Source organism: Amia ocellicauda, chromosome 5 (assembly GCF_036373705.1).
Source record: "Amia ocellicauda isolate fAmiCal2 chromosome 5, fAmiCal2.hap1, whole genome shotgun sequence".
Lineage (NCBI taxonomy): Eukaryota > Metazoa > Chordata > Actinopteri > Amiiformes > Amiidae > Amia > Amia ocellicauda.
The window spans coordinates 24,776,356-24,920,534 of NC_089854.1; the positions used below are offsets into that span (position 1 = coordinate 24,776,356).

Here is a 144,179-nt window from a genome sequence, read left to right on the forward strand (position 1 = left end):
TCAGCAGCAGCAGGTGATACAAGTCCTGATCCTCACCAGCACACTTGGCTGCTCCCTACGGGGGCCCCCAGCAATGCAATTCCAGGCTCCTTCCCTGAGCGGCTCCTCCTACAGCATCACAGAGAGACACCGTATTTGTCCTGACCAAGGAGTAACGGCCAGACACCGCCAGCAATCTGAACTGCGGGAAACAGACTCCCAGCGCACTTCAGTAGAGAGAAGGCAACTCAGGCGAGGAAGTACTGAGGAATATCGAGCTGCCGCGGTGCGTGCGGGCCCTTCTTCCGAGAATGACTCGTGGCCCAGCAGGCAGACATCAGCCACACCCCCGCTCTGGCCCCCCCGCGGACTACGCACGGGGAATCGAGCTTCTCAGTCTGCCATGCTGCTGTGGACAGGGTCAGAGGCAGTCACCAAAGCTGAAGAGGAAGTTCATGTTTTCTCCAGATAAAGACTTGCAGTGACCAGGGCTAAGACTGCAAATGCAGGTGCTCTCTGACACCCCTGGCCGCAGCGCCGGTGTATGCGAGTTGTCAGAAGGGGTTAGTGTAGAAAACGAAGCCAAGCGTGCTGTCTGGGCACACAGAGAGAGAGGAGAACACGGGCCGCTCCTCAGAGGGGTTCGCTGGGTGAGCACTGCTCCAAAATGTATCTTTCAATAGAGGCTAATCTCCAGACCTCATTTTGATGTTTCCAGGGATGTTTTTAAAGCGCCGTATAGTATATAAATATAGATAAATATATAAATTAATAAAAAAAAACTTTTTTTTTTTTTTTTTAAAGGAATGATTTTTCCAATCAAGCCATACACTTCAGTACCTCTGCCTGTCATCTGAATCAGGTGTAATCTGTACAGATCAATTAACTCTGTGTATATGTATAAAAGGTATATATAGAATTTTATTTCTCACAAAGTTGTTTTTTCTTTCTTTTTTCGAAAGATTTATGACTTTTTATTTCGCCTTTCTTAAAAAATAAAAATAAAAACAAAAATAAAACACAAAAAAAACCACAAAACTACAGTATGAACCCTGCACTGTACAAGTCCTGCTGAGACAAGGGAGTTGCTGTACACAGATTCGGGGACAGAAGAGAAGGTTTATTTAATGGAGAGGAGTTCCCCTATCAAGAAAAAAGTAGGTCATTTGGCCTGTCTCTTTTAAACCGCCTCACTTAAAAAAATCATGAAAAGCAAAGAAAACAAAACTTTCTTATTTTCTTATTCTCTTGGTTTTGAAATGGCCGTGCTGTTTCGGGAGGTGTACAACATGCCACTGGGAACATAAACATCCAAAATCAATCTAAAAACAGGCCATGGCTCTGACCCAGAAATAGGAAGAGCTCGATCACTGATGTTATTTTCTATTTGAGTTAGTCTTTCTCAGTAAGTGCTTGCGAAAAGGTGAGGTACATTTCAAGATGTTCCTCTCCTGACTCAGTGGGCACCCCTCGGGCCTGCCCTTCTCATTGTGGCCTGCGCACCCACTGTCCACGCCCAGGGGGCTGTACTGCACTGGGCTGGGCGGTGGTGCACTGTGGACATGTTTCCACCCAGGCGCACAGCTGTGGAGAGTGTGCTCATGTCACATGACACGGGAACGGTAGGTCACCGGAGGGACACAGAGATGGAAGATAAGGAACTAACCTCTCCAAATCTGGTTTTAAGATTACCCCCTCAGCAGTCAGGAGCTATCGTTCTATATATTTTGTATCTTCAGATCGAACACTAATATATGTCTGTGTCAATTCTTCTTTTTTCAGAATGGTTCTTTAACCATGTGCAATCCTGACTTTTAAGATTTGCGATTAGTTTTGTAGAGGCTTTATTCTAAAAAGGAAATAAAAAAAATATCAAAGGAAAGAAAAGGAATAGAAAACTGTATTCGTTACTTCCGCACCTAAACCCTCCAGCAGTATCTACCTTCTGCTAGTTTGGCATATTGCCGCTGAGTCCGTCAATTACAGATTTGTATGGCTTTCTTTTTATGTGAAGTGTTAAACTACTTCTTTCAAACAAATGTTTTAAGGGACTATTCTCCTGATTCAGCCCCTTGCGCTGTTTATTGCTTATTGATAAAATACTAAACGAAACTTAGTTTCTTATGACTTATTGATCCTTTTAAAATGAGGGGAGTGTGGCTGCTGCAGTTCCACATGCTTTGTTAGGCTGTAATTTCTTGTTTATCTGACCCTGATAGTGAATTGATGTATATAAATATATCTGGCTTCAAAAACCAAAGCACCTTTAAAGGTTTTGTGTTTTAATGATATTTCCTTTGGAAATTTTGTTTTGTTTTCTGAATATATGAAAATCAAATCAGAAACCTTTGTCCGGGACCCTGCAATCGAATTGGCCAGTGTAGTTTGGAATAAGTGAAACGACCGTGTTGTTGTCTGTGTGAGTGTGTATAGCTGTGTCACAGGTCCACGTGCACACAGACACACACCTCAAGCACTTGCAGGCCCTGCACAGCCTGGCTCAAGTTACCTGTGAAGGACAATCAGACGAACACAAGAAGGCAGTTTGAGAAGCTCAATCAAAATGTTGCATGTCATGTTTTTGCTTTTGCCAAATACATTTTTGTCCGTGTTATTGTTGCTGTTCAATATGCAAGCCTGTATGAATTGTACATTTCGCCATCTTGCTAAAGGTAAATGTTTCTTTTCTGATAGATTTTCTTCATTGTTTTTTCTTTGCTTTGTTAATGCTCTTGTTACACTGCAAAACCAATAGCTTTCAAGGACACTGGGGCAATGTACATGGTGTCACTTTCTTCCCTATCCTGTGCAATGAGATCCAAACATAAAATACCAATTCCCTGATTGTCGATTAATTAAGGCACCCCACATGGCCACTTGTGTGGTTTCTTGAAGCATTATCCGTGCACAGTGATCAAATCCCTGCTGCTCTAGTCAAGTATTGTGTTGCTCAGACTTCTTGCGTCTCAAGTCCTTAGCATTAATAAACAAAACATTAAAACACAGCTCTTTTCTTATATATATATGATTACAACTGTTCTCTGGACATCATCAGAAAGATGGCAGTAATGTAACACAACAATTCTTTACACCTCTTCCGGGTCATTGATACAGTACAGGAAGACCTGCCTTCCTTTCCTCTAACAAACAGATCGATTGGCAAATGTCAGGAAGTGACATCATTACACCACCAGATCACGACCCCGAGGTGCTGTGACCCAGGGAGTTGTGTTATGATATTGTTTTAATGCTTGTTGAAATAATAAGTATGGAATCTTTTTAATTGAAAAGTTTTTTATCTTTATTTTATTGCCTTGGGTTGCATTTCATTAAAAGACAAATTGCTACGCTGTAAGCATCTAAGCAGTTTGATTTTAGTTGTTTTGAATATATATATATATATTTTTTTTAAGTCTCATAGTTTTTATATACTGTCTGTTTTTTAAAATGTTCATTGTGTACTAAATATGGGATTGCTTCTCATGGTTACTGGGATCTATTTGACTTGTGCTTCTAGAAAGTGTTTCTTAAAAAAAAAAAAACTTCTAATGATGTTTCGAACTTGAAGTTTATAACGCAAAGACTTAATTCATTATATAAATTCTGATCGCTTTTCATCTCCAGATACAAAGAAAACTAAAGAATCTAAATACTTGTGTAGAAGACCACTACAGAATAGCTACTTAAGGGGAAATATTAAGGTGGTTATAGAGATATTGGGTCATACAATTTAGTATTTAATATTAATTAATAATATAACCAAGTTTCTGGTGAGGATTTCTAGTGATACTAGGCGTCAAAGCATTATCAAACCTTAAAAGTGTCACCATCGCCTGAGTCTTAGCTATGTTAAATCACTGATAGTAACTCGGCAACATCCGTACTATCTACTGAATTATACGGCTCTTTGTTCGGTGATAGGTTTACTAGATTGTTCCATGTAGGCTTGACTTTCTGTCTATACTGTATATAATGTTACCGCTTGCTGTATATTTCTGTACCATACAAGAAACACTGTAAATCCAGGAACCTGAAAGAGCTTCCACATGGCTGTAGGATCTGAAGAACAGCTTGACAATGTGCAAACATCAATGTCAGTTTGATGTGCGTGTGAATGTCTGCGTATTATTTAATTTTTTACTTCTCACAGTGCATTGTGGGACTTGAAGTCTGATTTCTCTTAAAGGCAAGGCACTGGTCAAAAGGATGTGAATGTACCAAGACATGGGTGTAAAAAAACAAACGTGTATGAACTGATCTTCTCCGAGCTCGTTTGAGATCCTGGAGCCACGTGGCACCTCGGAAGCCTTATAGTTGATGGAGTTTCTCGAATGCACTTGATTCCCGAAGTGTATTCGCATCTCAGTTGTGACCGACTCGTTCATGAATCCTGTTCATATGAAGGTCAAAATGTTTCTGGTTCAGAACAGGAAAAAAAAGACTTTGAAAATGTCAAGGTCAGCAAGCACGAGCAAAAGCGTGCGTGGGTGTGATGTGCGCACACACAAGGAAGGGGAAGTGATGTCATTAAGAGACAGGCCTCTCCTAGGCGCAGGTGCAATACTACTATGGTGTATAGAATTGCATTAATGTTCAGCAGTTAGACAGCATTTTAAAATGGCTGATTGGCCGCAGGAAGGGGCAGGGAGGACGCAGGACCGTCTATCCTTTTGCCCTCTATTTAAATCCACTATCATTTACGATAATAAAAGAGGTAAGGTCTAAAAATGTGTACCTAAAATGCGATATTTCTCAGAGTTGTTAAGTAAATATTAAAATATTTTAACACTGATTTAAAAAAGAATAAAAGATTTTTAATTATGAATATTTTTTTTTTATTTCGTTTCTTTTCGTTTTTTTGTTTGTTTTGTTTTTCAGAATTCAACTCAAAGTCTGTTTTTTCTAATTGTGTTTCAATGTTGTAAAGACTTGTAAATGTGTAAAGTATGACTTTGTTTTGATTCTTGATTTCAGAGTAAACAAATAAAAATATGGAGTTTATGAACATCAAATTCTATGTAAAAGCATTTTAGTATTAAGATTTGTATAGATGGCTTATGAACGAATATAAGAAAAAAAAATATCTGTGAGTTGCATTCTTCTCTTCATTTTTATTTATGGAATGAGACGACTGGTATACACATACTGTCCGAAAGACTAGCTTCAGAAAACCCACTTCAATTAACCTGTTTTGAAAAAGCAGTTTACACAATCGAGTGGTAGCCATTAAGACATTATAAAGAGTGTTTTAGCCTTATGATATACTTCACATCATATTCACAACTAGGAAGCAGGGATATTGGGGACTTTTGAAAGAATGGTAAGAGAGGAAAATGTACTGTGCACAATTTACATGCCTTCAAAAACAAATTTAATAAAATACACATCTACATATATTTCCCTGTATCATGGCCCATTTGTTTGTAATTTCTGAGTCATTTTTGAGAGAACATAGATTGTAAGGAGGGGAAAACAAACTATAAACCTTCTCTGCCCTACTTTCAGACCAATTAGTTGTGAAAATAATCTCTAAAGCTTAGACCACTTCAATGCAGATGCCAATATTTTGACAAGAAACTTCAGTGCAGAAAGACGTATCACTTTCATTTTGTATCACGGGGAACAGTAAATCATTTCAGTACAGATGTATTCAACTCACAAGTTTGCATATACTAATCTCCTTGGTGATCATAATCTCCATGCCTTAAGTCGCGGAGATAACCCTTTGACATCAGGCAGAGAGAATGTGCTCTGCACTCGTTTCGTCAGGCATTCTTTGCACATATGTTGGGAATGTTACGCACAGCCTTGACACTGAGGTCACCGAGAACGAGTCTGTCATCACAAGGGCGGTGTGGAGTTGTGCTGGTGGATAAGGCTGGTGAGAACTGATATTTTACCCCAGTTTTATCTGAGGTATCACTGGCTCTCGCCTACAGAACAAATAAATAGGGAATCGGCTTTATCATCAATACTTGTTTTGTTTTGTGTAGATCACTGCATTGCATCAATTCAAATTTCTTGATGACCCTAAAGTTCATGCACCGATCATTACAGGGAGATAAACTGCTATCACCTCTAAGAAAATAATTACCTAAGCTGATGGGGAAAAGGGGGATGGTTGGCTTGCATTAACTGCTGGAAACCTTGTAGTGAGGTGTTGCCTCACATGGCAGCCTCAGAAGAATTGTGTGGCAGTTGTATTCACCTCAAGTCCTTAGAAACCACACCATTCTTCATTTCTATTCACTACAGCCCGTTAATAATAATAAAAATCACACAATGCTATGCTAATGCGTGAAAGCTGAGTTTGCGCTGCGTCTCAAGGTTGGCTGAGCGGACGTGCAGCTGTGGGGCTCTGGGCTCGGTGCGAAGGCAGGCGCTGGTGGGAAACGAGAGTCGCCTATTAAACCTGCCTTCACTCCCACTGCAGCCGAGCCCAGACCGGGCTGTGTCAACAGGACTGTGCTCCGAGGGGGCTGCCCTGTGCAAATATCTTCACCTCATAAACGTCTCGCCCTCTGGATGACCCTGTCTGGCCTGGAGTGGGGGAAGGGGGGTCTGAATGAGGTGCTGGTGGTGATGTGAAGAAGGCAAACAGACCCTTCAGATGGGGGCTCGGTTTAAAGGGATTCAAAAGCACATTCATCATCGCCTGTAAAGCAGCTGACAGTTCACAAACCTGTTCCTCCACTGAACCCGGAGCCGGGGGAGGGGGCAGTGTCAGACCAATCAGCACCCCGAAGACCTGCTCTGTGCCACGACCTGGTCACCGTTCACTGTATATGTTCATATTCTTATTCATCAGTATTATTTAGTTGATTTATGTTTGTATTTACTAATTTAAGATCTGTAAACTTTACTAAAAAGATTTAAACAAATATTTTGGCCTACTTAGAGTATAACTCTGTTGAGAAGACCTTACATTGGTAAAGAATGATTTTTCAAGGCATGGAATGAAAACAATTTGTTCAACTGATCAAGCATCACAAACACACTGTAAAAATAAGGTGGAAAAGTTCAATCGGGTACTTTAGTTTTGCAATCGATGCACAATATGTTGGATTACACCTGAAAATGGCTCAAGCTGATGAAATGAATATACCGCTTCCCTCTCTGCTCCTCGGTTTGAATTCCCCATCGGCACACCTTGCACAGGTGCAGTGGCGGTGGGCGGGAGAGCAGGGTGGGGGGGTGCAGCAGGGGATCACAGTGTGAAGGAGGGAAGACAGCTGCAGCCAGATCCACTGGAGCGGAGGGGAGGAGAGAGGTTGGTTTCCAGACAGAGAATACAGCTGTAAATCACAAGCCTTCCCCACTCCCTCCCTTTCTTCCACTAAAGCCCTCAGGTGATCTTTAATGGCTTCCTCTCTGTGTTTCCAGTTCTCAGACATCATTGCTTAATTTGCCTGCTGTTCCAGTGCAGTCATTCGAACAATGACACAAATATGTTATTAACGTGCCACAGCCTCCACCCCTCCCCCTCGCTCGGCTGTGCGTGTTTTTCCTTTCTACTTCTGTGTTGTTACTATTATTATTGTTCAATGATAATACATGAGGAAGTATGTATATATAAAAAAATCTCTGTGTATGAAAAATGACCTCCTTAAGTGAAATAATGTATTTCTAATATTATGACGTACTAGGACTGGCAAACAGAGATGATGGTAAATTTGCTTACCATCAAGAGTGTGGGATATCTCTCGATAACACACCTTTACCTGTGCCAACACAGGATAGTTTAGGAAAATGTGAGACTGCCTAAAATGTTGTTATTTGAATACTATTTCCATCCTGGCTGTGCAACTTAAACTCAACACAGACAATTCTTGACTGATTGGCTAGAATACAGAGCAATAAAACTGTATTTTGTTACTTGTATTTTTCTGTTTTCTAAAAACATCAAAAAAAAGTTACTGGGGCGAAATAAATAAAAACAAAACCTATTTTAGTTGAAAATGATTTATTTTTCCTCATAATCATTGATCGGTTTGCCTTGTTCAGTGTGTTTTCCTCAGGTTGTTTCTCTTGCAACCCTATATATTGGGTGTTCTGCTAACATGCCAATTAGCCACCTGTTGCACTTTTGGCATGTTCTTGATCATACTTTTCTTGGGTTTAAAAAGACAAAAAGTAAATTGGCCAATTTATTTTTCCATTTTAAGCACATGACAGGACATAAGGGTATTCTTCAGAGTAGCTTGAAGAATACCTACAGTTAGGTCAATAAATATTTGGACAGTGACACTAGTCACTTCCTGCTTGTTCCTGCTTGTTCTTGGTGTTTTGCCTTCAGTTTTGCCTTCAGCAATTGAAATGCTGCTCAATTGGATTCAGGTCAGGTGATTGACTTGGCCATTGCAGAACATTTTTCGCAGTATGCTTCGGGTCATTGTCCATCCGCACTGTGAAGCGCCGTCCAATGAGTTTTGAAGCATTTGGCTGAATCTGAGCAGATAATACAGCCCTAAACACTTCAGAATTCATCCTGCTGCTTTTGTCAGCAGTCACATCATCAATAAATACAAGGGAACCTGTTCCTTTGGCAGACATACATGCCCATGCCATAACATGCTTCACAGATGAGGTGGTATGCTTTGGATCATGAATAGTCCCTTCCCTTCTCCATACGCTTCTCTTCCCATCACTCTGGTACAAGTTGATCTTTGTCTCATCTGTCCATAGGCTGTTGTTCCAGAACTGTAGAGGGTTCTTTTGGCAAACTCTAATCTGGTCTTCCTGGTTTTGGGGCTTACCAATGGTTTATATCTTGTGGTAAACCCTCTGTATTTACTCTGGTGAAGTCTTCTCTTGATTGTTGACTTTGACACAGATACGCCTACCTCCTGGCAGTCATTGATTGCAAAGGATTTGCAACCAAGTATTGAAACTCACAATTTAATTCATGATTATGTTAGTTTGTCCAAATACTTTTGAGCCCCAAAAACTGGGGTGACCCCATATAAAATGGGTGTAATTCCTACACTGTTCACCCAATTTGGATGTAACTACCCTCAAATTAAAGATGAAAGTCTGCACTTAAAGAACATCTTGATTGTTTCCTTTCAAACCCATTGTGGTGGTGTACAGAACCAAAATTATGACAATTGTGTCACTGTCCAAATATTTATTGACCTAACTGTAGCTACCTTTTTTATTTATTTATATATATTTTTTAGGGAGGAACTTTTCAAATGCTTAAAAACTACTAGAGCACTTTCTAATTGATTTTGTTTTCTAATAAAATGTTTAAACTTGTACTCTCTACTACTGAGGTTGTGTTACATGAGTGACTTTAAAACCTGTCCATCAATACAACTTTTTCTGCAGTGTGTGTGTGTGCTGAAATCAGGCGTTCAAACACAGTGAACCCTCACACCCCTGGGATGACCTTTCAGACATGTATGGAAGTGATCTCTCTCAATCGGAGGGTCGCTTCATTTGCCGGTGAGTCGTATCCCCCGCAATACTGTCTCCTTTAACATGATTGAAACAAAAAAATGATTCTCCTTCTTCCCTTTAAGCTGATTGCTCACCCTAGCTTTCCGACCCCACTATGCTCACATAAAACAAATTGGCTATAGATAAAAAAAGGGGCGGTGGAGGCTATGAAATTAAAGAATGTAAATATATATATATAAGATTGTTGTATTACTACTACCAATTCTTGTATCCAGATTATGCTACAGATAATATATTAGATTCAACTGGGACCTTTATGTTGCTCCATTTGGCACATGCAATATTATTGAGTGGCAATGAAACTTTCCTTCTGTCTATCCACTGCATGTGTGCCCAATCACACAGACAGAAACACATGCGCAGACACATAACTAAACAATGGCTCGAGCGCTTATTAGTACACCTGCTATACAAATATCAATTGCAGTCTCTGAAAGGCACACACATGCACACACACACACGCACACGCACACGTGCACACACACACACACTCGCTCCCACAGCTGTGTTTTGTCTTTCAGCATGAAGTCTTCCCCTGGGAGTTATTACCTGACAGCTCAGTGCTGTTCCTGTCACCACAACAGACTCACCCCCAGCCCTCACACCCTCCCTCCCTCCCCGTGCCTCCTGTCTCTGCCTCAGTCCTCGCCAGCCTCGCCTCCTCTTCTCTCGATCGTCTTCCTCTCAACTTTTTGTCCCCGTCCAAATGACTCCACATCTGTCTTTGTCATCGCCCCATCTACCTGTCTCAAGCCTTAACCCTTCTCTTCCCTCCCTCCCTCATGCTTTGTGCTTCCCATTCTCTAACCCCCCCACCACCACACACACAACTACCAGACACACACATGCACACACTTTTTCTCTCACCGTGGATCAAGAAGTTATTTCCTTCTCACAAACCATGGCCCTCGTGTTTTTCACCGCCGTGCCGTAAATCCAATTACTGAAACCTAATCCATTACTGTGCTGCTTATTACTACAGATTTTTAAAGACATGGTGCCAGTTATGCAGAAAAGAGATTTAAAGCTTCAAAGCATTACATGGGATTACAGTTTTTCTATGGTGCAAATGTGGTTTGTATAATAATAAAAATAATAATAGTAATAATAATAATAATGATTATAATACTATGAAGATGACTGCCAAACAGTGCTCCCAGACAAATATTTAAGCATCTCGCATATTTGAATATTTGTATAGTTACACATTAAAAACACTGTAAACTAGGTACAATGCAGCCCGAACAACAATGGAAACAATAATCCGAATCAGTGTAGAACTGTGCTTTAATGCATGCTTTCCAAAGTGACACTTCCACCGACAGTGAATGGGAATTATGAAAGAGATACGTCAGCATTCATCAGTGAGAGGAACCATATGACTGTCGTTGTGAGGTTCCTGCTCGGCTGACTGTGTCAGCTGGGTGATGCAGGACACGGCCGGACGGAGAACTGAAGGGCCTCGTCTTGGAGGGCTGAGGACCCCTGAGATCGCCCGGCCGTTGGCGTCTACCTCTCGGCACTCTATAAATCCCTTGTGCTTGTTTCGAGGGAATGCATGCATCCATGAACGAGGATTGCCTTTTACAGCCCTGCGGTTGGTCCAGCTCATATAAATATCCCCTCACCTGCTGCCGGCAGCGCCGAAGAGGCTCACAGCCTATCTGGCAGGCCTATCCCCAGTCCCCAGGGCACTGGCCCCCTGCTTTTAATTTGCGAGGTGTCTGAGACACGCCGGCCCGTCACCTGCAGCAGATCCATCAGGAACCCGAGCCCCCCCTTCACTGCAGCCCAGGGTTCCCTTTCCAAGAGCCGTGTCTCCCTCGCCGCAGAACTCACTACCGGCAGGAAAAATTATGTGCAGTTATAAAACCAACCCCTCCCTCCTCAAAGGAGCTGTCCTCTCCCATCTTTAGCTCCAGAGCAGCTGGAGAAGCCAACTTTCCACATAAATCACCCAGTAACCACTGATACACCATCCAGAGACGAAGGAGTCACAGAGCATCCAAGTCCAGGACTGGACAGCGTTATCTGCTGACTATTACACACAAGAAGCCACCACCTGCACTCAGACGAGGCAGGGACAGAGACGCCATCATGCGTTCATCAGGTAGGTGGGAAGTGAAGGTACCTAGCAACGATAGCGTGTGTCGTGTCCCACTCCTTGCATGGATCCTTCTGGTCATTGCTGTACCCATAGGCACTGGCGCAGGCCTCAAAAACCTCTGACCTTTGATCCACACACAGTGGGGGGGGGTTATTGATTGTGGAGCGGCCAGTCCCTCATGACACGCATGACGTTGCCATTTGGCATCACAAAGCTCCAATGGAAGTCAAATTACACTGACAATTTCCATTTCATCAGCAGTATTGCTTTTGGGAAGGTATTTGACCAAATACAACCACTGCCCTCTGTACAACATAGGTCATTGGGATCTTTATTAACATGAAAAAATAAAAAAATTAAATGTTAGGGATAGCTGATACTTTATAGAGCTGCAGAAAAGACCCTAATGGTTAGAAAAATGCCATAAGCCACAGGTCTGGAAATGCATGGCTTTGCTATGAAAGCAAAACAGAAATCGGTCAATGCACTGTGTTACTTATGTACTTGTTCCTCTCGCTGTGGTCACCTTCATAAAGGACTACATTGCAATTGCCAACAACGACTGTCTTTTACAAAGTTACAAAGCCTAGTTTTTGTTTTACTTTATTTGCCTTCTTTTTTTTTTTAGATAAGAAGCACGTACCAATTTTGGAAGCAAAAGATTTCCTGGGCATCCATTTGATAACTGGTGCTCTATGTCTTGTTATTTAGATTGGTCAAGGGAGAAAGAGAGAGAATGAGAGAAAGAGATAGAGAGAGAGAGAAGGAGGGAGGCCGGTGTTGTCTTTATTCACAGGCCTCTCGGTATTCGTTGTATTAAGAGAGACCCTTGAGGGAACACATTGATTAATTAAGGCTTGCACTGATGAAGCTAAACAAAAGTTGAGACGTATTTCTGGAATGTAATTTAACTATTTTAACCTTTAACACCAGCATTTTCACAAAATTATATCATCAGAGATAAGGGATGGCCGGCGAGCACACCATGGGCTTCTCTGTCCTATCTGGCCTCTCGCTATTTTCACAGTTGTAACTCAGGGCCGACTCTGGGGACAGGAGCAACTTTTAACACGGCCTTTCATGATTATCACCTTCACTCACACAGCGCCTATTTTATGTTCTAAACCTCATCTTATTTACTTTCAATCTATTTTCATACAACTGTCATACTACTGCCCTGAAATTCCTCCAAAATACATTAGCCGAACCCGTCAGTCACTCCCCTGTCTCGGCCTACATCCCGGCACCATCCTGGATCGGCACTTTTTTCGTCAGTGACGCATCAACAGGAATGCTTTACCGAACATGCCGACAATTTAGTGACTTCTAGGGCTGCTTCGAGATATTTGTCTCGGCATGCCCCTCTATGAATCCTGATTCCTGCACACGCTGCCCTGGGAGAGCGAGCAATCAGTCGAGGACCGGTGCCGAGATCCTCCCGGACTGCAGGGGCCGTGTCTCAGAGCTCAGATGGGTTGAATAAATGAAATCATCTGTGACATTTCATAATGTCTTTGTGGGGGAGTAACTGACTGAGTGAGTATGCAGTATACACATTAACACGAGTCCACACACACACACGCACACGCACACACAGACACACACACACTTGCGCACAGACACTCCTGCAGACTCAGCCCAGAGGAATTCTTCAGGAGAGCTGTCGGTGCTGTAAGTAGCTCCTGTGTTCATCCATCATCCCCTGCGCAGGTCCTGGCAGCCTTTACTTTGAACTTTCAATTATTTACACTGCTCCGCTGTCTGCCGGCAGCTCAGGGGCTATTAATCAACTACAGAAGCCCCCACCAACTCCCCTCCCACCTCCCATATGCCCGTCACCTTCCCCCTCTGTGCCCCCCCCCTCCCCCACCACTCAGGATGGCAGGATTTCTACAGCTGGCGTGGCACAGCGGTGAGTCTGTCGCTGCAGCCGCAGCAGGTACACCGGCCGTCAGCGCGGCGTGGGGCGTGGGGAGTGGGGAGGGAGGCGCGACTCCGGAATATCCCATTCCTCCCAGTATCTCTCGAGCTGTCAGCCGGGCACCCTTTGGCAGCCAATCCAATCTGACTCTGCTGGTGCTTTTGAATTAGAGGATGATGGAAGGTCCCGACTGGCCTGTGCAGCAACAAACGCAAAAAAAAAAGCCCTCCTCGCTTCTACCTCTTAACATTGATCAGACTTTGCTCATTCGCCAAGTGAAGAGCACTCCCTTCCTTTATTTCTCGCTCTGTGTTCTCGTTCTCCCACTGTCCTCTTACCGTAGCAGCCCTGTGGCAACAATCATTATACATGCCACATCCATGTAAAAGCCATGACGTGGAAGCTGGGAAATGAGCGTGGCAGCTCCACTACACCCCGTTTCCACTCTGCTTCACCACATTTTACCACGCTCCCCCCCAGGGGGAAAGCACAAAGACATTCTTTGAAATAGTTGCATTGTGTATTGGAACGGAACGGTGACAGGCTATTTTCGGAAACGGGGCTGGACTGTGCATATTTTAGCTGAACATAATGGCACACACGAGTCAACTTGTCACGATGACTCTCCTGCCGTGAAGAAGGGCCGCACCATACGGCACACAGCAACAAAGAAGACACTCTTAATTCACAAAAGGCAGAACTACCTGGAGTTCTATGGTTCATCAGTATCAACAGATTCAGTTCAAAGCATAAAGAGTTCAACTGTACAACACAGTGCAAAAACACTGAGAAACCTGCTGAGTGAGGGATGCAAATTGTATGATTACCCCATCTCTGAGACTTGCAGGGAGATGGACTCCCATTGGACTAGAGAAGATGTTTGAGGATAGATCCACATGGATAGGGTATAATGTAGTTGATGTAGGCCTACTTTTACATGGAAGGCGGTTTCAGAGTATGTTTATAGATGTTTAGTCATTGCTGTTCATTGATATGCCAGCCCTGCCGACTCCGACCACCACCGGTGCTCCAGAACACAGAGCCATCAGCGTTCATCAGGGGGGAGCGCATGATGAATCCAAATTCCAGGATCGATCAGCTGACGAATGGGAAGCCGATGCAGATTAGCATGGCTCTACAGGCGGTGTATCATAATTCACCCGGCTTTGTGTTTCCGTCCCGCGCAGCCTATTGACAGATTGCTTCCTCTGGCCAGTCCTTGCTGACAGTGCCACTCTGGAAACGCGCTAATGGGAAGAGGTTAAGTCTCAGTGGATGCACCGTAATAAATATTTGATCCTACACCTTACCATGCAACACAAACTCTTAACCGTCAGCTCCCTCCAAAAGAGCATGGGCTGGTGTTTGTGTGATTTACATTTTTACAGTTAAAGATTAAATTCATGTCCTGAAAATAATGGCGTTTTATATCACATGCTTCACCATTATTATCTCGTGCTGATTGAAAGCACTAAAGGGCCTTGCTGGAGCACTTTTGTAAAATGTTCTCAGCCTCCATTGTTTGCATTTGTCTTCATTCATTATTGACAGATGACAGAAGCCAATCATATTTAAGACCAAATCCCATACATGTTGTATTGCTCTGTGACAGGTTTACTTCACATACATCCAAATACATTTGTCTAAGCCACACATGGCTAACTAGAACTCGCACTTAATGCTCAAGCTCTCTGCCCTCTCTCGCCGGCATCCTGTCTTTCTGATTGCAAACCGAAGGAAGCAGCTGCCATACGAAACACAAAAAAACAGAGCGTGCGTGATTTCTGTAAACAGTTACAACACAACCCGACACTGTGGAGAAAACAACTCCCTTCGAGACGACTGGCACATGAACTGGTTTCCTTGGAATCTGCTTCCAGTGTCACAAAGATCTGAGGGAATATGTGCAAGTCCCCGATATGTTTCCAGTGCTTAATTTATTTTAACATATAATAGCAGTTATTTGTCCTGTCATTCGTTTCCTCGCCCACTTATCCTGTTGAGGGTCATAGCGATAGCAGCATTCCTGCTGTTTATTTAATATGGCACACAAAGGGATGTAAATTACTGCAATGGGCTTGTTCTTACCCAGCATTCCCTCTGACCTTTTTGTTTCCTGATGCCGGCACCTGGTTTTGGCTTTAGGCTTCCCAAACTCACTTCAAAAACCACAGTGTAAAATGCCCTAATTTGCTCAGGAAATCTCTTTGCTGTTATCTGCTCCATCAATTTGAGACTCCGGTGAGAATGGTTTTAGATCAATAAGATGCAAAAAAAAAAACGTACTGATCAGATTTTTGTATTTGACTAGGACACGGCGGCTGCAGCTGTGGAACAAGAGTGTATCACTAAGAAAAAGCAGTTCAATGTATCAATAATCAACCTGAACAAGGTTACAAAATTTGAATAAGCAAGAAAATGACAACATCTGTATTTAAATTATTCTTGCCACACAACTTGATCTCTATAGTAGTCTGTTCACAAAATGTATCACACTCTGAATGTATGTATAACACAGGTTGAAGCTAAATTCCTTTCTCTGTGTATTACATTAATTTATCTGTAACTCTAACAAGCAAAAACTGCACTCGGCGACACTGTCTGTGGCAACATTGTGAACGTGCCGCTGAAGCCTTTGAAAATGCAGAGCTGAACAGTGTGGTGATGCCAATAAACCAGATCCAGAGTGCGTGCGACTCCTGTGTGGTACACATTACCTGCATGCCTTTCAAAACAATAATTGTACCTCCTGGATCTTTGCAGCTGAAAGTCATCTCCATGCTTTTACAATCAAATAATAAAGGCGTGATTAGAGGACGCTCTGAAGTTGCACAAGCTGTGGGGCAAACCACGCACTGTGGGGGTAGGGGGGGGGTGAACTCAGTTAGGGAGTGCCTGCTCCCGTACGGCATGATTCCATCCAGATTGAGACATGACCCAAACTGGATGAAAGTATCAAATGTTTGCAGGTTATATAACAGCGACAGAGCGCACCCCCTTCCACCCCTTCTCGCCTCTCCTTGTCCTGTTGTCACTTGAGAATACCAAGGGTCCAGAAGAGCCTCATAAAAAAACACACATTCCATCAGTCTAGTTGAAAAGCTCCACTCCATACTGAATCAACATGACATCAAATGACACTGACAGCTCTCAGAAAACCTCTACCTTGACCAATTTTGAAAATACATGGGGGAAACTTAACTTGGAATAGTATTTCATTTTAAAATACGGAAACATGGTTAAAGCTGAAAATGACGTAATTCCTTTGGATGACGCACAATACGTACAGATACCTAGAAACAACTCCAGATACAGTAATCTACTGAACCACCTTAAGAGAGACACCCCACCTGTTTCCTTCAACCCATTATCCACCCCAGCTCTCTCTTCCATGGACACAGAAACTGAACGCCCCTCCAGCTAGGAGCTCTCGCTTGTTCCCTCAGAAACCAGGCCTGTGTGAAAGGCCCCACAGTGTCATACAAACCAGAGAGGAATGTGGCGTCACGGTAAACAATATATGGACAACCCCCCCTAACCACCACCTCACCAACACAGTCAAAGCAATGTGCCGCGGAGCTGCCGAAGCCAACACAAATCCCGTTCCAGGCACAAGCAGTGAGGGCTGGGCCTCTCACTTGTCTGTTTTTTTATTTTCGTCTGTTTTTTCAGTTGTGCGGCAATTGCTGAGTCAGGAGCAGGGAGACATGGGAGAGTAGGGCGCCAGCAGTCCGCAGCCTAAACCCCAGGCCGCACGCTGACTGAGGAGAGCGGGGGGGCAGACAGGTGATCAATCATGACACAATGGCTGCTGTTGGGGACCCTGTGTGTGTGCGTTGTGCTGTTCTCGTGTTCAAGTATTGTTCCTGCAGGCCGCAAAGAGAATAACAAGGGAGAATTAAAATGCATTAAAACAGGAAGGCCCTAGCCCTACAGCCATTTTCTTTTCTTTTTTGTAGCCCTCATCCATAATGTTCTCTATTATCTTAAATACTCATAATTGTGGATCTTGAGAGTGGGAGGTAGGCTGTACGTGCAAAAGCCATGGTAGACTGACTGTGTGTGTGTGTCTAAGTACAGTGAGTGTGTTTAATTGATAAGTGTGTGTGTGTGTGTAAGGCTACCTATTTTATTCCTTGCATCTGTGCGTGCCTGGGTCCCACTGTCATCCATCACTCACTCATTCACGAGAATCCCTGCTAGCCAAAAGCCAGAACATTTCATGACGTTAAGTCTGAGAAATACTACTCACTCTTTAAGAAAGCTAAAGTCTTTTGGACATTACTGTGTCACATTAACATTTTATTAGTTTTTTTTTCCTCTTTCTTTCCCCCCTAATATATGGGAGCAATCACTGTATGAATTACTGCACAGCAGTGGGCACATGCAGTTCCCATGGTAACAGCAAGGCAAACACGGATGATGGAAACCCTATGACAGGGTCCTTTGTCTGGCTGAAGAAGTTGCCTGAAAACAACAACAAAAAACAAACTGGCTTCTGGCCCTTTAGCTCCAACTGTCCCTGAGGGGAAACCACAAGGACACACAATTCTCTTCCCATGTCCAACTGTAGAAACCTAACCACCAGGCCACACTGCCTCCGTCTGCCTCAGCTCTGAATGCGCTGCCCGGTGTCTCATGGCTCTGACCACAGGCCACACTGTCCCGCTCCTTCCCTTTGAGCCCAGCGATACTGCACTCCTTCATTTCATGTTTTGGCTGCAGTTCCTCTCCGTTCTACAGCTCCCTTGTGAAAAGTCTAGCCCTCGTTTCTCACATCATCTGTTCAAATCTCCTGCGGGCCTATTGTGTTTTTCTCCAGCGGATATTGTGCGACGCACTTCCTGAGGGAGCTCTAGGTGGGCAAGTTGGGGTTTGCCAGGCTATGCCGCTATATGCCGAACCACTTGAAGTTGATGGCTCTTTACTGTTTTAATGAAGCGTCTCATTTTGAGAAGCAAACAACACAAAAGGGTGTGGGGATGGGGTGGGGGGGCTTCTGGGAAATTTCACCGCTAGGACCAAATTTTATAAACCACAAAATAGGTGAGATGGAGTTTGGAGGGTGCAGGACTTAATTGAAAGAAAATCACCACAGGGAGAGTTATGTCAGCACAGGGGCCTGAGTCACAGACCTGCTTCCATCCCTGGGGGGACAGTGTTATGACATTAACAGTGTTAAAAAAAACACTCCTCGGCCTGTTGGGACAACAACAACGAGGTATACGACCAAATGTGGGAAGCAGAATAAAACTTAGTCATATGTAATTATTCTACTTAATAAAAAGGAGATAAACAATTCATCACCTCTCACTATTACAAAACTATTTGGGGTTTATCGAGATCACAAATATCCCAGGCTCTCACTACTAAATCGAGACACGGTTAAATTTAAATTAACACAAATAGGAAATGGGGTTAAATTCTGTTTGGATTACCATCAAAAACAGAAACGGTATGCTATGCTTTTGCCTGTATTGTTTTAGTTTTTTTGCCTTTTAATTATGCTCAGTCTTGTGAACATTAGGCAAAGCAAACTGCTTTTTCGAATCACATGAAGGAAACTGCGCAGCTCACACGTAGAGCCTAAAAATAAGGGCTCATTTCCTGCTGAGTAAATGTCTTGCGAGGATGGATCTGGACTTGATAAATGAACAACGGAATTACAACTAAAAATATTTTGTAACTAACAATAAACGCCCCCACTTGCCAAAACCACCCCTTTTTATTTTCCTGTCAAACGGCAAGAACTCAGGCTCTCGTAAGAATATGAGGTGTAGAAAGCTTTATAAAACAAAAAGAAAAAGAAACTCGGTGCCAATAACATAACTCTAACAAAGCCATCACACCTGCACCCAGTGACCGGACTTGTAGCACCGCTTCAGAAGATTTTCAGTTTGATTATCTTATACCCCTCATTTTTCACCTGAGCAATTTACAAATGGCCCCACTATGGTCTGACATTATCTCTCCTAAAAGCTGTCAAAAACACTTCCTTTAGTGTGAGTGCATGTTTGACAACGAGCCAGCACGCTTCATTACCGTGCTTTGGACAGAACGAGGTGGTGGCTGGGGGGGTGGGGGGGGTGTTGAGGACAAATGAGCAAGGCTTCAGTCTCTCTAATTTATCTATTCATTTATTAACCTTTACTTAACCGGGATAAAAATCTAATTGAGACAAATCGTCTCGTGTTGTAGCACAGACTGCCAGCCCAAGACAAGCAAAGTTAAGCCTCTGCCTTACAAACAAGCTGAAGAGAAACATTACAGCATCCAGTGCTCTGCAGGGCCGTGCCTAAGATACAGAGAATTCAAACCAAATCTAAAAGATCTGTACCGCCAAACAAATTCCTGTTATTTCCCTCCAGGCAGATCATACTTGCATTGTTATCATTAATTCTCAATGGGCTGCAGAACATGAAACAAATAGACAGCTGACAAGGGATATTAAAACAAATGAGGAAACTGAGATGTAGGTAATGTTGATTTCATTTCTGGGGGCATCACCACAAGAAATTGCATCTGTACAACACGCATTTAAAAAATGACAAATAAATAAAAAGGAGCCTGTTACATGGCATTGTCCTGCTTTTTGCTGTTTAGAGTTATTTATTCGTTTCCAAGCGCATGATCAATTGGTTTCTGTTCTGAGTTGAGTTCTCCTACACAGTGGCGGTCATTTCTTGGGGGGGAGAAAACAAAATCAAAGGAACTGCTGATCACAAAAGAAGAGAGAGAGAGAGAGAGAGAGAGAGAGAGAGAGAGAGATATTTCAGTCCTAGGACTGGAAGCACCAAAATAATGATCGCCTTCAACGTATTTATAACACCTTAAGAAAACAGGGAGGAAAAAAGCTGACTCCTCCTTGTCAGCTGATGGAGAATGCTGTTCGTTGCCGCATCAACACCTGTTTACTAGGCCCCTTCGACTAAAGCCTCGGGAGACTCCGTCCCAGGAGGCAGCTGTGTGATCTTGTCAGTGGTAACGAACCCCTCATCAGTCCTGATTGCGGTGTTAATATACAAGCACTGCAACTTACTTCACAACAATGAACCGCCGCGGGGCCTCGACCCACCTCGAGCCAGATATGTCAGATTCTCTACCCGGGGCACATTGAGTGTGGCAGGTTACAGTTTACTACTTAGGCATAGAGCTGTCCATCAACAAACACAGCGGCTGCGTAACTAGTTAATTTTTCCATTGCTAAACCGGTACTCCTTACAACCAAACTGCCTTCTGGAGGCTGAACAGATGAGATTATAAGAAACCTCCATGTACATATCGACACACACACACATATTAAATCCAAGTCAGCCAGGTCTGTTTGAGCTTTGTAACAGAAAAGATTTACACACTATGAACAATTTGAGAAACAATGTTGCTATGCGAGGTATCAAAACACAATATGTGTGTGTGTATTATTGCAGCTCTGCTAAACACAACAATCTTTCCTCATTTTGAAGGTAGTTTATATAATTTGGTGCCACCCTCAGGTCCGCTGATGTCACACTCCCTGTCTATGCTCGTGGATGAACACGTCTGCTAGATCAGGTTACATTTTTCTATTCTGCACATAAGGAAATGCAGATTTGGTGTTAAATACCATGAGAGAATCCAGCGGAGATTTCAAAAGAATTACTGTGAACCATGCAGACAAGTACAGGTGTACCTGCAGGCTGCCGCGCAGCAGTGTCGGTTACGCCACCAACGTGTTCACCTGCGCTAACCTTTCCTGCCACTCTGACAGCACTGCGAGCGACAGGCAGGTGCTCTTTGTCTGTTAGAGGAGAGAGAGAGAGAGAGAGAGAGAGAGAGAGATGATGACAGAGGAATAGCAGCCTGAGGGAGGGATAGACCATGTGTCTTGGACAGGGAAACGCAAATACCCATTGTACTATACGGGCGGTTAAAAAGAGAAAAAACAAAAAAAACTGACAGAAAGAGATTACAATGAAACTATTTTCATAAAAAAACAAAAGCCCCAATCCCCTACCCAGACCTCAGTTCCCCCTCCCGTTTGTAAACTTCCTCCCTGTAAGAAATTAGGCATTGTGATAACACAGGTGTGTCTGGCCCCGCGGGCAGCAGGGCTGATAGACACAGTAAACCTGTTTGTGGTCGAGCCAGCCTCCTGTTCCTCGCTGCCAGCCTTGTCCAAACCCCGGGGACGGCTGTTGTAATGAGCTAACCAGCATTATCTGGATCTCTTTTGGCATGAGCCGGGGGGTAGGCCAGGTGGGCACTGTGGCCTGGTGATTGGAGGCCAGAGGGTGAAAGTGGTCTATATGACTGTGTTCATGGAGGGGAGTGGTGAGACCAGGTGGTTAGAGCATAGGCGATGGGTGGAAACCAAAGGGCTACTGTTCAAAATTAATAAATAAGAATAGAAAATAGAGAATAGAAAGCCGAGTGGTACTTGAGCAAAATGCCTTTCAAAAGAGACTGAGGGGAAAGTGTGTTTGAAGGACTGCAGGTTGAGGAGTACAACCTTACAGATGCATCTGAGAGAGAGAGAGAGAGAGAGAGAGAGAGGGGCAGCACAGCATTAATGTCTTGGGTGTCCTTTGGACAGAACTGGAGCACACGAAGGAGGGTTGAGGTGGGCCTTGTTAAGCAATGTGAAACAAAGCGGTGCGGAGCAACTTTTCACGGCTCTCGTGGCATCCAAGAAGGCCCCCCCATCCGAGGGTGGGGAGGAGGAATATCCATTGACCGGTGCAGCTGCCAGGGAAGATGCTGAGGAATCACCTGCAGGCAGCCTTGCGCTCTGTTTGTCTCCATGGAAACGGGCCCTTCTGAGTGCAAAGCCCAGGTCTGGGTGGCAGCAACAGATCCTCAAGTGGTATTGATTTTAATGCTGCTGTATCACTGGTCATGAAAGCAACCCCTGGTAAAACAATATCAAATAAAATCCTTTATGGGTTCACAGGAACCCTGCTGGGATTTCCCCACATTGTGTTCAATTCTTTTGTCTGGAATTCTATCCAGTAATATAAATTAGCATTCATTAACTATAATCTTCAATAAAAACAGAACAGACTGACTGAACTGTAAGCATGATTTGAACAAGGTCCTTTAGAACGAGTCTAAAACACTTCAATGCGTCTTCAACTGTATGTATCTATGTATAGTAAACGACCCTAGGTTTCCCTCATCTTCTGGACGTTGGTTAAAGGCCACAGAATGAGTCTATGACTGGCTGAATGAAAAGCATTGCATAACTCTGCATATTTTTCCATTCGAGACGTCGTTACAGTAGGGGTAGTATAATGAAGTATGTGCTTGTTTTCACAACAGTAAAGCCAAAAAAGAGAGGTTTCACAATGTATGGAGGAATTCAGGTGGGGAAACCAGTTCCAGCCCCCAGGTTTTACCGGTCAGTTACTGTTGCTGAACACCCAAAGCAAAGTACAATCAAAAGAAAAAATGCCAGAAAGTCCCTCTGAGCAAAAAAAGAAAACTGTTTTTAAGCATGGGACTGATTTAACACCCCTTGGCTCCACATTAATACATATACAGTATTTCGTCCATCCCAGGGATAATATGGAGAGGTGGGTGGATGTATTGAACATGCTATCAAGGCACACTGTAGCTGCTGATTCATTGGGTTCCTTTAAGAAGCTTGGGGATCAATTAAGCACATGTAGCAGGATGACCACTGATGGGTCGAATGACCTTTTCTCATTTTTATTACATTTCCTCATCTGCTTAGGGCAAGCCTTCTCAACCCAATGTCTGCTGCCAATTTCAGGTTCAGTTACAGAATTAGAAATTACGGGAGGTGTGAAGCCACTCATAATTCATCAATGAGCAACAGCTTGTTAATGCAGAACTTAGAGTCCTATTACAAGCTAAATTACTTTTAAAAATTAGAAGAGTTTAAAACAATTTTCACATAGATTGATCCTATTTAAATATTAGGTCATTCATATTACCAATAATGAAATGCTAAGATGTAAGGAATTTAGCAGCTATTTATAAAGATAATGTTTTTTTACCCATTAAAGGAAGTTTCCACCAATGATTACATTATAATCACATTTTATTCTATTCTTTGTAAATATGTATCAGACATGCTGTCAATTGTTGTAATTTAATCTAATTAAAACAAATCTGTACTATTAGTTTCAGATTTCAATATGCCCTCAAATCCAGTAGGAGGATGAGGATGAAAAGTAGAAGAAGGATGATGACTACCCAAGCTCACTGCACTGGGATTATTTCAAATAACACAATTTTACCATCAGACGTTTGCCGTGCTGAGAGAAGCACTTTCTCAGTATTTATTTTCAGATTCTTTGTAATCTTTTGTGAAGGAAGCCAATTTGAAACTAAATAAATTAAAAATGCATAGAAAGTATATAATGAACCCCCTCCGCTGAAAGCAAAAATTAAGAATATTTTGTAGAAAATTTTGCATCTGTACCAAAGTTTAATGTCGAGGTGCCTGAAATCCGCTCTCTTTTCCTGACATTTCTCGAAAACCACATAAATCAAAGAGTAAATTTGTACAAATAAAATGAAAATATTGTTTAATATATCCATTTGGCCCCTTTTATGCTAGCCTGCACATATTTGCTTCTACCATATATAACCATTAAAAACAGTAATAAACATTCATGCTGGGTAATTACAGCCATGTTGCATAAATCATGTGAGCTTTCCTCGTGAGTTGGCCACGGTAATTAAAAAACATCACAGGCACGGCGCTGAAACACTAGCCCGCCCGCCCATGAACTGTATGGATCCTGTGCTCTTTCACAAAATAAGGAGGCGCTTTGTTTTAAAACAGAAAATTATAAAAGAAATACATTTGATCTCTTTCCCAGAGACAGTATCCCCCCGAAGGCAAGCTGTGAGTTGTAATGAAATTAAATGGAATCCTGCTAGCAGTCTTAGAACTTTCCTCAACTGTGACTGCGGTGCGGCCAGGTGTTGTCAGAATTGGGTGACCCGTCTACTGACCCATCCGCTCAAGAATTACAATACCAACTGTCCAATATTTTCATCCATAACTCACATGTAACACTCTCACTCTCGTATGTTCAACATATATTCTGTTACTGCATGGATATCCCACTACTTTTTTCCCCCCTTCAGATTTAGTCGCAAATTTGTCATAAGAGGTAACCGATACTGTACATTAAAGTATTTGGATTTCACGCATTCCTGTGCTTTCGGTAATGTAGCTTGTATTGTCCTGTTTGGTGTAACCCGATCTTCAGAAATATGAATCATACACATAGGAGGACGAGCATTTAAAACAGCTAGCATTCCCCTTCCAAGCTCCAGATACTGTGTGTCAGCATTGTACCACGTCCAAAAAACACAAAACAATATTGAGACATTCATGCTAGGTGGTCCTCAGGGTATATGCAACAGAATGTTATCTTAGAGTCAAATACCTGGAGGTTTCAACACACCCAAACGGCTAACCGCGGGTTCTCAGGAAGTTATCTTCTCTCAGACCTACATTCAGTTTCCACGGGAGAGAGATACCGCGAAGGGTTAAGGTGGGTCTTATCAGCAGTATCCGCAAATATCAGCTTACAGACAATGCTTGATACACATGCACGCATAATGGAGGTTTTAATAGATGATTAGAGCTGCTCGGGCAAACATTTGGTTGATTTACTGCGGTTTTAAAGAGCTTAATGACTAAAGTGCCAGAAGGCGCTTAACCCTTTGAAGTTCACAGCATAATGTAATACAATAAAGGTTCCTCGGGCTACACACCGCTCCCGCCTCCCGATTCTCGAGCATAACAGCCAGGGACGATCTGTGGCCCCTCCCTCTCACTAACCCCCCGCCCCCCCACAAGCCAAACAGTCAGTTAATGCAATGAAATGAGATTCAGAATCAGGATATACAGGTTTAGCTGCCTCACTGAACTCGTTGTCAGGCTACACTGAACTGATAGTCATAACTGCCTTCAACCCCCGTCACTTCCTACTCTCAAAGAGGCGAGCTGCAGAGTCCCTCAGCTCTAACCACAAGACCAAACTGCACTTGCTGGCAGAGTTGTGCCTCAGATCTAATTTCTAGGCCAGTCCCTTAGCGGTAACAATTAGGCCACACTTTCTCCCAGTCCCTGTGAGCTAACAATTAGGACAAATTGGCTCCCCATCTCTCAAGGCTCATAATTAGGCCACCTCCAAGTCCCTCACCTTTGACCTCTAAGCCACACTTCCTAACAGTCTTTCAATATCAGGGGTCCCCAACTCCGATTTCCACCGCATGGAGAGCCAAGGTACACAAACTCCTTGCCAGCGCACGTGGGCTGTGAAGACCTCCCGGTCTCTCAAACTGAACACCGACCGGGCTTCTCTCAGAAGAAACAGGATCTGTTACATTGCTGTTGTGTGCTCGCCTTTCTGTGAAGGTGTTGACCTGAACCGACAGCTGGTGACTTCTGGAGAGTGCCCAGCCCTTGACCCCTGAAAAGACTTGTGAAGGATTATCACTTCAGCACAGGGTGACGCGAAAAATAGTTCACAGTTCAGTGTTCAGCCTCACCTCCACCTCTAGTTCTGGGTCACACATTCGATGTACTTGTCCCCTGAATCCGCACAATGCTTCAATAGCTTACAAACTAGGGGAGTGAAAATGAAGAGAGTGACTGGCCACTGTCAAGGAGTGCGAGCATCATAACAGCACAGGTAATGTGTGTGAGAAAGTACATCATCATCTCAGGATTGCACTGGCTGTGTGCAATTATAAATGCAGTTAGTTATTGCCTCTCCTGCTCAGGGTATTGATCCTAGAAGTAAAAGCTTCCCCATGCATGAAGCTGTCTCCATCCAGCCCCTATTTAGAGATTAAGGTAAGGATGCATTTCGTTTGCGCTCCCAAAACACTGGTTTACCCATTAAAGCACTTTGCAAAACCAATTAAACCACCACAGTCTTTCACCTGCTTGAAATCCAATCAAGCCTCACTTCACAAATGCTAACTTGTCCTCAGTAATGGTAGGCTGGTTTAATGCCCTACTGTGTCTTAATGAAACACAGACTCAACAATTATGGAACCTGCTTTGTTGAAAAGTTAACTGATCTTAAATGGAAACCGAATCTGGTTAGTTGGTACCAGGCTATGTCTTATGATCTGTTTATTTAAGGGCTTGCTTCCTCCTTCAAGCCACACAAACACACTGGGCCCTTTCTCCAGTACACGATGGCGAAGTTGAAAAAGTGTGATTTAAAACACTTACTATTGAAGTTCATCCTCCATTCCCAACCCTAAAGATGCATGTTCCAATTAAACAATTTTATTAAGGCCCAAAGTCCATGCCGGAGATACATCTGTTTTCCGTTATGTCACTATTCTCCATCCTGGCATCTACCATACCCTGAACACCAAATAATGTTAAGGGCAGATTTATCATTAGCATAGTTAGCTACTTTTTAAAGAGATTGCTGCAATATATAACCGGGGTTCATTACGATGCTTAAACTGGATCGGTTAATAAGTCACTTTTTCTTGGCTAATTCAGTTTACTCTCTTTAGCTCCCTACAAGGACACGGTAAACAACATCCATTATAAATGAAAGTTAATTGGCACGAGAGTTTCAGGCAGTCATTTGCCCACTGTAAACACATACACACACACACGCACACAACTGGCAAACTGATGTAAAATATAATAAGACTTTACACAGCCAAGCTTAATTTAGCTGCTATATTATTGTACTTAAAAAAAAAACAGGTATGAACTAATATATTACTTACTGGAGTCCTGTGTGTGTGTCCCATAATGCATCAGAACACACCTAAAAGGAAATAGATTGCCTCTCCAGCATACCAGTCCACAGGCCACAGCTGTTCTGGTATTACCAAACATCTATATTCCAAAGATCCTACAGGAAGGCTTTATTATGATCAGTTTACCTCTGAAATTAGCATGGACAAGGGATATGCATGTCCCCGTCACGTAGGATATTTATGTATTTGTCCATAGATCATTCTTTTTATATTCTCTTTCCACTGGAGAGCCAATAAAGTCGACGGTGCGACAATGCAGCACTAGCGTGTCCAGCTGCCCGGTGGCGGCTCTCCCATATAGACCCGCCGTGTTTGTGTGGAGACGCTGCACCGGCCCTGCACACCTGCTGCCCGTTATTTATGTGGTGGCTGGGTGTGAAAGAGACACTTCTTCCATTAGGAAACGAGGCACTCGGTCCATATATTTCAGACCTGTCAAAACCCCACAGCCGGGAATCACAACACCATGTGCGTTATATATGGCCGCAGCCCGAACAACACATGTTGGAGTCTTACATATCTATCGGCACTGGGCGGCAGCGTGGCTTGGGTGGGGGGTAATAATAAGGCCATGTTTAATGATGGCTCTGGAAAACAATACAACCATTCGTTTTTTTGGCGAGCAGTTTGGTGAGGTTGATACGTTGAACCGTATCAACCTCACCAAACTGCTCTCCAAAAAAAAATTAATACATTTAGTCTAAATAAAACATTCTGCAGTACCGTACTGGAGGCAATGAACTACAATTATGATAAGGTCTCTCATGGTGACAATTAAGACCACAAAAAAAAATCCACGAAAGCAACATGGCATTAAAATCAGTGACATTTACGCAGTGGCGTTTAATCACGGAGAGCATGCTGTTTTCCAGGTACCCTAATACAATGGCTAATAAATCCTTTAGCGTGAGTTTGTTTCCTGCTGAATTAATACCTGGATGCACTGATTGGCTGAATGAATGCATGAGTGATAGAGGGAAAATTAAGAAATAAATATATCAAATCAGTAAATATTTGACAACTGCCATGACCTGCAACTCACAGCTTTGTGCGCTGTAGAACGAGCAAGTATATCTGCCTTCAGGTGCTTTCCTGGTTGACCATATGAGCCGTTTCACATACATCTCATACAGTCTCCAGGGCTGGGCCGTCAGGGGCCGCCTGGAGCGTCAGCAGACCGCATTGACCCGCTGCTTTGGCTCTCGGCATCAGCAATCTGCTTTAATCCTTCTTCTCTGGCTGTGAAACGGAAGGCTGAGCTCAGGTAGTCATGGCCTACCTCCCATTTTGCTTGCTATAAGAATCTGCAGAATGTTAGGTATGGTGGAGGAACTGGCTTTTCTACTACCTCCATCTCTAAAAAACATAATAATGGTAGTTTTTGCCTCCTTTATGTATCTATAGACCCCTCTAGGTATTTTCGCTCACATTGTCCTTCCTCATAGAACTTCCTGTGTGATTCTTCTTGGCTAAACCACCGTTCACCGTGTCACTGAGACGCCTTTCTGAATGTGACTTAACTTGGATGGAGGCGTTAGCCAAAGAAAAAACAGAGAGGACAGGTTGTTGTTGTTGTTGTTTTCTTTTCCCCTGCTATGTAATAAATCCTAAACCAATGTACTGCACGTAAGCAGAGAAAATGAAAATGGATTGGCCTGCTGCTAATTGTGCCCACTGGCGCTCAGTGATGCTGATGGCAGCAGGTTTGGATCATGAAGAGTGACAGGCGAGCTGCGCATAGCACTGACACCCCGTGCTGAAACCTGGTGGTCCGCAGCAGGACGAGAATATTGCGCATACATTACTGTGAAATAATAAAGCCCACATCTTGCCATTTTTACATTGCTCATGTTAGAAGATGTTTTCTCTCTCTTTCTCATTGCTTCCTTTAATAGTCCACCAAGATAAGATGGCAGTGCAGGAAACTAACTCTTCACACCCAGAAACCAGACCAAAGCATTAAAAATAATAATCAGTAAATAAATAAAACTGGGTGGAATGTTTATAATGGAAAAAAGCACAGAAGTAGTAAGAATGATTATTTCACACATTTGGATTATCCAATAACTGTATACTTTTGGGGGAAATCATGGTATTTTTTCGATTTGTAAGGAGCACCATTCGGTGCAAACTTAGGATCACCGGGTAGGAAACAGGACAGGCCTGGCGCGGGTGACCGGATCATGGTAAATATGTCTCAGGACAGAGTCACTTGTTTCAGGCTGCTGTGTTTGCATTCACAGATGCTGCCTGGTATTGTCTTTGCCTCGGCTATCATTCAATCTGAAGGCTAAAAGAAGATGCATCAATGTGTGGATGGCTTTCAGATCTCAGTGCCTCACAGTGCATTGGGAGCAACAGCACAAGAAAGGAAGAAAAAAGGGAAAATACAATCACATGTTTATTTATACACGCACACGTATATACAATATCAAACCATTCTGTATCTTTATACACTGCATGTCTAACAGACAGTACCCTCATTGTCTGACATGTACCCAGTTTCGTCACTGGCTTTGTACTTTCCCAGGTATAATATCATTTTAGAGGCCTGTTAATTTGGTGGTAAAAATACAAAAAAAAGTGTGAATATGTCAAAAAGCAAATTTAAAAACATGATCTGTATGCCATTGTCATGCTAGTCTTTGAAGTGGGGACAGTTGCACAGTGTTTCCACAAGCAGATAATTAACAAAGGGCCTTCAGGCTTCCAGGGGATTGTTCTCTGATTACTAGGCAGTTTCAGCCATTACCCTTCTGCAATACAAAAACATCTCAAATACGCAGCAGAGACACTTGATTGTGTTATAGATAAAGGTGTTGTTTCATTCCTTTTGAACCCTGTGGAACATTTTTTTTTAATTATTATTATTTTACACACAGCCATAATTTCTTTGGATTTACAACACAAGCCATAACCAAGGATTTCTAAAAGAAGCACGATCGCCTTACATAGCTTGATAACTGACTGATGCCTCCCGGTTGCATTTCCTCAGCACAGAGTTACAGCACATTCCCTCTAGCGTTTAGTATTGTGCCACGGCGTCACCTAGTACCCCACCTTGTCTCAAACACATCCAGAGCTGAGCCCGTTCTCGCTTGACCAGACTGGAAATCAACACTGGCATTGCTCCTTCTTTCATCGGCTGATATTAACGCATTAACAGCGAGTGGGGAAAGAGCCTTTAGGGGGGGGAGGAGGATTGGGGGGGCTTGATCAAGACAAACTGTCCAGCTTTCTTGAAACAACAAGCGGAGATAAATTATGACAGCACACGTCTTTCATCACTGACACGCGTGCTATCAGGTAGAAATGATGAGACCGTGGACGTATGCTGTTATTTTTTAATACTGGAAACCGAACCAGGATACGTACAATTATTCATTGAGCGGCTGCAAACCCCCCCCGGCCCTAATGAGATCGAGGCCGGCTCTGGGAGCTCGGCCTGGGCTAAGGGAGAGTGAGTGGGCAGCTATAGGCTGAGCGTGACCTGGGCTCGAGTGGGAAGGTGTGATTGGACAGTCCATCACGAGCGGCAGGCCTCAACTAAGCGGCTGCCATGGCAACACGACAGTATGACAAAAGGCGCAGACCTCTGTCCTTTGGGGTAAAGGTAACACAATGGCAAAGGCGTTAGACTCAGGCATTGCTGTGACATGACCTCCACAGAGGCAGGTTTTGTTCACAGTCCTTGCTTAACCGTTGGGGTCCCACTGTATTCCAAAAACATTAAATTGAGGTTAAAATTACATCCATTTTTGTCATCAAATGTGCATATTTATTAGATTTTGAAAGAGCTTCTGAAAAATAATGATTATGGCATGTCAAAAAAGCTCTGTTTAATAAATACTGGATCAAAGGCCATCTACAGGTCGGCACCCCAGCCTTTTCTGGACTTTACTACTCTTTTGAGATTGCTGGGTGTATTTTTTTCTTTTCTTTCAGTTATTCAGCCTTTAACACCAGGCCTGCTGTTCGCACAGACACCCACTGCAAGCACTTTTAAAGATAATCCCAATCTTTAAAGGGTAACCTCGTGGCTCCAGGGGACCGAACAACAGTCAAACCTTCGCCCTCCATTCGCTCACAGGCAGCTCAGTGTTCCGTGTGAAGTCTTTAATGAGGTGAGCATGTGACCGCTCTGCCCCTGCCCGGATTGGCTGCGAGGGCAGGGAGTTGTGGAGGAGGGTTGGGATTGAGTGTTGATTAATGGGAGGGTGGTTGGCAGGCCGCGTCAGGCCCCACAGGAACACAGACACAGGGAGATTCGTACCGCTGCCTGTGGCCGCCATCTCTAAGAGCGACCGGCACGGAAACAGCCGTGCCAACTGTCACAAGGGTGCGGTCAGCTGACGATTCATGTGTGCCCTGTAGCCACGCCACACAAACCGCCATGTGCACATCCATCCCAGATTCGCTTTTTTATAATAATAGTTTTGTTTAAAACAGACACTGTGAGTCGAACTCTCTCAAAAGAAGGCCACTGATGAAGAACAACTCCCATTCAGCAAAATGAATGTGAATGAATTATACTCGTCTGGTCTTATTTCAGTGGTGCTTGAGTGTAAACGAAAAATGAGCAGCAGGGATGAGTCGAGGTGCTGAAACTGCTTTCCCCGAGCTGCGTTGCTAAAGGAGGTGTTGAACACCAAACACACCCAAAAATGGCTAACAAAGGGGACACTGCGTCTTTAACTGCACAGCTCCCTGCTTAGCTCTCGTGAAGGTAATAATGGTTAGCAACCTGAAAAATGGTTTTATCTGAAAAGGCCCAAGACAGTAATAAATTAAATAATTGTACTAAAAACATCAATCCATGTCCAGGCCTGAGGGGAAAGGCCTGCATGGATTGTGTAAGCTGCGTGGAAGTAGTGAGTGGCACTAACCCAGCAACAAAAAGAGTTTCTCTCTGCAAACTGTGTATTTTCTGACTTGCCTTTCGGGAAGCAGGGGTCGTTATCAATCTTGCAGGCTTGCCTAGCTTCAGGCTCCACAGCGGGGCCGCGTATGTGTGTTTGTGTGTGTGAGGAGGGAGGCCCCACCACGCATTGTGGCATGATGGATAGGAGACACCTTAGATTTTTTAACACCCTCTCTCTCTCTCTCTCTCTCACACACACACACACAAATGGTGCTCTCCTGTGAACCTGTCAAAGCGGGGTGTGTAATATGAACTCATTAAACTGCCCCTCTGTACCTCAGAACGAAGACTATCAGACAAAGAGTGTGGCATTTCCACAACCAAACATCCAGAAGGCTAGATATAAGCGCTTAGTTCTCAGACATGCTGCGGCTCAGGGGACCCCTCCTCAGACTAGCTCTTTCAGCAGGGCTCCTCGACATTAACCCAATAAAATATCAAGTTTCGAAGGGGAAATAAAAGGTGGGGGGAGAAACACCCTAGGGTGAGAGCAGATCAGTAACACTGTAGTGCTCTCCCATTAGCAGGAAGACTGTTTCACTGTTGGAGCAGCCAGGGAAGTGGTTTTCCAAGGCTGAATCTACTTACACGCAGAAATGTATCTCATTTGCATTCAACTTGGCCAGGCAAGGATATTCCATCAAATCCTCAGCCTCACAGTTGGTGCGTAATCAGTGTGCGATTGGAGAATAAGAAAAGAAGTTTGAAAGGTGTTTTTTTACAGACCAAAAAGCTTTTCTCAGAACTTTACAGAATAAGAACCATACAGTTGCGAGATCTCTTTGCCACCATCATCAACATCCATATGTCTACCAAGTATACTCTGGATGTGAAAAATCTGCAGCCATGGCAGCAGCACAAAAGAATGAGATCCTGTGCGCATTATTTAAAGTGTGAAGGCAGACACTACAGGGACCCCCAGGGGATTATAACAGCAGAGATGCCTCGCCACCTAGTGGAGAAATACGCAGCATTTGATCACAGCGATTGGCGATTCTGAGGACTTCATTGCCTGCCTTCTACCTGTACAGGTTATGCACGGGGGTAAAGGTTAATTGTGTTTCAACAAGCTGGCATAGCACAGGAGGTGCATTTTCTCACTTGTATTACAAAACCAAACATTCAATCTCAATCTCAGTGGTTATAACTGCAGTGCTACCTTTCTGAAGATAATGGGTACAGAAGCTCTCTGACAGCTTTTAAATGTATAATTTAGACATTACTAACAGAAATAAGCTTTGTAGTCACCCTGAAACTTCTCATGGTGTGTGCAAGAGGAACAAAATGAAGGTGTTTGAGCTTTGGCAGAATGCAATCAGGAGTCTATGGTTGAGAATGTATATGCGCACCCTGGAGCACAGTGTCTTTGTGGATGGTTTGTCCATTGACAAGTTTAATACAGCAAGCTGATCGATAGATACAACACCAAATAAATGATTTCAGAAGGCCATACAACATCACAAGTGGCACAACAAGAGATTAAATCTCCCACACCAACATTTAATTACAGCTAAATTAATGATAATACTTAGGTGTTATTAATTAAAGGTCGTTTAAATGCTAACAGTCCCACAATAACATTTATCAGATGTGCCACAGGTAAACACACTTACATTATAGCAGGAGCCTCCTCAGAACCATGATCCAGATCAAATGCAATCCATCCTCGGTATATATACACCTGAAATTAGATTTATTTCAGATATTACTCCCTCCTAAAAGTCATTATAGGGTTTAATGAAACCCAAAATATAACACATGACACCATAAAACAATACAATCACACACATCTATATGTGGTCGCCTACTTCTATCAGCACTACTGTTCAAATTCCAATAATCTCTCAGTTGAATGTTGCATATAATTAAAATGATTTGTTTCATTTTGCTGTAGAAGCAGCGTTATTAATAATGGCAATATTTTACTATCAGTAACAGTAATAGTAATAGTAATGTGTATACGTCATATTGTTATTAATTACAGGGCAAACGGATTTATGAAGGGATTAAGTAACATTTTAACCTTACTTCAAAGTTGTAATGATTTTTCCCCTTGCCTTATTATTATTTATTTTTTCCAAACCCACACCCTGTCTGAAATCTGGACTTCTATCCCCGGCAGGACTTTTAACCTCTTTCTTGCTAAGGGCAGCACGTTTCCAAACACTCCTCTCATATCTTCAATTCATTGCACTACGTATGCAGGACACGGGAAATTGGATTGCAAGGTACACAACGATTTGCACTTTCCCTTGCAGCCCAGTTCGGTTTCCACCTGAAAACAGAATTGCACTGGATAGGGCTGCAAAGAAACGCACATACAATAGCATGCATTATGACACATCTGCCAGCAGGAAACACCAGCGAGTTGCAGGCCGAGGCGGTGGCGATGTAGAGTTAAATATCATATCTAATAATCATGTTTTTAAAAGAAATCATATTAGGGTTGTTAAGAGGTGCAGTGCACAATGTCAGATGTGCGCTAGTTTCACGCACTGGCTGATGGATGCGGGGCGGCGAGCCGGGGGCGCGGGCTTTGTGTCAGCCGGGACATTTCCGCCGAGTGCGAACAAGGGAGGGGGAGGGGCCGAGAGCGGGCCGGCAGCCAATCACAGCTCTCTAAAAGACAGCGACAGTCGAGCGGGGGAACACTCCATCCAATCACGGCTCTACAATAATCTCACGCCCCACGTGGGCTCTGAGCAGCTCACACAACTGCGGCCGGTCAATGAGTCCGATTCCTCCAATCACCGACGGGCAAGGTGTTAATCAGGCCGCGGATTGGTTGGCGGTGGATTTATTACTCTTCTCTCTGTATTCCGTGCATACTTTTTAACCCCTTCCTACCACCGGATCACAGCTGGAGCTCCAAATTAAATGGCTTTTTATGAAAGGCTGACAGACTGCTCATAGTTTGGTTGAACTTGTTATCTTTTATAAAGCAAATTAGGAAGTGTCTACTCTTTAGTAAGAACTGCAGGTTGTAAATACATGTTTATTTGTATTGTTATATACTTCATTTGTATTGTATTGTATTAAAACCTTTAGACAGTGTTGTAACACAATGATACATACTATCAAGTCTTGATAATGGCAGTCTAAGGAAGAATTTAAGAAAAATAAGAAAAGTAAGAAAAATCTGCGTAGGGGGTAGACTTTTATGGCACTTGAAGAGGCTATAAAGCACTTTTAACAGCCGCCTTTGTCGGCAGGACGCGTCGGGTGATGTCATCGCGTCGTTGGAAAGGCGAACACCTGTCGTGTCCACACACACACACACACACACACACACACACACACACACACACAAGTGCAGCACTTACACAGGATCATATACAATCCAAATCAATCGATGCTTTCCGATTAGACAAAGGAGTGTTTGAACCCACAGTAGGTGACTGCAGTTGGACGCGGGGGAGCAGCTACACAGAGGAGACCGACCGCATGCGAGAAACCTTGAAAAACAGCTGCAAAGTCATTGAAATACACAGCAAATACGGTCCAGTGCATGGTTAATAGTAGCTGTAGTAATAGTGCCCCAGCACCTGCTTCGATGATCATTATCTCTCTATTTAATTCGTGTGACTCAGCCAGATAACATGACGTATTTCATCTTTCTCTCCTAATTGTTCAGCTGCAATTAGTATAGCGCCCTAGTAATATCTATGCATTTCTTCAACTGTGTAGCCAGTACTACAGCTACAGCTGCAACTGGCGTATTGCAGTAATTAATTTTAAAGGTATTGAATAATAACTTAGACAACGGCGGGATTGTTTATTTCCCTGAGTTTATTTTAAAGGTTTCTGGGAAAACACGTATTTATAATGGGGCAATGCAATAATTATTCAAAACTGTTGTTTGACATGCTTCTCGTTTTTGCCCTACCGTTTAAAGCAATCCAGGCCGCAACACTAATAAACTGTGCATCAATCCTGGTTTGTTTTTTTAATGTATCCTTAGTTCGCCAGGCCTCCATGCAAAGGAACTGCAATGCTTCCACCTAGTGGGAATCTCTCTGCATTAATGTGACACAACCCGACCGCAGGGCTTCACTGGATCTTACACACCAAATACAGTATCGCAGGAGCCTTAATGATCACGTTTCTAAATAAATATAGCCACTACTGCTACTATGTATTATTATTTACATCATCAGTTCTGCTTTTGAATGTTATATTTACGTTATATCTTATAATGCACAATGCACAAGTATATACACATAGACATGCATGCATACATATATAAATACATGCATGTGGTTTTAATCCTCTGTGCATGTCAATGTGTGTGTGCCAGTTCAGGACTCCACAGCCTAGATAGTTCCCCATTTGTGTTGGTGCTGAGGTCTGTGTGTGTGTGTGTGTGCATGTGTGTGTGAGTGTGAGTATGTGTGTGTGTGTGTGTGTGTGTGTGTGAGTGAGTGAGTGAGTGAGTGTGAGTGTGTGTGTGTGTGTGTGTGTGTGTGTGAGTATGAGTGTGAGTATGTGTGTGTGTGTGAGTGTGAGAGTGTGTGTGTGTGTGTGTGTGTGAGTGTGTGTGTGCTCTGCTGTGACTACTCTGGCTGTACCGCAAGCTGGGTTTTCTGCAGCCCCGTTAATAATATTGAGCTGCACTGAACAGAGTCACTGGACTGGACTGTGATGGCGAGGAGATAAGATGAGGCACATGCTCCCCATCAGAGATAACCTGTGTCTGAGGCCCTGAGAGAGAGAGAGAGAGAGAGAGAGAGAGGGGGGGGGGGGAGGCACTGAGAAAAGGAGAGAGATGTTAGAAGAGAAAGACTGAGAGAGAGAGAGAGAGAGAGAGAGAGAGAGAGAGAGAGAGCTGCGCTTCCTGCAGTGAAGTGGAATGGAAGTACAGCAGTTAATAGAGTAGAAAAAGCTGGGGGCTGTTAACTGCGAAATGTTCATTTTAAACTCCAGTTTTTGACAATTGCATTCCCTCCCTTGGCTGCGGCGGCGTAATGATAGCCATTTGAGTGTCATCAGAGGCCTGCCATAATGGGCTCTAAAGCACAATTTCAATGTGAACCTGGCAGCTCCACTACAGGAAAACATCTGGTTTGCCATCAAGAGCCCTCGCCCTGCCAGAGACACCACACAAACAAAGGACAATGCAGCGCAGGGTCAGAGCTGTCTGCTAATGTAGCATGAAATACCAGAAAGGCCCTTTATGAGAAACATAAAGTACACACATGCATACACAAATAAAATAATAAACTCACGCCAGTCACAATAAAGCGAAGTTGAACGCTTATTGCAAAGGCTATAAAAAGTAACTCCCCTCAGCACAGCTCGCCAATCTTTATTAAAGATCTGTGTTAAACGTGGGCTGCTTAGCAAAGGGATACGGTTTTTGGAAATGGGTGAGCTGCTGGTTAAGGGACTGTATTGACTGTGCGTGACACACTGCTGCAGCTCAACGCAACAGACACATTTGAACAGAGGCGGGTGCTTTGGAAGAGAACATGACAGTGATGTTTGTAACTGGAATGGATACAAATTGGAAAATAATACATAAATGTGATTATCTTACAGCAGCAAGCTTTGTTTCTTGATGTCTACTCGCATGTGACGGGTAAGTGATCAGATTTGTTCAAGCATATTACAAATATGCCCCAGGGAGGCAGATTAGCATAAACTGCCCATTAGACTGCTGCTCTGTAACTTTCATCTGAAGCCTTATTTCTAATCATGCGACTGACCTCAAGTGGCGAGTGTTGTGCAGTGAGAAGCTGGCCGCTCAGACACGGGCCTTCACCACGCTTCAGGTCATGCATACTGTATAGCCTGTGAATCCTGGACCTGCTTTCCGCATGCATCGCATCCCATCCCATCCCATCCCATCCCCGTCTCCAGAGCCCGATCACAGGACCTTTCTGCGGCGTGTTCAGCGCAGCGCCAGTGCGGAAGCCAGACAGGGAGCTGGATGGCGGAGCTGAAGGTGCATTTGAATAGCTTTGCTGCCCTCTAGTGGTTTCTCTCCGATATTGCTGTAAATCAGCACGATGCCGGTTTCACAGCAGGTTCAATGTAGGGTTTACTTGCCGTCAGTTCCTTCCTGATTTTCCAAATTTACTAGTTAAAACTTTTAAACGCATACCAGAGAATGTGTAGTTTGATTAGTCAATTTGAAGAGGGGCAAATGCACGAGACATGGTCAACTTTTACACTGGGTTAAATTCATAATGGAGACAGACCTCTTGCTTTGCAGTTGAAAAAACTATAGATCCAGTTGTGACTACACGTCCACAGTTGCAATGAAGGCTGGGAGTTTTTATCACGACATATCCTTTAGTAAAGGAAACCGATTAAACCTCTCCAGTTCCCCCCTAAGGCAACCCCAGGATGTACCGTGCACACAATACAGTTATTCAAGGACTACAGCTGCTACATAATGGGATTAGGGTACCACTGGTGCTCTACACGTTCAGACTAGCAGAGGCAGAGCCCAGGCCGGCCCCACACTAATCTGTCCCCTCACAGGCAGGAGCGCTGGACGCTGGACTGGCGGCAGTGGGGGGGGGGGGGCGGGGTGCGCAGATGCTTAAATGAATCTGCCTACATCACTGGCACAGGTCTACAAAGCACGGAGCACAACTGGAGAGGAATCTACATTTAGAAGTCACTTACATTTGTTCCCAAATCAGTTCAGACTTCCCAGTTGTATGCAAGTTATTAAACCACTTTAGAACTTCTGAAGCAAGATACAGTTAGTTAAAGCAAGTTGCAGAAGCACAAGACAAAAAACAGCAGTATCATTTTGAGCTTTTATTCTCACAGTGGTTGGGTTGAACACCAGGGAATGTACACCATTCTTTTGAAAAAATAAAATAAGGCAATGTACAAAAAAAAGTCAAATTCAACTTATGTATAAATGTACAGGCAAAATTACACATGTGTTTTGGATTAACCATGAGGCAAATCAAGGAAGGCAAAATAGGGTGGGGAGAGAACAAATACAAAACTGCAAGACCACCACAGCAGAACGGTCACTGAACTGCAGGGAGAGGAGACTGAGCAACTCAGTCTGACAGTGCTCTGTAATTCTCCCTTCAGAGATGATCATGCCACCTGCTTTGGTTTCTTCCAGTTGTATTGGGATGCAAAAGAAACTGGGTGGGGAAAAAGGAACGTTTGGTAGTTGTGTGGCAAATCGCTTGAAGGAAGTTCATTTAGAAGCATTTGCGGTGGACGATGGAGGGGCCGGACTCGTCGTACTCCTGCTTGCTGATCCACATCTGCTGGAAGGTGGAGAGGGAAGCCAGGATGGAGCCACCGATCCAGACTGAGTATTTACGCTCCGGTGGGGCAATGATCTGCAAAGAATGAGATTTAAAGGGTCTGGATTTCAAACCGAAAGGCAAGAAGTTTGTGCCAGGAAGAACCCAGCTGTATAGATGCATAGTTACACGCAAAACTGATATTGCAAGTCACCCTTGACAAGGGCATCTGCCACGAAATGGCAATGGTGACAAGTCACTCAGGTCTGTATAGTTCACAATCCGATCAATGCAAGAAATTCACATACCTTGATTTTCATTGTTGCAGGAGCAAGAGACACAATCTCCTTCTGCATCCTGTCGGCAATGCCGGGATACATGGTGGTGCCCCCGGACAGCACAGTATTGGCATACAGGTCCTTACGGATGTCCACGTCGCACTTCATGATGGAGTTGTAGGTGGTCTCATGGATACCGCAACACTCCATTCCTGCGATGAGATTGGATTAAAGCTGGCATTAGAGACCAGACAAGGAAGTGCCACCATGACCCCCAACCATGCAGGTCAGCACAAAGGTCAAATGGGGAGATTTGCAAGGCACGTCACAAGCACAGGCTTTCACGCCATTGCTCGTTATTGGCCAGGACGCTGAAGCATCAGTCTACACTTACCCAGGAAGGAAGGCTGGAACATGGCTTCAGGGCAGCGGAACCTCTCGTTACCGATGGTGATGACCTGGCCGTCGGGCAGCTCGTAGCTCTTCTCCAGAGAGGAGGAGGAGGAAGCCGTCTGCATTTCCTGCTCAAAGTCCAGAGCCACATAGCACAGCTTCTCCTTGATGTCACGGACAATTTCCCTCTCGGCCGTGGTGGTGAAGCTGTAGCCTCTCTCAGTGAGGATCTTCATGAGGTAGTCTGTGAGGTCACGGCCAGCCAGGTCCATACGCAGGATGGCGTGTGGAAGGGCATAACCCTCATAGATGGGCACAGTGTGGCTGACACCATCACCAGAGTCCATGACTATGCCAGTGGTGCGGCCGGAAGCGTACAGGGACAGCACGGCCTGGATGGCTACATACATGGCTGGAGTGTTGAAGGTCTCAAACATGATCTACGGCAAGAGAGATTCATTACTCCTCAAGCTTCAGACGTATGCATCTCAAGCACTGCAGCAAGACTGAAGGCACATGCAAGGTGCTTCTTAGAAGTTGTGGTTCAAGACAGCAGTCAACTTAAATTCAGTCAGATCCTTCACTACAGGGCAGGTTCTGGCAGGGGTCTAGTAAAATAGCCTGGGCTTATATTGCTGCTGCCTCTGCCTCTTTAAGCAAGGAATCATTGCTGCACACATGATAATAGTTACAAGTATAACCCTACAAGATAAAATGCCCAAGAAGGACAGATGCCATTGGCTGAGTGAACTAAAAAAAAAAAAAAAAACTACTAATTCAAACCTCTGATCATAGCTATTAAAAGGTGAACTACTTCCAATAACATGGTTTTGTCAATTTGGGGGCGGGCAGGACAATTTCACAACCACATAGCTTGACAAACAGCAAGCCTGGCTTCTACTCCCTTGCTCAGGTTTAGCCTGAAGATTTTTAAAGTCACGAAATCTAGGAACAAAAGATCTACCACAGGCAACAGACGGGTGACGACAAAATAACCCACTTAAGTTGTCAGACGAGTTTTCAAAGTCAAGTCCTGCCACCACTTGTCCCTTACACCCATTGCTAAACAACTGCCTCATCATAGAGCATATACCTGCGTCATCTTCTCCCTGTTGGCTTTGGGGTTCAGGGGGGCCTCTGTGAGCAGGACGGGGTGCTCCTCAGGGGCCACACGCAGCTCATTGTAGAATGTGTGATGCCAGATTTTCTCCATGTCATCCCAGTTGGTGACAATGCCATGCTCGATGGGGTACTTCAGAGTCAGGATACCCCTCTTGCTTTGGGCCTCATCACCGACATAGCTGTCTTTCTGCCCCATACCAACCATCACACCCTGCGAGACAGAAGGGAACGATGGTGTGAGGAGAGGAAACCCCATCCGACCACTTCACTACACAAACTTAAATTTTGAAGTTTTAATTCAAGGAACACGTGCATAACAAAGCTGCACTCACCTGGTGTCTGGGACGCCCCACGATGGAGGGGAACACAGCACGAGGGGCATCATCCCCAGCAAAGCCAGCTTTGCACATCCCAGAGCCATTGTCAATGACCAGCGCGGCAATTTCATCATCTGCCATTCTGGGGAGAGAACAGGAACTTGAGAACCATTTCCAGCAAACATGTACAGATTTACGTGGTAGTTAGACACTGGATAAGCAAAAAGTGCGAATTCTTTTGGACCCCCCCCTTTCCAAAGGAGAAAAATAAGCCTTTAAGATCAAGGACTGTGGAATTCGATACAATTTGATTGAAAGACGTTTAAGACCTGGCACTGGCAGCCTGGTACAATTAAATTGAGACTATGCAAGATACAGATCCAGCTCTTGAACAGGTCGCAGCGCAGGTTTTTTTTTGCATTCACTTTGAGCAGCAAATGAAAAGCTAAGCGAAGCGCCATTGGCTCAGCTTGCCGGTGATGCCGCTGAAGTCAAAAACACAAAATAGGAAGTTTGGGGTTGTTCCCCGTCCTACACCCCCCCCCCCCCCCCAAAAAAAAAAAAAAAAAAAAACTATACATTTCAGTTTTGGAAGGGTGTACACCCTACAACAGACCAGGTTCGTGTAGAGCCTCCAATGCTGCATAATTAATGAAGGTAATAGGTTACTTAAAGCTCAGATCCAGTTACTGGTCTAGATAACTACCAGTACCAAACCTGCAAGACTATCCTCTTCACCCAGCAGACCCCACCGAACCCGCCGGCCATCCGCCAGCCTGTCCGGCATAAATAATTCAGCACACGGCATCTTTCTGCCCCTTTTGTAAAGAGCTTTTGACCATGGGGGTGGGAAGTTAAACAATGCCTTGGGTTTAAAAATCCACATGCATCGGCTTTCCAATCTTTAAAATGGTGCATTAGCCGAAGCATTTTCAGCAAGACTTTATATACTGGAAATACTTCTATAGGTGCTCTTCAAAAGAGCAAAAGCCACCCCCTTAGCCAAAAGGCTAGACAAGAGGGACCCCTTAGATTCTGAATAAGTCACTAAAGCAAACCAATCAGATTAAATGCGGATGATAATCCAAAACCTCCGAGGGAAATGTAGGTCAGTTATTACTATAGGATTAGCGATGAAAGCAATAACGCATGCACCACTTAATTTCAGTTACACAAGGGGTTGTACAACAAATGCAATCTAGACGGAATACAATTGGAGATTATGCACGACTTTTGCATTACATCTGAATGCACGGAACTGCCTAGCGAAGTCGATCTAGGATGCGGAGGTAGAACACCAAAAACCGAAGCAATCAATGAAATGCATGCATGCATGATCTACCCAAAAAAAACAACTCTCTGAGCTCCACGCAGCAGTGCAGACCCGGTGTCTCACCTGTAAAGAGCGGTGTTGGTATCCCGGTGCTGTGGCGGTGCGGTGAGGAGTGTGCAGCCGGTGGGGTTGAGCGCCTCCAGTGCCGTCCGGCTCCTTTTTCAATCTCCCTGCCCCGGCTCAGCCCTCCCTCCGCGCACAGCCAACCGCTCCAAATATGGCCATCTTTCTCTCCGCGCGCTCGGGATTGGCCGCCGGGAGCCCCGTTCACGTGACGGTGACGTCACGGGCCGGGCCGGCGCGCCGGAGGGAGGACCCCGGACACGCCCCTCGGCACGCTTCGGGCACGCCCCGGACACGCCCTACGCCGGGCCCCATCCGCACTGCACCGGCCAACAGGTAGCGCCGCGTTCCTAAGGTAGCTTCCGGGGGCGGGTCCCGCCCCCGGAAGCTACCTTAGGAACGCGGCGCTACCTGTTGGCCGGTGCAGTGCGGATGGGCCCAACAACAGGACAAAGTGCAACGCACTAAAACCGGTGCAAGCGTCAATACATCCTATTTTCAGACGACAGCTGCATTTTGATGTGGTTGCATGACTTGGGTTGAGTTCTGTATCCAGGCTTTAGTAGTCTGGGTCCTCCAATCCACCACTCTCCTCGGAGGAAAACCAAACATGTTTCACTCAGATCCAGCTGAGAGAGAGCAAAGGCAGTGTCCGCTTGCTTTGGTCCAGGTCACGCTGTATATATGCCCGGAGTCGTCACCTTTTGTTATGAAACACTATATGCCTTAAACGTTGACACAGAAAGAATGTATCAATCCGGCAGCAAAGCGAAAACTTTTCGAGGAGAAAAATACAAAAAAAACCCCATCTTTAGCGATCTCAAGTGTCAAAAAGTATGTGAAGGGGTAGCATAAGCACGGAGGTCCTGCGGAGTCTGCATTTTGACTTATCAGAGTGATCACTTAATGACAGACGACAAAAACAGGATTTTATTTCTTATGATCATTTACCAGAAAAGGTGATAGAAAACAGATAACTATGGCAATAAAACAGTGCAGCTGTGTCAGTACTGCTGTGGTTTCTACTTTGGGAACATTGTCTCCAACCCCCCAACTTGCCCTTTGTGTTTGGAATATCAATTCTTAAACATAGGCGAGGACCTTTGCTACACTTCCCCTGAGGCACTTAAATACATTCACAATTTCCCTATGAGGTGCTCCGTTTTTTCAATAGGACCAGTGTGACTTGCTATTAGTAAGATAAAAGTCATTACAGAATCATCAAAGCTTTACACCCATGTACCTTTAACTTCCTTGGCTGTGGGCTAGTCCCTGTTATGTCATAGTAAATGAAATTGATCCCAGGAGTACGTGAGAGGCTTACATTCTCATCTGTGAACACTGGGGAAGTAGATTTAACTGAATAATAATTAGTTATAACTTTAAAACATATAATATAGAGTGGTGGCGTATAAGGATTTGAAGCCATTGGTTATTACCCAGCGTTCACATAACACAACACAAGGATTTACACTACAGGGAACCCCATCAGCTCCATTCACCGGCCTCAGTAAACACTAGCCTTTGACTACCCTGCCTAAAATAACTTTAGGCAGTCGAAGACTAGTGCTAATTTGGGACTGTGAAACCACTCACAGTGTTTCACCCAAAGCAAGCCAACTCCCTTATGGTGGCACAGATTCCATATTTTGCATCTTTATTATACAGTCTCAGGGGACCGTTCAGCCTTGTAGGTGGACCGGGTCATCGGATTCTACCAGTTACACAAAAGGTCCCTATGATCAACTTGATCTGGATGATCTGGATATGTTAAACAAGGCACTGGTGTTAAGTTGTTTAAGGTACACATTCCCATTCAGATTCTTACTGAATTAAAATAGAATTAAACAAATAAATACAAAATGTACTGATTGTCAATAGAATTATTTGTTCTTGACCAAGTCACATGGGCCAAAGTTAACTAGTCTAAATTCATGCCTGAGTCCATGAGAAATGCAAAGCCTAATACTTACATAGATGATGGACCAATATGTTGTGAAATTACAGAACATATGACAGATTCTACATGGCCTAATATTGTTTTTCACACTCTGAAGCAACAGCAGTCATCCATCATAATGTGATGGTTATAGGAAAAGTTTCTATTGTGATATCTTTACATTGGGCAAGCCACATTTCAGGGCGTCAGCTCCTGTGATCATGAAATATTCAACTACTTCATCACCTCTGCTGTACAAACAGATCATACAATTAGTACTGCAAGTGTATTGTTTCTCCCACATTGCAAGGCACATATAAATGGTCCTTGTAATTTAGTGTATGTGGAAGACAAGATAGTAGAATAACCTCTGAACACATTACTTTTAGAAAATACATATGGGATGTACCAAAACTAGTCAAATAAACTATATATATATATATATATGTATGTTTATATATATTATATATGCTCATTTTTATATACTATGTAGTGAAGCCTTATTTTCCTTCTGAAATCAGCACCCATTTTATTATTAACTAAAAAAAGGTTACAGGACAAAAGTATGGTATGACAAGTATGTGAATAGATGGCCTTTATTTTGAAGATAAAAACAAGAAAAATCCACCCAAGGCATGTCACAGAAATATAACAAAAAATTAAATTGAATAAATCTTCTTCTTCTTCTTCTTCTTCTTCTTCTTCTTCATTTCCGAGTGCAGCTGACAGGTTACACTGTTCACTATTCCTGCCAAGAGCAATCAGCCGAGCAACACTCCTGATCACTGCAAGTGTCTTCAAACTTACACACTGTAATCTGAAAAACACAGAAACGTTTACTGCACTTATTAGCTATTAAAATCTAGGATTTAGGACAACATTTTGTATTTACTGTATATTTTCCTATAGGCCTCTACTAGTGTAATTTGGAACTTTGTATTATGTTTTGAACTGCACTGTATTATAGCACTTTTATATTGTTCTTATATTTCGTAAGTTGCCCTGGATAAGGGTGTCTGCTAAGAAATAAATAATAATCATAATGTTTATCAGAAAGAATTGATAGGATGCAGTACTATTGAAGCTCTCCAAATGAATTAAGTTCTTTCCAGCAAGAACTGTCACAATTATTTTCTTTAGTGTTTATCTGTTTTCAGTGGGTGCAGTACACTTACATACGCCCTTAATAATTAGGTTGTGTATTGTTTGAAAAGTTAGAGCCAACTGAAAATGTTCTGCACGTCATGTTTAACACGTGCTCCATACAATCTGTGTCTGCTGTGTTGAATTGAAAAGCCCAGCGGCACTGAAAAAACACAAGATATGTCTATGCTCACAGCTAGAACTAACGTGTTAAAAACAACACATCATAACTTTGATTAAGGATGCCGGCATATGTTCATCTTTACACATGCTTTGTGACTATTATACATAATATAAATACATCTACACTACTGATCAAAAGTTTTAGAACACCCCCATTTTTGCAGTTTTTATTGAAATGTAAGCAGTTCAAATCCAGTGAATAACCTGAATTGGTACAAAGGTAAGCAGTAAACTGCCAGATGTTAAAACAAAAGTTTAGGTTACCAAAAACTGAAAAATAATGTACATTTCAGAGTCATTTAAAAAAAAGGCTTTTTTCAGGGAACAAGCAATGGGTTAACAACTTACAGCTGTTCTGCAGCAATGGAAGTAAATTAAGCCTTGAAAGTTGATGCTAACAAATAACAAACTGGAGGAAACTCTTACAGGAAGATGTCTGGCAGACCCAAAGCCACACCAGAATCAGAAGACAAGTTTCTGAGAGTCAACAGCTTGCGTGATAGGCAGCTCACAGGACAACAACTTCAAGCACAGCTGAACACTGGTTGAAGAAAGCAAGTCTCAGTTTCAACTGTGAAGAGAAGACTTCGAGCTGCAGGTTTCACAGGTCGAGTGGCAGTAAGAAAGCCATTGCGAAGATGGCAAAATAAGAAAAAGAGGCTTGCCTGGGCCATGAAGCACCGCCAGTGGACTACTTACGACTGGAAGAAGGTCTTATGGACCGATTAATCAAAATTTGAAATCTTCGATGGTTCCTCAATGTGTGACACCAACTGTCAAATATGGAGGAGGAAGCGTGATGGTCTGGGGCTCATCTGCTGGATCCATAGTCGGCGACTTGCACAGAGTGAGTGGCACCATGAACCAAAACGGCTACCACAGCATTTTGCAGTGCCATGCAATACCCTCTTGTATACACCTAGTTGGTCAGGGGTTCATCCTACAGCAAGATAATGACCCAAAACATAACTCCAGGTATGTGAGAACTACTTTAGAAGAAAAGAACAAGACGGTGGGCTTCAAATCATGGAATGGCCAGCACAGCCTCCAGACTTAAACCCCATCTAGCTGGTTTGGGATGAACTGGACAGAAGGGTGAAAGCAAAGCAACCTACAAGTGCAACACATCTGTGGGAACCTCTGCAACAGTGTTGGGAAGAACTTTCCAAACAATATTTTATTTCCATTGTAGATGGAATACCATGAGTGTGTTTGACTGTTATATCTGCAAAAGGTGGCTACTTTGAGTCAAATTTAGATTGCATTTTGTTAAACAAAACGATTAGATGATTTCTTTTTTTATCTCCAATTGGTTATTTGTTCTATGGTTTAATTTCAGAGTACACTGAGACATTAAATTGCGTACATTTCAATAAAAACTGGAAAAATGGAGGTGTTCTAAAACCCTTGACCGGTAGTGTATAGATATATACAGTGACATAAAAAATATATTAACAAATCTGTGAAATACAGTGTTAACTTTTTTTTAGAAACATGATACTGTAATTGAACTCACAGATACATTTTACAGGACATGGTGGTAAGGAATAACTAACTAATAATGTTTATGGAAAGACAGTATACATCCATTCATCCATCCATCCGTTTTCAGTATTTTCTCCTTCTCCAGGTTATTTTGGACTCTTCATCCTTCATCCTGTACAGGGTGTTGTTGAGCCATGCCCTACAAGTTAAGCACAGGCACAACAGGTCACAGAGAGGTACGCCCTGAGCCCAAACCACGTTCTTTCAGTTGTCTAAATAACTACCAGTTTTATTACATTTATTACATTATTACATTTATTACAAAAGGTAGAGAACTGAAATATCTTTTGGGTCCTGGGAAACTTTATATTCTGTACCTGGAGCCACAGTGAACAATCTTGCTCTTAAACACTTACTGTTCTTACATGCAATATTACAGTCAATGTTGGCACCACAGACTTGTGTTTGCACAATGTGATCTTCAGACAGTGGTTCACCAAGGTCAAAGGTAGGGTCTGGTTGCTAGGGGTGGCATGAAGCAGCATGACTGTCTCATTCAGAGCAGGCTGTTATAGTCACATTGGAAGGGCTGTGGCTTCAAAGTCTAGGAGAGAAATCAATACACTGACTCAAGGTTTACCTAAAGGTTCATGACTCATTGAAGGTGCAACAGATACAGACTGGTATGATAACCTATGCGTGGCAGACCTGGAATCACAATCTGTGACCAGCCTTATATAAACTACTCACAGAACAGGATTAAATGCACTTAGTTGCACTGTATCACACCCTTTCTCAGGTGACATTTCACACAGTCTACTGTAAAGAGCAATAGAGGGCCACTGAAACATGTATTTTTCTATTCCAACAAAGTTATGTTGAAGAATGTCTGATGCACATAAATAAATTAAATCCATCCTATGGCAAGCAGAAATAGTATAGGCTGTCTGTGATGACATACATTTTTTCAGCAGTCTGAGGTCTGAGGGTTTCGGCCACACGTTTACCGCAATAAAAACTATTTAAACTGAAATACACATGCCAAGAAACTATTGCAACTCTGACATATGCACTCCCACTCAAAAACCCCAAAACTATTTCAGCAATGATACTCCATTCTCACTTCTCCCTGTCAGTCACACATTGCATGCATTTCTATTTTATTACAAGGATGTGACATCCTTATCAATGGAGATATTCTACAACCTTCCCTTGACATACAGTGATATAAGCGCTGAATAAGTATGAATCACTCGCTTAGTTCATCTGTGCAGAATGTGCGTTTCTCAGTTTTTTAAACATATGACAATTACTTCAGCTGTGTTCAAATACTATCTCGGGATTCAGTGTTTTAGCCATTGAGTTCCTGCTTTCTATGCCACATGAGTGACTCTCATACAGACTCTGTCACCCCACAGTGTCTTCCAACAGCCTGACATCTGGCTTTGCCCATTCCAAAAGAACCAGGGACCTGGTCCAGGGAAACATGCAGCCCAGGGAAGTAATGCAAAGGTGATGTAGAGATTAGGAGAACTAGATACAGGTTAGCCTGTTTATGTGTGTGTCTGAAACACAACGAGAGAAGTCGAAATGTGAGGTGAGGTTGTTGATGTCCTCAGGCACTGAGACAACAGAAAAAACTTGACGTGAGCCGTTCATGTCCTTATTTGGTCACTCTGAGTGGTGATGCAGGGTGTGCCGGTGTCGGGCGGTGAGCAGCAGATAGAGCCGTAGCCAGCAGCCTGTAGGGAGAGAGCACACCTAGCTCTGTGGGAGTCAAACAGGTTATTAATATACACAGAAACCTTTTTTTTTACTTGTCTAATACCTGTCTTACAGGTATTGTTTCTCCCACATTGCAAGGCACATATAAATGGTCCTTGTAATTTAGTGTATGTGGAAGACAAGATAGTAGAATAACCTCTGAACACATTACTTTTAGAAAATACATATGGGATGTACCAAAACTAGTCAAATAAACTATATATATATATATATATATATATATGTATGTTTATATATATTATATATGCTCATTTTTATATACTATGTAGTGAAGCCTTATTTTCCTTCTGAAATCAGCACCCATTTTATTATTAACTAAAAAAAGGTTACAGGACAAAAGTATGGTATGACAAGTATGTGAATAGATGGCCTTTATTTTGAAGATAAAAACAAGAAAAATCCACCCAAGGCATGTCACAGAAATATAACAAAAAATTAAATTGAATAAATCTTCTTCTTCTTCTTCTTCTTCTTCTTCTTCTTCTTCTTCATTTCCGAGTGCAGCTGACAGGTTACACTGTTCACTATTCCTGCCAAGAGCAATCAGCCGAGCAACACTCCTGATCAGGAGAGTACATGCTTTATTTGTATGTTTGTTTGTTTGTTAAGCAGATGCCTTTACTCAGGCAACTTTGTCAATACAATTTTCAAAACATGTATATAATAGCCTACAGAACAGTACAATAAATGCAAAGTACAATCTACAGCAATATACAGTATAGGTCCTTGCTATTGTGACCTAAAACAAGTACAAAGTACAGTGCAGAGGTACTTTCCCAATGCGAGAAGTGGGTAGATCAGGCATAATTCTCAATATCACATTAGTGTTTATAATTATAATTGTTTAATAATGAACATTGGATAAATTGGGATAAATGTCAAAGTAATAAAGAAGACTCGTATGAACATGTAATGAGCCTATATTCCATGTATTTACTGAGGGGCAACGGGACTAAATGTTAGTCTTTCCATTTAAAGGCAACTTTAAAGTCCTGTTGCTTCTCAAAGTGTCCGGGTGAACATGGTCACATGGTCTTTTCCTGCTATCCAGGAAGTGTTGAAACGACATCCAGGAAGTGTTCCTGTGACATCAAAGAGAGTTCCTTTGGGGTATTTACAGCAGCCATGATTGCGACCAAGGTTACACTTTTAAGTGTTCAAAGTTACTAAAATGACAGGATGGAACAGAGAAACCACATGTACCTTACTGATACATTCCTACAAACAAAGTTGTTGAGGTATGTCTTTCTGTGGCCCTGTTGTCAAATCAATGGAAATTGAGGTTAGAATGAATCCACAAACATGTGGAACTCAGTACTAAAATCTGTCTATATCCATCATTCTAGTTGTCTTGGGTAAAGGCAAAATAACTCTCTGCACGTGTCCCATTTTACCACTGCACTCTTCACTTCACCTCAGTGCTGAATATGCAATAGTTGAGGAGTGAGGCGCTGAATGTTCCAGTCGTACCCCCATTATGACTCTGATTTGAAATGTAAGAATGGCTCCGTCGCAATGCAGGGGCAGGTCAGGCTCACACGGGGAGGCCAAAATGGTTCGGTGGGTGAAGAAGACTGAGGTTTGTACACAGCATGTAAGCAATGTAAATGTCCCTTCCTGGCCAAGAGGGAACTGCAGAAACAGATTCACCTTCAGTAAGCTGCAATGACCGCGGCTGGCTGAATGACTGACGCGTTGTCACTCTTGTCAGGCCTCAGGATTGAAGAGTGATCCAGCTCTCTTACCAGCACAGGGTTTGATCTCAGCAGCATGATTTTGGTTGCCAGTTAGCTCTGGTAACAGGTGTGTGTGTGTATGTGCTGTTGATAATGGTAGACAGTTTTCAAGGCAGTAATGCAAACAGGAAGAGGGAGGAAGAACCAAGAAACAAATACACCTATTGTATTTGAGCGACATATAAAAGCTGTTTTTGCTCAAAAGAGTGTAATAGGGGCCGGATGGGTCAGTCAAGGTAAAGGATTAGTGGGAATAAAATTGTCCATCTTGGCTAAACCGTAGTAACAGTGTTGTTTCTGGCATGTTCATGTGTGCTAAGCAGTGTTTAAGAGAGATTACCCATGAGCATACATCTTGCTTTGCTCAAGAGCCAGACATTGTGAGGATATGAAATTATGAATCCGGGAAACGTTGAGAGAGAGAGAGTCCACAGCATCATCTGAGGACTGAGTGAAGTCAGAAGATTGCAGTGAATGCTGTAGGCCACTAGGGGGCCTCGTCAGTATAGGAGCCAGTTGACAGAATCTGAGGTGCTGTTTCCACGGCAGCACTGGTACAGGTTTTTCAGGGGATGCCCACAGCGTGTTAGATTAACCTATCTGCATGTGCATGCCGACTGTCCACGTCTAACAAATCGTTATGTTAAAAAGCATTAACTTGTGCTCACAGTAATCAGTTTCCATGTGGGAGATATGTGCCTTTGCAGAAAGACAGGCCTGTGGAAATCTGCCTGCTGAGCCCCTACTATATTATAGCCCTATTGATTTGATTGGATCAGTCAAATTAGACATTTCAAAAGCTGAACAATGTGCATTGCCAAATAAGATTTGCAGGGCTATCTCCACAGCAACTGTGGAATCCTGATACCGAAAACGTAAACAACAAAAAAGTGCAGAGTAGGTGAAAATCGAGTGTCGTTTAGATTTCATCAAACCTGCTTTTGACACAGTGGAGAGATGGGCAGACTGATAAATTAATGGCTTTCATGGATAAGCATCCGTTAATTTACAAGATAAGTGCCCCTTTTTCATGACCTGTATGGAAATCCATGTTCTTGTTCTGTACACTTTGAGAACTGTGCAGTGTAAAGAGCACACAGACATGTCGAATGCCACTCTCAGTCCACGTGTGGCGCTCAAGCACCGATTCCAGTCTGGCCTGAGCAAAGCAGTTGAAAACCCAGGGAACACTTGGGTGAAACATGAGTAAAAACACACTTTGCACACAATGCTGGTTGTCGCATGTGAAAATGGCCTACGAGAGCCTTGTGAACTTCAAAACTGCGGTGCAGGATTCATTTGGTAATCTGATCAGATTTTATAGACAAGCAATAAGGGAACAGAGAGAGAGAGGGAGAGAGAGGGAGAGGGAGGAAGGGAGGGAGGAAATGGAGAACAGGGCAATGAAATAATGATGGGAAATCTATCTGAGCCAGAGGGATGGACAAGAGAGGATGGAGTGTGTCTGACTGTTGGATGAGTAACTCAATACTTGTCATCCCAGAGATAAAAGACATGAATTAGAAATCAGAACCTTTTTATTAGCATACCTGAACCTCATTAATGCCACACATTGTCCCCATGCAATCTCCTTTTCCAATTACGACCGGATCAATAGCCCTACAAAAGGGAGACAAGGGCTCTTACCTTCCAACTGGGCAGCTTATTTTGAGTAAATCTCAGCGCTTTGTTTCATATGCCAGAGAACCCATGTATTTAATTTGAAAAGGCAAGGGAGATTTTTTTTTGTTCTTAAATTATTCATAATTCCTTTATCAAGTCTGACAGTAAAAAATAAATAAAAAAATGAATGTATAGGACAATTAATTTCTTTAATCGATTTTCAAATGAGGATCTGGGAAATGCCTAGATTCCCATGAATGGTATAGACACTGTCTAACCGATAACACAAAGGAGGTTTTTAATTCAAATTATTTATTTTACTGTTTCCAGAGTAGGTGAGTACCAGGGGTAAACTTGATTAATTCAGAGACCATCTTTCAATTTTCAGACAGGCCGTCACTCCTGAATCACGATTAAAACAGGAATAAACCCCTGCAGAGTGCTGGTATTTTCGTGTTGCAAAACCCGATGGTTTCCTCACAAATCCCTCCATTTCATCTGTGCCATGTTAGCAACTTCCACCATTTACCAACATGTTAGTCTGAATAAGATTGATTGGAAACTTGAGTCAAAAACCTCGCTCTCTGTTTGGCCCATCCACAGGGCTCGACAATATGTCAGTGGGTCAGTTCAGTCCATGTTCCAACCTAAGCCTTTAATATGATCAAAAACTACATCTTTAACAGGGGAGTGATGTTTGCAGCAGGGTCCTTGGTTTCTGTGGAAGAGGACAGTGTTGGGCTATGTTGCTTACTGTGCGTGTTGTACAATGTCAGGCTGCACAGTGTCCACTCACAATAGAGTCCACTGGCCAAGCTGACCATCGCCCTCCTCGTGCGTTACCAAAGGTCACTTACCCCACACATTGTGTAGCAAAATCCCATTTATCACAATAGCCTCAGTGTGGCTTGGACAAATCCTAGGTGTCAGTCACACCAGCCTTGGCTCACACAGTCAAGACCACAGCCAGTTTGGATGGCAAACCACAGCAAAGGGGGGATGAAGTGTATTCATCAAATTCTGACTTTCATTAATTCACTGAGCATCACATCTGAAATTCACCTTTGTTCACAGTTCGGTCTGGTACTGCCAGGTGGAATGTTATTCACACTGGAACAGTTGCTTAGAAGGAGATCATGGTATTTGATGTAAATTACCCAAAATTGCTCCTGCCTTTCAGCTGGAACATATCAAGGAACCGGAAAAATTACAAAGGTTCAGTGACAAAGGGCACAATTCTTTCTGAAATGGAAGAATAATCCACCTGAGGATAGTTATAGGGGAGAAAGGCATTGAGACAGAGAATCAGTGTGGGCCATTTAATTTAATCCACTTTGTGGAAAATAAACAACATGGATCCAAGGTTAGAGAGGGTTTAGCTTCCAATCGTTGACACTGAGGTAGTGTAAATTACTGATAATCTTGGAAGACGTTGGCTAAAGCTCATAGCCGTGGGGATCCTTGTCGACCGTCCGTCTTTCCCCGGAAGAGCTCTCGAGCAGTGTGTGCTTCCGCCAGTCACACTCCAGGCCTGCTTTTTGCTTGTAGGCACAGCCAGATGGAAGGAAGTTTGTGGGAGACATGAAAGAGGGCTGAGAGGATTAGGAAGGGCTAATAAAGTGGCAGGACAGTTGTAAAGAAGATTACAGCCTGGCGGTATAGAGAGAGCTATTTTCCAATCCCTGTACAAGCGTGTGTAAATGGGTGGATGTATACAAGTGTGTGTGGTGAGGATGAGTGTGGGGATGTGTGCACACCAACATAGGAGACCCATGGGGTTTTGGAATCAGAGACCTGGAGAAATGTTATACAGCAGGGAGAAGGAAAGCAGACACCCCGGTTGGGCTACTACCACTACCACTGGGGAGGAATCAGGTTACTAGGCTTTGTAGGCAAGCTGCAGTAGCAGAGGGGCTGCGGAGTAGAGAGGAGAGATAGGAGAGCTGGAAAAGAGGACCAGAGGGAATTTGGGGGTTCTCTGCGGAAGGCAGGCTGGGCGAAAGAGAAACTGGAACCAAGCTGCACAGAACAGCATGCTCTTTTAGGTGGCTCTCATCGGGTGGAGGGGAAGGGAAGGGGCTCGGTGAAAGGGGACTTCGTGTGAAACAGGAGCACCAACCTCTTTGTTACCCTGGGCTGCTGATTCCCTACGTAACGCGGCACTCAGGCCAGCTTATTGAAATCTGGGAAAGCTTGTAATCCAAGATGTGCTCAATTAAGGAGTCCGCTAATCAAACTGCGGCCAGCCTTTAGGAAATGGGACATGTAAACAAGAGCACAGAAGACAGCAGCGGAAGAGACAAGGGAAACTAAAGCCATTCGGCATACTCTGGGTCCCACTAGCCGGCCTCTGCAGTCTCGCGCGAAACAAACGGCAGTCGGGTAATCCCCAGTGTGGCTGGAGCAGCAGCAATACCGGACCATTACAGGACAACGGACGTTCGGAGCGAGAGTGACAGTGAGAGAGACTCAGAGGGAGGGAGAGAGCTGGTGGGATCAGGGTGACGTCAACAGCTAGCTGGATTGAGGTGTTGAGTCCTGCCGATTTTAATCCAAGCTGATTAGGACACAAAAAAAGAAAAAAGAAAAGGCGACAGCCTGTGTGAATGTGCATGAAGACAGAGAGGAATCGAGTTTTGAGGTGAAGGAGCATCGGTGGGAGGAAGGAAGACGGACAGAGAGGAGAGAGAACCATACAGAAAGAGATAAGCCCAACAAAAGTTCAAATAAAAAAAAGAGAGAACACTAAAAACTAGAAGCTGGGACAAGAAGGGAAGGAAAGACATAAGAAGATTAGTAGGGAAGTTACTGTCCTCCATTCACCTTGTTTGAAGATAAGGGAGAGAAAGAAGGAGGAGAAAGCTATTGTTCTTTGCTATTTGTTTACCTAGTATCTGTCTCTTCCCCCTTTCTCCCTTCCCTTCTTCCTAACCCTCCCACACATATCCAGCACTCTCTCCTTCATTACAGCCAAAATGCCAACGAATGGGATTCACAAAGCCCTGAAACTCCAGTTTGGGCTGATCAACTACGAGAATCGATACCTGACAGCCGAAGCCTTCGGCTTCAAGGTGAATGCCTCGGCACCCAGCATGAAGAAAAAGCAGATCTGGACACTGGAGCAGGATGAGAATGACAGCTCCGTGGTCTATCTGCGCAGCCACCTGGGGCGCTACTTGGCCGCCGACAAAGATGGGAAGGTCAGCTGTGGGGAAGAGACACCCGAGACCGACTGCCGCTTTCTCATCGCGGCCCAGTCCGATGGGCGCTGGGCCCTGCAGTCAGAGGCCCATGCCCGCTACTTTGGGGGCACCGAGGACCGTATCTCCTGCTTCGCTCAGGCCATCAGCGAACCCGAGCTGTGGGCCATTCATCTGGCCCTCCACCCCCAGGCCAACCTGCTGAGCGTCAGCCGAAAACGCTATGCTCACCTCTCCACGCAGGAGGACGAGATCTCAGCCGACAGCAACATCCCCTGGGGCGTGGACTCCCTGCTCACCCTCATCTACCTGGACGGCAAGTACTGCCTAAAGACCTGTGACAGCCGCTTCTTGAACAACGATGGCAAGCTGGTGAAGGAGCCCAGTCGTAGCACCGGCTACACCCTGGAGTTCAAGTCCGGTAAGCTGGCCTTCAAGGACTGCGAAGGCAAGTACCTGACGCCCATGGGTCCTACCGGCACCCTAAGGTCTGGACGCAGCTCCAAGCCTGGCAAAGACGAGCTCTTCGACTTGGAGGAGAGTCACCCTCAGGTGGTCTTCCATGCCGTCAATGGCAGATTCGTCTCCATCAGGCAAGGTAATCATCCCGGCCCTGTGGGGTTCACTTACATTGGATTTGTTCTCACATTTTGCAAATGGTATTCGTGCTCGTATCGCTTTATATTTGTGATCTCTGTTCTCCATATTTCTTAGTCTTCTTTGACTAGGTTGAGAAAATCCATGCATTCCAGAAAAAGTATTCTCAAACGTATATATGGAAATCAAGTACCTTAAAATTAAGAACAATCTGGGTAGATTACAAACATTATGCTACCTGGGATAACAACTGTCACTGTGCAAGGGAAGCTGCTAAGAAATAATATTCATTAATAATAAGGTTAAAGGTCAGCTCAGAGAGGAGGTCATATCAAGGCCTGTGCTCTTAGAGGTGAATGTCATCCTCTGCAAACTCTTTCGGTTGAGAGGTGCGAGAGCCCGGAAGTGAGGTGAATATGGTAACAGACTCCGCCTTCAGGAAACAGCTGTGCTCAAATTATCGAGTTGTCTGTGACGATATATTGCGCAGCATGAGAATGGCAGTGATTTTTCAGTGTGTTTAATTCCAACTTCATTTCTATCTTGAGGTCATAAATCATGACCTTTTTAGAAAAAATAAAATAATATGTTAAACAATTTACAACAAAATTGATAAAATCCATATTTTAGCAGCAGGCAATTTTAGCTTACAAGTATATGATGTGCTTTTTAAAATTCATAGCACTAATCAGTTACATGCCACATTTTGCTTAAACACTTATTAAATAATCACAAAAACCTGTCTCTTCAGTCAGACTTTACAATGTTTAAAACACAAAATACATTGTTGGCTTTCCTGGCATACAAGACCTCATATTAGTAATGAAGATCCATGCCCCCCATCCTTGCTGTTTCTCTCTTTTGGCAGCAGCGTGTCAGATACCTTCTCTTTCTGTTCTGTATTTGTGTGCAAATCCATTTATTGAGACACCCCTACTGAGAACTTGCTACACCATGTAAAATGTTTTATTGCTACAAAATACAATGCGGTCGTATTCGGCTTTCAAAACTAACATTTATATTAAAGCACACAAACATTTGGCCACGTCATTTGTTGCAGTTGCTGTTTTACAAATACAATTCTTACAGTTCAATCTGCCATTTGTGTGTGTGCACGAGAGCTCAGCAATACTCATTTTGGGATCAGCGGACAATAGGAAAATTAGGTGTGGATACATAAGTGCCTTTCCAAATGTATAAAGGGAGGCTTTGTGTTTGTGATGGTATTTAATATCCTATATAGTTCTCTGCAATGCTTTTGTGATTTTCAGTTTATTAGATCACTGTTTCAAGCAGTCTAATACTCACACTGCTAGAGAGGCTTTGTAGGTTGGAGACTTCAGTCCATGGCAGTTTTTTTCAAAATGGTTAATCTGACCAGTAGCTCACAGTCAGGGTATAAGCCTTACATTTTGGCTGTGTCACTAGTCTGCCCAATGGCAGGTTCAGTTTCCTGACTGGAGATCCAATCAGCAAGGCTTCTATGTGTATCACATGTCCTCCCATGGCATTGTCTACGATACATTACTTTGAAACTTCCTTGGCGTTGATTTACTTTCCCACCCATTGTAATAATTCATAACAACCAAGTGTGCACACATTCACAAAGACGTCTCTGCAAGCCAGCACACGCCCTGCACAGTCTAACAGCCAGACGCTGCAATACAGAACAACATCTGGTACTGGAAAACAGAGAGTGGTGTAGTATTTATCTAGGTCACTTCTGAGTCTGAAAAAAACAATTACACAAAATGTGCTTCGTGGTTTTGTTTCTGCTAATAACTGCAGAGTGTCTGCAACTCAAAGACAGGATGGTGATTTAAGATGCATGTTGTAATTGTTACAGAATACTCATTACTTAGCAGACACTGTGTACATAGACACATACTACACCCCTCTAAAAATACAATTGCATAACACCTCATTTGATCTAGGCGATGACAGTAAGAATAACAATTTGCCGTAAACTTTACAAAACTAAAACTCACACTGAGGTTTTACACTGCCCATTGTGACAGGGATTTCTGAAAACGAAAAGGAGTCCATTCTGGTAACAGAATTTCAGCACAAAAACAGGAAATGGTTTAGCCCCTTTCTATTCTTTGCGAGTTTGTATGCAAATTTGCAGTGAATTGAATAACTTGTGCAAAAGCATCAAAAGAAATTAAAGGTGACTGTGGGGTGCTCTATGCGGAAGGGGAGGACTTCTCATGCTGTTGACCCATGAATTGTGATAAGCTGGGAGTGGGAGGCGAGGAAGGAGAGAAGAGACGGGCCTCTGCCGAAAACCACGGAGGTGGAGCTCAATAAATAATACATCTAATAAAACATTGCATTGATAGTGGAGCCTGCTTTCAGAAACACAGCCTTGGTTTCCTTTGTAATGACTGCCGCACAATGAGCTGTAAATCAGAGAAGCCGGGGGGAGGCGAGGCACTGTAACTGACAGACAGACTGAATGAGGAGAAGACAATGTGGTGTGAAAGTGCAGTATAATAGCAGAGCTGTACAGCGACGATCGGATGCAGCCTACAATTAAGAAGAATAATGTGGCAGGGCGGGCACAGGTGGAGAACACAGCTTTGCGTTGTCACCTTTGTGCAGTAATAAATCAATGATCAGTTCTAGTGTGCTGCTTCTTTAGTAGAGTGCAACCAAGTTGTATGCTTAGGGAGATTTGGGTATTGTGTTTTTTTTCCCATGCGTCTATTGCAAAAGTACTACTCCACGTACATCATTCCAGATAATGAACAAAAATCTTGTCCTAGGCAGGGTGCAAATCAGATGAATGACAAAAGAGCAGGCCACCTTTTGATGCAGATGCATGCAAAACTCATGATAACTTCCAAAGGAAACAACACAGACACAAAGTGTAAGGAAATGAGGAAATGAACAATCAGGAGAGTTGAAAAGCATCTAAGAAGAGAAAATAGTTAAATGTCCTAGAACAAAAAGTAATGGCCGTTCCATCCCTCCGCGTTCAATGCCCAGTCGCTGAAGTCAGTGGAGAGACATTACAAACGCAAGTAATCATGTTAATGGGCTTAGGTCATTGTCACCAAGTGTCTCAGGAAGATTAGTGAAGGTACCGATGACTTCAGACAGGTCTTGGGAATGTCTCTTAATGACTACAGATGACCAGAAGAGCCTTGGTTTCATTAAACAGAAATTCCTAAGCCTGGCCTAGCAGCTTTACATAATGAATGGTTTTAGCTAACGAGTCAAGCTCCAGAGCACAGAGCCCTAGGTGGCGAGAGCTGTGCCTTACGGCCCACAAAGTGTCTCGCTGTGAACACACATTGAAAAAGTGGCCGTGCGGAGGGAGGACTGGCACAGAGTGAGCAACATACAGATCCATTACCCCATCTCTCATCACTTCCCTGTGTCTCTGAGACGGCCTCAGTCTGACTGATCGGCCCTGGAAAGTGAAATGGAGACAGGCTTCATAGCCTAAAGAGACACGCGCCTACAGCGGCCAGCAAGAAAAAAAGAAAGAGGGAGAGAAGGGGGAACAGGAGGGGAGGGGGGAGTTGGGGGGGACGCAGAGTCAGTTTACAATTAATTATTCAGGCCCAAGCAACGTCCTGATGAATAAGCAATGCTAGCTTCAGTATGGGTGGCTTTTTTTTCTTTACCAACGGATGGCCAAACAAGGCACTAATATACTTTAAAATGAGGTCACTATGATTAAATCCTGACAGCTTTTATATAGTTGGATAGTCTGTTGATGGGTTTTATGGTTCATCAAGGTTATACATTACATGTTTGCATGTGCTTTTCACGTTTAAGACTACATTTACGATTGCCTAGGATCATGTAACTGTCAGGACAGACTTTCTTTATAGATCAGTCCCATATGTTCTAAAAATACTAAGCTTTCAATTACAATGTTAAAAATTATGCGAAATACAATACGCACAATTGGCTTGCCTTACAATAAATGTATTACTGTGTCAGTATGCCGACATAAACATGAAACCCTTAGCAAAGTCAAGCCTTCTAAGTCCATTTTAAAGCCCTTTCTAAAGTGATTCCCTCAAACACAGAAGACTGATTGATGGAAACACTAGTTAGTATTAGTTAAAAAAAACTGTGTGAAAGAAAGCAAGTCTTATGTTTAATTCAGAAAGCAAGTGAAAAATAATCTGTCTTTGAATAATTGTGATAATGGTGATCTGATGGAGGAGTAGGGCAGGCAAAAGGAAAGTGAGATTTTAGTCATCCTCCCAAGCCTCAAAAAAGGTGCTTGTCCCAGCAGATCATAAAAGTGCCACATGGGTGTGTTGCCTTAGTGGGAGAGATAGCAGACAATCTGTAGAAAATGTTTACAGGATGAGATATGAGAGCGACACACAAAATTCTCGCCCAACTCGTGGACTTTGATGATTGCTGCAATAAATAAACTGTACAGAGGTCAGGATCTTTACAGTGCACAACTCAAAGTTGTCCATTTCTGGGCCCAATATTACACTGCTTTAAAGATTCTATAATGGGTCCCACCAAAATAAAGTGGTCACATTTGTCCATTCCTGGGCCAGGCCTGCGCCAACAAGCAAAGCTGCTTAGCCACCCCAGCCCAGATTTGCCTTTCACCACAGAAGGTATTACAGAAAGAGGGGGTGAGGGGAGGCGGTGGGGATTTACGCAGTAAAAGGATTAAGGCGATGGTTGAGGGATATTTCTGTGGCATCTAATTTAGGCATCAGACACAATCTGCTACATTTCCTTTCATTTATGTGCTTATTTATTTATTTTTCACCCGATAAAAGAGCCGATTAGGATTTAAGGACACAAATCACTGTGAATCCAGAGAACAAGGGATGAATGTAGTGTAGGCTGCAGTAATAGCAAATGCAGTGCTTTACAGGGTTCCAGGGCTTAGCAAGAAAATGACAAGGAACCGTGCGTACTTACCTCAAGATTGAGCCCTTGTAGGTTCGCTAGTGGATTTCATATTGTTTGCCCTTGGGTAATGCAGGATATTTTAAATGAACGGATGGGAAGATGTGAGGAATTGAAGACTCATCTCGAGTTATTTGTACAGCACGAGGGTGAACACTAAAAACTCACGTCAACAAACCTATTCCTCCCTGTATCAACACTGGTCAACTTTCTGAAGTGTGAATATCAGGTTGAATTCATAGGTAGTCCCTAGGTTTTCCCCGGGGAGTCATGCATTATTCAAAACGAAATAATCCTTAAGTAATCAAACTCAGTGTAAAATGCTACCCCCTGAGCTGCTACGTGTTAAGTGTACGGAGAGTCTTTTGCCTTGTTTAAGGTTATTACTGTATTCTTATTGTCATACTCAAAAAAGACGGTTCCGTTTTAGACTGTAAAACCGTTCGTTTGCTTTCATGCTGCCTATTCAATGTGCATTCAATATATATAAATCCTGCTTTTCATTTAAAATGCAGCTGAAACATTAATCTGCACTATGCCTGATTGTATTGTTTTAGGTCACCAAGGTGGGACTTAGTAAAAAAAAAAAAAAAAAAAAAAAAAAAAAAAGCTACTTCCAGAAATATCCAAAGAATGCTTGTTTAATCAACAGAGCTTTCAAAACCAAACAAGCACCCAAAAAGACAGTTAATGCTATTAACTTGCTCGTATTATAATGCAGGACCCGGTACGTGTGTGTGTGTGTGTGTTTGAGGGGGGATGCTGGATCTCCTACTAAGATGTACTGTACAGCTGACAGGTGGACTATATCAGCAGGTGGTCAGGGGTGACACAGTCCCAAGGTCACACCGTGAATGAGTGGCAGAGCCGAGAACATAGCGAGCTCTGGGAATACGGTAATCTGTACCTTGCAAGGACAGTTGTGCACAGTTCCCAACACAGCAAAATCGCAATGTCTTAAGATAAGAGTGGGTACATCTCTCCGATCATGATTATTTAGAGTTTATAGACAAAAAGGAGGCTTGAAAATGGACGTGTTCTTCTGTTCATCAAATTTGAACACATATCTTACAATGTTGCATATAAATAAGCCCCTTGTATTGTATTGTGATAGCTGCCAAGAGGGTTTCTCTGGTTTCCCCAACTACATGGACTGCCTGAGGGGCTCCTGACAAGCATATCTCCCACCACTAACATCAATCCCACCCACTACACTTGAAGGGGCAGTTTTTTCGTTTCTATAATTCGCTGTCGTTTGTGTATGCAGCATGCCGTGCGATTGTCCATTGTCTTTTCTACATTGTGACTTCCCAAACTGAGCTTCAACACTGCTCACTGTTGACTGCCCAGAAAGCAGAGTTAAGGGCTGAGGGTTTAGTGCATTTGTACAAAAGCAATGTACCGCCTTCTTCTCATAATTATTATCACACACACACCAGCCCGAAAGTATTCACAGCGCTTCACTTTTTCCACATTTTGTTATGTTACAGCCTTATTCCAAAATGGATTAAATTCATTATTTTCCTCAAAATTCTACAAACAATACCCCATAATGACAACGTGAAAGAAGTTTGTTTGAAATCTTTGCAAATGTATTAAAAATAAAAAACAAAAAAAGCACATGTACATAAGTATTCACAGCCTTTGCTCAATACTTTGTTGAAGAACCTTTGGCACCAATTACAGCCTCAAGTCTTTTTGAGTATGATGCTACAAGCTTGGCACACCTATTTTTGGGCAGTTTCTCCTATTCTTCTTTGCAGGACCTCTCAAGGTCCATCAGGTTGGATGGGGAGCGTCGGTGCACAGCCATTTTCAGATCTCTCCAGAGATGTTCAATCGGGTTCAAGTCTGGGCTCTGGCTGGGCCACTCAAGGACATTCACAGAGATGTCCTGTAGCCACTCCTTTGTTATCTTGGCTGTGTGCTTAGGGTCGTTGTCCTGTTGGAAGATTAATCCTCGCCCCAGTCTGAGGTCCAGAGCACTCTGGAGCAGGTTTTCATCAAGGATGTCTCTGTACATTGCTGCATCCATCTTTCCCTCGATCCTGACTAGTCTCCCGGTTCCTGCCGCTGAAAAACATCCCCACAGCATGATGCTGCCACCACCATGCTTCACTGTAGGGATGGTATTGGCCAGGTGATGAGCGGTGCCTGGTTTCCTCCAGACATGACACTTGCCATTCAGGCCAAAGAGTTCAATCTGTTTCATTAGACCAGATCATTTTGTTTCTCATGGTCGGAGAATCCTTCAGGTGCCTTTTGGGAAACTCCAGGCTGGCTGTCATGTACCTTTTACCGAGGAGTGGCTTCCGTCTGTCCCCTCTACCATACAGGCCTGATTGGTGGAGTGCTGCAGAGATGGTTGTTCTTCTGGAAGGTTCTACTCTCTCCACAGAGACACGCTGGAGCTCTGTCAGAGTGACCATCGGGTTCTTGGTCACCTCCCTGACTAAGGCCCTTCTCCCCCGATCGCTCGGTTTGGCCGGTCGGCCAACTCTAGGAAGAATCCTGGTGGTTCCAAACTTCTTCCATTTACGGATGATGGAGGCCACTGTGTTCATTGGGACCTTCAATGCTGCAGAAATAATTCTGTACCCTCCCCCAGATCTGTGCCTCAATACAATCCTGTCTCAGTGGTCTACAGACAATTCCTTGGACTTCATGGCTTGGTTTGTGCTCTGACATGCACTGTTAACTGTGGGACCTTATATAGACAGGTGTGTGCCTTTCCAAATCATGTCCAATCAACTGAATTTACCACAGGTGGACTCCAATCAAGTTGTAGAAACATCTCAAGGATGATCAGTGGAAACAGGATGCACCTGAGCTCAATTCTGAGTGTCATGGCAAAGGCTGTGAATACTTATGTACATGTGCTTTTTTTGTTTTTTTATTTTTAATACATTTGCAAAGATTTCAAACAAACTTCTTTCACGTTGTCATTATGGGGTATTGTTTGTAGAATTTTGAGGAAAATAATGAATTTAATCCATTTTGGAATAAGGCTGTAACATAACAAAATGTGGAAAAAGTGAAGCAATTACATAACCCTGATGAGGAAAGAATGTGACACTTAATTGGAATGAGTGATTGATCTCAGTGTATAGACAGTAGGCCATCAGTGTGTGGGGAAGCGGGGCTCAACTGTCCTTGTGTTCTTCTGTCTCCAGGGGTGAGCATCTCAGCCAATCAGGATGACAATACCGATCTGGAAACTTTCCAGATGGAGATTGACAAGGAGACTAAGAAGTGCATGTTCAGGACCAACGGGGGTACCTACTGGACACTCGTCTCTCACGGGGGCATCCAGTCCACGGCTACTGAAGTGTGAGGAGTCTGTCAGGTCCCCAGCCCCACCCCAACCAACCCTGACCCCAATCTATTCCCTAAATGGACAGCACACTGTTTTCTCCCTTCCATTAGACCTGTTTGCAGAAAAGGTACAAAGCACTAGGCTATACCTTGGATAAATGAAATCACTTGACACATGAATATAGTTGAATGCCACCATCCATGTACCCCCTTCCCAACATACACAGACACACACACTCACATCTTCTCTCGTCTGCTCTCCCTGGCAGAGCGGCCAACACCATGTTCGACATTGAGTGGCTTGGGCGCAGGGTGGCCCTCAGGGCGAGCAATGGCAAGTACGTTTGCACCAAGAAGAATGGGCAGCTGGCTGCCGTCAGTGACTCCGTGGGTGAGTATGCTGAGGGACAGTGGACAACGCATTTTCCAAATGCTGGTGTAAACATTTAACCATTAAATCACCTTGTCACCATTCCTGGGAGAGCCAGATGTTACATAATGAAAGCCCATAAAATAAGGAGTGTTGGATGAAGTTGGGATTGTATGTCATGCCCTGATAGAATGTTGTGCCTTCTTCTCCACCCCACCTCCTCCCCTCCTTTCTCTGTCTCTCTCTCTCTCTCTATATATATATATATATATATATATATATATATGAATCTCTCTCTCTCAGGTGAGGATGAGCAGTTTCTACTGAAGCTCATTAATCGGCCCATCCTGATCCTGCGTGGGGAGAATGGTTTTGTGTGCTACCACAAGAACTCCAACACCTTGGATGCCAATCGCTCCATCTACGACATTTTCACACTCCTCTTCAACGATGGTGCCTACAACATCAAAGGTACCTCTCACACCGCTTGCAGCAGGCAACCACTCTTTGGTTGAACCTTCTGGGGAATCCCTCACAGAAATACAGCCCAGGCCTCCCCAGTGGCTTAGTCATTAAAAAGCATGTGGTTCGCTGTTTTGATACCAGCTGATATAATTTGCCGATTGTGACGGTGAATGCTCAGCGGCAGCGCACAATCGGCCAGTACCGCCCGGCTATGGATGGCTAAATTGGACAGGTTTCTCTGGGCTCGGCATTAATGAGCATCCCCAGCCAGCTACCTGGGCTCCTGTGGTTTGCAGTTCTGCCGGGGGGGACGTCCCTCTCCTCCAATCGGCACTGAATCTCCAGTGTGGGCTGTATAGCCTGCAGTATGTAAAATTATTGGTGGATTGAGGGCAGCTGAGATTGGAGGATGCCAGTCGTAATTCCTCACCCTCCCCAAGTGTAGTGGAAGCAGAAGTGGCAATGAGCCAAGATGCATTAGCACAATTGTCAATTCCAAAACATAGATAATAAAAAATAATTGGTGATTTCCAATTATTGGTGATTTTGTTTAAGAAATGTAGCCCAGTACATTTTTCGAGGGACAGAGTCAATAGAGATCTACAAAGAGATATAGGTTTCCTGGGAGGCGTCCCACTCAAAACTGCTTAGTCGTTAAATGATTTAGATTTTCAGGGACAAAGGGTGTACATCAGACTGACTGTCTGGTTAATCTTCTCTTGCCCCCTACAGGTTCAGGGGGGAAGTACTGGTACATTTCCAGCAGTGGCCTGGTGTGTTCGGATGGGGACATGCCCGAGGATTTCTTCTTCGAGTTCCTGGAGCACGGGCGTGTAGGCATTAAGGGCAAGAATGGAAAGTATCTGCGAGGAGACCAAGGAGGCACGTTGAAGGCTGACGCCGACTCTGTGGACAGCTCCTCTCTGTGGGAGTACTGAACCCTCCAGGACACACGGGGACATGGCCGTACACCTGCCACACAGACAAATATACCCAGGCATGGAGGCTGCAAAGTACAGGCATGTATGTAGAGCTGAGAGGAGCCCAGTGTGATAGGATTGTGCTTAGGAAATTGGGAATCAAGGAGAGTTATTTATGTGTACATATATTTATTATTATTTTTTGCATTGAGCGGTTAAGTTATTTACATCCACTTCAAAAGAAACAGACCATGTCTCAGGCTTGAGTTAATGAAGGTGTAAATGTGAGGTGGGTGAAGCATTCCAGTTCTTCACCTATAGGGAACATATGGGAACTGCAACCAAACAAGATCTCATTTCAGACAATGTCAGACAATGTTGTTATTGGGTAATTAAGACTGGCACTTTGTGTAGTTGATGAAAACCATTTCAAGGCCAAAACAAAACAATCAAGATAAATCTGAAAAATGAAATTCTCCAAACAACTCACTAGTTTCACCATATTACTCTTGTAGTCAATGGTGTTAGATATGAAAAAGAAAGCAAAAAAACAAAAAGAAAGGTTACATGAAATGATCAAGCACAAAGTTCTGCTGTTCTTCGTGACAGAATTGTGTTTCTAGAGCTGGATTGGAAACTCCTCAATAGATTAGACATCTATAGTCAAGCGATATGCCTCATTCTGCACAGCTGCTGTGGTGTCCTGCCAAGGGGCCTTGTTGTTAACTGATGCCCTTCCAATCTCCTATATTTCCAATCTCCCCCTCCATTCTCAGCCCCCTGACCCTGTCAATGTTTTGCCAATCCTAACCTACCTAGCTAGGCTATCACCTGCAGAGGCAGTTGTCCGTATGAAGTTACAAACAGTGTTGCAATCGCAGATGCATAATAGACTTGGAATCATTGTAGAAAGTAGTGTCTTAATGGATCCAGTGATTAACAGGGATATCAGGTTGCTCCAAACACGAACCCTCACACTTATCAGCCAGCAGTGTAATGTAATGAAAAGCTGGTAGTGTTAGCAGATAAACAGGCTGTAGTTTAATTTATAGGAGGTAAAGGATGCAAAGTATGGGGGAAGAACAAAGTCATAGGGATGTCTTTTCATTTCTCTTTACCTTTTTTTCCTGAAATGATTTCATTATAATAAAAATGTCTTTCTCCTTTATCTCTGAATGGAATTTGTATACTTTGTTTATCATTTGCTTAACCTGTACAAAGAAGTGCACCTCTAACACAATGTTTCCATTCCTAGTCTCACAATAATTCACGAAGTCTATAAGTTTAAAATCAACTCGTCACGAACTCCGAAATACCATTTTTCACTTGCTTGCTAAGAAGCGCACACATCATTTGCCAATGAATTGTCTGTGGTTTCTGAGAGAGCCTTCCGTTGTTTGTGACGGTGTCAGAAGTGGTCAGCTGGTCAGTGCAAGGATGCTGGGAGTGTAATAGCTAAGAAGTAAAAGTGGCCACAGGTCAGGTAGGCCCCCTCTCTCTCTGTACATGCTCAGACCTCACCTCACTCACCTCCCAGCAGACCTTGCTCAGCCACCCATTCACACCTTTCAAATGTTACAAAAACAAATTAAAATGGATGCAGGATCTCTGAGAATGCAAAAATCGCAAAAGGAACTAACTGACTTCAGAGCATTAAGACGTATGTCAAAGAATAAGGGAATAGCCTTCAAAAATATCAGTAAAGGTACATCTTAAGCCTACAGTGAGCTGTGTAAATTGCAGATTTACCATACAGTCTTGGCATACTAATCTCTTCCAGAGGGTGAGGGAGGGATCGGTGAGCACATGAATAGAAGGTCACAGATTAGGAGGCAGGGAGGGGCTCTCGCTTTTTAATTCTGGACTATAATTTACCTCAGCCTGGTTTTCCCATTTCCCCTAAAGCAGAGGAATGCCCATTAATGTGTCAAGATGATTACGAGACGAGCTTGGAATAACCACTGGCTGGAAAAAAACACTACAGGCGTGTTATTGTCCTTTGAGAAAAAGTACAGGGGGGAAATAGTAATGCCTGTCAGATTTCAAATAGAGACTGTAAGAAAAAACTAAAACAGGCCTTGACTTGGAACACATTGAGATTTATTTTAAAGTCACAAGGAAACATGAAAACAGAGGAGTCAGATGTGTTAGAAGCCTGTCACCATTTCAGCCCCCCTTCTGAGGTAGTTATAATCTCAGGTATATCAAGTGAGCAATTGAGAGTGTAATGTTCACAGATTCGTCGCATAAACAAACATCTTCAAGGAAATGTAAAAAGACATTCATAGTTTTGACGGGAAGAATATTTGTCTCTCAATAGATAGGCTGACAAGGAACACTCAGGGCCCGATTCAAGTAGAATAATACCAAACATAGTTTATTTAGCTCTGGAGGCGGCCAGTCGGGAAGGCTCATCTGGAGTTTTTTTTAAAGTATATACTATCATACAGGAGATTTCTTTGGTTGCCAGGCAACCCCATGATGTCAGCGAGGTGCCCCAAACCTTATCACATTCTTCTTGGTCATTTGACCTCTATATGACCATAAAAGAGAGTTCTGTTTATCCTATAACCAGCTGCACAGACACTGAAGTAAACCTGGCCTACCCAGAGCAATACAGACAGCTGAAATGCACATCATTTACACAGTCCTGCTGCAGCAGTAATACAAATAATATATCTAGCATTTAGACAGGGCACTGTCCCACATCAGTTTAAAGCACAACTCTGAAAGGGAATCTTCACTAGGCAAATGTTCTTGCAAATGGCAGGGGCGACCACCCGCAATGCCTGCTGTCTTGAAACAAACACGAGCAGACTAAGAGGACACCGATTACATTAGAACGCACTAGTTCGTGTCGATACGGCTCGTGAAAGGGCCCTAGAACATGTCACAGCACGGTCCTGGCTGGACCAGCAGGCCGAGATACAAGGCAGCCTAGTTTTCTCAGGAGCTGCTGCAGGAGTCGCCCCACAAAGATGGGTGGACCTGCCATGTGGAACCTGCAACACTGCATTCTGCACTACCCGGCTTATCTCTGCAAGTCGGGACATGCAGACAGCAATACACGTAGGAGGGGACCAACAGTCCTTTTCTGAATTCTACAAAGCTGCTTGTAAAGTGCAGATTACACTTTGGCTGGGACACATCAAATGCGGTTGTTAGACAGGTTTCACAACAACAGAGAAGCCACCCATGTGGAAATACACAAAATCTGCACATAGAGATATGACAGCTTCTAATATATATATATCATCTGGATGTCAAGAGAAACACAAAAATGTGTGCCATTTTCTGGATTAAACCAATTTCAGTCTACTGTTGGATCAACTATAAATAACATGGCATATTTTACCTTGATGCTACTGAAGCTGCAGAGTCCCTTTGATTCAAAGTTTCAAGAAAACGTTCATTTCATTCTTATTATTTCTATCACTGATTTCTGGTAAAGGGTCAATATACAGCTCTGTGAATTGCTCCCTCGGCATCTCTTATTTTCACTGTTCTTGCTCTGCACTCAGACCTGTCCAGGCAGGAATGAGTTATTTCGCTCTCTCTGTGCCAGTCCAAGCAGCTGTCATCTCTATAATTTCTGGTCTGTCGCTTCAGACTGTTCTGTTAAGGGCTGGATAAAATTCACCCTTTGCACTCCAGCCTCGGCCTCATCAACACTGTGCAAGATCTGAGGTATCATGCTGGGCCACAAATTACCTAGATATCCCCAGTGGCTGGACATGAAGCATCTCCCATGGCAAACAGACTCCTTACATTAACCTAGCAATACCTATCCCCTACTTAGAAAACATAGAACACCCAGCAGCAATTGAGATGGACCAAAACACACATCCGTTGCAGCAACAGCAGAAGTATCCAGAGTGCCATCAATTTAACTGTTAATTAGTATAAGAGACCTTGTTTCACCTAAGCTGGTCTGTAACCAATACCAACACCCTGCTGAAAATAAATCAACTGGCTGAAACACAGGTCGACTTCAAAATGAGGAGCATCCTATAACGAGTGACTGGCTTCAGTTTTTGTAAAGACCCTGGTATTAACCCAGAACAGGTCATTCTTATTTTGAATTTCCACCCCACTCTAAATCTGTTGCTTTTAACATACATGTAACCTAAGGTTGGTTGGCGATTATGAAGATGTCAATGTACTTATTCACAGAGCTAAATCAGCACCAAATAGAGCTCTAATCTGCACTCAGACACATCCAGCACCCTGACCATTAGCCATTAAGTGTTTACTGCTCTTCAGGTGGAAAAAGCATCCTATTAAGCGCACCGGAGTCATAGGCATCAACTTGCATGCTTGCAGCCGTTTCAGTGCTTTCAATTGATTGGCAATCCCACCGAAAATGCAGTGATTATCGTGTCTGCTTTCATTACGGCGAGGAAGGCTTCTCCAATTGTTGTGTCTGTACTTGTAAATGACAATAATAGTGAACAGAAAATAAATAAAAAATAAAGATGTTGGCGACAAGGGCTGAGAGCCGTGCAAATTACTGCAGCTCTCTGTGATGTCAGCAGTGTACCAGTTCCCTCAGTGCCGGTGTTGTGATTTTATAGGAGTTGCTGTTTGTTGTCAGAATGGATTAGCGACCGTGAGCAGCTCCACGTCGGCTGGTGGCAGAGGAGGACAGAGTGTGGGCTGGATGAATCCCACACCCCACTCCCCTGGGGGTATTCAAGCCCTCAGCCAAGCACAGACACCCCCCTACCCCACAGCACGGGGACAACCACCAGTGCGCTCACGACAGCCGCCACTCCCACCCAGTGACAGATTGAAGCCAATGAGAAAATGAGGCAAGGGATGGCATACGTTAAGGGAAAGAAAGACACACAGGAGGGTGAGGCCGACACCAGAAAAGAACAGGAAAAGTGAACAATAGAGGATAAGAAAAGGATTTAACAGGTGGCAACCAGCCCTCTCAAGTTTTATTTTCCTCACGCCTGTGAATTCTCTCAACTTTGCTACTACAACATTTCCAAAACAACTGATGAATAAAACAAAAAAACAACAACTATAAAATATTTGTTTTTCTTTGTACCCTTGGGAAAGAGGAGGGGGGAGCCATAACTGGAGCAAGAGGGTTAAAGAGATGGCCTTGCTCAGGAATGTTTTGCAAGTGCTGTTTACTCTACCAGTTTGTCTTCACAAGAGAAGGTGGGCGGATGTTGCTGTTTTTTTTATTTAAAATGGAAAAATCCACAAAAACATGACTCAGGAGATTAATCCCCTGAAGCATTTCATTCAGGATGATTGAGCAGTTTCTTGATAAATAGCAGACAGTTTTCAACAGTGTCCCAGAACATGGAATGCATACAAGGGTGGGGGGTAAGATTCTGACAAGACAAGAAGTGGAGTACTGGGGCAGAGGAGACGGGGAGTGTGTGCAGAGATCTATGTTCTTCCCCTTTTCAGAATTCCTCCTTTTAAAAACACATCTGCTGTTTTTATGGCCTTTTTCTGGAGAACGAAAAATCTTGAGTGAATCCCAATATTTGACGCATCCCACATTTCTACAAAGGAACCTATGCATTGTTGAAACGTATCCGTCTCCTTTTACAGTCTATGTGCAAGTCATGGTTGGTCATCTTCAGGTAAATTCAATGGTATTTTATCATACATTTTATCTTCTGGTAAATAACATGGAAGACTAGATCGTGCAGATGAGCAGGAAGAAAGATTGATCCGCAACCAGGTAATTCACAGGGGTGGAGTGACTTAAGGCATATGACTGGAGACCCAGAGTGGTTTATCCGCATTCAGCAGCATGCTGGGAATCAACCAGGCAAATGATCATCAACCGTGAGTGTGCAAATGCAGTACAACATGTGTTGACACTTATTTGTTAACCCTTACATGGTGAGTTAAAAAGCAAAAGCAGGGGTTAATTAAGAGTGCCTAGAAGGTTCAAAAAGCTGAAGTTTAATGCAAGTAATTAAAATAAATAAATCTATAAAAAGTATTAAAACAACATTCCTGGGTTTACAAAGACTACATATGAGAATTTCACTTTACCTCAGTGGAGCGAGGCAGTGTGTTGTGTGTGTGTGTGTGTCAGATAATAATTTTTGACCCAAATTCTAGTTCACACAGTCTAGATTAGAGATAGCATTGTTTTGCTTTTCCACTTCTGGAGCCATAAAGGAACAGTTGTGTACATATGCATACATTTCTGTGTACAAAGACCATGGCTTGAAGATAAAATTGGAATGTCAAAGAACATCACCAAAAAATATTCTGATGCTGGACTTGGTTCTGCTGTCCTCTACTGGAGAACTGTATTAGTGCACTTCTAATTTTCTGACCAAACAGTTGACTTAATGGTTTGATGAATCCAATAACTTAAAAAGTCTGTATGTTTTAATGTGGGGCCTGTTTTACTGAATTAAAATGTCTGCTATATCCCATGCTGACTTAACTACATTAGCACTAACTGTTAATAATGATAATGTCCATCCATCGATTTCCGAAACCGCTTATCCTGGTGAGGGTCGCGGGGAAGCCGGAGCCAATCCCGGCAGGCATAGGGCACAAGGCAGGACGGGATGCCAGGCCATCGCTGGGCAACACACACACACACACACAGGGCAATTTAGCATGGCCAATTAACCTAACTTGCATGTATTTGGACGGTGTTAGGAAACCGGAGTGCCTAGAGAAAACCCATACCACTGTGCCGCCCATAATGATAATGTCAATACTTGGAATGTTTGTGATTAGTAAACAATGCTTTTAGACTTGGAACAGAGAGAGAGATAGAGCGATAAAAGACAGGAGGAACAACAGAAGTGTCTAAATTTAGATGAAGCCAAACTGAATTGAAAAAAGTACAGGCTGATGGCCTTAAAACACAAACAAGCCCAGCAGCATTATAATATTTCCACCTCAGCCATGCCTCACACTCAGGTAGACAACCTGACTGCGGCACCTGTTACACTCGCTTGGACTCTCACACACAACACAATCCAACACATGCTGATTATTTGACTAGCACACAACAGAGCAGCTCTGCAGTAGAAAATGACTTGGTGAACTGCCTGCAGCCTTCTATTTCAATTGTCCTCTCCGATATTTTAGTTTCCTACATGGTCTGTGTGGAATAAGGCACAATGCACCGCACGGGTTTGGATGATGTCATCTTCATATCATTGAATGATTTATTATTACTGCATTTGTTCTAGTCCCATGGTTAAGGAAAAAATCTGGATGTGTGCAGGAGGTGAAAGAGATGGCATGTGTCCTTGATTACAAGTTTAATAAGAAGCTTAAGGCTGATTAAACTGCAATGCTTTGGCAAGGTCCAAACCGCATGACTGCGGAGTAAGTGTCCCGCATAGGTTGTACTGCACTTGTGTTTTGCACGTCGGACTTTGGACAATCTGACAGATTCACCCATTAACCCTCGTACTAAAGGATCCCTCTTGGGGACTGACATGTAGGGGCTGCTTTGAATGCGGTCAGTCTTCTTAGCGTTTTTTAACAGATGTCAGTGCGGGTGGTTCTTTCCCCTAAAAGGATTGGTTGTTTCATGCAATCCTATGTGACATACCTGCCTTCGCACCACACACCTCTACAGCTTTACAGGTGGTTGCAGTGATAATCCGGTGTGGAGAGAGACATGCAATAATCCAGGGCAGTCCACTCCCTGGCTACATGGGGCATGGCGGCTGCCTTCAGCACCCCAGAGCAGGCCCTCAGAGGATCAGTAGGGGGCAGTTCCTCAGCTGCTGGTAGGCGGAGAGCAATCTCTCCATTGTCCCACTCGACATCCCCAAACCCAGGGCATTGTGTCCGCGAGCCTCCTGAACTGCCTCAGACAGAGCCTGGATCACAGAGACAGAAGCACAGCAGAGTGAGATCCCAGGAACCAGGGCAGATGGGTTATCCATCAAGTAATCCCCTCTTCGCCAAGGCGCTTATTTAGTTTACTTTTCCCTTTGAACCAGTGGGATTTAAATATGTTGACAGAATTTATCATTGAAAGTACACATTTGCTTTTGGTTTTACAACAGAGCAGGCGACGGCGGGGGTATTATGATGCACAATGTCTTTTAGTTCATTTTTTTAAGGAGTGTAGGCTAAAAAAGTCTGAGAAACCTGAATTTGGAGAAGGAAAGTGAAGCCCTGATTTACAAGCATTGACAAGCCATTGCTATTCTTTATGAACACACTTGTACAGGTTTGGGGGGAAATGCCCTGTGCCTATAATATCATTAGTTTGATTTCCTGTACATTTTTATCCCTACTGATGTGCACATCAGTTAGTGGTCACGCAGGGCAGGTGAAGCAGCGTAAAAATATATTAGTCTATTACAAAAGTAGAGTGGACTGAAGAGTCCTCCATTTCTGAAAAGCCTTTTGCCTGCAGCGTACGCATTTTGAAGACCCCTTAAAGCCAAGCCAAGCAAATTACCAAGCTGTAATTTGTGCCCCAGCAATGGGAGAAGGTGGGGAGCCTAGTAGAAGACACTCACTCACCTCAGCATGCTGCAAGAGCCACCCCAGGCGCTGTCTTTGTAACCGTGGCACAGCGCCAGCATCCGGGACCCCCTCCTTCAACAGGGTCTGACACCACCAGAGGGAAAGAGACAGCCCATCACAACATCGCCTATATGGTTTAAGCCAAAAACATATCACCATACACGCTACAAACGATGGTGATGGAATGAAAATGTATTTAATTTGGCCCCCGAAGACATCACACTTCACCGAGAGTCGAAGTCTTACTATACCTGGACACGGCGCAACACCGCATGATGAAGCCCACACAGTTCAGCCAACGAAGAGCTCTCGATCTGGATCTCCACAGTGGTGATTGGTCCATCGGCACAAAAATCAGTCACGCTCACCTGGAGGTGCAGGGAAACCATTGTGGATGACGGAGATCGATTGCTCTAATCTACACAATACGGAGAGCATGGCTATACAAGAAATAAGTAGTGATGGAAACACAGCGGGGGAAAGGCATAGATTCAGTGAAATTAAGCAAAATCATACAATTAAACTAAATACAAATCCTGAGCACAAACTCCATTTTGAACTGAAGTTGGTATATAATGTTTTTTATCTCAATGTGAAATGTAAAAGTAGTGAATAACAACAACAACAACAATAATAATTAAGTCCTTAGCATGGGCTATAGACTGGTACGATACATAACCAAAACATCACTGTGGCATGGTTATGAATAAGTGAGACACATGGTACACAGTATGGACAAGGGAGCACAAGGACACTCCTGTTCCTCTGTGTGAGGATGAGAGGAACCCCAGCACTCCAAACACAAACCTCTTTGGCCAGCAGTCTCAGTGTGGCCCCTCCGGGACAGACCGCAGACAGCAGGGGGCAGTCCTGACGAGCCAACTCCCCTCCAAGGTTGCTGGACACCAGCCAGCACAGAGTGGCAATCGACAACGGGGGGCCTTCAGCACCGCAGCACACACACAAACAGACAAACAAACATACAAACCGAGATTATTTTTAGTTCTTTTTAAGTGAATGTCTTCAAGTCATATTTTTGGCTGAATTTTCACTCTAAATAGGCTTTTGAAATGTTCTGTACCACTAAATGAATAGGGCACAGAATTAAAAAAATGTAGTGCTACAGACTTGAGCCCTGACTTAAAAGAACAAAGCAGAAGAGAGAAGGAGGGGATGCAGGAGACAGACAGTTGGTACCTGGGGTGGAGATTTTCAGTGCAGTTTTCAGCAGCTCTGAAGACACTCTGAGGGACGCGAGATAAGGTCCCCTGTCTGAAGCGAGACGTGCTGCTGTTCTCAAAGGAGTATGGTCCCAGGTCTGTCCAGGGACATTTCTGGAAGAGCTCAGGAGGGTCTGGACTGGGTCTGCAGGGGAGCCAGACTTGGACCTCGAGCTCCCCCCTTCAGCTGCAGAACCATTGATCCACAGACAGTCCAACCAGTCCACTATGAAGGTGTCCACAGTCAGGCTAATGCAGCCGCCATCTTTCAACAGCTGGCAGAGGGGTGTGCTGGTGCTCAGAGACCGCCCATCTCCCTCCTGTCTCAGGATGCTTGGCAAAGTGTAAGTCAGGGAGCAGCAGACGGACACAGGCAATGATAACTCACTGTCCGTAGCCAGCGGTAGGGTCACTTCCAGATTTTGACCCGGCAACAGTTTATCAAAGGGAAAGGAATAAGTTCTGAATGAACCTTCACCCTTAGGGGTCAAAGGGTAAGGCGGGGGGAACACTTGTATACAAAGTGTCCAGCCATGTTCTAGAACATAGTCACTGGAGTTTTCTAGAAAGCAGCTCAGAAGCAGAGAGTCCTGCTGCAGTAAGCGGCTCCACCTGGCAGCAATGCGGCAGCTGATTGGGCACTTGCAACGGGGAGCTCCATCCTCTCCCTGCTTTTGATTTGGTATCAGCAAGCAGCAGATGTTGAAAACCTGGTTAAGGCTCCTCAGGGCGTCATTCTTTTCCTGAACGCGCCTTTTCAAAGTGGAAACTCTGGAAATACGTTTAAACACGTACATTAGAGAAAACAAATGTATGCATATACCACAACAAGAGAATCTATACTGTAATTCTCCTACATGTAAGCTGGATATCTCACCAAATCTTGCAACTGTAAAGCGCCAATAATAGGGTTACTGTAGGATCACTAATCACAGACCAACCACACCTTTGTTAGTAAAATGACACTGAAATGAGGAACAACCTGGGATCCCATCCACTTTTCCAGGTTTAATGTCCTGATCTCTCCTTACCTATCCGAGACATTTCCAATGCCAGCAAGAAGGTCCTTCATTTTCTGGCCAACCTGTGCTGCGGACAGCTTGACCCCATGACCACTACCTGGCCTCTTGGGCAGAGTTACCCTCAGCAGCCTCCCTCTGAGAGAAAAAGCAAGCAGCTGAACAGCCCCTGCACAGCACAAACACACCCAAGGGAAACATCAGCATTGACACAGCACATCTGGTTCGATAATTTACTTAACATGCAGGTAATAAAGGCACTAATAAAGTATATAGTATGGCTATCTGTATGCAAGGCGACAGACAGGATACCTGTAGGCGTCTCTGTGGGTTTGGTCAAAGCAAGGAGGCCGCAGACATTCAGGCTGATGGGGGGCTGCAGGGCTGGGGGCTGCAGAGCCTGCTCTGAGCTTGGCCTCTGGGTCAAGTCCGCAGCCTCAGGAGCGGGGGAGCCGAGCAGCAGAGCCAGTAGATCAGAACCAGTACTGTAATAGAGGTGGCTGCTGCTGAGACATGCACTCTGTACAGGGCCAGAGAGGCAGCGCTCCTTGAACTCAGCAACTCGGCCATCCACCCCCCCCTCAGCTTTGACCAGCAACACCTTCCCACTACTCCCCACCGCTATCAGGCAGCAGGGCCCTTTCTCTTTCTCCCTGGCCAGTGAGGCTCCGATGAAGGCCACTGGCTGGCCCAGGTGGAAGAGCATCTTCACTCTGCGCTCTTCAACCCCGTCCCCTGGCTTCCCTGGAAGTCGCACAGGCAGGCAGCACAGCCGCCCGTCGGGCAGGCCGCACAAGATGACGGGGGAGGAGAGCAGGGCTGCGTCCACGCCAAAGAGCAACCCAAAAAGAATGGGCTCCAGGGAGTAGAGACCGTCACCCTCTGAGGGCTTTGGACTGGCTCCACTGGGGTATATACAGCACAGAGACGGAGGCACGTCCTTATCCTTACCCCTGTCCTCAGCTCCAATGCTGGGGCAACCTGTAGAAAGAATGGGGACCTGCAGCTCTTCTAGCTTTCTACAGGAAGTCATGGGACTCTCAGGGAGCTTATAAAAACTGATTTTCCACATATGGCCACCCCATGCCACTGCCACCAATACCTCCTCCAGTACAGAGAAGGAGCAGACAGCTGGGTCTCTGAGTGCACAGGAATCAGGGGACACCTCCAGCTGAACCAGGGTGTCTCCTTCACAGGGTGAGGATGGGAGCTTCCTGCCATGGAGGGAATGAGAAAGAATGGTGAACCATCAACAAGTGAAGAATTTCAGGTTAACATACTTCCTCACCCTCACCCATATAGATCTTGAACTTTTTCCTTCATTTTCCACCCTTCCCTATTCGGTTTCCTCTCCATATCTTACACCGTCAACCTCTCATGCAGTGGCCTTACCTCCTGTGCTGCTGCAGGGAAATGCAGTAAATCCCATCATTTTCACACAGAGCGTAGACACTTTGCCCATCCAGACTCTTCGCCAGCTGTTTAACACGGCCACCAAAAACAAAAACAGCCTGCAGTAAAAGAAAGAAGGAGTCATTTAATTTCACCCATTAATCACTAGTGATTTTATTTCTCACATCACATATCTTAAATGATGTAAAAGAAGATTGCTATGATCTACAGCTTAGCTCTTTGTATTGTAAAAGGTGATACTCCTAAGGCATCTGGACAAAAACTATATGATTGCTTGGTAGGTAAACACTGTTTTAAGTCATATACATTGTAATAGCGCCACAGCTTTTTCTGCACCTCTCATTAAAACCAAACAGAGACTTTACACTCTGGTTTCACAGATTAGTCTTGGACTTCCCAATGTTGTGTTTGGTAGAGTTGTCTAGACTAGTGCAAATCAGGGTTAAACCAAGTAAAAAAGTGTATTGTGACATTTACCTGCAGTTTCTGCTCTTGGCTGCTGTAGAGGAACACACGTTCACCCCCGTTACACAGAATGACGTCAGTCCCTCGGCAGACCACCTGGGCTAGGCGTGACGGGCACTGAAACGTGGCCAGGTAATCCACGGAACACCTCTCGCCTGCCATTCACATAGACTGCGTGTCAACCTGGCATGAGAAAACAAAATTAATCTACAGTAATGATCGAAAAGATCTGGATTTGAATAAGACAAATGTCCGACCATAAAAGCCGAGGATGATGATGGTGATCATTGTAATAATAATCACCAGATCACGCCAACAAACTGTTAAGTATACTACTAGCTTCTGACAGCAGCGAAAATAATATTAAAATATTGTTTATAGTTGAAAAGAGCGATTTACAGTTGAAAGTATTTTGAGTTTACGGTTTTATTTACATACCATGTGTTGAAGAAACGTCACATTCTGAACAATCCTTCCTCATACATACCGCTCAAGTCCGTACCCACCAATCACAACCCAGGAAGGAGGCTACGATTGGACCGTGGGTTGATAGGCACCGCCGCCAACCAATGGGAGCTTTAGCAGCTCCTTCAAGAGGCGGGCAAAACAAAATGGACAGTCTAGAGTCCAATCACCTTTCTTGCCGTGCAGTCGCCGTGCTGCTTATAAGCCACGCAATCTTTACTGTATCCATCGGGTGGCAGCAAAAGGCCAACTTTTATGGATAATACACACACAAAAATAATTTAAAGCGCTCAGGATATATTTCGATATCAACTTTTTAATAATAATAATAATAATAATAATAATAATAATAATAATAATAATAATAATAATAATAACAGTATATCTTGAGGGGGCGGGGGACAATGCAATCTATGGAAAACTCACATTTAACAGCACAACCTACCTTACGCCGGTTGTAATTCTATAAAATAAAGTGTTTCCTTGTCCAAATGTATATATTATATGTGTCGTTATTACATGTGATACACAATCGGCGGCTAATCCGCATTCTCTCTCACTCAGGACTTAATTATCGCTGATCTATATCTATGCGGATCAGTGTCCAGCGGTCAGTTCGCCTGTGGACTACAATTCCCGGCAGTCTCGTCAACTCTTACCGGAAATGACGTCTTAACCAATGACTGTGCTCGCTGGAAATTCAAACCAGTAAAAGGCCGGGTGGAGTAAACAGGCTGTAGAAGAGCATCAGACAAAAGAGGAAACAAGTGAAATTGTGTTTTTAAATACGTTTTCCACAATGGAAGTAGCTAATGAAGAGCACACGAAAATGTATTTTTACGAAAGCCGTCTGGAGACCTACTCGGGGTGGCCTTTTCAGGAGGGCTGCGTTTGCACTCCGGAAAACGTAAGTATTCTTCGTAAGTAAAAACAAAAAGCCGAACAATGAGCGTCCTGGTCATTTTAAAATGTACAAAAACATCGTGTAGTTATTAATCTGTTTACTTAAAACTTGGCATTCATTCAAGACATTTTACAATTTCCACGTTTTCGTAAAATACTATCTGAACATGCTCCACGACGAGGCCTAACGTAGTTTATTATTCTTATGTCACCCTTCAAATTCAACTGTTAAAAGTGCTAAAATAAAACACCAGTAGCCGGGCGCATAGTGTCCTGGGTGCAGAGGACAGGGTGCAGAAACGTCCAGGCTGTGGTATTGCAGGTACAGCCTGAGCAATGTGGTCACCTGAGGGTCCCTTTTGTGCTCTTTTCTTGGCGGAAATATCCATCTATGAGTTTTGAATGATGGTTATCTTCAACTTCAAATTCATGTTGATTTATTTATTATTATTTTTGTTCCCAGATGGCCAAGGCAGGGTTCATTCACATCCCCACTGAAAACTGCCCTGACGTGGCTCAGTGCTTCTTCTGTTACAAAGAGCTGGAGGGTTGGGAACCTGATGATGACCCAGTGTAAGTTTGCACTTTCTTTGTCTTCCAAAAATAAATTGAGATTTGTTTCCATGGACCTTAGATACATGCTGCCTCCAGTCATGACTAATGAGCAACAATGTTTTTGCAGAGTAGTGACAACTCTTCATATTGTTCTGGGCAGTAGCTGATTCTAGTGGTCACATTGTAGCACTGATTATACAGGGAACAATGACATCCTAGAAATTAATTGCCTGAGTTATTTACCGGGTAATTCTTTAATTATTGTTCCCTTTCTCAAAATAAGTGTAATTATCTTCACTCTCCGGTGCCACTTTTTAGTGTAAAGCATTTTTGTTTTGCAGCATTATCCAGACCCCCTCACTCCACATTCAAGCATATTCTGTTTTGAAGAGCACTAGTAAGTCAGTGGGAATCAGGATGTAAATGCAGCCTGTCTGTAGGAAACTGCACCAAATGGGGTTTTAGAGCTCAAATAGTTAAGTTTCTGACAAGAAAATTCAAAGTAGCTACAACTGTAAGCCATCTTAGAAGCTACCAAATGCACACACATCAATATATAAATTTTCTCCTTTCCAAAAGGTGCTATTGCCTGACATGTTTCCCTTATTTTCTTGTTAATGAATGACATGATGTTGTGACATCGTCATTAATCTGCTACCAGTAATTTATTCTGTTTGTTACAGTAGCATTTTTTTTTTTATATATATAGTTGTATCTATCTGTTACTTGAATAGATTCATGTATTGTCTTGTTTTTGAAGTAATTAAATGGTAATTAAACCCCCTTCAGGAAGGAACACAAAACCCATTCCCCATCCTGTGGTTTTATTGCTCTGAAGAAGACTGTTGAGCAGCTCACAGTGGAAGAGTTCCTGAAGCTACAAAAGGACCGACAGAAGCTGCTGATTGTAAGTACAGTTTCTCACAAGTCTCATACATCTACTTGCTTCTCTTGTCAATCAGATGGACCATTAGGATATTTAGCGGATGGTGGTTGGTGGGGATTCAAAGTAGTAATTTTTTACAAATCTGCTTTTATTTATTTTTCTGTATGTGGGAACAGTGTACTTTTTTGCTTGTCTGAAGTGATTGCTTACATTTAATATGTACACTGATATTAATCGGGTATTCTTCAAAGTACAGGCAAATGATTAAGGAATATAAACCCTCACCCTTGCAATGCACGGAGGCAGCTTCTCCACACAGTTTTCTTCTTTTGATCTTTGAATTGCTTTTGAATGTCTACAGTTTTGTTTCCTCTCCATTCATTAATTCCTTGTATCCCCTAGTTTTGACATGTCATTTCCTCAAGAAAATTACATAACACTATTGTCATTTTAGGCCTTATTAGAATCTCTGAACTGTTTTCCCCAGTCTTTTTATATTCTCCATTCAGGAAACTAAACATTTGTGCATTTCTAGAAGTTTTAAAAAATGGTTTGCATACTTTGGGTACTAAACTGGTTTGTGTAAAGAGATCTATTCATAAATAAAATGTTAAAAAAAAAAAAATGCATGATTTTGAATTTCAAATCGGTGTTGCTATGCAACCTATATTAGATGCAATGTTTTCCTAATTAATCAATGATTACTTTTTCAGTAGAGTTCTTGACCTGTTATTTAAAAAATAAATGCACAAAATCTTAGTCCCACAAAGTAATACAATCTTTTATTCTTGGAGTTGTAGTGTCATGTCACAGTGACATGTTCTTTATGAAAATGCTGTTACCACATGTGAGCCACATACATTATTTTCAAGAGGAAATGTGGGTATAGATCTTGCTGGGGAAGATTTTAAGTGAATTAAATAATTGTTCCCCTGTTGAAGGTCCGCAAAATAATAAACCAGCCTTATCGTGGAAGACTAATACTTCTATACTAATGTAAAGCTTGTGTATGACTCTGTAGTCTTACTTTGATACAACCAAGATGTTACAGGTTATACACCGATCAGCCATAACATTATGACCACTGACAGGTGAAGTGAATAACACTGATAATCTCGTTATCATGGCACCTGTCAGTGGGTGGGATATATTAGGCAGCAAGTGAACAGTTTGTCCTCAAAGTTGATGTGTTAGAAGCAGGAAAAATGGGCAGCGTAAGGATCTGAGCGACTTTGACAAGGGCCAAATTGTGATGGATAGACGACGGTCAGAGCATCTCCAAAACTGCAGCTCTTGTGGGGTGTTCCCGGTCTGCAGTGGTCAGTACCTATCAAAAGTGGTCCAAGGAAGGAAAAGTGGTGAACCGGTGACAGGGTCATGGGTGGCCAAGGCTCACTGATGCACGTGGGGAGCGAAGGCTGGCCCGTGTGGTCCGATCCAACAGACGAGCTACTGTAGCTCAAATTGCTGAAAAAGTGAATGCTGGTTCTGATAGAAAGGTGTCAGAACACACAGTGCATCGCAGTTTGTTGCGTATGGGGCTGCGTAGCCGCAGACCAGTCAGGGTGCCCATGCTGACCCCTGTCCACTGCTGAAAGCGCCTACAATGGGCACGTGAGCATCAGAACTGGACCACGGAGCAATGGAAGAAGGTGGCCTGGTCTGATGAATCACGAGTTCAAGGTGTTGACTTGGCCTCCAGATCTCAATCCAATCGAGCATCTGTGGGATGTGCTGGACAAACAAGTCCGATCCATGGAGGCCCCACCTCGCAACTTACAGGACTTAAAGGATCTGCTGCTAATGTATTGGTGCCAGATACCACAGCACACCTTCAGATGGCTAGTGGAGTCCATGCCTTGATGGGTCAGGGCTATTTTGGGACATACACAATATTAGGCAGGTGGTCATAATGTTATGGCTGATCGGTGTATATTTTTAATAAAAAAATAAAATTAAAAATCTTCTTGATAGTCGTATTTCATCATATAAGATTTATTCGAGTACCTGAAGTACATGTAGTGGAATATAACTGTAACATGTATACTGCCTTGGCCCACTCGGCTGTGGCAGACTTAACTATGTTGTATTCATTGTATTACTCTGGTAACTGTTACATTGCATCCATCACATCTACAGCTCTGGAAAAAAATTAAGAGACCACTGCAAATTTCTTCAATCAGCATCTCTACATGTATGGCAGCCATTCCATTCCATTCATATTTTTATTTGGAATTTGGGGAAAAATGTTGTTGGTAGTTTTATAGAATAAAACAATGTTAATTTTACCCAAATGCATACCTATAAATAGTAAAACCAGAGAAACTGATAATTTTGCAGTGGTCAATTTTTTTTTTTCAGAGCTTTATATAGTTGCATGTACTTTATTAATCCCTCCGTGGAGAGGTAATTGTATGTATACCTTTGGTAGGTTCCATTTATAAATACGTCTATAAAATATGGCAGGCCAAGTGGTAAAATACTTTGTACTAATGAGTGTAATTGAGAGAACTTCACATGTAAACCATTTCTCCCCTTTTATTCCAGAAAAAGACATGCAATCAAATGATTGAGAAATTTGAGCAGGCTGCTAAAGCAAGGAGAGGCGAATTGATCAAAACTGCAATGGATGAAGAATGAAACCAATCGCTGGAAGGTCAGGAGTCCTAACAGTGCACTGTGCCTGGGCTGGGCTTTTCACTCTGCTGTGTGTTGGTTGTGTATATATGTATTTTGAGTTTTGTTTTTCTTTCCCAGCTAGGGTTGTAATATAATAATAATTTCATATTTGAATCCCATTTTTAATAGTATTTTTAGTAATTCAGTTACTTTTCTTATGATCATTGTATGTCACACATGTCTAATTACCAATATTAAATGTAATATGCAGTGCTTGCCATTTAGAATGAAAGCTTATCAGATGCTTCAAACTTCCAGTATTTTTTTCTGCTGCTCTGTCTCTGTTCATGGTCCATTATTCCCTCTTTGCATGCTGGGATACCTTTCTCAACATGCTGGTGGAATCTCCGGTGTTCTCTGCTGTGATGTCCTTAACAGTCGCATAATCCTGTCCCATTGCTACATGTGTGAGAGAATCCGAAAGGAACTTTATGGTTGTTTCTCTGCTCTTCTCTCACAGTTGACCAATATGCACCCAGCTCTGTAATTTAATTATGTATTTGTGTCCTATTGGCTAGCTGCTTCTGCTGGTTTGTTAATATTTCCTCTACTTTACTTTATATTTTGTTGACATTTCATGGTGTACTTCTGGATTTTCTGTAATAAATATATTTGTATTTAAGTCTCGCCTTTGCTTTGGTTTAATTTAAGTCTTGCTATTTTTCAATGCTTCATTGCTGAAATGGAGTTACACATTTCCTCTCATGTCTTCAATATTACAGTCCTGGGTTCAGAAAATAACCCAGAAGATTTAATTGAATAGAATATGGCAAATCACAATAGGAAGCCAGTGATTAAATATCTTAAATCAGTTTAATGGAGTGGTTCAGCTGACAGGCCCTTGTGTTCCTTAAAATAAAAACCTGCAAAAAAAAAATGTCCTCTGTATCAGTTACTCTTCTGAGGAATACAATTCCCCAGTCAATTTGTTTTCTGCAGAAAGAGGGATTACTTTGTGTTATATATTTCCAAATAACTGCCAGTACTTGTCACAGCAATTGAGCGATGAAGCTACAGTATGAATTACACCAGACCCAAGGAAACCTTAAGCATATATCAAGGACATGTAGGAGAAATTGCACTGAGAAAGGGTTTACTCCTATACTGATAAATTAGAAATTATCATTTTGCATAGCTGGAGTGCAAAGCACTGAAAGACCCCACACCACACAATTTAATTAGTGTGATCAGCTTTAGAGTTTAAAATTAAAGTGATGCATGTCCATGTTATATATGTAGTTTGGTTATTCCCGATCTCTAAGGTCAGTGGTATACTTAATGTTTGTAAAGCAATTTGTTTCTTATCAAATGAGAACAAGAAAAATTGGTCAAATGTTTCTCATTAACAGCTCAAGTTTTCAACTCGCCTTTGATTTGCTAATATGGGTAATTTCTCTATTTTTAGCATTTCAATGCACATTGTTTTTGTGATAACTACATTTTAATCACCTGATTTATAAATAATTGCTACAAATGAGGGAATAGAAGGGTTGCAAATGTTTAATTCCTTTTTTGTTTTATTTCATGCTATGGTAAGAATGCAGTACATAAGAAAAATACAATTGTAAGGTTTGAGTTCATGCTGGCAGCAGAGTAAAAACCTTTACTGCAAATGGGCACGATCTTGAATTGACAATACCAAACACTCCTGTAGCTCAGGAATAAGCATGAAAGCTTTATTTGCTTCAGTGTAGTTTATCCTTCTGGTTTTGTATCCTTATGCTTTGAAGGATATATGGGAACAATTATGGTTCAGTTTCACTTTTTCATATTACATACATCTTTATACATTTATAACCACAGCAAACTGATGCCCTGTGGACATGTTATGACAAGCATTTAGTTTTTTTGTTTCTCTTCTTTACCTTTGTTTGGAAATGTTAGAGGTGTTGTACATTTTGCCTATAATACCCACATATTCTGGATTTAGATACTATATTTTCTCCAGGGATTACTGAAGATAACCATTAATTTGTCAAGAGGTGATGTGATGCATTAAAGTACATATTAAGGAATTAGACAATTTATTTTTGATATGAGAAAAATGTCTGCTGCCTGTAGATGGGAGATTAAGATATGTTTCCTGATCCTGCACATCAGAATCTCAACCATACAATCTTCTGAATACAAAGGATCAACTGAACAGTAATTATTATTAATATTTTAAAGGAAACAGTAACCAAGTATGTATATGCAAGAGTGTGTGTGTTATAGCAGTATATAGCACCAATGTACATGGAATAAAGTGTGAATTCAGTTACTCAATTTTGTTAAAAACAAATGTCAATATGAGTTTTTTAAAGTGGTACATAAATAGATGCAGCTGTGATTCAAACTGAAATTATTCATAAGCTCCCTACTTTCAGACATTGGTACAGTAATTCCTTTTACAAATGCTACTGAGTGTTTTATTCTAGGCAGACTACCAGGGATCAAATCGGTGGCACCGATGGCCATGGCAGATTCCCATTCCCATACAGATTTTTTTCTATGGGAAATTTCGGTTTTAGCTGGTGTTTTATGTTTTCCCATGTTATAGGTCTATGTAGGATGTAAATGAAATAATTTGAATCTATCTCCTTATTTAGATATTTATTTTGTTTGCAGTAGGAAACGCAATCCCTGCATCTATTGCAACCAGGAAGTGCTGTTTTATTTTTATTTTTATTTTTTTAGCATGTTTTTGAGGAGTATATTTTGTTTATTTGTCTGCTATTGTGTGTTTGCTGAAAAGCCTACATAAAACGCCACTGTATTCCCGGTTTAATTGCTGTTCCTTTCAAAAACTAGCCTGTCACAATGTGTATGAATTTGCTGCACTGAATACAATATTACTGGAGTAAAGCGTCCCATTTTTTAACAGGACACTCACTGAAAAATGTTTAGATTTTACATTTTAAATTATACAATGACTAAAGGGTTAAAGTGCAGACTGTCAGCTTTAATTGATGGTCCTTACATATATAAACAAAAAACAATAGTGCTTGAAAAAGTACCTAAGTCGTTTTTGCCACCATCCCAGCCCTGACACACACACACACAAGGATAGGAGGAGAGAGGGTGGTTTGAAGATGTCCACCAAATTTGAATTCTTAACCACTTTGTCACTAGTTACTAAGGCATGAGGAGGACATACACGCTTTCTTATATCCCTCTTTTACAGTAATTGCTAGTGTTTTTCTTAACACAGGTTCTGAAGCAATTTGAAGCTATTTAGTGTAATGATCTTGGTGCCATGGAAAATTGGGCACCCCCTTACATCCAAGTGGCCTTGCCCCTAAAATCATGAAATTCTAAGCCTGCACACTACAATAAATGATACCTAGAAACAGCAGTTTTTTTTAACATAAATGGAACATAAAAGCATTCATTCATTATTATTTTTTGATTCAAATATATTTAGTGTACCGGTAATGAGCCTGAAGCCTAATTTAGTGACTAATGTGAAAGCAATTGGGCCTGCAGTTTGTTTTGTATGCAATTGCATCAATAAAAATAACAGTATTTCTATAAACTTAAAAAAAATAAAACACCTCCATCAAATATCAAACAGGCAAAGAACACTGATTTTCTGTCTGATTTATTTTCTTTGTGCTGTCCTTCGGAAGGAAATCTGGAAACAGTTTCAATGATGGGGTGTATCAGAGTGGACTTTATTTTGCAACTGTAACAAACTGGACCATGTGGGAAACATGGTCTTCTACCAATGCATATAGCAACCATTATTGTGGAAGGGTTGCTTTTTCATAATAAATATGTGTTAAGTTTAAAAAGATAAAGAAACGAACTCTCTGAGGTGTTAGTTACCAGTACAGTACTGCACATAGGTAATAGAATAGGAAACATACATGATTCTTTATGCATACATGCATTCATATATACATGATGGCAGAAGTTTCTGTTAAAAACAAACGTGTGTGTGTGTGTGTGATGGGAGGAGCACAGGGCAGAGTCGGAGCTCAGCACTAAAATGTATGAAAACCTCTCTATATAAGTGCACCGAGTAATTCAGTCTCAATCATTTGAGGGCGGATTGCGGGGTCTCCCAGCCAAATAAGCGAGAAATAAAGTTCTGCCCATTAAAGAAAAATATACAGAGAGAGGAGGTGGATTTCCTCAACACATTTTAAGCTTACAGAGACCGGCAAACTGAACCAGATGACGACTCGGATGCAATGGCATTAGCGGGATGACAGCAGCGGGCAGGGGGACGGGGGAGGCTGAGCATGAAAGCACAGCTCTGCCTCGGATAAAGCGCAGGAAAGGTGTTGGCGCTTGATTGTCAGCCGCTTTTCAGCAGGGAGATGAACTTCGGCGCAGTGGTGGTCCTGGCCGGCCTCACCGGGCTGCTGAGCTTCAGCCTGCTGGCCGCGGCGCTGGGCAGCGAGCACTGGTACCTGGTGGAGGTGCGCGGCGAGAACGGCACCCGGGCGGAGGAGCTGGGCTCGCACTCCGGGCTGTGGAGGACCTGCGAGGGTACGGACACAGGACAGCTCTGCCCTGTGCTGTTTCAGATATTGATCGGCATGTTGTTCACACTCTGTTTATTGACTCTTTTGGTCAACGTTAGTAGAAACGGTACCGTTAAAGGCAAGGTTTGATTAACAACTATTATGATGCGTGTAGCCAAGGATGTGGCAGGAGATAAGAGCAATTAATGTGCATGCTTGGCAATTACATGTCGGACAGTTGTGGTGACCTCGCATGAAGACTGTTGTTGTAATCTATTTAAAAATGTGTATTATAATTGTATGTAAAAGCTTGCATGAGAAGTCACGGTGGGAGACACTTTTTAAACCAGATAGGGGCCCAATTAGGCGCTGGGGAACTAATTTCTTATGCATCCTAAGGTCACGTATTTTATGTGCAACAAAATAGGGGTAGTAAAATATAGTCCATCTGTTACGTCGACTGGCAGTAGGTGCTGTACTTGTTTTCGTCTGGGTGCTTTTTCCACTGGGAGTTAGACTTCGAAATGCAAACCGACGGCATTATGAAGAGTAATAATTATTTTTAATGTATTACAGGTGTATAGAAGTATGGATTATTATTATTATTATTAAATCATGAATGATTTAATTCTTTGATGATGATACAGTATGTCTTGGTGTTGACTGAGGTTAAAACACCAACTCCATTATTGTCCAGTACCCCAACCTTAGCCACCAACATTTGAAACTGCACAAAATGCAATTTGATCTCTACATTAAATGCAATCCTGACACTAATGGCAGTGTAACTGTATGGAATAATCTATTCCTCACCCTAGTGTTACACGTATTGCAACTCTGAATCATAAACAAAATGATTGTGTCAAAGTATTACTCTAAAGCTGTTGGTATTTCCTTCCAGAGGCCAGTTCAATTCAGTTATCTTGAATATTGTGTATCGTTTGAAAACCTGGGGCTGTGTGAACCCTGCACACCTCCCAGATCTGCAGTGACATCTTAAGCTAGAACTTGTGTTGTATATAACTCAAGGACTAAGCTCAAAAGGACTAAACCCTGGCATTACTGTTATTATCCTACGCTGTATGATATTGGATGTGTGTAGTAAAATCTAAAAGCAAATCACAGCAGTGGCCGAGCCTAGGATCACACTATGAAAATGATTAGTCATCCAGAGCAACCTTAGATTGGGATGGAGGAGAGCTGTAGTGTTTCTAGGAGAGTCTACTTATAGAATATAACAGGCTAAGTGTGAAAGTAAGGCTAGTTACAGAAGCTAACCCATAGGAGAGCTACGAGAGAGCGTTCACAGGTCTTTGCAGCCTGCAACACTAAATAAAGCATGATTAAAGTGTTCCAGTTAGAAAGTGACCACTAGCATTCCTCCCATTGTATGTGCCTTTCTGTCCTGACACCAGGAATATTGTCCAGGCCAGTTTACTGTGCAGTACAGTTCAGTTTTATATATCCATTAATTTCAGAAATGGACATCAAAGCTTAAGGTCAGCATGTGGTGTTTCTGGGAGCTCTGAAATGCAGAGAAGGACACGGCATCTGGATGGAACTTGTCATGCTTGTAGAAGCCTTTGATGTAGCCTTCTTAAAGGGTACTTCAGAGGATTTGAGAACAGATAGATTGTTCCCTTAGACCTCAGTATATAACCTCCAGATTTAGTTTGCCATATTCTTTAATTCTGAGAAAATGAAATATGTTTTCTTTTTATGAATTGTTTTTCAGGGTGGGAGGTTCCTGTAAATGAAATGGCTTGATTTCTTTTTGTTTCCAAGATCATCTCTGATTTTCTGTTTTTTAGTGAGATGGGATAAGAGGAAAGCTTACAGTAATTGTTCCTGAAGTGACTTTCATATACTGAAGAGCCCACGTACAAGTAGCATAATTGCAACAATAGGAAACATTGCATCCTGTCTCGAGAGAATTGTGTTTAAAAATTGATTAATGAAAATATTGTGCCATTTTCTATTCTATATCTGTATGAAGTGATATAATCAGGTGCCACTTTTTAAAATATTTAAGGAAAAAAAGAAATGTGCAATGTTCCTTAATACAGCACTGCAAGAATAATAATGATACAAGTAAAGTAATACCACAAAAAAGTGCTTACATTAAATAGACATTTTATTATTTCCTGTGGTTATGAGATCAGGTCAGGCTTCTAGAAGTACTACATCTATATATAATACATGAAAGATCCAAACTTGTTACATAACAGAACCAAACTTGTTGACTATGAATCAAGGAAACATATGATATTTTAAATTCAAGCAACACCCAGTAATATTGATGTTAACTGCTGTACATCTGTGCTCAGATCGATGGAACATTTTGCAAGCACCTTGGGTGGATTATTAAATCAAAGTTTTATAAATGCATCCCATGTGTCTTTGCTGGCCTCAGTGATCATAGCTCGTCCCCCTGAGCAACCTGTGTTGCAGTGAATGTTGCTGGAGTCAAATAGGCTTGTCTTATGTGTCGAACAGGCAGCGGCTTGATTGAGTAGAGATTCCGATAAACCTCTAGAGCTTTTGGTTTTCTTTTGAAAGGCTGCAAAATAACCAAGTTTTCATCAGGGATCCCAGGACTGCTTATTGTTTGTTGTAGGTAGCTGATGCAAAACTATGTAATACTTCGGAAAAGCAGGAGGCTAATATACTTATATTATGCTGTTTTAATTTCACATTAGCTTTTGTTTCAGCAAAACAATTAGGGCCCTTTTAGTATGGAATGGATGAAAGTGACGGCACTGAAGCAGAGCTATAAAAACATTCATGTTTCTGTCACTGCAGTTGAGTCATTTTAATTTGAAGGCTTCAGTTCTGTATGCATTGTTTTCATTGTGGTGCCTTTCAATGTTTATAGCAACCCCTGTCAATTGACTGTTGATAACAGCGTATTGGATTTGCCACAGGAAAGCTAAAATACTGTCAGAAGTATCACTCTCAAATTAATTAACTGAATCTAAAGTGGAATGATCTCTTACTTATGTAATTTTCCTTAATGAAATTACATAGCCTGTGCTAGAATAGTTATGTTAGTTATTCAAGACATGACAGACAACTTGTAAACAGACTCCAATGCAGAAAACTATTCTGGTCCAGACAACAATTAACCCAGACATCCTGAAGTGTCTGTTTTAGCCCTAAGTGCACAGGGCGGGTTCAGGTAGTGCAGACCATGGAAGCATACTGGACACATGGCAAAGTGATGCATAGTTTAATAGGAGTAGCTGCTTGGTCAAGCTAGGCCTCTTGCCCAGCTCTCTGGAGTCTTCTGTAGTCAATACAGCTAACTCCCTGTCTGCAGTCAGTATTGAGGTTATTATGAGGATCTATCAAATCCATGCTGAATTCTTTTGTGGTTTGAATCCCTCACTCACTAGTCCGCTCTGCAGCAACACACAAAGGCAATGTGTGTCACCAATTTTTAGTATACACAGGTGCCAGCCATCGGTATAAACTTCCAGTAATGCCTCTGTGAGTGAAGCAGGGCCTGAGGACAAGCTGATAAGTGGTATTGCATGTGTCTAATGATGGCTTTGTGACATTTTCCAATTAGCTATAATGGCTCTACAATGCATTTATTCAGAACACTTTGAATGCAATGTGCAATGATATATAAATTAAATCAATGGGTATATTACAGGCCTTTTACAGATCTCATCCCAGCCGCTTTTTTTCCAAAAAGCAAATCACGTTTAAATGCCTTTTCTTGTTTCATGCTTTTGCTATGCTTATATCTGAAATAAAACATCAGATAGTAATGTCATGGTGATTCTAAAAGTACAAGCAAATTAGTTAATTATTTATTGATGTATTTACATACTTACCCTCAAAGGAACTGAAATTAAGGTATAGTAATAATTTGTTTAATTAAGTGACTGGGTGAAATGCTGACAACCAGAATGTGATTTACCACACATCGAGCTATTTCACACAGAAAAAAAAACAAGTGGAGTGTTCTCTTATTACTTCACCATCTCTCTCTCTCTCTCTCTCTCTCTCTCTCTCTCTCTCTCTCTCTCTCACTCTCACTCTCTCTGTTTTCCAGGTAAGAATGCCTGCTTCCCTCTCAACAACCCTTTCGATGCAGACACCTCCAATTTCTCAGACCCCATCAGACACTTAACCAGTGAGTAAACCTCATGTTATACGAGATATTTTTTGCTCCCAGGTTCAGCTGAGTTTAGATTAATTACAAAATGCTTTACTGTGATGCCTAATGGTTTACCACAGAATACACAGAGTCATGTGGAGCCATGGCGCATTACATTATTGTGCAGCATCAACAACAAAAGAAGACTTCAAAGTTTTCTGAGTATGTGGTTGTTTGATGGGGCGTGCGGTGGGGGAGCACTGTCTGTAACCTTTGATACAAAATTTAAAGTTGTTTTAATGGTTCTTTAGCTTATTGAAGAATGTCTAGTAGACTTGGGTTCCATATAGGGTATTTTGCTTGCTGTACCACTCTCTTCTCTTGATCACCCTTATGGCGTTCAATGTATTACAATTAAGCAGGACAAACAGTTATAGCTTAGCTAGTAAAAAAACACTTTAATCACCACATATATGTAGAGCGAATAAGAAAAGTGACAAAGCAAAAATCTGTACTTAGTCTCCTACAGATAGAAATTAATGTCTCCCTTATTCTATATATAGTAATTCAAGTTTGTGCCTATTCTGTATTACGTTAAGGAATACATCGTGCGGTGACCACCTGGGCATTGCAGTCAGCAGGGGCAGTAAATTACTGTCACATACACAATGGCAGCACATTTGCTGCTCACACCTATTGTGTCATTTCCTCCCCATGTGTCCTGCCTCCTCCGGCTCACTCCCTCCTCGTTACATATGGATAGAAATCCCTGCCAGCACAGCACAGTTTCTTTTTGGAGAGATGCTCTACACCCAGTCCCATTCCCATCTGGAATGTGATTAGATCCTTCTTCCCTTTCACTCTGGAGTGTAAATCATACTCCTCCTCTGCATCTACATATGCCTGTATCCTCAGGTGTCAAAGCAGCCGATCCCAGATGGAACTCACACGCTACTTGTCTGGATAGTGGTGGGTTGAATTGTAGGGACGCATTGGCCGGGGGAATACATCGCACGTGAGATGCATGGGTGTGTGCAGTCACTGTGCCTTTGCAAATGCCAGCGTCCATGCGATTGAGTGACCATTGTGTCTCCCTGCAGCCTTGCACAAGGTGATTGTCATCCTGCTGCCCCTTAGCCTGGTGTTGCTGGTGTTCGGGGGGATCTGCGGCCTCGTCAGCTCACTGGCCAGGAGCTGTCCCCTGCTACTGGGCAGCGGCTCCTACATCCTCCTGTGCAGTAAGTTACTCAAATTAAATCTTGCACCTGGCATTGGGGTGGGACTTTATTTTTGCACTAAGAAGGAGAACGCTTCTGATTGTAGCTGTTTCACAAAACTGAATTGCTGCCATGACTAGGAAATGCCCCAGAAATGTTCTGACTGTATGCTGTAAGTGACACGACAGTCCTCTTTGCAACAAAAAATGCAACAAGGAAATAAAAAGCACAGTATAGGATAACAATGAAAATCTGAGATTGTTCAGGCAGATGTTTTTGTGTCACCATTTCGCATGGAAAGTTACCTAGGAAAATAAACTTATTTCCCACAGTGAGTATGTTGAATGTGTGTTTAACCCTAGGCCATACCATTGTCTCTAAGGCACTGCACAAAAGTATTTAAGGTACTGAGTGACAAAATGACACACTCCAAAGCTGTTGCCATAAAAGTGTACACAGACATCTGAGAGGTTTTTGTAACTTGAGTTAATTAACAAGCATAGTGAGGAACAATCTGAACAGAGTCTGCAGCAGCTCCTGCTGTCTTCACGGTATGTGAAATGAGACAAGAGCAGCTGGAAGGTAGGATTTCTGCTTTTACATACAAGCGGCAAATGGCTAATAAATGTCTGCCCTGAATGATGTTCCAGTCAAGAAAGCAATAAAGAACTCAAAGACTGAAGATGTTGACTGAATGCTTTTACAATGATATGTATATATGGGTGGGGGGGCTGAGTTAAGACTCAAATCGGCCGATATTGGAACTATTAATCTCTGACTGGGATCACAGGGAAGGCCTGTGCGCGTCTATTTATTTCTCCTCTTTCAATGGTTTCACTTGGGCACTGGACAGATATTTATTTTAAATGTCTGTAATTTTTGCAGAACGAGTGTAGGGCTCCTGTCAAGAAATGTTCAGTTATGATACTTCAGTTGTGACTTCATGCTGCTAACCATATCTCTGGGAGTACTTAGCAAGATTTCCCAGTTGCACTGAAGAACACGCACAACCAGTTCACAAGGGTCTGAGAAAATTCAGCAGAATTTTTTTGAGAGTCCATATCTCAGCAGGCCGGACCATCAGGGATCTCCCACTGACACAGTGTCTACTGCATATCATATTGACAAACTAATGAGTCTTGTGGTTTTAACTCAAATGGTAACACAGAACACCTTGTGTACCAGAGTGAACAGCAGTGCTGTTGATCGTTGCTTTACTCCAGTTTTAATTTTAAAACACACAGATGCATAGTGTTTTAAAGTGAAACCTTTTCACTCATTTCCAGTTTTATTTTACTGGAACAATCACTCCATCTAATATCATGTCTTGTCCCTTCCTGTGGAGCTCAAGCGTTTTTGCCTCTTGGGAAGAGTCATCGTAGCCACACTGAGGAAAGTAAATGTCTTGATAAGATGCGATGATGAAAACCCACACTTTAACACAATTCAGTTTTTTTTTGTCAGTCTGTCGATTGGCTTGTGACCTTCAGTGAAAATGAGCTATAGGTGTGGGAAATGAAAAGCTTTAAAGCATTTGCAGCACAGGATGACTTTTCAACGAGAGTCCAGTGGTTTGTGTGAAGGTCAGAACGTGGCACTGGTCTGTGGGCAGCAGGTAAAGAACTTGCTTGAGGGGAGGTAGGCCTATTTTACTGCTTTCCACAAGTATTTATTTATACAATTGGCACCTTTTCATTTTTCCCTTCCTTGCACTAAGGAAATACTGAGAATAAATTAAAGTGGTATTCACTGAATTACAGCTCGGAGAAAGAACGCACTGTATTTTCATTTATTTTTTCATTAAAAGAATGATGGTAATAATGGTGAGTAGCAAGGACAAAACACCAACAAATAATAAAACTTACTAAATACCACTGTACTTTTGAATACCATTGATTCCTGTTTACACACTGAGCTTCAGGCAGCTGAACAACACTTTATGTTATAATTTTTTCAGAAAATGGAGCCAAGTGAAAAATCACAAGCATACTGCCCTGGCAATGTATCAGCTTAATAACATGAAAACAGTTTGAACACGAGTGGGAAATCTGAATAGTTTAGTCAAATCAAACAGATGATGTTATCTGCTATCTGTTTCACTAGCAGGAATTGGCTGCCATGTTACCTAGGTATCTGTTAATAGAACTGCCGTCTACGTTAGTTCAGTATTGAAGAGCAAATGGCAAGTTCTTATGGGCTCGATGAAGAATATATTAAAACACACATTTTTAACAAATGCAAGTTAGATTTATTAAATCAATGGCTCAGATGCACTAAGCTTTTGCTGCCGTCGTCATACCTTAGCTTGTTCATAAAGCAAGAGAAACTAATTGTCTGAAGGAAACGTGGCAATTAAACGGGCAAGTAGGGCTATACTATTTCTTCCTTTATTCTTGTGACTGCTATCATGTGTTTCTCCAAAAAGGCTTCTAGGATAAACAGGGAACGTTGTGTCTGTAGCGTGAAAGAAAGGGTTCTTTATGCTAAATCTAGACAACAGAACATCTCAGATTAATAAAAAGCACATGTGACATGCACAGTACATTTAAAGCTGGACATTTCAAACATCCTCTAATGTCTCTGCTTTGTGCCTTTTACAGTAATTTGTTAATTTGTTGTGCTTTCTGTATTACGCTTGCATTGCACTCATGTGATGGTCTGCAGTAACCTAACTTTGGAAAGGACTTTGAGATTATGCTAACCATGAAAGGGGACTGTATACAATTGCAGTGGTATTTAGTGAATGTCCAATTACCCTTTCCTAGTCCTGCAAAATCTATGCATGAATAAAACACAGTTCAGCCGTGATGTTTGGCTTTGTATCTGCTGAGGTATTGCGAGCTTTTAACTTGCCTTCCCTTCTGCATCGGTGCATTCAGATTCTGCTTCAGAGATAATGTTTTCCAGTCAGCCAACCTGCTCCTGTTGTATCTCATTCGCAGTGAGCTAAGCTTTGCCCTACAGGTGTTCGATTATTCATAGCATTTCATCTCATAATGGTTCTCATAACTGTGCTAAAATCCATGGTCTAAAAAATTATGGGAGTAAATTCCTCTGATATTTCTAATACCCAGCCTCACCGTCGCTGTGACAGAAGGCTAATTTGTGCTCTCTTTTTGTTCGGTACAGCTGTGCAGCTCTCCCACTGCTCTGCATCACGGTGTAAAATACTAATAACTTAATGCTCTAGAGGCAGTGAAGTATGTGTTCAGCACTGTTAGTTAATGTCAATGCCAGTTTCACTCGTTCAGCCCAGGTCTCCCTGTAAGGATTCTGATATACTGTGGGATATTGTGCTGTACCTGTCGGTTTCTTTTTCCCAGCGGACGTGTGAGTGGATAGGCAATATCCTATGGATATTTTTTAATTTTTTCGTGGGGGTCAGTGTTGTTTGCTCACTATATCTTAGTTTCTGTGAGTGACCGTTCCCTCAGTTCCCTTCAGTCTCAGTCAATTCCTATTGAAAATAGACTTGAGTGACTAAACCGGTCAAAGGCACGCAAGTTGGGCCCTCGGGCCAAGAGCGAGTTCAGTGGGTTCCGAGACAGCTGGGATTTTCTGGACATACCACCTCACAGGGATCTCTAGTCAGCCACATTGGTTGTGTGTGGGCTGCAGTGGTCCTCAATGAAGTTTGGTAGATCTACTGTCGGGGGGAACAGAACTGCATGTATTGGCAGAGCGTGTTTCCCCAGGTCTGTCAGCCTCTGTACAGTGTTGATACATCGGCCACAGCACTGAGGTGAGGTGATATACATTTGTGGATTCTAAAGTGTGAGATTATAAAAGGAAAGAGACTACTGACTCCAGAACGAAGAAAAGGTTTTTATGTAATGAAAATGACTGTATTGTGTGCTCCCATTATCGGGATAATTATCACTGCATGGCTAAAGAAAATCCAATTATGTGGGTGTAAAAGTCACTGATTGAATATTTATCATCCCCAGGTACTTACTGTTTATTTAATCTGAAAAGTTATGAGTTTTTGGACATGCTGTCGGGCACAGGTTAGTGATAAATAGACATCCTTGGGCAACATGCATTAACCAAGCTGTTAATCTCACACTGCCTGCTAAAACATAATGTTAAAACATTAAAACGCACAATGTGAATGTCAGAGGTCTTCTCTTCACCCACAGGGTTATTAATAGCTTAGTATTGTATTCTTTAACAAAACGATACATTTGAAAGGAAAAAAAGCAAAGCTATTTTAGCCTGCTTCACATTTTGTCATGTTGCTCCTAAAAAAGATATGCAGGCAGGCAGGCAGATAGAGAGGGATTTAAATAGGCTTTATTTGCCTAGTGGTCAGGGCACTGGACTCCTGCGCAGCGGGTCATGGGTTCATCCCCAGGTGGGGGACACTGCCTTACCCAGATTGCTCCAGTAAAAACCCAGCTCCATAAATGGGTAATTGTATGTGAAAATAATGTGATATATTGTAACAATTTTAAGTTGCCCTGGATAAGGATGTCTGCTAAGAAAAATGACCATAATATCTAGATAGATAGATAAATGGAAGGTAAAAACAGGAGCCCAGCACATCGAGGGGCACAGGTCAGGAATGTCTCTGGAGATCTTATCTGTAGTCCATCCTCCTTCGAGTCTCTTAATGGTCTCTTCTGCAGAATAAAGTGCTCTTCTTTTACCAAGTCCAGTCCAGTCCTATGCCAATTCATGTTTTTTTTAAATCCCAGCTGGTCCTGCTTTGTGAATGATGTTGGTTTACCATGCAACATGAAGCGTCTGGGGGTTTGCCTGGGGTCAAGTTAGCTGCTGGTCCCATGTTTGGAGCTGCGGTCATTGATCTGAAATAAGGAATTTAAAGTCCCATCCCTCTGTGTTTTAAATGATTGTGAAAACACGTCAAGGCTCTTCCGCTGAGGTCACAATTCTGCCCTAACCTCAGCTCCCCTGGGAAATATCCTCAAAGTCAACCCTTCAGCATCAGCCAGGCAAGGAGCATATGAGACACCACCCGTCAGTGGATCTGATTAAACCCCTTCATGTGACACCTGCTGTTTCTCTCCTGACCCCCCTAACCTATTTTTCTTTATCTCCCGTGCTCAGGCTGCCTCTGCATTGCAGTTTTGTCTCTTTTAATTAATCTCTGTCTCTCTCAGAGTTGCTGGAGTATTCCTCTGCTCTTCAGTCAGTCTGTATCAGCTGTGCTCTCTCTTTTGGCTACACTGTAGCAGGGTGGTGTAATTTGTCGAGAAAACCACATAGTTGGAGACCATGCCAACTCCACAGAGGCAGACATTTAAGGCCAGAATCAAACCTGGGTCCCAGTAGCTGTGAGGCAGCATCTAACCTCTAAAACCATTTAAAATGTAATATAAAATATGATCTCAACCCCTAGCCTGAGTTTATTTTTAGATTTTTCCCTGGACATTCCCATGTCTGTCTCTCTGTGTCGCCGCAGGTTTTCTCACCCTGGCTGGCCTGAGCATATACATCAACTACTCCCGCCTGGCGCTAGAGGAGATGGTTGACATGGTGGGGGAAGAACGCATGGCCAGCGTCCATGTTGCTTTTGGCTGGTCTATGGGCGTGGCTTGGCTGTCCTTCATCCTGGAGGTCATCACAGGCTTTCTGTTGTTGTTTGGGGCCAGGCTCACCAAGTTACACCACCAGTCTGTCCCAGCCATTTCGCTGACATAGAGGGACCAGCCAGTCACCTGCTCCTCCCACACAGACGACCTTGATCCTGCATTGACTTGGAGAAAGAGAGGGGGGCCCGTCTTCTTGTTTTCTATCCCCAGCTGTAATCGTCAGTCTGATTCTTTTCCCGAGTAATGGTGTGTTGCCATTCCAACACTACAGGAGATTTTCTTTCCTCTTTTGTTCCCCCCTTTGATTTGATTTGATTTCACCAGAAAGAAACAAAACAAAGTCTTGATTAAACAAATTGATCTGTATGTAAGGCTGCATCTTTCATTGTTCTTCTCCCCAGGGAATACATTTAAAGGGGCAGGAAATATGATAATGTGCTTGATCCATTTAAGCTCCAGATGCTTTCTCTTTTTTCAGTGATTCTCCTGGCCTCGTTTTAAGTACAAAATTGGGATGCAGAATATTTCTCTCTCGCTCTCTTTTTAACTAATAACCTCTATACACGTGTGATTAATGCTAAGCACTGCGGCAAAGGAAAAATGATTTTAGATGAATATTTATGTAAAAACTAATGACAAAAAGCATTTACATTAATTCAAGCAGCTGTGTTGCTTCTGTGGTATTGTACCTAAATAATGCATTGAAGGAACTGTCTTTTCATTCACCTACAAAGAAATATGCCAGTCTTCTGCAATGAAACTGTTCTGTGTTATGCCTGTGCTGCCCACGGGCTTAATTATTCTGGTATTGTTTGAATGCACCAATGGCGGCTGTAACTATGTTGTCTGTTCTGTTTAGACTTATATCCTGCTATCTCACAGCTTCTCCCACCCCATCCCTTCTTCCCCCAGCAGAGTTCCTGTCAGTGCGTGGCTCATCAGAAATAATTTAATTATGCAAGTATTTACATTACATTTAGAAATTCCCTCAGACTATTCCCAATACAGTCTGATTTGTAAAGCAGGTTTAAATGTTAAAGATACAAGGTAATTCACCATTCAGCCAAAGGCCATATTTAATTAATAACTACTAGCTTTGAGGGAGGCACAAAAAAATTTAAACAAACAAAAAAAAAACAATATATATTTTAATTAAAAACCCAGACAGACTACAATTATTAAATATTTTGACCACTTCCTCTACCATGCAATGTGTGACAAACAGCAACAATGTTGTATGCACCAATTTAACCCCACCTGTGACAATAAACAGGTCTGCCTTGTGTGATTGAATTTGTATGTGTTTTAAGTGTGTCTGTAAGTAGATTTCAGATATTAAAATAATTTGAGCTCCAAGAAATATTGCCTTATTGTATAGACTCAGAAAAAGGCTGATTGATGGTATTGATCCTTGTAGGTGTAATGTGGAGTAAGAAATCGTTCAAATGATTATTGTCCAAATTTTTTGTTCTGTTCATCCAAAAGGAAAATAACCAGGTACGGTTTACCCTAGTAACGGCTAATCACAATAATTATATTCCTGTACCTGCTTTCTGTGTTGTAAACAGTACAGTTATTGCTGAAATTAAATTGCAACAAAAACAAACACAATGAACAAATGCCTTTATTTTAAAATATCATCAAATAATAGTCATATGCAATACCTCTGTTTATACATTAATGCTTTATGATAAACCCGCCTGATGCTTCTACACTCTGCTCCATCTCCAGCCACAGCACTGGCCTTTTGCCACGGATTACAGGAGGACAGTCGTGACTGAAAAGCAACAGAAACAAACACAAAGCCCTTTTTTCACCTGCTGCACTCATTTTATTCTGGCGGGGTGGTCTGATGATGTCTATTCACAAACACACACACGCACACTGATTGACAATGCAGAGGCACTGACCAACACAAACACACACTGGGTGAAGTGGGGAAATAATAAGCAGGTGTACTATATGACCCAAAGATCAGGCTGTGACACTGTTGTCCCCGACAATTACAAAAATTACAATTTGTACAGCAATGGAAATCCTGTGGTCTTTTAAATCCTTCAGATCAAGTTTGGCCCTCTGAGCTTTGTGCACACTCAACGGTGAAGGGCTGGGTTGTTGGTGTGCAGTCCGTTGAGGATAGTACATCAATGCCTTGTCCCTGCTTGTGTGATATTGCAGTGCAGAAAGGCTAATATAATTAGCCTTGTGTTACCAGATGTGGCGATGCAATTAATATTCTCCAGCCTGCCACTGGTGTGGGCTGACATATTTGATCGGAGAATGGTAATCTAATTTCTGAAAGCATAACTGGGTATTATTTTAAATGTCTAATAACCTTGCTAATGTCATCCATTTTGATTAGCTATCAAACTTAATCAATTCAACATAAGCAGGTCTGATTTGTCATTAATGAAGAATGGTTCTTGCATAGGGCGTAGGATAAACAAAGTACACATGAAAACAGCCTTGTCTCTGTAGAACACTGTTTTGTGCTTACAAAGGGGAGACAGATGATTTAATGTTATTTGTTTGTGTGTTTGAGTACTTCTCTCTGAGATAATGACATTTCGTCTTGAAGCTTTATGCAAATATGAATGTTTACTCCTGTCCACGATGCCTGGTGGTTCCAGGACTGCATTGCCCATCTCAGGAATAAGATCAAGGCAAAGGCTAAAGCGACACTTTAAACTCTCCGTCTTTTGAGTACATTTGCACAAGACCTGTAAAACCTCACCTGACCCAGCCTGACTCAATCAAAGCTGTGCTGTTGCTCCCTGTGTTGCACAGATAAAACTGATTTAACAGTGTATGAGATGCACAAGCAAGATGTTCTAGTCCTTATCATGTAACATAGAGATTAACCCTGTTTAATTGGTCTTCAGGGACCTGTAAGGTTTAAATTATTACCAACACATCCGTTATTTCTTGGGTACAGCTGAGATTAGTGTTTTCTATTTTAGTTTCAATGTCCAGTGAGTCCAGGAAGACCCATAGCCAACTACAATTAATATTTTTATTAATTGCTGTGGGATTTATTTTTCCTGAAGAAGATGCTCCATCCAGCTGTTGAATCTCCAAGTCTGAAGTGAACGATTCCTGTCCTCTTGTATATGCCACCGCAATCCTCTTCATCCACAGTTTGTATTTCCACCTGCTACTGGACACTGAGGCATCCAGGATCAATGTTTTACAAATGTATTCCTTCATGGACATGAAAAGTGCAGTTCTTCACACGAAAAAAGGCATCACCAGTCCCTGCTCGGCTTGAGTGCAGTCTGAGTGGCATCAGCATGTAACGCAGTCACAAATTATACCGGTCATTCTACCCTCACAGTTTTGAAGACTTATAATCAAACGCCTGGGTAAAATTGTAATCCACTGCTGAGTCCTTCTCCGGGGAGTCCAGAAGAGGGACACCTCCTTGCAAAAACCCCAGCTGAGAAAGGGTTAAGCAGGTCAGTGGTACATTGCAGTTCTTATGAATGAAACGCCAAGACTCGGGTAAACAATAATTAAGCAACCGCCTTTGGCCTGTTGCCATAGAAACAAGCACCTCTCGGCTGGACGTGTGTGTTGAACTTCCCGAGGCCTTGAGAGACGTGAGCACGGCTTTGCCTGTTGCCACGGTGAATGGGACAGGGGAAATTGCCTTTGTTATTAGGGCTTTTTCCGTTGTTTGCCATTTAAACGCGGGTATCAAAATAATCGCCTCTTTTGTTTGATTGATTGGAAACCTTGTTTGCCCATCTACATTTCAACAAGTTGTGTGCATCTCTGCCAGGGAGCTCTGACACTCGCTCTCCCACATCCTCACAGGCTCACAAACACACTCCTGTAAAAGACGTTTATGAATTAGAGCACAACAACGTGAGCAGCCCTCCCTGTTCCTCTTCCTCTCTTTCACACAATGTTAATATAGGTGAATAAAAAAACAATACCAAAGATCAAGCATGAGATACAGTGGACACAAACATTAGCTGGCTCTTCACTTTTATACAGAACCTGACTCGAGCCATTCATGCAGAGGTCCTTTATTGTTATATATTTCAGACGTTTGTCCTGGTATTTGGTGGTGACCCATTCAATCTGATCTCAGTCGTAAAATTAGTTGAGACGTCCTCTGTACAGTGACAGGAGGATTCACCGACACCACAGAGAGTGTAGATGTAAGTGAACTGATGTACCCTAAGACTAAGGCTATGGAGCACAAAACAAATTCATACTGAGAGCCTCAAATGAGATGGGAATGTCTGGTTTTGTACAATTTGACCTGTCTGTACTTGTATACATTTTATCTCAAAGCTTGTGCGTTTCTAAGTATGACTATATCTTATGTTTGACCATTTTAACTTTTAACTTTTGATTCTTCATGGTGTTCAAGTATTTGATGGATTTAGTGCAGGTGGAAAAAAGTCAGAATGACGTTTAAGATAAAAAAAAAAATGTTTTCGCTAATCAGTGATATCGCTTTCTTTCAAATAATTATCATACAGTTCAATTGTTTAATTTGAGCCGGAGCACAGAGCTGTTCTAAACATTTGCTGTTCCAAATCCCCTGCCAAAAGCCCTACTGCAGCTATAACAACACTAAGAGGCCCAAGAGGTCTTGCGAATTGTGAGAGGAGCCAGAAAAATGATCTGAAGCAGATCTCCCCTCAACTCACTCACTGATAATAATGTATGGGGAGCCTTTCAGGCATTGGCTTTTTGTAGTTCTTTGATCGATAAAGTGCTAGCAGCAAAAAGAGAAAAAAAGGGACAACATAAGTTTTCTTGGCCTTGTCTTCTTCACCTCTTTGGTTCTCATGAAACTTTCAACGTGACGTTACTGCCTGTTGCAAATAAATACGTGGCGGTATTGTTGAGATGCTTCATGTGCAGCATTACTAAACAGTCCGAAGCTTAAGTCTGGATCAGTGAGACTGTCCTGTAATCCCAGAGGCTTTGTTCAGTGAAATATCGACAGTGCTTCCAAACAGGAACCAACTTCAGCTGCCGATGTTGAACTGAAATCGTTGAGACGTTTTTCAATCTTAAAAAACACAGACCAATTGCCTGTATTAAACGTGTGCTGTACTCAGTGGTGGAACTAGAGTTGTATACATGGGGTGGCCAGGGGGTGGCCAAGGCTACTTCAGGGGGTCCATAGACCATGACAGAAAATTAGTGTGTAACCCTAACCTTGCATCTAAGGAGCATGAATGAGTCCTATGATTGCTGATTAGAGGTAGAAGTGTTAATTCACTTAACCCGGAGTTCTTCAATGTGGCAGATAGTGTGGTCCAAAAGGGTTACTTCACTAGAATTCTTTAACATACTATAGTTAGTGTCTCTACCTCGGATCTGCTGCTCAATTTCTTTCTCTCTCTCACACACACACACATCAACTACCAGCCAAAGTTACTAGTTTAGATTATGGCTAGCCCTACTCTGCAGTAAGTAACTTAGCTAGCTATAATTTCTTACAGCTTTACAATAGCAAGCAGCCTATGTGCAAATTGTGGTAATCTTTTGAGTAACGTTAACAGATTGATAATAACAATTGTTTGTTTTCAGTTCAAGTACGAAAGTCTAACTGAGTTAATGGATTTCAAATTTCTAAATGTTAACTTGCTGAACACTGTAGCTGTAGCCTACTAGTTACCCCACATTAGCTAAACATGCATATACTGTAACATACGACACTGCACTGTATATGTGTGTATTACTAGCACAGATGTACACATAATGTTAGGCTAAATTGGGAACCAATCTCTCTTATCTGATTAACTGTCTGTTAAAGGAGCCAAAGGTCTAACGTTAACTTACACAGCGACTCAACTTTCGTAAAGCTTGTGGAGCTGTGGAAATATTCTCTCTTCTTCTTCTGTATGTTCTTCTTATTCTTCTGTATCTTGCAACCAACATTAATATTCTCTCTTCCTCGTCCTCAATTTGAAAAATGCGCCTCCGAACGTCAAGATAAACGCTTCTTTCAACAAGAGGTGAACTGAGATGTCAATCAGCTTCAAACTGCCAGTAGCGAATTTAATTTTGGGGTGGCACCTGGGGTGGCCAATCAGATGTTAGAGGTGTCCAGTGTCCCCGGACACCCCTCTGGCTGTACTCATTCCTGGGATATAGACAGGAGCGTCACAAGGGGGTAGGCATCCTAGGCAATTACCTGGGGCCCCGGGCTGAGGGGGTGGGGCCCAAATGGGAAACCCCCTGCCCTTGGCCTGCTGCCCCCCCAGCTCTCATGGAAGAAAACTGCGCCGCAGCCCCCGGCATCACCGTCAAGAATGATTTTGCCTGGGGCCCCCACATACCCTAGAATCACCTCTGGGTATAGATGAACATGAAAACCTGAAGCTGTACTTTGTGGATACTCGTTGACTATGCTTGTAACACAACCTCTTGTGTTTAATAAGCCTTTTGCCATCCCTTCACTGCCCTGGATTGTCATGAATGCACAAATCTCCTATATCAGGGGGACAGCCATTGTGGGTTACAGATTTGTTACTTTCTTCGGCTCAGTCGCATGGCCCTCAGGCCTGCTGTTTAAATCCAAATACATAAATATACAGTATGTAATATGATGTATTGCTGTGGTAGACTCCACGGTACTTATTCAGAGAAGCATATTAAAATCTTCAGAGGTGTTCATTTTCACGAGAGGCTCGCTGGAAAGTGTAAAATGCATGCTCTGTACATAATAATGTAGCCATTGAAGACTGAGCAGAGAGAGAGAAAGGGAGAGAGGTGGTTGTGAGAAGGAGAAATATTTGCAAGGAACACAAAATGAATGGTGGGGAAATTGCAGCCCAGGGCTGAGAGGAGATGCTGGGAGCTGATTGAAGAGACTTCACAAGGACTGTCCCTGCCCGTGCTGATGAAGTGATGAGAAATGTCGGTCCCGTAGTCAGAGCTGCCTGCAGACACCACCACCGTGCTGTGAAAGAGTGATCCTTCCCTCTCAGTGAGTGAAAGCTTTCTCTACCCCTCTCGCCAGACAGCGTCTTATTTATACTCCTCTGCTGTTTCACCAGACACATTATCAATCTTTCTCTTGGACCAGGTTTGTGATGTGTTTAAGGAAGGGTGGGTGAAAAACAGGCATCTGCAGGAAGAGGGGCTTACGATGCTGTGGCATGTTTATTGAGAACTTCCAAAGGCCATTGTTGCCATGCAGCGTGAAGGGCAGATTGAACAGAAAACGGCTGAATAACACGTTCCCTATATGGTTTATCTTATGGGAATTGAATAGACAGACCTGTTTTGAGCACAGTAGATTCAAGAATTGAAACACAGACCTACAATAACATACTACACACACACACACACAAGATTTTCATACTACATATTCAAAGCTCCATTGTGGAGGCTTTGAGAGAGAAAGGGAAAGAATGGTCGGAGGGGGGGCATGATTACTCATATATACAGATGTGCAAGAGCAGACCTCCAGCTGTGAGCACATCATCACAATTGGAATGAAAATGCTCTCTCTCTAATGGCTGTGATTTGTGCTCAGGGGCATTTCAAGTAGCAGAGCACCAAAAAAAAAAAAAAGAAAAGAACCCAGGGAAAATTGCACTGAAATCATTTCAGTGTCAGGAAGAATTGGCACCTCCTCTGCACTAATTGCAAATTGAACACTTACTCGTGCCTCTGTCACTTTCCCTCAGTCCGGGACTAGTGATTTTCTGGAGACTGATGAGACAGAGAGACAAAGAAGGAATACTCTGGCTTTGATGGTGTGTGTAAAAGGTACGTGTAAAACCACCTATTTCAGTTGGGAATGATTTGAACTCTTTTCCTCAGATTCATAGTTTTACCTCCTTACCTGGCTACAATTTTATCTCAAGTCAAAATGGTCTGTATGTAGCTTTGTTTATTTACTATGGATAAAAGACAGGCTACAAGTAAATAACACAAAAACATAACAACACAATCTGTCAGGTTAACAACAGAAATTCAACTTACATTCTATCAGATTAGAATACATTTAAATGTAGTCGCAGGGACATTTTATTTCCATGTTTAAAGACTCGGTGCTAATATGGTTGGTACAAATGTCTTTTGGGGGTTCTCCTTCCTTGTTTATTACCTGCCACTGGAAATGAAAGATTCAGTGACCGAAAGAAACATATTTTATATTCTGCAGTAACCACCACAACAACAACTGCTGAGTTCACAGCTCTGGTTTATTAATGTTTGAGGTAGCTTTCAAAGATTCACATCCCACATACTGTAATCAGACAGCTCAGAATATATGAAAAATACTATGTTCGCAAATAGCAATTGCTGATGACTTTTACAAGAAAACTAAGGTTTAAAAAAAACTTTTTTTTTTAACAGCTTTTTTACAGCATGCATTCATACCTTTTACTCCAGTTACTCATTGAGATGAAATCTTGATTAGCTATGAAAGCCTTCCTTTATTGCCCATGACCCTGAATAAGTGGGGTTCGGATTAATTGTTTGATCAAATCAGATTAAAAATATTTTGTGTTTTAAATTCAACCAAATGACTGAAATTCTACAGGAGCCGAAAAATAATATCCTGATGAGAACACACTCAATGCAAACAATGGGTGCCTGCAACCTACAGACAACAGCCATTGCTCTGGGTGTGAACCTCCGCAGGCTACTGGGGCACCGTCGTCTCTGTGATTACTTCCAACAACTCCTCTCCTACCTGGTCACCGCAACTCGGATAACATCTGAAGATTACCGAGCTTTGTACGAAGCTGTTGAAGATTTATTTCGATAAAAGCTGACAGAGATGCATTTAGCGAAATGGTTCTCACTACAGTTGACAGAGGCCTGGTCACAAACATTGCCCATGTGAAATGGAGTGTGCAGGGACAAAACGAGTCCCGCTCTCACAATGACTTTTTATGTAACCTTGTACAAAATAAGCAATGTAATTGCCTGGTTCCTGAAACTTAAACCAAAAGATCAGGTCTCCAGCTGTCATAATGTGCTGATGGAGAGCGTTATTGTGAAAGTGTTTTCTCAGGCAGTGACCTGAACCACACTCGGAGCACACTGTGTACACAGAGCCCAGGCAGAGAGCACCGGGCCCTCGCACACTGTGGTCTAGCTGTCCAGCCCTGCTCTTCATTACTCATATTCCATATCCCAGGCTGCTTGTGCCTATGAACTGCGTAGCTCTAGGCACTTTGAAAACCAATCCCTTCTTCAGTTGTTCGAAAGGAAATGTAATATTAATATTAATAATACTGTAATTAAAATTACATTATGACATTTTTCCTTGCAAACTAAATTATTATTTTTTTTAATCGCATTCCTACAGAAAATAACATGTCATCACAAACCTTAAGTGCTTCTGACACCACCTGGCATTTCAAAATAATGGAAAAAAGGGAAAAATAATGATAGTCCTGCAACGCTTCTTTATCTATCGCTGAGATTTCTGTGTCTTTGATTCTGCACATCCCACAGCTATCAGGAGGACTCCTGGCAGGCAGACCATGAAAAACAATGGTCATTCTGCAGTTCAGGCCCTCTGGCTGTCCTCTACACACTGCCTGGTGACATAGTGCAGTTTCTGGATGGCGAGTTGGGTGTCTTCTCGGCTGATGCCCAGGTGCCACACGGCCCTCACCGACCGCCCCACATGAGGAAACATTAGCACCCGCACCTCCTGCCCCAGCGCCCCCGCCTCCCTGCTGCCCACCGCCGCCATCCTCTCGCAGAACTCCTCCGGGGTCAGCCGGGGATCACAGAGCCGGAACCGCAGGATGTTGGTCTCCACGTGGCTCATCTCCACCTGGTAGAGAGGAGGGTCGCTCTGTAGGAGTGCTGGGCACAGGACGGCAGGAGAGAGAACATCAGCTTACACGTGGCATCATCCTGCACATTTGGTTTCTGGTCAATTATATAATAATGAATGTATTAGAATTTAAATGAATGAATTTAACAGTGGGTAAATGAGATCTGATGAACTGAGACCACAGTGCTGAGTGATTTTCCATTTTATTGTCCATCTCCATGTCCTGCATTTAACCACATCCAAAATCAGTGCCTTAATTCTGGTCAGTCCCCCCCATGTCCCAGGGACATACCTTGGGCAAACGTCTTGGCATTCCTGTGATCCTCCTCCAGCCTGGACACCATGTCTGTCAGTGCTATGATACCAGCCGCTGCCAGAATACCACTCTGCCGCATCCCCCCGCCCAGGGCCTTGCGGGCGCGCACTGCCCTCTGTACAAACTCCCTTGGCCCACCCAGGAGAGTGCCGACCGGAGCGCCCAGTCCCTGCCAAACACAACACACAGGTGCCCGTACTGACACTCACCAGGTCTACAGAGATCCCTACCTGTGCTATCCTGTACTCTGACTGTGTCTATATATTACCTTTAATTATTGAGTATGTCCTTCATAATACACACCTTATATTAGAGCATTTAACTCTTGGGCACGAAGCATCATTCTGCTTCAATACCTGTGCTTACTTGTCACGTTGTTAGTATATTATTCTGCATTTAGTATTGCCGTGCCAGTGGAGGTGGGGTCCCTACCTTAGACAGACAGACGCTCACAGTGTCGCAGTACTGAAGGATGTCTGCAGGCTGCACACCCAATGCCACTGCTGCATTCATCAGCCGGGCCCCATCCATGTGAACAGCCAGGCCGTACCGGTCAGCCATTAAGCGCAACTGGAGGGAACAGCACACGGATATATAGAGACCAGGTTGCGAGGTACAAGGTATTGAACTGCCTACCTGCTGATTACTATATCAGTGAAAGGGATCATTACACTTTCCTTTCCCTTGCACATGTCGAAATATCTAGGCTACTCAGTACCATTGCATGCTGGGTTTACAGAACTGTGTCAGGACCAAAAGACAGGGTGAAACTACAAAATTGTTTCAGGGTCTTATTTTAAAAAATCATACTAAGTTAAAGACATGTTATTATGCCTGTGTTTAGCACAGCTGCAGGTTCCATTAAGGTCTTTTTCTCAGACAGCCTGTAAGCTGAACCGATGTTTCTTAAGATCAAACACAATGATGTGCATATGAAAGGTCGATTCACTGGAGACCTTGGGAGGAAAAAAATAAAAATAAAGGCACAGCTTGCTTCATCTGAAGAAAGGTTTTCACTGAAGTAGGAGTCAGAGTTCTCTGCCAGTTTTAAAGAAGTAAAATGGCTAATTCTGCCTCATTCAGCGACTCAATGCGTTCAATCTGGTGGTTTTATTCACTGCCTCCTGCTTTTACAGGCGTGCTCCGGTGCATCTGCTCTTTCCCACACCAGAGCTTCAGACTGAAGATGTTCCCATCGGTGCCCACAGGGAACAACAACTCCCCCCCGAAGGCAAAAGTGTTGCAGCGTGGGCCGGCATACCCAGCAGAGAGCTTATTGCCCCCAATAGCCATATGTAGCACAGGTAAATAGAGTTTATCCTGGCCTGGACTCATTGGAGCGATGACCTGGCCATGAGGACGAGGCCATTGGAGCCCCCCGCACTAGACAGAATGAGCCGAGGACCTGCTGCAAAGGCGGTGTTTGGTGTGGAGGAGGGATGCAAAGGGATGCATGCTGGGAAAAAGCATGCAATGCTGGATACTTATGCTGGGAAAGGTGGAAACGGGTGCAAGACTGGGGTTCTTCTCCCCCTGAACCTCAGTTTAAAACTTTACCTTGTGCAGCATTTCTGATTGAGGTGTAGATTGAAACAACCAAAAATACAAATCTCTTTCACAGACAACAGCAGCAGCGGCAACACTACGGTTCAAAATCCTCAATGAAAGCTGCCGTGTGCCCAGGCGGTCAGTGACCTCACCTCCCGGAGGAAGGAGAGAGGCAGGATGCGACCCCCCTGGATGTTGTGTGTGTTTTCCACACAGATGAGGCGAGAGCTGGGGTAGTGTGCGTCGGGGTAGCCATGTCTGATCTTGGCCTCTACTTCCTCCAGGTCAAAGGTCCCATCGGGGAGGTTGGTCACAGTAGTGGAGTGGACACCAGCACACTGAGAGGAGAGGGGAGAGATCAGCATGCACGCACGCACACGCCAGGGCCGACACATGCATAATCCCTCATGGCGTTCTTTTCCCCCCAAACTAGAAACAAACGTGGAACCCTTTGTAATCTCTAAGTATGTTGTTAAAATTTTGTGTAATAAAATTGAAATGTCTCCTGGGCAGCACGTCTTTCTTCGATGAAAAATGTTTATTGCTGGGTGAAATAAGCAGGGTTCTGTTGATACAGATCTACTTCATTCTCTGTACAATATTATTCTGGCCTTTCCTTTGTATTGCTGGTATACATTCATTATAAATACGTGACCCGTACCTGAGCGCTGCTACCTTGCTCGTAGATATGCAGGTGTGATTGATCTCCAACAATGATCTCGGCACCTCGCTCCCTGCAGTGCACCATCACTGGCAAGGAGACACACAAAAGCGAGAGTCAGGGATCCGAGTCTTTTCTCGTTGATTTGCAAAACGCATGAAGTGAGACATAAGAAAATTAAATAAAGGAGATGAAATAAAGGAGGAGTGCAGTGGTTCTCACCCGCTATAAGGTTGCTCATGGATCCTGAGGGCACAAACAGAGCTGCTTCCATGCCAAACAGATCAGCCCCCAGTTTCTGCAGCTCTGGTGAAGAAGAAAAAAACAAAGACAAATAAAATGGTAAAATCATATTTAATCATTCAGTTATCTGACAGGTAAGTATATGTATTAAATATTATATGGCTAGGTTTATGTGAACCTCACACTCACTATTATGGGAATTAAAATTGAATTTAAAAGTCAATTAAAAGTTACATAAGAACATTAACAACTAATTGGTATTATTTCAGTTACATACAACTTCTTATACACCACAGTCTATCGTCTTAAAGAATTAACAACCCTTTCACATGTTTCACTTCCAGTTGAGATGTAATTATGTTCGTGCAGTGGGCTGCTTGTGTTTGCCAGGGCACGACTCCACGGGGCATTTTATTACAGCCAAAGATGGTTGTGTTTTAAAGTATGACTTTTAAAGAGCTCTGACTTGCCATATAACGGGAATTGTTCGCACCTGCCCTCTAGTGGGAAAAAGGAAGTAATTCACCAAATAAATGATCATTATCATTATTGCATCGTATAGCCTAATTACTGACATGTTTATGTGCATTCTTTGTTTAGGGTGGGGCGGTGCGGAAAATGAGTAAACTGCTTTTAAAGTGTTGCTTTTGCAGAACAGGCATCTGAAAATACTTTAGAGAAGCACTCAACACTGATTGAGATGGAGTCCCCAATGTTTTAGACCTTAACCTATACATTGCTGGTTTAATAAGCGGTGTCCGCCGTGTCCTCCAGCGGGTGTGTCGGGCACTGAACTCACTGTTGACCGTCGGGTCCTCGCCAAACACATCGTCGCCCACCTCTGCCTCCGCCATGGCTCGGCGCATGGCCGGCCCGGGCTGGGTGACGGTGTCGCTGCGGAGGTCCACCGTGCGCCCTGCGGCCGAGCGCGCCGGCACTGCGGGCTGCTTATAACAGCGTCTGAGCGGAGCTGCGCCGCAGGCGGCCGGGTGCCGCGCCGACACACTGTCCACGGCAGCAGCAGCGGGTGTCCGGCGCTGCAGCAGAGCCCGCGCCGCCCCGGCTCTTCTGTACAAGTTCATCTGTGTAGCGCAGTTGATGTGTCTGCAGAGTTGCACACCAGGCAGCTCACCCAGCCGCTCTGCAAAAATGAACTTTGGATGCCTGCGCTCAGGCGGTGCTAATCGAGCCAGACCTACAGATGCGTTTGGAAAGAAATGTCAACAGCTGGAGTTTGCGAGTTGCATGTTGTATTATATTGATATAACCAGTGTAGGAGAGTTGGTCACTTACAGGTAGAGTATCATTTGTATAAAGTAAGAATCCTTGCATGTTTAAAAGTCACCGGTTGTTTTGGTTTTAGTGCCACATCTTTACTTGCATTACTAACACGTGTGAGTATATGAAGTAAGGGATATATAACCTATGATTAGTATTATTATTTATTTATTATACATATTTTATTTGTTAGGCTTGCTGCCTTTAATTTGGGATTAAACAACAACAACAACAACGAAAATGAAAGAAAAAGCAGCGTGTGAGAAGTAGGTATTTTGCATGTTTGAAGGGATACTGTAATAATACATGCATTTTACAGGTGCAAGTGCGTGTAAGGGACACCTGGCCGCTAGATGTCGCTGTAACTCACGCGAAAGAGCACGGTGGGCACAGATTGATTGATTTATTCAGCCCTCTAAAAATGATGAAGTAACGGCGTGTTCAAACAGTCCGACAGAACACCGTCAGACGCCCCATGTATTTTCTCTCAGCCCCCCTAAAAATAACACAACAGCAGAATGCGATAATGAAGAAGTGACTCCGCGAAACACTGTCACCCCCCCGCTCTGACACCGGAAAAAACTGCGTCAGCACCCCCACCCCCCGATGCTGGATACAGTTTCGAAGCCCCCCTAAAACTTGAAGTCTGGAACCGCCCCTGAGTGACAGTGCAATTATGTAACATTTGAAATATCAGTGTGTGACAGTGCCATGCTGGTGCCAGGGGTGTAATTATTAGTTATTAGAAGCGTAGTGTTTGCATTAATAAAGCTGTGTTTGCTTTTGGAAAGAGCAAAGGAGAGCATGCCATATTCATTGTGACCAGCAGGTGTCTCTGTGGCTCAATGTACACACTGTGTTAAAGGTCACCCAGGGGAAGAATTTTGTTTCCTTCTGGGAATCACTGACAGGAGACTTAACCATTGGACTGTATTTATTCACTCGGTTAACAAATGCACACATAAAATAAACACACACAGTCTCTTATAAGGTGCCCTAGGAAGCTCCAATGAACAGTGGTACACAAGAATATACTATATTTGTCTCAGTGCCTCTTAATCCCACTTGTGTATGATTTACTACTGCAATTAAATATACTTTTAGGATCTCTGTACTTTTTCCACTTTAGACTAGTTAGGCTCCTGCTGCCAGCCCAGAGCTGGTGTTTCCTTGGGCTGAGTGCCTCACTGCCAGACAGTCTTTAATAAAAGCGTATGGATGTGTGGGGCTGTGAAATTCAATAGCACAGCTGTCTGTGTTTCCAGTAAAGGCAGACGGGTGTGCCAGTTGGCACAGGTTGCCCATATTGTACTTAATTCATTGTTACTGTACTGCAGGGCTGCGCCATTGATAGGCATCTCTTCTAAATTATTTAACCGGGTGGGCTGCTGCTGTGCATCCAATGACGCCTGATTTTAGGACTCCCAGCCGGTAGGGCAAGGAAGGATGTTCTTATCTCCCTTTCTGCTTCTTTCTCTTGTTCTGTTTCATACGCTATCTCTCAATAAGGCACATGACATTCTGCACATCCGCAGTGTTACAGAATAATAACACTGACTAAATCACAGCCAAAGGAAAGTGCATTTCAACATTTGAGTCTGAAGCCCTAGAGCCGTGGTGGTCTGCTGTGGTAGTAAATTGCAGTTGTGTAAAGTACACTTTGTTAAGGTTATGTACTCTGATGCAATGTATAATTGCAGTTTGCCATTTCTCCCTGTTAATACTGCTCTGTGGCACCATTACCTCATACTGGACAAAATGGACATTAGTGGCTCCTGAACATATTAACGATGCACATGGTTAAAGTCATGCTTGCAGTGGCGGTTTGTACACGACTATCCTTTGCTGCTCTTGGACACTCCAGTTGTCCAAGAGATTCCTTATATGATGTTACAACAAAGCCAAAGGCAGGACAGCATGGGATGTTTGCTAGCTCTCTGGCTTTCATGTGGTTATATTGGTAAAGCACAATAAAAATGTTGTACTCCACCCCCAACTTCTATTCCCAAAAATATAATTTAAAAAATCTTTTACTCACTGGAAGCCTGTACTTAAAAGTAAAAGACTCAAAAAAAAAAAAAAAAAAAAAAAAACCTCTCAAGGGAAGTTATTCAAACATGCATTGTTTGTACATTGTGTACAATTTCTACAGAGTGCTTCCTTCCATCAGAGACAGATTGCTGATGCATGGAAACCTCATATTATAAAATGGCCCCTGCCATGTGTCTCTTCCTGGCCTGTGATTCAGAACATTTATTTCCTGCTCTTCAAATTGTCTCATTCACTAAGGTGTGTGCCTTGCTCTTTAATTGATAGGCATGTTTCCAGACTCAGTACACGCGGAGCACCGCCCAACACATCCACACAGGAGAGGTGCTCAAGGCACGTGCAGAACCAAAGGTCTTCTTGAATCTCACATGTCCAATGCTCCAAACAGGGTCTCATCTATAAATATTAACTAAACCCAAGTGAACTGGAAGTCATTAGCTTTGAAGAAACTCAGTGCCACTAGATCTCCCAGTGAATTCATGTCCTCTTCATAGACTGAAAACTGGTGTCTATTTTAAATGGGCATTACATAGCCCTTCCATTTCTCTTCCCACCCTGTAGCCGTCAGTGTCAGGTCCTCCGTGCCACCTGTGCCAGACATGCTGCTGTCAGAAACAACGCCCAGTCTCTCATTGTACAATAACGGAGAACCTCCTACAATTGCTCCATAATGTGCTGCTTTGATTCTTTTGCACTGACTCAGAATTGAGACAAAAAAAATGCAACACGCTTTAAAAGCTTTCATGTGAGCATGTGATGATGTTAAATATCAATTTAGCACTGAGTCGTCATCTCATGCCCAGCCAGGACACATACCAGAGACCCCCAGTCCAAAGACAGAGACGGTCAATTACAAAGCTGTTGGCGTGTGCCTCTTGGCCAGCACAGTCATCTTCTGCAATGCCTGAACTGCTCCTAATGCTGACTTATAGCACGGGTAACAGGCATGAGCAGGTACTTTCTTGGTTGCATACTTGTTGAGACATAATAATCTAATTTGTGTAAGAGAAGGAAAGTACCTTTGTTTATATTAACTCAGTAAAATGCATTAGAAACACCACATAGACAATGCTATCAATGTTAAATAGATTATCATAACAGTGATAATAATAACAATCATTAAAAAACTTTAGTGTAAAACACTCATATTTCTTACTAAATTAGAAATTGTACTTCCTTTATCTAAGTGGAAATGGTAAACAAGTTGTGGTTTTGATGATTTTGGAACTTTCGAAAAAAACAACGTGAAGAACATCTGTTTGAACTTTTTTATACTCACTCAGGGTTATCTACTAGTTTCCTACTAGTCTTAAACTTCGTCGACTTTGTAACTGTTTGCTTTTCAATAGTGTCCAGTATCACTTTGGCCCACTAGCGGTCTCAAGTGGAACTTGGCATGTTATTCGGCTATGGGATCATGTCACGATGTTGGGTATGAATGGCCAGTGTCATTGTTCCCACTGAAGTGTGGCTGATGCTTTCCAGGTGGCACAGCATTCTCATCAGTGCCAGCAGAGCAGCCCCTTCATAAGACCCCAGGGATGGCTGCGGTCACTGAAAATAGAGCTGAAGTCGAGCCAAGTTTCAAGGTGCCAAGAAGCATGACTTCATACACTCGGCCTCTGCCAGCATTTTCCTTCAGCGATAGTGTTTTAGCAAGAAACTATGTGATTTCATTGCACTGGCATGACATCAGAAAAGTTTGCCTAATGTGCTTGCAGGCATGAATTCAGTTTTTAATTTATAAATGTCAGCTTGCTATTTCTCTCAGCTTTTCTAAGGCCACCAAGCATGCGTCCTATGTCAGTATTCATTTCCTAATGCATAAAGAAATGTATTAGTGCCAGAACTTATACACTGTCATAACCCAGCTGTATAAACAGCGATAGGCCTGGATTATGGGTCTTCTTTGGATACCAGTGATGGTATACACAAATTCATCATGCACAGGAACTTGTGGGTAGGAAGAATGTCTGTGTCACGTGTGTTCAAAGTGATGTGGTGTATTGTGTAATTGGTCCTCTCACCTTGGCTGCTAACGGTATCAAATGTGCTCTTGTGCACTGGATACCATGTATAAGTCAGGGCTGGGCAGAAGGGATCCAAGTTAAACCGAATATACAATCAAGAAATGTGCAGCATGGGAAGCTTACCAGCCAAAGATATAGGGCTCTGTGTACAGTGAAGCTTTGAACAGGAAATGTACCTTTACAAGAAACAAAACCTTTCTTAGCAATGCTGCAATACCAGAAAGAACCAGGGTGGGGAACTAATTGATGCATGTATCTGAAAATGTCTGAAACCGGTATGGCTTCCTCATATAAACACACATGCACGCAAACAAACAGAAAACATGCAGTATACAGTTAGAGACAGATAAGGGCCTTAATAACTTAGATACCTTTCACACAAAACTTACAACCCTTCACAGTTAGCCTTTGGTTACTATGACAAACGAAGTACCTTAAAATACACACACACACACGCACACACACGCACACACACACGCACACACACACACACTCGGACAGAATCTTGTTGCTCACACACTGTAAGACAAGCTCAGGTGCAGTCACCTCTTTCATACTGACACGCTGAAATGCACTCTACTTGGTGGGTCAGTGTCATAAGAACATAAGAAAATTTACAAATGAGAGGAGGCCATTCAACCCATCGTGCTTGTTTGGTGTCCATTAGTAACCAAGTGATCGAAGGATCCTATCCAGTCTGATTTTAAAATGCTTCCAAATTTTCAGCTTCAACCACATCGCTGGGGAGTTTGTTCAGATTGTGACTCTCTGCATGAAGAAGTGTCTCATGTTTTCTGTCTTGAATGCCTTGAAGCCCAATTTCCTTTTGTGTCCCCGGGTGCGTGTGTCCCTGCTGATCTGGAAAAGCTCCTCTGGTTTGATGTGGTCGATGCCTGTCATGATTTTGAAGACTTGAATCAAGTCACGTAGTCTCCTCTGTTCCAGGGTGAAAAGGTTCAGGTCCTCAGTCTCTCAGTAGGACATTCCCTTCAGACCTGGAATAAGTCTGGTTGCTCTCCTCTGAACTGCCTCTAGAGCAGCGATATCTTTCTTGAAGTGTGGAGCCCAGAACTGCACACAGTATCCAGATGAGCTCTAACTAGTGCATTGTACAGTCTTAACATTACTGCCCTTGTTCTCAATTCTACACTTTTGACAATATACCCTAACAGTCTGTTTGCCTTTTTTATTGCTTCCCCACATTGCTTGGATGGAGAAAGTGAGGGGTCCACGTAGACTCCTAGGTCTTTCTTATGCGTTACTTCATCTAGTTCTATTCCTCCCATAGTGTAATTATAGTGGACCTTTCTGTTACCTGCATGTAATACCTTGCACTTGTCCACATTGAATTTCGTCTGCCAGGTGTCGGCCCACAACTTGTGTCATGAGTACACATGGGCCTGAGCTGCAGGGGGCTACTGAAATCAGATTTGTTGTGCCTGTTCTGCTCAGTGCTGATGCCAGTGTGGATCTGGGACAGGTGTTCACCGCACACCACAGCTGGAGGTGCAGCAAGAGGGTGTGTGGTTTGTTACGAGAAGGGCTGACAGTTAAACTGCACGTGGTATAAAGAAAAAAAGAAAAACATGAGACGCACAAATAAGAGCCCTAGGGTTCATTACTAGGCTGTGGTATGCCCGGAATAACAAGAATGATGATCATCATTACTGACTTTAGCAGCACTGATACACAAGATGAGATTTGTCCCCCTTGTGGTTGACTAGACCATTGCAGTTTCTGCCTTTTTCTCATTTGCTGCACACTGTGCCACTAACTAAGCCAGTTAGTGATTTGCAAAACAACCTTCAAAGCTTTATGCTCCATTGCACAGGCTCTGTTTTTTATTTTATTTTTCTTCTGTCTTAAAATTAAAAAATGGCTCTACTGTAGATTTGCAACAGTAAATGTTTCCTGCTTCTTAGTGAATTGGGAGCAATTTATTTTCTCTGCTGCAGGAATTAAAATGGAGGGTAGAGATTGCCCGGTTTCTGCATGCAATTTCAAATCAGAAGAGCTGCAATTAAAATCACTTCCCACATGTGAGACACAGTAGTCACACGTTTTAAATCGGCATACCAATGACATCGGGAGCCATTTAGTGTGGGAGAAGATGCAGGAAGGTATACCTTCTCCAAGAGAGTCCAAAAAGCAACGACTGCCAGTGTTGCATAATGAGCACAGTTATCTGAGGGTGGCAGGTGGCAACCCCTTCATCTAACACCGAAAGTGGGAAACAGTCATTCACCCTCTCTCATCGATTGGGACTGTCTGACCTTGCTGCTGCGCGAATGTGGTTTCAGCACTACGAGTCGCAGGGTGGAGATGAGATCATGGCTAGTAATATTAGGTTCTCCGCAGTGACGTGTGCTGACAAATTGTAGGCACCGTTTACATTGATCGGGCCACGCTGTGGGTTCCAGTAAAATAACTGCAAAAGTGCAGGAAAACCAATGCATGTGAGATCTTTCACCTGAGAGAGTTCTGTTCATAATGTGATTATTTATTTGTTTGTTTGTTTATGTTTATCTTTATTGTCAGAAGACCTGTAAAAAGGGCAAAGAAAATTGCTTCACGGTTGCATGTTTATAAATAGCACTAAGTGTTCCAGTAAGGCAGGCAGGTGCATACTGGCAAGAGTATATTTACACCTGAACCATTTCCTCTTCAGTAATTAAGCAGCAGGAAGAAAGTGTCACCTTAGCACTGTAACCTTTCCAGATAGTGAGATTAGAGAGAGAGATGTGTATATCATTCTGAGACTGTTGATCAGTCTTATTTCATAATAGAATTGTTTGTCTATGTGGCTTTGTGACTATTCCTTTATTTAGTGTATGTAGATGTGTGTGTGTGTGTGTATATATATAAAAAAAATCCTTGCCCTTTACCATAACAGCCTGTTTGCAAATCTTTGAGCCAGCTGTCTGCTCAGCAGCTATTTTTAACAAGACATACTTACAAAATTGAAGCCGTACACAAAGTTTGTATTGATTGTTGTGACATAGCTTACTGTCATGTTGTAAAGCAGTATGCGACCTCTAAACTCGAGTGACGTTTAATTGCTGTAATCCAGTAAGTCTAGGTGTGCAAACCGAAGCAAGTGACATGTCTTTGAAAAACACATAGCAGGTTTAGTGTGCAAATGGGTGCGAATGATTCCATATGTGTGCAGTTGTGTTCTTATTATTAATGCATTTGGTTGCCAGCCTCTCAGAAGGCAGTTTACAAGGGTTGTGCAAGTATGGACGCTCGGCATTGTATGCATTACGTGCCTGTGCTTCGGTGTGTGTCCTGGATGCACATCGGTGTGAGCTTGTATCCTGCCCTGTTACCTGATCCACTGTAGCACAGTTCTGTGAAGTGCTCCCGGAATTACCTCAGCACAGAACAGCTTGAGTTTCTCACACCAGGCCAGACGGATTGAATTCTCTCTCATGAAGCAGAGGGCGGCCTGTCTGAGAGCCAAAGCGAGCTTTCCGAGAAGCCCGGGCTAGGGTTAGGGCATTGTGGCCTTCTCAGGATTAAATGAGAGCACGTTGCAGGGGCCGTGTCTAAAAAAAAAACCTGTCCAGTATCAACAATTCACTGAAACTGAAAGGAGTGTTGGCCTGGAAACAAAACACTTAGCCCAGACTATTCCAGAGCATTAACATGTTGACAAAAAACTTAATTGTGCTGCTGCTCCTTGCTGTTACTATAAACACGGATGGACGTTGTCTGTAGTTTAGACTAGCAAATGCAGAAAAATTGTAGTTTGGAGCCGTTCCATAGCATCACCTTTGCATGTCTATCTTACAGTCGACAGTTTCATTAACACACACAATTACTCTTATTAGGCAGGCCTGGATTATGGCAGTTACAACAGGCCCCCAGAGGCTAAATTACATTTACAATTAAGTCAAATTTATTTTGTGGGAGCAGTAATGGTACAACATCAGCAGACCTTCATGGTTTGCTGGAATTTAATGTGTTTAGTTAAACCTGCCCTATGTGGAAAGGTGTTTTGTTCAAAAATGTGTCAAGGCATGCAGTCGTATGCATGTCACACCTTTGTGCTGATCTCTCCCTCTGATCTATTTCTTCTGTTTACAGGATGGGGAGATTTTATCAGAAGTGCTCATCTGACACGCTGAAATTGTCAGTGTCAGTCCTTCATGACCCACAGGCAAATATGTGTATTGGAAGAATTAATTTACATGTGATGTAATTGAATGTGTTATTTATACTAACAAACACACACACACACATACATGTATATATTGGACTCTCCAGGACAGTGTTGGAGACCACGGCTGTGTATTAGCAGGTTTAGCATTGCCTCTTCAGTTGGCAGCCGTGTGGAGGAGAGCTCTGTGTGGCGGGGGAGCTCTCTCTCCGGCGCAGGGCTGCTCGGGCAGTGACAGCTGATCCTCTTGAATGGGCCGCCAGGTCACCTGACTGCAGGGAACTGCTCTGAGCGAGAGGCCAGCCCAGCCAGGCGAATCGCTCATTCACTGCCCGAGAGGGAGCAGGGCCATTCACACCGTCAGAGACAGAGAAAGGCTTTCATAAAATCGGAGAAAAAGAAAAGAAAGCACTGAAAATTAGGAGGCCATGGCAGCTTGTTTTTTTCAATCACTCCCCCTTATTTTGTGGAGTAAGAAACTCGATTTCACTTGACTTCAATGGCTAGTTCTACTTTACCGACCATTTTAGCATCTGTAATCTACATTTTTCTTGTGAGACGGACATACTTAAAATATTAATTTGCATTACACGTGCCTACTTTTGTCTCTGGTCCCAAACCTTTTTTGATTTTCTTTGTGGTGAGAATGACAGACAGAGAGAGATGGTGAATAAGACCCCCCACTAAACTAATTCAGTAATATATACAGCATGTATATTGTTTTTTCACTAACCTATCTTTCACAAGACACATTTTGGTGAACTGGTCGGAATTAGATCCCTTTAACCACCGTAAGTGTTTGGTCCGCACAAGAAAACCCAGCTTTCCCAACTGACACACCACCTGCTCATCAGAGCAGCTGCATACTAGGACTTCCAGTAAAACCAATAATAACAAATCCATATCCTGGTGGCTAATGAGTACTGGGAGCATATCTCCAGCTACCCTGTAGTATAGCAGTACGCTCAGCTCTCCACTTTGCACTGTGGGTGTTTTTTGTTTTCTTACATGTTGATAGTGTAGCAAGTGTAGCATCATTATATTGAAGTTTCTTCATAATGTGACAACTGCAGCCATGAGAGTTAGCATGTGCACATCCTCGGGAGGGGCGATAGATTGTTCTTTGTTTATGTTCCCTGGAATGCAATGTAATTTAGGCTACTTCAGCTGTCAGTCAGCGGTGCAAAGAGAATAACAGCTTCCTTGACACTGGGAAGGCATGAACAAGGCCTTATTGTTAGCTGTCTGCTGCACACTACATGCACGTCCTTCTCCTGTGTAGACACCATCTTTAAAATTCACATGAATGTTTTTCAACCCGAGGTGAGCGCTATGTGCTGGACTGGAAATCTTAACCCTTGTCTCCTGCAGGGGCGAGTTCACCCTGGCAAAGCTCTAGATTTTTAAGCCGCGGTCGCCCTGGGTTCAACTGTCTTGTGTGACAGCAGTTAGTTAGTTTAGATTTTTTTCGTGTTCAATGTGGTCTTGATATCGTGAAAATATTTTTTGTATCATTCGCGTAAAACCAGCTTTTGCCGATTTTTATCTGCCGATTGAAGAACAAGGGCAGATGTTGCAGTGGGACAAAGGGGCTTTGAAAGATGTCCCTCTAAGTCGAATGAAGGCCTGAGCAGGCAGCTCTGTTGGTTTAAATTGACCCTGACATGGGGCAACTGCCACTGTCTAGAACTTAGACATTTTCCTGTCTGTATTTATAAGCCAAGCAGGAAGAGATGAGAAGTCTTTTTGTCTCTCTGTTGTGCAAACCAGGGCACAGTGAAGTCATGGTCTCATGTAAAACCTTGCATGCTGGGGCACTTCCAGTAACATTTGAAAGCTTGAAGTCCGGTAAATGCTAGTTAAAGGGGAAGTGAAATGACACACTGCTTGTATTATTAAAACTGATGTGGTATTTGTTTGTCAGGTTTGGGCATACGTTTTTTTTTTTGGGGACTGCCAGTTATTTCGTTTGCTTTGTTCTGTTTTTCATGTGCGATTTAAGGAAGATAATTTAGAGGACTCTGAATCTCCTTAGCCAAAGCTAATATACCTGCCAATTTTTATGTGATAAAGCACTGCATTCTTCTGTAGCTTCTTTAAATCTTCAAGGAATGGTAATTTCAGTACAGCACCAAATTTACTGGGACAGAAAATAAACGTGCAATGGCTTTAGACAGCGTTGCAGTTTACACTTAAGACCTTTTATTACTCTTTGAACTCTGTCACTCACTCTAAATTTAAACCCACACCTGCTGTATGACAGAACTGTAATGTTCTACATGTGGCAACTCAAAAAGGATACAAATAGGCTTAAAACATATGTAAATGAGTGTATATATATGTGTGTTTGTGTGTGTGCTTGTGTACTGTATAATATATATAGACACAAACACACATATCAGGTGCAGAGGTGTCCAGAACTGAACAAACTCCTTCTGTATATTAAATATTGCCCAGAGAGGGATAACATAACTCACCTTTTGTAACAGAATGCAAAAGCAGACAGCAGACGGAACCAAATATTTGCACATATGAAACTGATGAAGTTAACAGGAATTACTAACCAAGCCTGTCACTTCCTGGTAATGATAAGGGTTTGCATTTGGCCTCACACACTAATGTGATAAGAATGGAAATCACGACAACTAGAATACAGTAGCATTTCCTAGAACTGTGCAGTCCTGACAGAAGATACTTCTGGCGATGGCACAGGTCGGTCAGTGGCACACAGCACCGGGTCGGGAAAAGTTGTTAAACTGGACATTCAGTCAGACAATCCAGGTGTGATTTGGCTTCCAGGATGCCATGGTGATATTTATTCAGCTGGCCAGTCTTCCCTGTACCACACATACACGCACACTCACAAAAACACACAGGCAAGCACACACACACGAACACACACACACACCAGCATTCTTTAGTCAGACCATTCTCTAACTGTGCTGAAGTATAGAGTTCCTATACTCTAGCACGGCATATCTGAGCAGAGTTATGAACATCTGGGATGAATTAAATGCTTCTGTGCCAACTTTTGTTTTTTGTTCCTAGCTGCAGGAATGCAATATGGTTCAGTGGCTATGGAGACCAGTGTTCTTCTGATCCACTGTAGAATTGCTTGTCTTTGTTTTATTAGCCTTGCACGCATCTATCAGGAGCGTATGGTTAACATTATGGTAGACACGAATGCACAGACGATACCTGTGCAACATGGAATCACAAATCCATGCAAAAGCACAGAGAGACTGTGCACCACAATGCTCGTACTGCACTAGCCTGGTGAGTGTAGGAAAGCTGTTTAATTTGCTCGGCCTGGTGCTGACATATGAATAATTCAGAGCTTTTATACAGAGACTTAATTAGGCAGCACATAGTCTCAGGGGGGCTCTCTTTAGTTGCTAAGCTGGTTTTACATGCTTCCTCAACTGTCCCTCAGCTGGGGCTGTGGCTTGCATTTCACTTCAGGTCTTTGCCAATGTGGGTAGGGGGCCCTGAGACACAGGTGTGAGTGGGGGGAGCCACGAGAGTGAAAGAGCATTATATGCAGTGAATCGAACATGTTTGTTATTTGTATTTATTTTTTAATAATCTTTATCTGAGATTAATAAGTAATGTATTTTTCAGGAGAAGGCCCAGACAGTCGCATGAGCTGCACGTTGTCTTTATTAACTCTTATGAATTCTTGTCACAGAGACACCCGAACCCTCTGCCTTTCACACTTCAGTGCAGCTTGGCTTCTCACTCAAAATACCATATTCCTCCCCCCCCTCCCTCTCTTACTCCATCTCTCCCTCCTTCCTCAACCGCTCTTCCCCTCCCCTCCCCTCTTTTTCTCTTTCTTGGTCCCTTTCTCTCTGCATCGTTTGGAAAGTCACATGGTTTCCCTGAAGTGCTGCTCTCTAAAGCATTGCTCTGGGGGTGAGGGTTTGTTTTCAAACAAGGGAGCTCTCTTATTCAGTTTCAGAATAATGTGACATTATGTGCCATTCCAGATATATACGTGTGTGTGTGTGTGTGTGTGTGCGTGTGCATGTGCGTTCTTCAGATTAAGATCCTTTTATGTAAATCCAAATATAAGTGGCAGAGCAGGCAGGTTGTGGGGAAATTAAGAGAGTTGCAATATTCCTACACAGTGTTTTCTAGAGTTTGTGAAGGACTCTTAGGAAAATCAGGGGTGAATGCATCTGTGTCTGCAATGCCCAAGATTACAACTTATACTACTGGTAACTTTGCAGGCAGTACTTTGTCCAGGATGGTGGCAGTGCTACTATGTGTGCAATGTGTCTCCCTTTATTCTCTCACCCAAGTTTCAGACACATGGTTGACAGTCCCCAATCAATGATGGTAAGAAGTGACTGTTCATCTCATATTATTTATTTCTTAGCAGACACCCTTGTCCAGGGTGACTTAAAAAACATCAGAGCAATACAAAGAGGAAGCCTTGGTGTCTATGTAGTAGTTAACATGTCAGATCCTCAGTCAGCAGAGAAGCAGGAAAAGAGTAAAGGCACTATATTAGAGAGTGAGTACAATCACTTGCCAGTTTAAGAGTGGCACCATAGCTTTCTTCCCAACATCGCCAGTCATGACTCTACCTGAGAGGAAGCGGTGCAGTTGATCTGTTGGTCACGGCAGGCATGCGCTCATGTGCTCTCCTCTGACACCTGGGCTAAGTGCCTCTCTGTGAGCTCACGATCCGCTAAGTGCAATTGATTGAAAGGAGGGCGAAAATCCAATGTCTGCTGTCTGCACTGGCAGTTCCCACTTGGCACAGATCTAATTAGGAGACACAATTAAACACCAGTCTGAGGATAAATAAGATAGAGGGGATTGTTTCTGTAACCAGCAGTCAGACGGTGCCGGCTTCTTCCCTGCAGGATAATATTTCAGCAACACAAAATCACTTCTTATAATCGTCCGCCAGGAGCACTTGAGTCCTATATCAACACATCCTTCAGCAAAACGCTGCTTCCCTGCTCTGGGAGTGCAAACATTCCCATGTCTTACAGGGACGCACGTCGGCTCTAATCAGATTGGCTTTTCTTTACATGGTGCATTTCGTACAAGAGCTCCCGAAAGGAGTTTTCATTGGCAAAACTTGTAAAAATATAATAATAATATGATAATGATGATGATAATATTCATAATCATCATTTGTATCCAAATTTAAATTCAAACAAAGTTAAAGCTCTATAATTTCTGTAAAATTGTCACACTATAAAGATGTACCTTTATCATTCATAGTCTTTACACCTTGAAATGCCCTATTTTTAGACTCATACTAATTTGATGGGGATGCAGTTAGGGTATAGTAGACCAAATTAACCGCTTCTGTGAATTGCTTTTACACATTAATCTCTGCTGGGAATCTGCATTGGCCTTCGTAATTAACCACAGACTGGTTAAACAGCAGTGGCCTAACTTGGTAATTGACTTCATAGAAATTCAGCTTGACTGTGGAACACCTTGTGGACTTTGTTTAGACATGGCCAAGATAAGGCAGATAAGTACACCCTGGGTATTATGTTTCTATGTGCAGCTGGATCAATTGTTTACTTTTAATTAATGTAACTGTTTTGCATTATTGTTTGGGATACAGCCAGCACCCATATTTAATAGTATAAACCACTCTACTCCAAGAACAATCAAGCTGGTTAATAGTAACCGCAGATATTGTTGATTTCATGTAGGACATTTATATTTATAAATATCTATTTGTTTTAACACTGCTCTACTCATACTGAACAATGGGCTTTGATACAAGCACCTAACATCTTGAAGAAACAAAGGAAATAGTTATCACACCACTAAACTCTCAAGCCTTTGCTAATATTTATGTTTATTCATTATATGTATTTATTATCTATTTATAATAATTATCTCTTAATATTTTTGTCTCCACATCTCTTTCATTTTATGGACTGTAAATTAAATACACACATAAATATTGTTCTATCAAAATGTGCTCGATTGCCATCTTTTAATGATATCAAACGCAAAGCAAATAAATGTGTTCTTTGCCACAAATGCCTGACCTAATGCAGATTATTTTCAAAAAAGCTTTTCGTATGAATAACCTATTCAGAAATTGCATAAATTCCTCACATTTAGTGCATTCCTCAGTGTAGTTCATTAATATCTGCTGATTAAAAGAGCATGAACTATCAAAAGCTTTGTGCAGGGAGCGTAAATCAGATGTTCTGTGGGAGAATGCAGGACTTCAGGACCATGTGCCAAACCCCAGACCAGAGCAGTGACATGTGTAGGCTGGATTCTGCTCCACAACAATAAGACGTGTTGTATGACAACCACACACTGGCCTGCGCTCTGCATCGTCCTGTAAACCGTGTTGCCAAATGGTTCATGCAAATCATGCTCAACAAGCTCCCTACCCTTTACAGTAAGAGCTCACCCACCATGGCTGCCATCTGGCCTCTTACAGTAACACGCTCCACTTATTTGGTTTCAAGATACAGGAAAAGGCATATTAAGTAGCAAGGTGAAACCATTTTGATTTTCTCGACCGGAAACTGAATTTGCAAGTTGTTCCTTTTCTACAGTGAGGGAAAAAGTATTTGATCCCCTGCTGATTGTGTACGTTTGCCCACTGACAAAGAAATGATCAGTCTATAATTTTAATGGTAGGTGTATTTTAACAGTGAGAGACAGAATAACAACAAAACAATCCAGAAAAACGCATTTAAAAAAAGTTATAAATTGATTTGCATATTAATGAGTGAAATAAGTATTTGACCCCTTCGACTTAGTACTTGGTGGCAAAACCCTTGTTGGCAATCACAGAGGTCAGACGTTTCTTGTAGTTGGCCACCAGGTTTGCACACATCTCAGGAGGGATTTTGTCCCATTCCTCTTTGCAGATCCTCTCCAAGTCATTAAGGTTTCGAGGCTGACGTTTGGTAACTCGAACCTTCAGCTCCCTCCACAGATTTTCTATGGGATTAAGGTTTGGAGACTGGCTAGGCCACTCCTGGACCTTAATGTGCTTCTTCTTGAGCCACTCCTTTGTTGCCTTGGCTGTGTGTTTTGGGTCATTGTCATGCTGGAATACCCATCCACGACCCATTTTCAATGCCCTGGCTGAGGGAAGGAGGTTCTCACCCAAGATTTGACGGTACATGGCCCCGTCCATCGTCCCTTTGATGCGGTGCAGTTGTCCTGTCCTCTTAGCAGAAAAACACCCCCAAAGCATAATGTTTCCACCTCCATGTTTGACGGTGGGGATGGTGTTCTTGGGGTCATTCCTCCTCCTCCAAACATGGCGAGTTGAGTCGATGCCAAAGAGCTCGATTTTGGTCTCATCTGACCACAACACTTTCACCCAGTTCTCCTCTGAATCATTCAGATGTTCATTGGCAAACTTCAGACGGGCCTGTACATGTGCTTTCTTGAGCAGGGGGACCTTGCGGGCGCTGCAGGATTTCAGTCCTTCACGGCGTAGTGTGTTACTAATTGTTTTCTTGGTGACTATGGTCCCAGCTGCCTTGACATCATTATCAAGATCCTCCCGTGTAGTTCTGGGCTGATTCCTCACCGTTCTCATGATCATTGAAACTCCACGAGGTGAGATCTTGCATGGAGCCCCAGACCGAGGGAGACTGACAGTTATTTTGTGTTTCTTCCATTTGCGAATAATCGCACCAACTGTTGTCACCTTCTCACCAAGCTGCTTGGCGATGGTCTTGTAGCCCATTCCAGCCTTGTGTAGGTCTACAATCTTGTCCCTGACATCCTTGGACAGCTCTTTGGTCTTGGCCATGGTGGAGAGTTTGGAATGTGATTGATTGATTGATTCTGTGGACAGGTGTCTTTTATACAGGTAACGAGCTGAGATTAGGAGCACTCCCTTTAAGAGAGTGCTCCTAATCTCAGCTCGTTACCTGTATAAAAGACACCTGGGAGCCAGAAATCTTGCTGATTGATAGGGGATCAAATACTTATTTCCCTCATTAACATGCAAATCAATTTATAACTTTTTTGAAATGCGTTTTTCTGGATTTTTTTGTTGTTATTCTGTCTCTCACTGTTAAAATACACCTACCATTAAAATTATAGACTGATCATTTCTTTGTCAGTGGGCAAACGTACAAAATCAGCAGGGGATCAAATACTTTTTTCCCTCACTGTATGTGTCCTTTTTTTTGGTTGGTGGAGGTTATTATGTTTCTTTTTTTCCATTCTGTAATTTTAAAACTGTTAATGAATAGTCCTTCTGTACTGTAAGTTACTCAGATCAGTATATTCATGTTTGCATGGCTGCACTCCTTTTCCTTCCCTCTCACCTTGTCTGTCCGTCCTTGTGCAGAAGCCCAAGCGCTGGCAGGAATCTGGGTGGACTCTGGATGTGGTCATCTGTGGGCTGCATGCGTCTCTGGTAGTGCACTGAGGCTTGTGTCGAGACCATGCTATTTTTAGTGTGTCTCTTACGGAAAATATGTGTGAAAGTGATCCAGCTGCCTTCGATCAACCTTCTCATTTTTGTACGTTTCTTCCTTCTGAAAACAAGTGAGGTCAGGGGCAAGTGGATTTGGGAAGAGCTCCAGCATGCCAGTGCTTCTTCCAGTGCTTCACAGAGAGATGTTGCAGGGCATTCTGTAGTGCTTAACATGGTGGTCAAACATCCTGAAACTAAATAGGACTCACCTGCCAAAGGTAACCTCAGGGACTGCATTCCTATGGCATTCTTGTGTTGTGGTTGTTCTTGACATTTTATAAAGTAAGAATAAGATGTTTTAAAAGTCATTTTTGTTCACCCTGAGTATTAGATCCTTTGGTTTTCTCATTTCTTTTTTCAGGTGTGAACATCGTTGCTAAAATGGCTTAGTAACTAATGAAATTGAATGCTGAAATACATACATGGAAGCACAGTAAAATCGAACTTAAAAATAACACACAAGAAATACATTTTTTCAACATACATGCATGAAATCAGAAGGCCAAGGAATCCTGGGCACCAGACCAAAGAACAAGCCCTCAGCTGACGCATTTGGCGGAAATGTCAGGAACAGATAATTTTTGCGTGAATACACAGACTCGAGACGGGAATAAGGAACAGAGTGTTCCACAACAGAAACAAATACTGGGGCGTGATGTCATTACTTGCTACACAAGAGCTATGAGACCAGATAAACAGATGCATCACTGTTTATATACAACTGAAGTTGGCATTCACACCCTTCATTAACGCTCATGCTAGAAAACAACACCTTTCCCACGTGTTGCATTCTCCACATACCAATTATGAATTGTGTAGACTCCTATTTTTATCTCTGTGGATGTGTGGAAGCTGTGTTTCAGCAGTAAGTACCTCTCTTTTACTTGTTTATTAATATCAGTCATCACACTGTGCCTCAGGAACTGCCTTCCAAAGAAAGGGAAAGAAAGGTACATTATAATATATAGTATCTGCAAACACAGCTCTCATTTGGAAACTTTGTACGTGATAGTTTTTTCTTCCCCAACTCCATGTGCTGGACAGTTGCTTTTTTTCACTCCCCTAATATATCTCTTTGAACCTAATGTCTGCTACCCTTCTCCATCCCTGGCATTTTGGACTGACTGACAGCGATATCTGTCCATCAGCAGTATCTAGTTTTGTACATATGCACATGATCCAATTAGTGTACATAAAGTCTAGTAAAGATGAGAGAGAGAAGAGGTCGAAGATAAAAAAAAAAAAAAAAAAGTGGCGTCTACACACACAAAGTGCAGACACTAGTGGGCGTGGCCCTTCTTTCATTTTTCTCAGTGGTTTGATTTGCATGTGTGTCTCTCACTTTAGTACAGCATGTTGTTACTTCCCTCTTCTTTGGAACCAATTACAAAGGAAATGGAGCAGAAGAGAACCAAACACTGCAATGTGCACTGCAATAAATTACATTTGAAAAGAGGGTGTGTGTTGGGGGGGGAGGCTGGCATTTTGACAGCTTAAAAAAAAAAAAAAGGAATGAGTCATCAGATCAATACGTACAGTTGAATGGTTTTGTTGTATTTCTGATGAATCCATGGTAAGAAGAAATACACAGGAAGTCTTAGTACTTCAGTTTACTTAACATGACTGTCTCAGGTTTCTTTGATTTTTGTTTAAGGGATTATAAAAGTAGATCTCAATATAATGTTGCATTTTACAGTAATGCTTTGTCAGAAATCGCGTGGAGATGGATATTTTTTCCTTTCCTTTCCAGAAGCATAGCTCTGTACGGTAGCCCTGCCTTGTCTCTAACCCTAAACTGAGTACCCCTTCCAGAATATCAATCAGTAAGTGAATTTGTCTAACCTTCCCTCTAGGAGGGATTTGGGCTTCCCTTTAAACTGCTTAAGACTATATGCGTGTTGCTGTGTTACGATGGTAAATACAAGAATGCTTCCATCAACAGGTGTATCAGAAGATTATCTTTCTGACGGAGAGCAGATTTTCTGGCGTTACCCTGAAAAGTTTTATTCTGTTAATCGATCCTAACAACTAATTCCTGCCATTGCTTTTTCTCGCTTTGGAGCTGATCGGCGAGAATGTGAAGATGGCCTCTGAAATGTAGCGCTGAATTGGGGCATAGGGAAGTAGGGAAAAATTGAGTGCGACAGAGAGGGATGGACAGAGGCAGAAAGGGAGAGAAATTAAGGAACAGCTGGTGCATAGAAGCTGGTCTTAAAACAACAGTGCTTTCTATATGGATCCCCTTATCTTTTACCATAGTATTGCTGATTCTTTTCCTTGACATTCGTTTGCATAGCAATCGGAGTCTTTGTCCTTATCTAATCAAATACTGTAAAAACATATCTGTCAAGACTGGAAATGTAAGAGGGAGATGCCCTGAGATCTGCCGCCAATGGGCTGATGACACACTGCCTGAATTGGTGAAGTCAGGTGTAGCAGGTAATGTTAGTTGTCTGACATTTCCTTCATCTCGGTAGGTGATGTTTCTTCCACCACACTGTTTTGCCATACGTATCGGAATTGAAAAGCATTATGCTGCATTTTCTTCTGAGGAGGAACTAGAGACATGCCCTGGAACTAATATGTCTGTAAGTATGCAGATGATACCCTGGTGTTAAGACGCATTGGGGTGGGGGGGACAAGAGCCACTACATCAGACAGGTGGACTGCTTAGTTAAATGGTGCGAGGACCATTTTCTCTCATTGCCAGCAAGACCAAAGAAATGGTCTTTGACTTCTGGAAACAGAAATTCATCTAGCACCTCTGACAATTCTGGGGGAAGAAGTGGAATTAGTATCAGAATACGAATACCTTGGAACTTACATTGATCATAAACTCAATTGGAACATAAATACAAACAAGATCTATTCCACAGCCAATCAGTGTCTGTATTTTTTACGTAAACTCAAGCTTTTCAAGGAGGACAAAGACATTAGGCTGTGATTTTTTTGTAGTGTAGTGCAGTCTGTCATGACCTTCATCGCCATGACCTGCATTGGCAACCTCTTAAAACTTAATCTTAAAAAACTACAGCGAGTTGCCAGGCAGGTTGCTGAGATGGTTGGTGCTGATGTGGAGGACCTGGTGAGTGTGTGTCAGAGGGCAATGCTGGAGAAGACTTAGAAAAGATCTCAGTAGATGCCAACCACCCTCTATATTTTGCATTTACTTGCAGCAGCACAGGGAGGCTCTTGTCCCTGAGGACTCGCACAAATTGGTCCAGAGACTCTTTATTCCCTAGTACTATATGGGTATTTAATCAGAGACATTCCCGATAAACACACTCATTGAACTCACTTTACTTGATTACATGTGTGTTTATCTTACCATGATGGTGGTCATGTTACCTTGTTTTATTGCTTTTGCCATTTTAATATTTGTTTTAAATGCACTGATTGCACGTTTCATATTTCTTTTGACATGACTAAATAAAAACCTTGAACCTTGTCTGTGCTGAGCTTTCTCCATGCCTGACGTTCGAGGCAGCCCTTGTTTCTGTGCTAGTTGAAGATTAATTATTGTCTCTGCCACCACCCTGCCTGCCCCCCCCCCCACCACACACACACTGTGCCATCGTCACCCTTGTCTCTCCTCCCCACGATGCAGCTGTTTTATGTTCTCCCTGGACTCTCGGGGCTGGCTTGTCTACAAGCTGACAGGTGGGCGTTAAACAGAAGTGCCTACGATCAGAAACCAAACTTTCCTTTTTCGATTGGTTAGAAAACCCCCTGCTTCTGAGAAGCCCGCAGCCTACACTAGCCCTCAAAGATGCTCACACACTTTCAATGAATTGTCTTTTTCCATTACTTCTCCGTACTCAGTACTACATTTCTGTGTAGCTGAGTGAGACGTAAGTCTTTTGATAATAATTTTAACACATAAAGTGTCTGTTTTTGGAGGCATGCCATGCCATGAAGTGCACCCTCACAGATCTTGCCATCGGTTTCTCTAGAATCTCTCAATCAGATCATTAGGGTGTAGGACAGCTCTAAAGATACAGGGCTACACATTGTGTCGTAAGTCACCACATTTTTTTAAGTGTTTTTCAAACCTGCTAGTAGGGTGAGCCATACTACATCACTGTCGCCAGCTTCTAGCCTCAAGACTCCCGCATGTCTTTTGCATTTCTGATACGTAGCCCCACACGCAGACCACAGCTCTGCAAGTTCAAGCACTTTGGTTGAGAAACATGTATTTACATATTTATTTAACCAATACTTGACCGCCAAATATATATTAAAAAAACACTAGCACATAGCTGCTGGTGAAGTCTGGGACCCAATAAAGTGCGGTCCAAGGGGACGGGGATGTTGGTGACCGGTCCACGTGGAAATCGAATGGCTCGCCAAACTAAAAAATTTGCCAGAATTGCCCGATGACCTGTCCGTCTATGCATTTCACTATTCAGACTATACTTTTGGCGTTAGGTGCACACCTTCCTGCCTCTGGTAGCACTCCAGAAAAATGCCATGCGAAGTGCACACTGTAGGCATAAACACACAAGAAATTTCAACACCGAAATGTCTCCACAGAGATTTGAATAGCAAATAGGTCTCCCTCTTTTTTCATGGAAGTCAAACACAAAAGGAAATGGACATTAATTGGGCAAAGAAGGGACTTTCTCAGATCAACAGGAATATAATAGATTTGTGTTCTATTGCTTTGGGCATCAAGGGGCTTTATACCACATATTTTGTATTATCGGCTGTAGGAACGTTATCCTGTAGAGTCCAGACAATTACCTCTTTCTAAATACAAAGCAAAATGTTTAGAGGAGATATATTGAAGATCCACACACATGCATATATATGGAGATCAGCCATAACATTATGACCACTGACAGGTGAAGTGAATAACACTGATAATCTCATTATCATGGCACCTGTCAGTGGGTGGGATATATTAGGCAGCAAGTGAACATTTTGTCCGCAAAGTTGATGTGTTAGAAGCAGGAAAAATGGGCAAGCGTAAGGATCTGAGCGACTTTGACAAGGACCAGATTGTGATGGCTAGACGACAGGGTCAGAGCATCTCCAAAACTGCAGCTCTTGTGGGGTGTTCCCGGTCTGCAGTGGTCAGTACCTATCAAAAGGGGTCCAAGGAAGGAAAAGCGGTGAACCGGCAACAGGGTCATGGGCGGTCAAGGCTCATTGATGCACGTGGGGAGCGAAGGCTGGCCCGTGTGGTCCGATCCAACAGATGAGATACTGTACCTCAAATTGCTGAAAAAGTGAATGCTGGTTCTGATAGAAAGGTGTCAGAACACACAGTGCAGCGCAGTTTGTTGCGTATGGGGCTGCGTAGCCGCAGACCAGTCAGGGTGCCCATGCTGACCCCTGTCCACTGTCGAAAGCGCCTACAATGGGCACATGAGCATCAGAACTGGACCACGGAGCAATGGAAGAAGGTGGCCTGGTCTGATGAATCACGAGTTCAAGGTGTTGACTTGGCCTCCAAATTCCCCAGATCTCAATACAATCGAGCATCTGTGGGATGTGCTGGACAAACAAGTCCGATCCATGGAGGCCCCACCTCGCAACTTACCAACTTACAGGACTTAAAGGATCTGCTGCTAACATCTTGGTGCCAGATACCACAGCACACCTTCAGAGGTCTCGTGGAGTCCATGCTTCGACGGGTCAGGGCTGTTTTGGCAGCAAAAGGGGGACCTACACAATATTAGGCAGGTGGTCATAATGCTATGGCTGATATATATAGTACTTTGCAAAGGTTTTAGGCAGGTGTGAAAGAATGCTTTCAAAAATAGACATGTTAATAGATTATATTTATCAATGAACTAAATGCAAAGTGAGTGAACAGAAGAAAAATCTACATCAAATCCATATTTGGTGTGACCACTCTTTGCCTTCAAAACAGCATCAATTCTTCTAGGTACACTTGCACACAGTCAGGGATTTTGTAGGCATATAGTCAGGTGTATGATTAAACAATTAAACAGGTGCTAATGATCATCAATTCAATATGTAGGTTGAAACACAATCATTACCTGAAACAGAAACAGCTGTGTAGGAGGAATAAAACTGGGTGAGGAACAGCCAAACTCAGCTAACAAGGTGAGGTTGCTGAAGACAGTTTACTGTCAAAAGATATACATATGGCAAGACTGAGTACAGCAACAAGACACAAGGTAGTTATACTGCATCAGCAAGGTCTCTCCCAGGCAGAAATGTCAAGGCAGACAGGGGTTTCCAGATGTGCTGTCCAAGCTCTTTTGAAGAAGCACAAAGAAACAGGCAAGTTGAAGACCGTAGACACTGTGAAAGACACATAATGCTTACTTCCCTTCGCAATCAGAAGATGTCCAGCAGTGCCATCAGCTCAGAATTGGCAGAAAACAGTGGGACCCTGGTACACCCATCTAGTGTCCGGAGAAGTCTGGTCAGAAGTGGCCTTCATGGAAGACTTGTGGCCAAAAAGCCATACCTCCGACGTGGCAACAAGGCCAAGCGACTCAACTATGCACGAAAACACAGGAACTGGGGTGCAGAAAAATGGCAGCAGGTGCTCCTGATTGATGAGTCACAATGTGAAATATTTGGCTGTAGCAGAAGGCAGTTTGTTTGCTGAAGGGCTGGAGAGCGGTACACGAATGAGTGTCTGCAGGCAACAGTGAAGCATGGTGGAGGTTCCTTGCAAGTTTGGGGCTACATTTCTGCAAATGGAGTTGGGGATTTGGTCAGAATTAATGTGGTCTCCTCAATGCTGAGAAGTATAGGCAGATCCTTATCCATCATGCAATACCATCAGGGAGGCATGTGATTGGCCCCAAATTTATTCTGCAGCATGACAACAACCCCAAACATACAGCGACAGTCATTAAGAACTATCTTCAGCGTAAAGAAGAACAAGGAGTCCTGGAAGTGATGGTAAGGCCCTCACAGAGCCCTGGTCTCAACATCATCGAGTCTGTCTGGGATTACATGAAGAGAGAGAAGCAACTGAGGCTGCCTAAATCCACAGAACTGTGGTTAGTTCTCCAAGATGTTTGGGCCAACCTACCTGCCGAGCTCCTTCAAAAACTGTGTGCAAGTGTACCTAGAAGAATTGATGCTGTTTTGAAGGCAAAGGCATATAGATTTCATGTAGGTTTTTCTTCTGTTCGCTCACTTTGCATTTAGTTAATTGATAAATATAATCTATTAAACATGTCTATTTTTGAAAGCATTCTTAATTTACAGCATTTTTTCACACCAAAACTTTTGCACAGTACTGTATATATATATATATATATACACACACACACATTTACACTATAAGAGCTTTTGAGGTCTTCTTTTTTTTCTTGAATACAGTGTAATATAAATAAATATAATGTGGCTTTAAACAATGAAGTGTATTTTCCATATGGTTTACATTTTCACTTTTTCTTCCCCCCTCCTCCTCTAATGAGGTTGTATTGGTCTGGCAAATGTTGGATTTAGCTTGATGCTAGTTCCTGGAAAGCCCTTGGATGTACATTAACTGAACTCAACAAGATTAAATGTAACAGGATAAATAAATACCATTTCCCAAAAAAGGAAAAAAAAAAAATCAAGAACTGTACTAAGTAAAACCTTATCGTGATACATCAGTTGATTTTGCAGTAAAATACCGTACTGTTGCTATTAATAGACCCCTGTCTTCCTCATCTGGACACAAAACTTTACTGCCCAAGCCTGCAAGGAGTCTGTGAGGTTAATTGTAGGTTAGAATAATGGAATAAAAAAATAAATAAGCCTGCTAAGAGTGCATAGTGCTCTTTGGGGTTTGAGCATTTAACATTCTTGAACAAAAATTAATGTAATAATACAAATAAGAAAAACATTTTAATGGACTGCTTCCTGAAAGAAAGAAAAATAACAAATAACAAAAGAAACCAGACCAAACAGAGACTGACACTATTAGGGGGAAATTATGTTTTTACAGCTTTTGAGTGTTTAATATTTTATAGTTGCACCATGAAGTAGAGAGCACCTCACGGTATTAAAATAAATGGAATTGTCTGACAGTCACTCGTCAGGCAGTGAAATGGTCACTTGTGCCTTGGCTTTGGAGCTTTCTCTGTCGTGTCCTTTTGATCTCATGCAATATGCAGACATGGTCCAGCTTTCACATACAGTGGAATTAATAAAACATCCCTGATATACCAGGCACTTGACATGTCTGGCACTGCTGTTACTATCTAGCCTACCATATCACTTCTCTCGGTTGTTTGTGTTTTTTTTTAAGAAAACTTGGTGTTCTGGCTCTGAGCTCCATCAAAACATTTAAGACTGTGTGCTCTCTTACTTCCTTGAGAAAAAGCTGTAACTGATCCTGACCTAAATTGTGATTTGTGTGTATGCGCCTTTCAGTCTGCTGTACAGCCTCTTCTCCAAGTCCCACTTTTATAGGCCGAAGTGGGGGGGGCGGGGGGCACGGTGACCTTAACGATGATTCCCAGATGTTTTGAATATGAGCTCACTGCATAGTCTTTGAAGGTGAGCTTTAGTATAATTGAATGATAAGAGTTGTGCAAACCTTTAACAATATTAGTTTCTCTCCAATAAAATCCCTGTGGAGTTTTCTTGCCGTCACATTTTAATTTTAAGAATGTAGATATTGCTCCACTTTCTACAGAAATCAGATATATTTAACTATATAAGTAACTCTAGAGATGAATAAATTTGTATACTGGAAATTTTCCTGGTGGCTGTTTCTTAAAAAAACAAGTTCTTCGTACAAAGCTTGACATAAAGTCTGTGTATTTCAGCAGATTTTGCTAGGTGCACTTTGAAGATAACTCACCAAGGAACCGAGATGCCACTGACTATTAAAACCCATTCACCATGTGACTGAAACTCAAATCATACTGGGTTCCCCACACAGGACTCACACCCTCTTAGTCTAGCCACTCATCATTGGAGTTGTTTTTTGCTGTTTGTCTCACAGAGAGGAGCAAGACTGACTAATAGTTGTTACTAATAATAATGTTGCCTTTTCTGGGGCTTGGGTGTTGAGGTGGTGGTTATGGGGGTGTGGTGGGGGGAGTTACCAGGGAAACCCATGAACTTCCTGCATGTCACAAAACAGTGGGCGGCCAGAGTTTCTAATCTTAGAATGATATAGTCTCTCACCCCTGTGCCTGATGTGAAGACGCATCTGTGTGAGATCACAGAGAGATTAGAGTCCCGAGTAGAGTCGCCTTTAATCTCTCTGCTCAGCATTTCACAGACCCTTCATTATTTGTATTGTTATTATTGATAGGCAGGGCGGAAGAGCTGACTTCAGTTATCAGTCATGTTTAAAAAAATGCATGTGTGTGTGATCAGCCCCCCCCAAAAAATGGTATTTTCTGAAGACTTGTTGACTCATTTCTTAGCAACAGTTCTCTAACTAGATCTGTTCCTCCCTAGTTTCCTAATTAGCGTTATAACTCAAAAGAGCCATTTCAATCCGAGAGTGCGTGAGTGCTGTTCTCCGTCACACTGTTCTTGTCCGATCTCATTTTCCTCTGAACTGTGTGCGCCAAAAGGCTACAGCTGTCTTTTAATGTTGAGGTTTGCTTTGTTTGATATATTTGCACAGCAGTATTTGCAAAGTACCCTGACTAAACTATTTTGTTGCTGTGCCATTTAATTTCTTTGCGGCTATGGAAGGAAAAAGATGTGTGTTGCTGAACGCTTGCATCTGCTGATAACCCTTTTTCACAGGGTCCTCCATAAATACTGACGAATGAATAGCAACTAGTGTGAATGAGTTTAAATTCAAGTGATAAATTCTTGCCATCTGAGTAAAACAAACACTGCACATGGGATTGAACACTTGCTAATCTTAAATAGTTGGGCTACATTTTCAGTCATCAATGATTATGTGATAAAATTCAGCCCTTTAGTTCTTGCTCAATGTGTATCTAATGAATTAATTATCTATCCAGGATGTATTCAGCTAATTTATGATTTACTGTGCATTGCAAAATAACACACTATCCAAAATTTTTTTCAAGTGAATTTCTGACCATGCCATTGTAACTCAGTATTCATGGATAATAGATGATTTACCAGGCTAGTATCCTTGTATTATATTAACATATTCTGTTCATGTTCGTGTTAAAGTCAGTCTTGTTTAAACTAAAGGCATTGTTTATATTCTGTGAAGTGGGGTGTGTGTGTGCTTGAAACACAATGGAAATTTAATGTCATGATAGTTTCCCAGAAAAACAAATAACATTTTTCAATTGATTTTTTTTTTTTCAACAGCCTTCATGGCATCAATTTACAATTGCCAATGCACATTGTGCATGGTCAACATTGACTCACGGCCAAAATTCATTTTCATTCTTCAGTAAGGCTGCATTAGAGTGGATTTCCGAGTGGGTGTATTGAATATGATTTTCCTTTTAACCCCAAACGCATGGGGCTGGCAGGGTTGGGGGAAGGGGGCCCGTCTGTGCTGTCATACCACTGTCTGTGCAGGATGTCCTCTTGCTCCACACTGCCATTCCGGTCAGTACCATACAGGATCCAGTACTGTAGAAGAAGCGTCAGAGGAAATGTTGTGTAATACATTTTAATTAAATGCCTCAATGAAAAGTTGCATTTTATTTATGTGGGGAAATAATCGTAAGTCACCACTAAGAGAGCAACATTTCAAATACACCCAGCAACGTTCTTCTGCACACAGCAATCTTTCCAGATTATACAGCATTCCAACCTAAAACATCCAAGACGATGATTCACACGTTTCTAGTGATTTTGTAGTTTTTAAGTTATGATACAGCACATCCTGCAATATCAAAGGAGTGTACATGCTAGGTTTTGACAACTGCTTTAATTTGCTAAGTTTTAAATATTAAAGCTTTAAAAGTTGCTTACATGATAGAATCGATCTGGAATCTTACATGTAAACTATAGCAACACCTAAAGACTCCTAAAATCAAACTTTTAGGTTACTGTACACACTTCCCTTTAAGATCTAAATCAGGAACAATAAGGGAAGGTTTGAAGGTGTGTATCTTTTTACAACTGCTTTGTACTAGACTATGCTCAGTTGTTGATGTAGGAAGTCTGCACTCACTGGTAAACATTTTATTATCCGATGAGTTGGCGATGTTGTGGTTGATGTTTCATTGGGCCTTGTCAAGAACTGACTGAGATAAAAATTCTTTGAGCAACAGGCTAAACTGCCTTCTGTTTTAATAAGCATTGCAGACCTTGTGTAAGTGAATAACTAGGAAGTATTATTACACAATATGAGAAAATATATTGACATGGGTTTTTTCTCCTTCTGTTTTTTAGCTTTTATTTCACGACAACTGTAGGGCTTGAGTCCCGCTCTCCTGTGTCAATATCCTGCCTCCATTTCACCATGCTTTCCTGGAGGGTGAGTGTTAGCGTGTGTGTGAGTGTGAGGGAGCCGTACTTATTCAGTGCGCCACCAGAAGAGCTCTCCTGTTGCTCAAGGCAGCTTTCAGTAAACATCTGAAAGGTTTCCTGATGCACGACTGAGTCACAATTCTCGGAGACACTTCCATATGTCTTGCTGATAGGATGACTGCCAGACTGAAGCATACTTGCTTGGGTATTCAAATAAAGTCATCTAGACACACCCTTTCATAATTACACTTCTGTAGAGCTGAAGTTCTAATATCAAATACCCAAAGTTCTTAAAATACTTTTGTAACCACTTCTTCTTTGGTGCTTTTATCGAGCTTGCCACTTTATGAGGTCTCCCAAATATACATCAAGGGAGTATGATGCCTCTTGATTGTCAGTGACATTGTGTGTGGTTGTGTTTTTCTTTATCATTCATGAAAGGTGTTTTCATTTTTTTTGCCTGCTCTCATTCTGCGGAGTCAGAAATTCGAGCCAGTGGAAAGTTGTGGTATGAGACATCGAGATATTCTGTCAAACAAATGCTGGTCTGTTTTTGCAAATACATGATTTAACCACAACTGTCCTGTTTGAGAACTTCTGAATTTACAGCTGAAGCAGAACAGAAGATAGAGCTGTGTGTGGTGTGGTAAATTGAACTGTGCTCTTAATGATCATTGTATTATAATTTCCTCGATCAGATAAGGTTCCTACTCATGGATGGTAGTGATGTAATCGTTTGCATACAGTTGACACCCACATGGCTATTATTTCTTCAGGAGTTATTGAGAATTTTTGTCCTTGCTTAACATGTTTTCAGAGCAGTGTTCGTGCATATGTCCACAGCGATTTCAAAACCTACTCTCAAGTGCACCACAGGCTGAAAAAAACATTTTTCTGTCGGAACTTCCTGCCTGCGTGGTACTGATCCTTACATTTTCACAATACAGTGGTCATTGTTTTTTTTGTTTTTTTCTTGTTGTCGGCAATATTTTACTGGAATGAAAAAAATAATAATACTCGTATTTGTATCACACACTCCCACTGTGAGGTGGGACACATGAGTTTGAAACCAAGGATTAAAGAAAAACATTTTTTCCACAGAAATGAACGCAATCATTATTGTTCAGATCTTTTACTGTTTAGGTTGTGAAGCTGGATTCTTCATTAAGAACCCAGAGGCTAACCCATATGCCTATAACGTTCAGACACATGACACATTAACAGAGATATATACAGCTAACTGTGGATCAATTTGATATTTGCTTTCTCAGATAGTGAACCTTCACATCGTTTTATATGTCTGGTCTGAGGTTGGCAATCCAGAAAAGTGGTTTCCCAAAATAATGTGGTTTACATGGACCTTTATGCTAATTTACAGTATGTATTTGAAATGAATCAGATCTCTTCCCTTACTGTAAGACAGCTTGGTCTCTCATTAGTCAAACAACTCCTGGAAAAAGCACCAGCAAACAAAAAACCAAGCAGGCTGATATGCCAAACTTTGTGAAATCCGTCAATTAAGCAGAAAATTATTTTAAATACAGAAAGAATAACCCCACTGGGTACCACAGAAGAAGAACACTTAATGAATGTAAAGGCCTGTGTATTTAAACAAACCAAAAACAGCGCCCCCTATCCCGTGTTTGAATTCACTTCCACCTGTGGGGTGTCACTGCCTGAGGCTTGACATTGACCAGGCATGCAAATGTCAAATTACTGGCGTACAGGGGGCCCTTGAAAGGTGAGGCCAAAGTCAATCATGTTCTCACATGAGTTGTAATGACTAAACCCCAGGGTAAGCACCAGAGACAGGGAGAGACATCGAAGGGCAGTTGCAGCTCAATCCAGGGTGATATTTCTTTATCATTTGTTCACCTTTGCATTAAATCAACAGAGAATTAATCGATACTCATGCAGGTCACAAAAAGTAGTAATGATGATCCTTACTGAATGTACATTAATCATCAACTTCTCCTTCCTCACACAGATCCCTCTTTTATTACGATTTTCTGAGAACTGTGTAGTCACTTCCTCTTGGGCCTGTTCGGATTCATTTTAACATCACTCCACTGATCCAGTCTGTCTCAATGGGTGTTGTAAAATACACAAAATTCTGTTTCCTTCAGATTTCGTGGTTAAGTATGAAATCTGTTTGTGCATTGAAATTTTCCTGCCACGAGATCCTTCCGTGTAACCCCCTTCCAGTAAGCCTATGAAAGCCAGAATGACAAAACAATGGCTGTGCAAAGCTAGAGCAGTTAATTCAGCAGTACTTTATAATTCTAAAATTATTATAATATTTTAAATGTCCAAAGCAGGTTATAGGAAATTAGTA

At 42.7% G+C, this 144,179-nt stretch overlaps 7 protein-coding genes across 11 annotated transcripts in view; 4 read left to right on the plus strand and 3 right to left on the minus strand.

Annotated features, from left to right (window-relative positions):
• bahcc1b (BAH domain and coiled-coil containing 1b) overlaps window positions 1–5,062 on the plus strand; it is a 115,949-nt gene extending 110,887 nt beyond the window's left edge. For all 3 annotated transcript variants that reach the window (XM_066704480.1, XM_066704479.1, XM_066704481.1), the window contains exon 29: window positions 1–5,062. This exon is cut by the window's left edge and continues 782 nt beyond it. The gene's annotated coding sequence lies outside the window, so the exon portion shown is untranslated.
• A 33,845-nt stretch (window positions 5,063–38,907) lies between these two features.
• Window positions 38,908–43,019, minus strand: LOC136749875 (actin, cytoplasmic type 5). Its single transcript, XM_066704482.1, has 6 exons — window positions 42,881–43,019; window positions 41,500–41,626; window positions 41,139–41,378; window positions 40,047–40,485; window positions 39,683–39,864; window positions 38,908–39,470 (listed from the first exon to the last, which is right to left on the minus strand). Exons 2-6 carry the CDS (start codon window positions 41,623–41,625, stop codon window positions 39,327–39,329), a joined length of 1,131 nt encoding a protein of 376 aa, XP_066560579.1. The 5' UTR covers window position 41,626; window positions 42,881–43,019; the 3' UTR covers window positions 38,908–39,326.
• An 11,521-nt stretch (window positions 43,020–54,540) lies between these two features.
• Window positions 54,541–67,711, plus strand: fscn2b (fascin actin-bundling protein 2b, retinal). The gene is made up of 5 exons (XM_066704485.1): window positions 54,541–56,572; window positions 64,647–64,803; window positions 65,058–65,179; window positions 65,462–65,629; window positions 66,356–67,711. Exons 1-5 carry the CDS (start codon window positions 55,750–55,752, stop codon window positions 66,559–66,561), a joined length of 1,476 nt encoding a protein of 491 aa, XP_066560582.1. The 5' UTR covers window positions 54,541–55,749; the 3' UTR covers window positions 66,562–67,711.
• Window positions 67,712–71,728: 4,017 nt separating this feature from the next.
• faap100 (FA core complex associated protein 100) lies at window positions 71,729–79,655 on the minus strand. 2 transcript variants are annotated; one of them, XM_066704483.1, is made up of 10 exons: window positions 79,595–79,655; window positions 79,169–79,339; window positions 78,671–78,789; window positions 77,591–78,492; window positions 77,291–77,447; window positions 76,237–77,030; window positions 75,847–75,980; window positions 75,291–75,407; window positions 75,037–75,123; window positions 71,729–74,381 (listed from the first exon to the last, which is right to left on the minus strand). In XM_066704483.1, the coding sequence occupies exons 2-10, from the start codon at window positions 79,316–79,318 to the stop codon at window positions 74,253–74,255; spliced, it is 2,589 nt and encodes an 862-aa protein (XP_066560580.1). In that variant the 5' UTR covers window positions 79,319–79,339; window positions 79,595–79,655; the 3' UTR covers window positions 71,729–74,252. The 2 variants fall into 2 exon arrangements, with proteins under 2 accessions (XP_066560580.1, XP_066560581.1); XM_066704484.1 differs by lacking the exon at window positions 71,729–74,381 and having other exon boundaries at window positions 75,036–75,166.
• Window positions 79,656–80,302: 647 nt separating this feature from the next.
• On the plus strand, window positions 80,303–85,266 carry birc5a (baculoviral IAP repeat containing 5a). Of its 2 annotated transcripts, XM_066704488.1 has the most exons (5): window positions 80,303–80,528; window positions 80,988–81,097; window positions 81,869–81,986; window positions 84,513–84,621; window positions 85,023–85,266. In XM_066704488.1, the coding sequence occupies exons 1-4, from the start codon at window positions 80,421–80,423 to the stop codon at window positions 84,603–84,605; spliced, it is 429 nt and encodes a 142-aa protein (XP_066560585.1). In that variant the 5' UTR covers window positions 80,303–80,420; the 3' UTR covers window positions 84,606–84,621; window positions 85,023–85,266. The 2 variants fall into 2 exon arrangements, with proteins under 2 accessions (XP_066560585.1, XP_066560583.1); XM_066704486.1 differs by having other exon boundaries at window positions 80,304–80,528; window positions 84,513–85,266.
• Window positions 85,267–88,636: 3,370 nt separating this feature from the next.
• tmem235b (transmembrane protein 235b) lies at window positions 88,637–100,341 on the plus strand. The gene is made up of 4 exons (XM_066704489.1): window positions 88,637–89,120; window positions 93,159–93,239; window positions 94,304–94,441; window positions 99,846–100,341. Exons 1-4 carry the CDS (start codon window positions 88,949–88,951, stop codon window positions 100,082–100,084), a joined length of 630 nt encoding a protein of 209 aa, XP_066560586.1. The 5' UTR covers window positions 88,637–88,948; the 3' UTR covers window positions 100,085–100,341.
• A 7,799-nt stretch (window positions 100,342–108,140) lies between these two features.
• On the minus strand, window positions 108,141–113,669 carry tha1 (threonine aldolase 1). The gene is made up of 7 exons (XM_066704490.1): window positions 113,321–113,669; window positions 112,501–112,584; window positions 112,279–112,367; window positions 111,770–111,955; window positions 110,502–110,639; window positions 110,046–110,238; window positions 108,141–109,782 (listed from the first exon to the last, which is right to left on the minus strand). The coding sequence occupies exons 1-7, from the start codon at window positions 113,601–113,603 to the stop codon at window positions 109,478–109,480; spliced, it is 1,278 nt and encodes a 425-aa protein (XP_066560587.1). The 5' UTR covers window positions 113,604–113,669; the 3' UTR covers window positions 108,141–109,477.
• Between the last annotated feature and the right edge of the window lie 30,510 nt (window positions 113,670–144,179).

What these genes read in the sequence shown, in the direction of transcription:
- LOC136749875 (XM_066704482.1), bottom strand. Translation starts at nt 41,625, where the DNA reads ATGGCAGATGATGAAATTGCCGCGCTGGTCATTGACAATGGCTCTGGG. An exon ending in TGGGGCGTCCCAGACACCAG is followed by an intron (nt 41,379 to 41,499) that starts GTGAGTGCAGCT and finishes TCTGTCTCGCAG; the next exon opens with GGTGTGATGGTTGGTATGGG. An exon ending in GTTCCAGCCTTCCTTCCTGG is followed by an intron (nt 39,865 to 40,046) that starts GTAAGTGTAGAC and finishes ATCTCATCGCAG; the next exon opens with GAATGGAGTGTTGCGGTATC.
- fscn2b (XM_066704485.1), top strand. Translation starts at nt 55,750, where the DNA reads ATGCCAACGAATGGGATTCACAAAGCCCTGAAACTCCAGTTTGGGCTG. An exon ending in ATTCGTCTCCATCAGGCAAG is followed by an intron (nt 56,573 to 64,646) that starts GTAATCATCCCG and finishes TTCTGTCTCCAG; the next exon opens with GGGTGAGCATCTCAGCCAAT. An exon ending in CAGTCCACGGCTACTGAAGT is followed by an intron (nt 64,804 to 65,057) that starts GTGAGGAGTCTG and finishes TCTCCCTGGCAG; the next exon opens with AGCGGCCAACACCATGTTCG.
- faap100 (XM_066704483.1), bottom strand. Translation starts at nt 79,318, where the DNA reads ATGGCAGGCGAGAGGTGTTCCGTGGATTACCTGGCCACGTTTCAGTGC. An exon ending in GCCAAGAGCAGAAACTGCAG is followed by an intron (nt 78,790 to 79,168) that starts GTAAATGTCACA and finishes CTTTTACTGCAG; the next exon opens with GCTGTTTTTGTTTTTGGTGG. An exon ending in ATTGGAAATGTCTCGGATAG is followed by an intron (nt 77,031 to 77,290) that starts GTAAGGAGAGAT and finishes ACGTATTTCCAG; the next exon opens with AGTTTCCACTTTGAAAAGGC.
- birc5a (XM_066704488.1), top strand. Translation starts at nt 80,421, where the DNA reads ATGGAAGTAGCTAATGAAGAGCACACGAAAATGTATTTTTACGAAAGC. An exon ending in GCGTTTGCACTCCGGAAAAC is followed by an intron (nt 80,529 to 80,987) that starts GTAAGTATTCTT and finishes TTTTGTTCCCAG; the next exon opens with ATGGCCAAGGCAGGGTTCAT. An exon ending in ACCGACAGAAGCTGCTGATT is followed by an intron (nt 81,987 to 84,512) that starts GTAAGTACAGTT and finishes CTTTTATTCCAG; the next exon opens with AAAAAGACATGCAATCAAAT.
- tmem235b (XM_066704489.1), top strand. Translation starts at nt 88,949, where the DNA reads ATGAACTTCGGCGCAGTGGTGGTCCTGGCCGGCCTCACCGGGCTGCTG. An exon ending in GCTGTGGAGGACCTGCGAGG is followed by an intron (nt 89,121 to 93,158) that starts GTACGGACACAG and finishes TCTGTTTTCCAG; the next exon opens with GTAAGAATGCCTGCTTCCCT. An exon ending in CCCCATCAGACACTTAACCA is followed by an intron (nt 93,240 to 94,303) that starts GTGAGTAAACCT and finishes GTCTCCCTGCAG; the next exon opens with CCTTGCACAAGGTGATTGTC.
- tha1 (XM_066704490.1), bottom strand. Translation starts at nt 113,603, where the DNA reads ATGAACTTGTACAGAAGAGCCGGGGCGGCGCGGGCTCTGCTGCAGCGC. An exon ending in CGAGGACCCGACGGTCAACA is followed by an intron (nt 112,585 to 113,320) that starts GTGAGTTCAGTG and finishes CTTCTTCACCAG; the next exon opens with AGCTGCAGAAACTGGGGGCT. An exon ending in TGCCAAGACGTTTGCCCAAG is followed by an intron (nt 109,783 to 110,045) that starts GTATGTCCCTGG and finishes TCCTGTGCCCAG; the next exon opens with CACTCCTACAGAGCGACCCT.